Source organism: Lytechinus pictus, chromosome 8, assembly GCF_037042905.1.
Source record: "Lytechinus pictus isolate F3 Inbred chromosome 8, Lp3.0, whole genome shotgun sequence".
NCBI classification, from domain to species: domain Eukaryota; kingdom Metazoa; phylum Echinodermata; class Echinoidea; order Temnopleuroida; family Toxopneustidae; genus Lytechinus; species Lytechinus pictus.
Window position 1 is genome coordinate 5,137,997 of NC_087252.1, and position 144,179 is coordinate 5,282,175.

General features: G+C 36.4%; 1 protein-coding gene across 3 annotated transcripts; it reads right to left on the minus strand.

The window, feature by feature from the left end:
• Positions 1–12,722: 12,722 nt before the first annotated feature.
• On the minus strand, positions 12,723–109,699 carry LOC129267453 (uncharacterized). Of its 3 annotated transcripts, XM_064103439.1 has the most exons (10): positions 108,789–109,342; positions 74,914–75,562; positions 26,690–27,013; positions 25,891–26,126; positions 22,647–22,755; positions 21,716–21,841; positions 21,091–21,156; positions 19,620–19,769; positions 18,496–18,645; positions 12,723–13,365 (listed from the first exon to the last, which is right to left on the minus strand). In XM_064103439.1, exons 2-10 carry the CDS (start codon positions 74,978–74,980, stop codon positions 13,118–13,120), a joined length of 1,476 nt encoding a protein of 491 aa, XP_063959509.1. In that variant the 5' UTR covers positions 74,981–75,562; positions 108,789–109,342; the 3' UTR covers positions 12,723–13,117. The 3 variants fall into 3 exon arrangements, with proteins under 3 accessions (XP_063959509.1, XP_063959507.1, XP_063959510.1); XM_064103437.1 differs by lacking the exon at positions 74,914–75,562 and having other exon boundaries at positions 108,789–109,699; XM_064103440.1 differs by lacking the exons at positions 74,914–75,562; positions 108,789–109,342 and adding an exon at positions 34,256–34,327.
• Positions 109,700–144,179: the final 34,480 nt, after the last annotated feature.

The following is a 144,179-nucleotide window of genomic DNA, read 5'->3' on the forward strand; positions in this document are numbered from 1 at the left end:
ATTAAGGATAAGAGATAATTTTCATATTTATACAAGAAAATTTTTATCGAATTCTTTTTCAGTTTTTGCATCCAGATTAATCATTTTCTTATTGTTTGCACATCTTCTTTTGGTCTTGGTATTGTCAGAATTAAAACATTTATCGTTAAATCGATATTCTACGTTCTACGTTCTACGATGTTCTAAGTTCTCTGTCTGTATTTTAGTGAATTCATTTTCAATTTCTAAATCCAGATAGTTCATTGTCTTTTTGAGATGTTATTGTACGTATCTTTCATTAGTCGATAATCTTTCATTAATCGATAATCGATATCGTTCTACGTCCTCTTAATTTTGCGTCAGAACACATTTTTTTTGGGAGGACACTATGTCAACTTAGTTACAATTACATTTGCATCTTACCATTTTTATCAGTATGAACATCGTACTGCAGTGGCGTAACTACGGGGGGAAGGGGGGGGGGCACCCCCAATCGACTGGGGGAAGAAGAAATTATTGCTAATTATGATGTTATATTATATTATGATTATGTTATGTTATCTTACATTTAAAAAAAAATCATAACTTTATGAATCATAATTTGCGCAGGGCCAAGGCTATGTCTTCATTGTACCTGGTGCTCGCATTGTCTGTTTAACAAGATATATAATCCTGTTGTACTAAAACCTCCCGTTTTCAATTCAACAAACACAAAATATATTTCCTCGCACTTCAAATTATTATTGTTTTATGTAGTGACATATGCTTCTTTTTCATGACTACTTAAAGTGAATGCCCAATTTTCAGGTCTTAATATAAACCATTTCCTGTCCGTGCTTACGTTTGCATTCGTGGATTGGTGAGATATGTCTGTTCTTTATGAATTCCTAAAATCAGACCTTAAAATGTCCCTTTTTCGTATCTGAATATCAAAAAATTAAACTTGCGCTTCGCGCTCGCATCATTTGGTTAGTGAAATACGCATGGTCTTCGTGAATTCCTACAAGCAGGCCTTAAACTGCCTCTCTTCAGGTCTGAATTTCCTAAATTTTCAGCTCGCGCTTTGCGCTCGCAATATTTGACTAGTGAGATGCGTATGAGTGTTTACAATGACTACAAAAAGTGCTTCATGTGTTTAAATGTAATTCTAATGAAATCAGCATGCGCTTGGCACTCGCATTGGATGACTATGGTGAGATATGTATATTCTTAACGACTTCCAAATTAAAATATAGTCTCTAAAATGTCCCTGTTTGGGGCCAATATATAGTCCTTATATCCCTCTTTGGGGTCAATATAAACAGAAATTTCAGCTCGCGCTTCATGTGTTTAGATGTATATTATTCTAATAAAATCAGCAAGCGCTTATTGGCACTTGCATTAGATGAGTATGGTGTGATGTGTATACTCTTAATGGATTCCTAATCAAAATATAGTCCTTAAAATGTCCCTGTTTGGGGCCAATATATACAAAAATTTCAGCTCGCGCTTTTCGCTCGCATGTTTTGCGAGACAGGTATGTATTGTGATTACAAAAATTTGTTTATAATGTCTTTTTAGGTCTGAATTAAAAAAAAAAAAAAAAAAAAAACAGCTCGCGCTTCGCGCTCGCATTATGTGATCAGTGAGATATATATCCGTTTAATGGCACTGTCCTTAAAATGTCTCTATTATGTCAGTATATCTGGCAACTGAGAGAGCTTCGCGCGCTTTCTAATTGACTCAAAATTTGTGCTGGTGCCCCCAATGCTGTGATCCACGGTACGCCGTCGTACTGTATCCTTCACCCAAAAAGGCAAGGTACTAATTCTCAAGCACTGTAGCGCTCTCTACTGATAACCCGAAACAAACTCCCGTTGTTACTTCTTTATAAAAGACGTACTCTTTTTGCTATAGGTCATCTTCAATCATTAAAAATCATTTAATCAATGATATTGTTTTTAAAGGAGGAATTATTTGTCCCTTTCTCGGTGAGATCCTTTGCAGTTTCATTTTCAACATTTGGATTAAATAAGAGTGGAGGGATGATTCTTCTTTGGTTAATCAATGTTGTATGTTATTTTATTAGTTACGCAGTTACCAAGCTTGTTCTTGGAGGCAAGTTCATTAAAATTGCTTTTATTAAATTCGTTTTCAGTTACTGAGTCCAGTTGATAATTAAAATTCTTACTCAGGTTTGTATATTTTTATTTTTAGTCGTGGTATTGTCAGAATTAAAACATTGTTAAATCGATTTCATTGAATTGCATTTCAGTTTCTGAATCCACATAATTTAAATCCTTACTGAGATTTGCGTGTCTTTGTGCAGTTCTTGGTATTGTCAGAATTAAAACGATAACTTTCTACGTTATCTGTCTGCATTTCATTGAATTCATTTTCAGTGTTTGAATCAGCTCCGCAGTTATCTGCAAACTTTGAATTGTGACTATTATTCATGATTGTTCTTGAAGGTATAGAGAAGTGGTTTTCCGTTGCCTTCTTCACCGAAATATTATGACCATCAATGGGATCACCATACCGCCCATCATTAAAATCGAGATATATCGTTGTCTGAGGATTAAATCTTCCGCCAATACCCTCGCACTGCACCACTCTGCATTTTTTTTCTCGGGTCACTACACAAGTCATGTCCTGTAGAGGGTACCAGATATGACTTTGATTCAGAAGACTCCAGATCTATGGCAGTGCACGGCTCTGGTAGCAGAGGACAGACCAAAAGGTGTTGTATCGTCTGATCCTCCCCACACTCGCAGGCAGTGTCTCCATATATGTTGTAGCCCCATTTCTACATAAGGACTTTGCACCGTCCCGTTCCAGGCGATTGAGAAATAGCAGCGTTGGCCATTCCTCACTTGAACCTGGAGGGAGTGATTCACTAGGTCCATATGAAAACTTCTGCGTCACAGCCTGGAGGTAGTCGGACCATAATGTTGACCCTTTGATTGTGAGCAGAGCCATCGAGGGTTCAGGCGAGTGAAGGAAGCTACGTCTTGACTTGAGTCTATTTTTGGCGGGTTCAGAGGGTGGATGAAGAGGGTTATCTTCTTGCTTGTTTTTTTCCTCCTGTGCTGACACCTCACTTCTGATGTGTGGAGGAGCAATGCCACACAGTAGGTAAAGATCATCTACTTTTGTTGGTCGCAGGCAGCCAATAATTGCTCTCCAGGCAGCATTCAAGGCTGGATCAATCTTTGCAGCATGGGATGACCTACACCAGACAGAAGCTGCATACTCGGAAGCTGAGTAGTATAGAGCAAGAGCTGTCGTACGGATGGTTTTGGAATCTGTTCCCCATTTCGTATTGGCAAGCTTCTTCAGAATGTTGTTCCTTGCTCCAAATTTGGCTTTGTCTTGGCAACATGTTCTTTGTTATAAGGGAGCTGTCGAGGGTGACGCCGAGGAAGATAATCTTGCTGTTGCGTACCAACCATTTTCCAAACCATCTGACCCTCAGTTTCCCGTCTGCAGGAGAATGTCATTCTGCTCATTCCTGTTCCAAAGGTTTCATTCAATGAAACCTTTGAAACAGATGGGCTTGTGCGGAAGCAGAAGAATCAAAGAATAAAATCAAAGAAAGTTTGAGAAAAATTTGACAAATAATGAAGAAGTTATGAGCATTTAAAAATTGCGATCACTAATCGTATGGAGATCCCCCCCATTGGCAATGCGAGAAATATGTGTGATGTCACATGTTTGAATAACTTTCCTTTTCATCATTTTCATGGATTATAAAATACCCCCGAAATATCTGTTTTCGATCTTTCTTATGGTGATACAACTCTTTATCCATAAAATTGTATATTTGTTGAAAAATCTGTATTACATGCCCTATAGGAAGAATAAATGATCTACTGACATATAACAGAGGCAGTTAAAGTGAAATATATACAAATGTAATAACAAAGTTGTTCATACGTGACATCACACATCTTTGTCGCATAGCCAATGGGATGATATACATAACAAAGATGATCTAGACTTCAAATGCCCATAACTTTCTTATTATTTATTCAGCATCCTCCAAACTTTCGTTGATCTGTTTCTTTTATTTATCAGTTTTCATGCAAGCAATCTTGTTCCAAAGTTTTCATTTTCCTTTAAGGTTGAAAACAGTGAGTTGGGTTTTCTCTGGATTTTCCAGGAAATGATTTGCAGCACAGCTAGGAGTAGGCCTGCCAGTTCTTTTTCCTCTACTTCAATTGACTGCTTCTGCGAAGCAAGGAAAAGGTCATCAACGTAAAGGTAGCTCTTAGCACTTGGGTGGATTGGTTGGTCATTCAAGAGGAGTGGAGCGAGGACGCTTCCTTGTGGGATTTCGTTTTTCTGCCTCCGTCATCTGCTCCTGGAACCACCATTTTTGCAAGATTCACAAGAAAAACGTCGATAAGAGAGCATGTTCTGGATCTACTGTGTCAGCATAAGGTCCTTCGTCACCTCGAAGATTTTCCTCGTGACTATCCGATGATTTACCGTGTCATAAGCTGCAGAGAGGTCAACAAAGGCTGCTCCAGTTATCAGCCCTTTCTGAAAGCCATCCTTGATGCACTGTGTCAGATTCAGCTTTGCTTGTTCTGGAATAAGAAGCTCATCCACAAAGGGAGTAATACGATTGAGTAGGACCCTTTCAACAAAGAGCTTGTGTTTTTGACAGAGCAGATAGATGGGTTTGTAGCTCTCTGGGCTGGCTGAGTCTTTGGCTTTTTTTTTTTTTTTTTAGTAAAGTGACTACCCTTGATTTCCTCCATATTTATGGCATTGTCTTTTCAGTCAGACAGTAGTTTAGCATGTCAAACAGCCATTTGAGCGCAAAAAGTCCAAAATGTTATATCTGCTCACAGAGGATAGCATCTAATCCAGCAGCCATGTTTTTCATTGCTGTGATGGCGGTATCACTGCTGCCTAATGCAGGTGCGGGGCAACTGGCTTATTCAAAAGGCGGCCAGAACTCGCCTTTACCACAAGTCGTCTTTGGGGATATGCCATTTTGAATGACACTGCCAATGCCACCTGCTGGCGTTTGCCCCCCTGTCGTCCCACATTGTTAAAAAAAAACCAACTGATTTTACAGAAAAAAGGGAAAGAAAGAAGATTTTGCAAAAAGCAATAATAATAATAATAATAATGGGTATTTAGAGGCGCTAAAACAAAATGTAGGAATAACAATAATTTAACATTTGCAATAATTACTACAATATACAAGATAAAAAGGGAAATTAATTGAGGAAAAAGGTATGTCTTAAGGGAAGATTTGAAGCCGAGAACACTGGAAGCATTTCTTATTGAAAGAGGGATAGCATTCCAAGTCTTGGCAGCTGCTACAGCAAACCGTTTTTCGGCAGAGGAGAGTTTTGACAAGGGAATGCAAAGTCTGCATGTGTCAGTGATTGAACGAAGATTACGAGAGGGTGTGTCTAATTTTGATGGTATTATTAAGATATTCAGGTGCTAATTGATTTAGAATTTTGTATACATATAAACAGACTTTAAACTGAATACGTTGGAATAGAGGTAGCCAATGGAGTATGAGTTCGGGATCCAAAGCCAAAAATTAATCGAGCGGCACGATTCTGAATAAACTCAAGTTTTCTTCTATCTCTAGCTGACAAAACAGTATATAAACTATTACAGTAATCTAACCGAGTAAGAATAAGTGCTCGCACAGCATGGTGACATGTCTTAACATCAATGAATCTACGAATCCTCCACAAATTGCTGAGATGATAATTACAATTACGGACAACCTGATTTACTTGAGCAGACAGTGTGAACATGTTATCAATGCATACTCCAAGAACAGTAGTTTTAGTGGAGATGGGGATGCATTGACCATTAACATTAAGCTGAATATGTGATATTGATTGCAGATGGCGGGCAGAAGAACAGAGAGCTATGAACTCAGTTTTGCTATTATTCAGCTGGAGATAATTAGATGACATCCACCTACTTATTTCTGAAATACAAAGAGAGGTTTTCTCAAGTGTTTCATTTATATTATCAAAAGAGCGCGGATAAAAGGAACAATATACAGTTGTATATCATCTGCATAACAAATATACTGCAGAATCTACGAATCCTCCAATCAATAACAAAATCCAATAACAAAATCACTCTGTAAATTAATAAAACAGGATTTTTTTTCTGCAATTTAACAGAACATGTCTCTATTGAAAAGGGGAAACGGGTGTTTTATTAAAGGGAATTTGTAAGGTTCCGTACACGAAATACCAATTTCCTATAAGATTAAAGGAGAATGAAACTCTTGAAGCAAGTTAGCTTTTGTGAAAGCAGAAAAATCAAAGAATAAGATCAACAAAAGTTTGAGTAAAATAGGACTAGCAATAGAAGAGTTATGAGCATTTGAATGACGAGATCACTAATGCCATGGAGATCCTCCAATTGGCAATGCGACCAAGATCTATGATATCACAGATGAACAACTCTCCCTTTTTGGACACTGAAAATATACCCCAAAACATCTCTTTTTGCTCATTCTAATCATATGACAAACGATTCATCAATTATATAATGTTGTGAAACCTCTGTACTTGTCCTCTCATAAAGAGAACACCTCACCTTGTGATAGACTCTATAAAAGTGAGAATATAGGTGAAATAAGTACTAAAGTAATGAGGGAGTTGTACGTGTGTGACATCACAGATCTTGGTCGAATTGCCAATGGGAGGAACTACATGGCATTAGTGATCTCAATATTCAAATGCTCATAACTTTCTTATTATTCATTCAATCTTCCTCAAACTTTCAACAATATGTTTCTTTGATTTTTCTCTTTGATATGGATTCAGCTGGTTTCAAGGGTTTCATTCTCCTTTAAGCAATCTGGCAAGATTGTAGGTGTTCTCGAGACGAGGACATCCCGATAGACCGCGGGTCCGATAGTCCGCGGGTCCGATAGACCGCGGGTCCGATAGTCCGCAGTGTGTGTCATCGAGAGGTCCAAAGGTCAAATGATACGAAGCCATGGGGTTCTATCAGGTGCGGATCCATAGGGGGCCGAGGGGGAACTGCCCCACCCCCCACCCCCAGCTCAAAAAAAGAGGGGGAAGAGGGGAAAAGGGAGATAATAAAAAAAAGGAAGATGGGAAAAGAAGAGAATAGAAAAGAGAGTAAGAAGGAGAAAGGAAGAGAAGAAAAAAAGATAAGAAAAAGGGGAAAGGAAAGACAAAGAAAAAAATGGAGAAGAAAAGGAGAAAAAAGAGTAAAAAAAGAGGAGGGAAAATGAAAAGAAGAAAAGAAAGGAGAAAGGAAAAGGAGGAAAAAGAAGAAAAAAAAGAGGAAGGAAGAGAAGAATATTTAAATAGAGAGGAAGATGGGAATAAAGATAAGAAAAGAGAGAGAGAGAGGAAGAGGGGAAAAGTAGAGAAGAAAGAGAGAGAGAGGGAGGAAGGGGAGGGAGAGAAGAAAAAAAGATTAAAAGAGAAAAAAGAGGGAAAGGAAAGAAAAAGAAAAAGGGAGAAGTAAAGGGGGAAAGAGAAAAAAGTGGAAGAGGGAAAAGAAAGAAAAGAACAGAATAAGGAAAAGGGGGAAAAGAAGAAGAAAAAAAGAGGAAGAGAATAATATTTAAAGAGAGAGGAAGATGGGAAGAAAGATAAGAAGAGAGAGAGAGAGAAGAAGAGAGGAAAAGAGAAGAAAAAAGAGAGAGTAAGAGAAGAAAAGGGGGAAAGAAAATATGGAGGGAAAGAGAAGAAAAGGGGGAAAAGAAGAGGGGGAAAGAAAGAGAAAGGAAGGAAGGGGAATGAGGATAAGAGAAAGAAAAAAGAAAGAAAAGGAGATGGGAAACGGAAGAGGGAGATGTTGACCTGGACGTCGATTTGATGGCGCCAAAATGACGTTCGAACTATGGGGCGCTGAATTGATGTTCGATCTAGCGGGGCACCAAATTGATGTTCGAACTTGGGGAGCGCTAATTTGAATTTTGACCATAATGCGTCAAATACATGTTTCAGAGAGGGGGAGGGAGGACAAAGTTATATTTCACATGGAGGCGCCAAGTTTATGTTCAACCGAGGGCGCCAAATTGACCTTGAACTTTAATAGGGGGCTTCATGCAAATTCATTTTCGACCGGGGGTGCAACATTGCTCGTATTGCCTGTTTATAGTGAAATATATGTCCTGCCCAAAAAAATTAAATTAATGCGGCTGAATTAAAATATCCCGTTCTTACGATAACATAAAAAACAATGTTTTCGAGTTTTAAGTCTGTTTAGCGAGAAAGATACACTGTTCAGGGTCACAAAAAAGGGTTATTATCAAATTCAGCTCGCGCTACACGCTCGCAATATTTGATCAACGAGGTATTCATCCTCTGCTTCAATCCCACATGTAAGTGTTAGTGTTTTTCAAGTCAACATACATAGGCCGATCTAGGGGGCAAAGATTTTGCCCCCCCCATGGTGGCGCAAAAAAGGGGTAAGAAACAGAAAAAAGGAAGAGAAAAAGGACAAGCAATTAGAATAGGAATTATACCTTAGTCCTTCTTAAGTCAGTATATAAAAAATTGAGCTCGCGCTTCGCGCTGGCATCAATACATTGTTTAGTTATATACGCATCCCGACCTTACAGTTTTTTATGCGAACGAGAAGCACAAGCTGAAAATATTTGATATTCTAACCTGACAACTGAAAATGTATTTTTCATTTCATCATTATAAAAGTTTTCAGCTAGCGCTTCGCGGTCGCATTCATTTCTTAATAGATATGCATCTTGTTCATCATAACAACTACTAACATAGGCGGATTAAGGCGGCCCGAGGGCAACCTCCCCCTATTGACAGAGCAAATAAATTGTGAAAAACGGGGAAAGAAAAAAAGGGGGAAAGAAAGGAGAAAAAAGAAGACAAAACATAAAAGGAGGAAGACGAGTGAATAAAATAAGGTCAGGAGAAGACTTGGAAAACAATTTAAAAAAATATTTAATGTCACTATATTAAAGTTTCGCTCGCGCATCGCGCTCGCATTGCCTGTTCAATGAGATACATATCTTGCTCAATAGGCTGATATGTAGTTTAAAATATCAAGTTTTGATATCAATATACAAAAAAAAAATCAGCTCGGACATTGACCTTTCATTATTTTGTTTTATTTACCAATTTATGTTTTTAAGTGTTCTGGAAAATGTCCGTTTTATGGTTTGAATCAACATTTGCAACAATTTGTGCGCTCGCACTATTTGCCAAGTAGGCCTACCTATTGTCTTTTTTTATTTCATATAAGATTCTCTAAATATACCTTTTTCAAGTGTCTCGATTGTAAAAAAAATAATAAAGGCCTATGAGCTAGCGCTGCGCGCTCGCATTTTGATTGGTGAGTTATGTATACCTATATATTAATTCTATAACAAACTACTTAAATCCCCCCATTAAAAAATTCCGGATCGCAATTTGCGCTCGCATTATTTGCTAAAAATATATCAACCAATGAATCCTATTTATGATTACAAAAATACTTAAAATATCCAGTTTTCAGGCCTCATGCACTGTCAACAAATTTCACACACTCATTAGGCTTAACAGATTAATAAATATGAAATAAGATTTGTATGAATTCATAATAACTAAATTGTCCCTTTTTCAGAAATAAATATCAACAAGTTTTAGGAAAAAAATAGAAGATAGTCATCATTCTTATATGATGACAAAATGTCCTTAGGCCTAAAATGTCTCGATCCTAGGTCAAATAAATAATAAAATATCAGCTCCCGCTTCGCGCTCGCATTATCTATATAGTGCTATCAAATTTCCCAATATACACAATGCTGTAAACAGTGCTTAAATTGACCCTTTTCATATCGGAATTTCAAATATTATTTTCAGCTCGGGCTCTGCGCTCGCATTATTGATTTTTATGATGAAGAATGAAATGTATTCAGATTGCCAGGATTCTGTCTAACTCTAAAACACGTGCACGCATGTTTTTTGGGATACAAAGCTTGATCTTATTCAAAACGTGCTAAAATTATCCAGTTTTAAATCAGAATATCCACAATTTTCTGCTCGCGCTTTGCGCTCGCATTATTATTGTAGGGAGATACCAAAAATCACCCATCCTTTTTCATGATTGACAAACATGAATCGAATGTCCCATTGGGGGATTTGAAATCTCATCTTTTTAGGATGGAATATAAAAAATGTTCAGCTCGCGCTTTGCGCTCGCATTATTATTGTAGGGAGATACCAACAATTACCCATCCTTTTTCATGATTGACAAACATGAATCGAATATCCCATTGGGGGATTTGAAATCTCATCTTTTTAGGTTGGAATATAAAAAATGTTCAGCTCGCGCTTCGCGCTCGCATTATTTAATCGTTGAAATGTGTATCGTCTTAATGGCTAACTGCAAAACATCCTTAACTGGTCCCTTTTCGACCAGGCCAGAACGAATATTTAACATTTCTGCTCGCGCTTGGCGCTCGTGGTAATTATCTAGTTACATACGCGTCCTGTTCAGGTTCACAAACATTGCCCAAAATGTTCAATTTTCAGGACAAAATACATGAACCTTCATTTTTAGATTACATAGGGCTTAAGAGATTATTACACATTCATGTTGCTTATAAAGTAAAGCTAGGAAATGACTGTTGAAAAAATAGAGAGAATCAAGACTAAGAAAAAATAGAGAGAAAAGGAAAGGGATTAGGATGAAATATGATATTATTTTCCAAATATTATGTCAAAATCTATCACAACCTTGTATTTTTGTAATAAAAATGTCAGGATATTTTCTTGCTCGCTTCGCTCACTGGCAACTTCTTATTAATTTTATGCGATACACCATATCGAGCCCCCTCGAAATTGTTGGCTCATTAAGGCACTGGGACAACCCCTTCAAAGAAACAAAAAAAAATCAACTTTGAGCGGCCGATCGGGAAAAATATGGGTGAAAAAATGGCCCCTCACCCTATTGGCGGAAGCTGGGTCCGCCCCTGACTTAGGCTTTCAGGATATAATACATGAAAAATCTATTAAAAAAAAGATCGCGCTTCGCGTTCTCATTATTTATTTAGGCCTTGTGAGATGCCTCAATTTGTTTTTAAGAATGAAATCTCAGATTTTCTTTGACGTCTACCCCCCCCCCATTTCATTTATTTTTTTTAACTCGGTGCCCTCGCCACCCCCCCCCCCCCCCCGTGCACCCATGCTGAATAAATACGCCACTGATGAGGAGAATTAGTCGATTGCTTCGAGATTGCATTATTCCCAAGAGGTTATCATTAATATTATTGAAGGGTATTCTAACACAACAGTACAGAAACTACAGCTCCCGTTCACACAATATTCTAGTAGGGCCTACTCTGGTTAGAAGTTAAACCAAATTGAACCCCCCCCCCAAAAAAAAAAATCACTCGTGCTTCGCGCTCCCATTGATATTACATTATATATTTATGGATTTTTTTTTTTCAAGAACACATAAAAAAGTGGTCATTATTTTTTTTAATGTGATTATGAGATAATTCAAAATCCATTTAAGGCACTTAATTTAGCCTTCCCGGGAGGGAGTGGGCGCTTTTTTTCGAAAAGTACACATATGGGCGCCAAAAATCAGGTCAAATTTGGCCCCCCCCCCTTCCCCACGAAATCCTGGATCCGCGCCTGGGTTCTATAACAATAACCCAATTAGGGCAGTCACCCCCTGACAACTACTTCAAGGAAAATATTATCCCCATATTTTTACCGCCGGGGACTGATACCCCCCCCCGGAAATTTACCCTCCAGACAATTACCCCGGATAATTATCCCTAGTACGGAGCCTTGAAAATGCCATCTTGCCATGTCTTAATTAATCATTGGCGGCGGAAGGCAAAAAAGATTAGGGGGGTCCACCTGAAATTTTGGGATGGACACAGGTAAAAAATTTGACAAGCAAGTCAACCAAAATTTATAGGAAGGACCACCAAATTTTTTTGACGAAAAAAAAGGTTATCAACCAAAATTAGGGGGGGGGGGACAAAAAGATTTTAGGGGGGGGGGGTCCACCTCAATTTAGGGGGGGGGGACGTAGAAAACAAATTGACAAGCAAAAAAAAAGGTTCTCAACTAAAAATCTAGGGGGGACCGTCCCCCACCTCAAATTTAGGGGGGAAAGGTCCCCCCCCCCCGCTTCCGCCGCCTAAGTAATTAATACGCTTATTATTTCGATATAGCGATATATTCTATTTTGTCAAGTCGATATGTCCACATGGCGAGATATGAAGTGTACAAGTCCCGGCGAGAATCCCGATATATCGCTATGTTGACATGTAACTTATTTAAGTCGACTTGGCAAGATAAAATATCTCGCCATGTTGACATATAACTTTTTATAAGTGGCAGGATAACGTATCGCGCCATGTCGTCAAGTCGATGGCATTTTAGAGGCTCCGTATGGCGTCTATAGAGGGTAAATTTCCGGGGGGGGGGGGGGTAACAGTCCCTGACGATAAAAATATGGGGATAATATTTTCCTTGATGTACATGTCAGGGGGCGATTGTCCTTTGGGTCATCGTTATAGAACCCCATGGACTCGTATCATTGGCCTTTTGACCTCTTGATGGCATTGGATCTCACTATATCCTGATCATAATTTTACACACACCGCGGACTATCGGACCCGCGGTCTATCGGACCCGCGGTCTATCGGACCCGCGGACTATCGGACCCGCGGTCTATCGGACCCGCGGTCTATCGGGCTGTAACCCTCGAGACTCTGCTGCAGGAACTTCTTTTATTTTAAGGATAATTTTTTTAACAGTGCATGGTCCTCCTTAAGTCGCTTTAATACGACACACCAAAGCTATATTACAATTCCAATGTGCAATTTTTGTCAATCAGGCCAAGGTTATCACATGGAGCTAGGTCTTTTAATGAACACTATCATTTTTCCTAAGTCACTATGCCATTATTCTAGAATTATTTTATATACATTTACTACCAATTCTAACCCTTTTACCATAAAAACCAAAGCGACAATGGAACACCCTCTCAATGACTTAGGACAAAACTGAGTTTTCTTTGATTTGAAAAATAAAGTTCTCGGCAACAGGGCCGAATTCGTCAGAGAAAAGGAAATAGTTTTCACAGTTTTACCCCAAAAGAATCATCAGAATATAGATCAGTACCCAATTCCCCCTCCCCTTAGTCCTCAATTCACATTAATAGTAGACAAATTATTTATTCCAGCCGTCTTGAGATTGCATTGCCCACTGACATGACTGAGTTTGCGGCCATTGCATTGAATATATATCGGAGAAGAATGCACACCTATTTTTGCAGAGATTTTCGTTTTCAGGTTGTCCACCGTCATATTCGGGTTCACCAGTAAAGGAAACATGCCTCCGTCGAAACTGCGAATGAGAATCTTCCAGGTATGGCAGTCGATTGTTTCACCTCCTGGGAGGAATAAGAGAAGCCGGAAAAATAACGAATTTGAACATAAATATCACTTTGGGTAACGTTAAAATTAGTTCGTATAGTCCGATAAAATGATCCCTCAAGTACATGTTTGTTTGCATTTATAAAAATACATGCCGAAGGATTCTGGAAGAAATTGCATTGTTGAGAAATTAGCAATATAATGGCATTAGGGCATGGAACTAGAGTAAGGTTAGGCCGAAGAATATAAAGTCACATTTGTTTTCTTCAAATTTATTTCGCAACATTTCCGCACTTCTGGTCGGGCTGGCTCCGATCCTGGCGGGTAAAATCTTTATATCAATTACTGCCGTCACCCCCATACACTGTAAAAACGCTGTTTAAAATTTAAGCACGTTGTTTAAGCCCTCGCTCTAACAACTTTTGTTTATTTTTTTAAACAACTGCTTAAACTTTTTAAACAACTTGTTTAAACAGTTTAAACAATTTGTTGTTAGAGTGACAGGCTTAAACAGCATGTTATTTTTTACTGTGTATAGGCCACTTCTCCCGCTTTTCAGCTCATTACTAAAAAAAAAAACATCATTTGAGGGAAAGCAGTTTCCTAATTCTATAAGAGGAAGGTTTAAAATTCGAGTCGTATTAAAAAAAAGTAAAATATTTTTATCAAGTTCTATGAAACTTCATGTCATTTCCCTGCACTTTCATATCCCGTCTTGTTTTGCGTCCTCAGTTTGAATTTTTTAATGACACTTAAAGTTTCTTAATCAGAATGGGTCAAAGAAATTATATATCACCCTTTTTAGAATAAAATTGCAATAAATCACATAAGTTTCAACCTTTTGCGCACTATTGTCCTTGTAATGAAATTTAAATCAATTGAGTGGACATCGGCTTATTTTTTTATGTTCGTGTCGATTTGTTTAGACGTCATGGGCTCGGGAATATTGCTAAAATTATATTGTTCGTTCCCTCATATCCATGGGTCGGGTCGTTTTAGGAGTGGCGCTGCTTTGGAGTGTGGAGTTTTCGTTTAAACCAGAGCAATTTTCGTTTTTAATAGTCTTTTCTTTTTGCTCAATGCCGATGAATATAGTTCAATTTATTTTTCATTTCCAATTAAAAATCACAATATAAACATTCATAAAAAACGGGCAAATGTAAGCCATATTCACGTGCATGTATCAAAAAAGTTTTCCACATAAAATATATTTGTATACAATAGGTTTTAAATTTTAAAATTTTAAACAACAGATGAAGTAGGGAAATTACAAAAACCCCAAAATAGAGTTTGTGTAGATAACCTCCCTTAAAGGAATTTGACAAAATATAATTGATATATTATAAAGATCTAAGAAACTTATTTGCCCGCAATCAAACACAAAATAAACTAAACCAAAGAAGAAAAAAAATCAAGTTCAAACAATGAAGGGGAACAAACAAAAACCAAACCAAACAAACCCTACACAAAAAGGTAAAAAGTGGAAAATAAATCTACACAAATTGAAGATTGATGCTCCTTGATACTTCTTTAAATTAATTCCTAATAGATGTTATATTACTTGGCAGGTCATTCCAAGCTGTTGGTGCTTTGTGACTAAATGAAAATAGCAAATATGATTTTTCCGCAAACATTCGTAATTCCGAAGCTTCGTTATTCCGAAGGTTCGGATATTCCGAAGGTTCGTTATTCCGAAGGTTCGTAATTCCGAAGGTTAGTTAGTCCGAAAACGAAATGAGGTTCGTAATTCCGAAAGTTCGTTAGTCTGAAAACGAAGTGAGGTTCGTAATTCCGAGGGTTCGTTAATCCGAAGACGAAATGAGGTTCGTAATTCCGATGGTTCGTTAGTTCGCAAACTAAATGATTAACGAACCTTATTTCGGTTTCGGACTAACGAACCTTCGGAACAACGAACCTTATTTCGTTTTCGGATTAACGAACCTTCGAAACAACGAACCTTAGTTCTTTTTCGGATTAACGAACCTTCGGAACATCGAACCTTATTTCGTTTTCGGATTATCGAACCTTCGGAATAACGAAGCTTCGGAATAACGCGACAAATGTTCGGATAAACAAACCCTTTTACGTTTTCGGATTAACGAACATCGAGGTAGAGGCAATTTACGTGTTTTGGAATTACAAACCTTCGGAATTACGAAGTATAACCAGTTATCATAAATGATAGTTAATTTCATTCCATGTATCATAGTTATGTACTGGGGTATCTAATGAAAGCATGCGATTGAGTAAACAAGGCAAAAACCAATAGTGTAACATTAAAGGGGAATCCAGCCTTTGCCATAAAATGTTGTGTTGGGAAAGAGAAAAATGAATTAAACAGAATGGTGAAAATTTGAAAGAAATTGGACAAGCACCAAGAAAGTAATAGCTGCTTTAAAATTGAGATCACTAATAGTATGTAGATTTCAAATTGGCAACTGGGTAAGTAAATTATGACAAGAGGCAAGAGGCAAGAGACAACTTTCCTATAGGCCATGTACTTCGTTATCAGGGATTTGTGGTTTTCCCCTAAGTACCCATACCCCTGAGGCAGTAATCTGAATATAACCCAGGTAGTATATAGTTTTATGTCCTCATGAAAGAAAAATATAATTTGAAATAAAACTTTTGGGAAAAATGACATTTTAGCCATAATATGTATTGGAATACATGGAAGAGTAGTCCTTGCCTTACATCACTATGACATCCCATATGTGGCCAATTTGAAGTTTCCATGGGTATAGTGACTACCAATATTTACAACTTTTAAAAATTCATAACTTTCTTGTTGTTTGTCCAATATTGTTCAAACTATCACCTATCAACTTGTCTGATTTTTGTTTTCCTTATAAAAACAAGTTTTTGTTTGGGTTGGGTTCCCCTTTAAGTAAGTTTATATCAGACCCTAAATTTTTTAAAGATCAAGTCTAACCAAAAATAAATGTTGATTTGAATGAAAAGTGAAAAAGCGTACTGCTGTAAATTTCATCAAAATTCGATGTGAAATAGACATGTTAAAGTTTTGCTTGTTTTTTTCTTTAAAAAAAAGTTATACGCACAACTCATTCACATGCTTTGAATTATACACTGTTACAGATGTGGCAATAGGAACACTACTAAACTATCAAATTTCAAAACGATGGTAATTCCTCATGATTAGTGAGAAATAAAACGTCGTTTCTCTGCACAGTGAGGAGAAAATTCGAATATTTCATATATCCCATTTCCCCTCCTCACCAGCGATAGGTTATACATTGGGAATCATAACGTACAATCTGGACTAACATGATCATGGCTGCTGTTCGGTATAAGCTTGTCTGAAGACTCCTCCCCAAGCATAATTTTCAAGTGGACTACCTCGAAAATATGCTAATGACAAAAATAAATGAAGGTAATTTATTTCCCCGAAATGACCGCCCTGTATTATTAGCATTGTTAATTTATATATAGCTTACAAGGGGGGGGGGGGGGGGGGCTTGGGTCCAGCTTTATGTCGTCAAAGTTCCACAACCAATCCAAAAGGAAAACAAGGAGAAAAATAAAGGAAATAAGACATGTAAAAAAGAAATAGAGGGGAGGGGGGGGGGGGTTATATTGCGGGTTTTATTGTTATGCGTCGATCTATCAAAATTACATTCTAAAAAGGTCAAAATTTCTGCTCAATCTTTTTCGCTCATTTCGCCACAGAACACGTTAATGCAATGTATGAGGTATGGACTGAATACATTGCCTTTAATATGGTAACCCATTTGCATGTCTTATGTAAATTTACATATTACATCATTTGCATGTCACTGAGGTGTGCATATAACTATTTTGTGAAAAATAAGCGAAACTTTAAAATGCCATAACTTTCTTATTTTACATCCGACTTTGATGAAATTTTCAGCTTATGCTAGTTTGATTTTTCTCTATTTATTCAAATCAACAATTTCTGGGATGGACGTGACCTTTAATCGCGACGATTTCATGTACAAAAATACTACTGGATGTACCAAATTTCGGACAACCTACCCCGTGCATACCTACATTATTATCATAATTTACTTCAGTCACTAGGCTCGCTGCGTCAAATTGTAGACGATCGAGGGGCATTTTCGAGGGTGCCTGGATGCTTAACGTGCCCCCCTGAGCCATTAAATGTGGCCCCTGAAATATGTTTAAACCCGATTGTGAGTCAAGAAATATCAGCTGTGGCACCTCGGTCGGGTAAGGCCTCCAGGAACCCTCCGAAATGCCCCTCGATCGTCTACAATTTGACGCAGCGAGCTTAGTGACTGAAGTAAATTATGATAATAATTTAGGTATGCACGGGGTAGGTTGTCCGAAACTTGGCACATCCAGTAGTATTTTTGTACATGAAATCGTCGCGATTACAAATCAAGTCAATCCCAGAAAAATTTTGATTTGAAATAAATAGAGAAAAATCAAATTAGCATAACGCTGAAAATTTCATAAAAAACGGAGGTAAAATAAGAAATTTATGGCATTTTAAAGTTTCGCTTATTTTTCACAAAGTAGTTATATGCACATCTCAGTGACATGTAAATGAGACAGTCGATGATGTCCATCACTCACTATTTCTTTTGTTTCTTAATGTTTGAATTATACAATTGTTACAGTTTGGTAACAAGGACCAACTTGACTGCACAATATAGTATTAAATAATGCTAATTCCACATGTTCTGGGAGGATTAATCGTTGTTTCACTTGACAATGAGAAAATTTGAAGATTTCATAAAATAAAAGACAAAAGAAATAGTGAGTGGATGACGTCATCAGTTTCCTCATTTGCATACCGACCATTACTTCCTTATTTTACATCCGATTTTGATGAAATGTTTAGTGTTATGCTTGTTAATTTTTTCCTCTCTTTATTCAAATAAACTTTCCATTTCAGACTTTCAACAGCAAATTGAGGCAAAATATAGAATAACATATTGTATTGGAAAGAGAGCCAGCTGGGAAGCACTAAATAGTTTTTGAATTTAACTTCAATTCCATTGAAGAAAAAAAATGGTTCAATTGTCTTCCAGAAAATTATATTTATGCCTTCGTCTTTTATTGTTGATCTTTATGATAAATATCTTCAATTTGTGATTGAGGGGTCTTTGATATCATATTCTGATTTGAAGACAGTGTCTTACCTTGAGTGTACAGCATCTCAACCTGATCATTTATAATCTTCTGCCAGTTTGATTCGATCTCAAGTTTTTCCTTTTCAAATAAAGCTCGATCTTCCTTTCTTTCGTTTTCCAATGATTCAATTTTCTGACTGAGTGTTGTCATGGCAAGCTCTGTATCACGAAACGATAAAGGATGTAAGTGATATTTTAGCGTTTTCACAATTTTATTTTTTTGGAGGGAGGGGGGGGGGGGATAATTTCTTCATACATTGTGATATCAATGCGCATATTGTAAATCATGAGCAGTATAGGATGCACATGTTCAGAAGAACATCCTTTTAGACCTTTTAGACCAGCCATGGATTAAGAAATCTGGGGTGAAGGATGATAATATAACTCACTTTATACGAGTTAGCTTTATCGAAATTTTGTTTCATGAATTGAATTTTATTGAATTTATTGATAAAGTCACCACTTCCATTAATAAAGGTTCTCATACTGTCGTTATTTACCTGGACTTCTCCAGGGCCTCCGATACTATCAATCATGAAATTATCATACATAAACTTTGTCATTATGGAGTAAGATGAAAGGCCTTGGAGTGGTTCATGAGTTACCTCACGCACCAATTTGCATTAGTAAATAATAGCAATTCGTCTACCATGTCTACTTTCCCAATAAGTTGTGGTGTCTCACAGGGTTGGATAGCCTTCTCGGTCAACTTATTTTTATTACTTATATTACTGATTCAATGATATTCAAAATACATCAAATTTCCTCTGTTTTATGATTTTCGATGACTACTTAAATAATTTATTTTCTTTTCCCGTGATGGGGTTAACCAACTCGTTAGGATTGTAAATTTTGAAGTAACAAATGACACAGACTCGATCAAGGCCAACAAACTTTTACTTGATCACCAGAAGACAAATTACATGTTCTTTAGTCACAAAATCAATATCAAAACATGTTTGACGTTGTAAAGAGTCTATAAACATGGCTCGAATTTTCCATACGTATTCATTTGGTAACGTTATTCCCAAATCAACTGCTGAGAGGAGACGTGGGATAATTATCATAGAATAACTATTTACATTACGTGATTAATAGGTGTTTCATATTCTGATTTGAAGAAAGTGTCTCACCTTGAGTTTTCAGCTTCTCGACCTGACCATGTAAAATCTTTTGCCACTTTGATTCGATCTCACGTTTTTCCTCTTCAAACGAAGCTTGATCTTCCTTTCTTACGTTTTCTAATGCTTCAATTTTCTGACTGAGTTTTATCGCGGTTAGCTCTGTAACAAGAAACAAGAAGGATAAGAGCTATAATTTTTGGTTTTCCCTACTTTTTTGGGTGTAAAATCAAATAATTGTGTCGTTTACCCGAGGGGCCTTAACCATGCAGTTATCTTAACTCCGTAGTTAAGTTAACAACTTGTTTATACCCTTGTATATTAGGTAACCCAAATAATTATTGTTGCAAAACCAAGACTCATGTGGACAAGCAATGTTATAGAGGGTTTAAGACGAGCACATAATTCGTCATTTGAATGCTGAATTGTAATGCTTAAATTAATGATGCTAGAATTATCTTCCGTTCACACGACTGAGGTGGCTTTGCAGTTATACGTTTCACACCGACAAGAGGAGTGGCTTCTTTTGGGTACCAAATCAATCACTCGTGCATAGCCAAAATGGCCAACCGAACAGAAAATAACACATTTTTTTGAAATGGTTGAAAGGTCACCGTAAAATCCGCCCCAGAATGACGTTTATACCCTTTTTACACAGGATTTTCTTATCCCCGGACTATCGCTAACCCCGTACTATCCTTAACCCCGTACTATTTTTTTTCCTTTTCACACATGCCAAATTGTTATTTCTATCCCCGGATAAGGAATGCTTGCTTTTCACACACGAAACTCGCTAACCCCGGACTAGTGGTTTTTGTCGATCATTCGTAGTCCAAGTACTTCACTCGTACCTTTTTTACACACGCTAAAATTTCCTTAACCCCGTACTATAGGTGGGGCCAAATTGCCATATAGCCCCACCTATAGTACGGGGTTAAGCTTAGCCCACTTTCGTTTTACACTAGCGATCTTAACCCCGTACTATCGCTCTTAGCACCGCAATTGCTGGGATAACCCTGCTTTTTTGCAGGGCCAAATAATCCCGTACTAAAGGTGGGGTTAGCCCACTTTGCAAAAATGCTGTGTAAAAAGAAAGTGGGCTAAGCTTAACCCCGTACTATAGGTGGGGCTAAATAGCAATTTAGCCCCACCTATAGTACGGGGTTAAGGAAATTTTAGCGTGTGTAACGTTTAGAAGGTCAAAGCATTCACGCGGCTGTTTCGCTACGTCAATCCAGGCGCGTAGCCTGGGGGGGGGGGGGCGGTCGCCCCCCAAAAACGTCCCAAAAAAGAAAAAAAAAAGAAGGGAAAAAAGAGAGGAGAAAAGGAAAAGCGAAGGGATGAAATGGGGGAAAGGTAGCTTTATGGGTTTTTCTTTTTATTCTTTATTTTTTCTCAAAAGAGAAACTCCTACACTCTTGCTTTAATATATGAAAATATATCAAAATGACTGAAGGTTAATAACCATTATCAAAACTTTTACCTTTTTGATCCGTCAAGGGTTGTGATTCTATATCGCCAAGTGGTGCTGGCTTTTGAATTTTCACAGCTGTAAATTAGATAAGTAAAAAAAGTATCATACTTCCTCCATATTTTTCATCGAATGAAATTTTGTACGCTACAAATCGTATGCAATTAATGATTACTGACAGAGTTAGAGGCAAATAGTAACATAGTTCTATGGTTTAATATCGAAGTCTCGAGTAAAAGGGTAATCGAATCTAAAATCAAATTATTTTACAAAGTGTGAAATAAATTAGGTAACATGAACAAATCTTCTATGAGAATATCATAGCAACATGATTTTTTCTCGTTCCTTCTGACAAACTGCACAAGTAGGCTGAAATCAAAATACCTTAATAAATCAATGTTTTGGTTACAATCATTTTGTATCATATGACACATTTAATACATATATTTTTTAAATATTAATAATATTACTAACTGATTATAATAGGATTATGACTATTAAGTCTACCGATGATAGTCAATAATGTGTAGATCATTATAATGAAATACATCATCATTCATAGACGATTTCCTTCTCTAAAACTAGGTATTTATTAGATAAAGAACTGCAAAGAAAAAAACAAAACCCAGATATATACCTCCTAATGGACCAGGGACTCCACATTTTTTGTAATATATCAGGCATGACACCAATAGGATAAGTAGAATGACAATAATAACGATGCTGGTGATAAGACCTCCGCTGATCCCACGATCATGAGAAACTGAGGGAACATAGAGATAAATATAAAGGTAAAGTGATAAATGGAAGGAAACATCGATATCATATACATTTTTCTTGTTATTCAATAAGTCGGGTTTATAGGTAGCCTTTATTTCAGGAGATATGTATTGATTGAATTAATTAGATGAGCCAGCGTCTATGAATGTTTTCGACGAAAATATGGCGCGATATAAATGATCTGGATCATCATTATGCTACTTATCTTTCGTAACGACAAACAGTGGCGTATAAATGGGGGAGGGGGCGCTTGCCCCCATCTTTTCAGGAGAAAAAGAGAAAAAGGAAACATAGAGTAACAGAAGGGAAGGGAAAGAAAAAAGGAAATGGGGAAGGGAAAATATGATATTATTTTCTGAATATTATGTCAAAATCTATCACAATTTTTCACAAGATATTTGTACTAAAAATGTCAAAAGTTTTGCTCACTCGCAACTACTTTTACTGTATGAATAATAATACATTTTGGCTATTTTTTCCTATCTTTTTATTCTTTTATTTATTCATTTATTATTATTTTTTTTGGTTGGGGGGGGGGGGGAACACTGGTTTTTGAAGAAAAAAAACCCGATAAAACTTGATTGATTGAAATAGACATTATCCACGACAATTATAATAAGAAAAATACATCTCAAAGCTCATAGAAACAAACCTTATGAATAGTAATGCGATTAGAAATTGTACGCAAATTTTTGTATTCTAATTTTTATGCCCGAAGCGCGCCATGAATTTTCGTAGTTTGTCAATTTCCCCCCATCCAAAATATGGATCGACGCCCATGTGCCTACCTGTTGTAAAATCACCCTCAATTATAGTAATTTTCATTGACGAGGTTCCTTTCACGGCATCTCCATTAGCTTCACAGGTATACTGTTTATCAAAATCAGCCTTAGTAACCTGTCAATTAGAATGCAACAAATGTACCTGAAAAATATTACAATGAAAAAAAGTATTGCGGCTCACACAGAGTACTGAGACTTTAACTTAATACAGAAGTGTTTAAGTTTCATATACCTAACGAGATGACGATACTTTTTTAGTCTGCTGGGCAAACCCTTCACTCGAGTTAAGGGTCTGAATGTTGTATTGGAACTGCAAGTTTTGTGTGTGCTAGTCTTTGCGTGGAGGCACACTTGTTGATCAAAGTTCCAATCAGGGTCTGCGCCTGCAGACTAATACTTTCCATTGCCATGTTGAATTACAGTTAGCGAATTAATATTTGTTGCAAAGTCGACTTTTAGAAATATAGTTGTTGCAGTGTCAATTTTTAAAGTATGGAATGCTGGAATGAGTTTAATACGAAATTTGTCAACATGCAAACATTTGACTTTTTCAAGTCGACTTGGCAAGATAGGGTAATTAAGTCAAGTTGCAATAATGTATTAGAAGTAGACTGAGTAAGGTCTACACATGTACCACGAAAGAAAAAAAACCAACAACATATTTTAGGTTTTAATTGTAAATTTTACAGCTAAATATTACATTTCATTTCGCATGCATGAGAGAAAATTTCATTTCATTGCAACTGTTACATTTTCCGTCAGTTCAAACAATAAAAACTAAATAATGTATAAAAAATATAATCCAATCAAATCTATCCCATCATCATGATCATAAAAGTAATTTGAATGAAAAGAGAAAAAATCAAATAAAAATAACCATACGAATCGGATTAAAATAAGAAAGTTCATTGGATTGAAATTTCGCTTAATATTTGTATTAAACAGTAAAGCACAACATGCATAATACCCAAATGAGAGACAACATACTTTTCTATTTGCTTTTTCAATATCATTATACAGTGTATTTCATTTATTGTAAATACACGTTTGATATGAAATAAAACGTTCTTTTACGTTCCTAAGAAATTCATCTGATTGGTAGAAACCAATTCAAACAAAGTTTCATCTTTTTACAATCAATTTTAGTTTCTAAGGGGTTTGCAGGGGAAATCACCAATTTCACTTTGAACAAGGATGAACTATTGGTTTCCTTAGATGTAGTGAGTCTGTTCGCTAACACTCCTACTGATCAGTTTTTCATTGCATGTTGTAAGAGACCGTCTCTTTAATGACATCACACTGAAAGAAAAGATTAAAATAAATGTTGACAATATTGTCAGGCTCCTAATTTTGTCCTCACAACCTATTTCAAAATTGATGGAACCATATATCGTCAGAAGTTTGGAATAGCTATGGGCAGTCCAGTCTCTTCCACCGTGTACAGCTTTTTTATGGAGAACTGTGGAAGTAGCATTCTTTCTACTGCACCATCTTCTATCAAACATAGACTTTGCAGAACATATTTTGATGACGTTCTGGCCATAGTGATAGAAAGGTGTGCGGATCAACTTAAGGACCACTTGAATCATGCAGACCTCACGGGAAGCATCAGATTCACACACGAATTGGAGAAAGAGTTTTTCTTGGCACCAGAATAGTGAAAAGAGAAGATGAAAGTGTGAAGCGTTTGGAAGAAAGCACACACCGGCCAATATCTGCACTTCCACTTTACATTACCCTCTCCATCAGAAACCTGAAATCTATCACACTCTTTTTGACAGGGGACATAGCACTGTCTCAGAACCAGATGATGTTAAGACTGATGATGTCTTCATCAAAATCAAGCCTTAATATCCTTTTCCAGACTAGAATTTTCAGAAGACAGAAGAACTGATTGAGCCGTTAGCCGGGACTCAAAAGGCAAATCATAGTGAAAATACCAGGAGGAAACTATGGTTACTATTCATTTTATTAAGGGTACATCTGAAGCCATACAGAGGACCTTCAAAAGTATAATGTATCAACCACTATGCGCCCTCTTTCTAAAATTAGGACATTCTTAGTCGACCTAAATGACAAGAGATCAACGGGTGACTCAACAGGGGTGGTATACCAAATTCATTGCCAGGAGTGCAACAAGTAGTATGTTGGGGAAACTCTAAGGAAGTTTTGAATAAGGAAGGCTGGACTCAAACAAGAAGCAGAGAATCCAGCTTACCAAAGCCCACTTCACAAGATCGAGAAAGAAGAACGCTGAGTCGATCCTTTCTAAGTCAGCGATTAGTCACCATGTAGCCCCAAGGAACCACACAATAAACTGGGATAAGAGCCAGATCCCAGCTAGAGATGACAATGTATAAACAAGATTGATTAGAGAGGCGATTCACATCCAGAAGAACCATGCACATTACATGAACATAGACGCTGGATGATCAGATATAAACGTTATATTCTCACAGACTTCCGCGCTGCCTATACTATACTACCCCATCTACGGCGATTCAGTGCTAGTCTGAAGGGCTCATGCGCGTAAAACATTTCCCATAGACATGTGTGTTAAAAAAAATTCATAAAAAATAAAGTTGAAATTAGAGGGTTGAATGTTTACTATCAGTGAATAAGATCAGACATTCTATATCTGACCAGAAAAAGGTACCTTAATCATCTAAATTTCAAAATAAATAGGCGTTTATGAAGACATCTCCTGAAACAGTTAAGTAGCCCTAATTTTTCAGCCAGCAAAAAATAGTTCCAAAGTCTTGGGCAAAGGAAGTTCAGCAGTTGCCTTCCTGTAATCAGTGTAAGACGGCCAATCATATTCATACACTTTTGTCAGTCAGCAATATCAAATTGTAAAAAAAAATTGGGAATGGGTTGGGTCAAATGAATATCTTTTGCCTTCTCGCTGTAATAAGGCTCGTGGGTCGTGGCACCTGAAGAAGCCTGCAGAAATGAGTAGGCAAAAGCTCACATAGGTAAAAACCAAACTGGATTGTTAAAAGATTAAAATTTGTTTGAATTGGTTTTACAATATTTGATATGAAACATTTTAATATAATATTTAGTATTTGACATAACATAATGCAAAATTCTTAGTGAATGAATGAAACCATTAAATTTGTTTTTGTTCGTTGTTCGATAAAAAATTATGGATGTAATAAAGCAAGACTCATCAATAAAGGTATTTGTCAATGTGCCCACAACGTTATACACCAAAATCTAATATGGATAATTATTGATCGGGATATACCTGAATTTGGGAAGAAATATTGAACAGCCCATCTTTCTCCTGCATATGCTGAATTTCATGTTTCGGTACTCTTCCATCATTTCTAACCCATGTCAGACCTGGTGGAGGTCGAACGTGGTAGACCGCACAGCTCAGTATTATATCATCTGGCGAGTTCTCATCAATGACATAGATGCATCTCCCTGGTGCTGTGACGTTACAAGACTCAATGATTGGTTCACGGGGCTCTGCCAAAGCTAATAACACAAGTTGATAGTTTAGATGTTTAAAAACTTATAGTGCATATATGTGAATTGGAACATTATTTAATAGTGTTCATAAAGTGAGGTAAAATTGACTAACATGTTGAATGAACCTCTTTCTATTCCAATGATAACGATTTTGTTAAAAAAATATAAACATTCTGAGATTTAGAGCTCGGTAATGATTATGTCAAAGAAAATCGAAAGCTTCGGCTTGATTTTAAATCAACATCATGGTCCATGGGCCGTGGTGAATGTCTTAATTAATTTTAATGAAATGCATATTAAGAAGTATAATATTGTCCAAATGAATCAAGGTACCCTGATTATGTTGATTTGCAATATTGAGGGTTCTTCTTTCATCTCGTTCAGCAGTGTGATATTCCTGAATGGACCTTCACATTACAATATTATGATTGAAAGCACAAAGATCTGGTTGTTTAATTGATCTCTTACATATCTTTTCATTATGCAGGAGGTTAAGCTAATTATAACTTATTTAGATTTGATTAATGTAATAGCCCAGTTACTGATGTTACTCCACTTTGATCTCTTACCTACAACACTCAACTCCGTATAGCCTCTTTTGTCCGCTAACGCTATCGGTACAACAAGGGATGAGTAGGTCGTCTCGTCGTGAACAGTGATGTTTCTAATGATCAAGCTGTAATCCTTGGTGATGCTGAACCTCTCAAAGCCCGGTACAGGATCTGTAATACCCTGATAGTCTCGGGCTACGAGCGATGCTCCGACGTCTGGTGCTCCAGTGAAGTTGTGTTTGTACCAGTAGACTGCATGTGCAGGAACGGAGAAATAACAGGGTAGGGAAATATTTCCGCCTCGCACCGCTGTTAAAGACTCCTCTGTGTGAAGGCGGAATGCTGTGAGAGCAAAAGTACAATAATTTCTGTAATATATATATATACAGTGCTTATAAAAAAAGTTTACACTTAGAAAAAAATCCTGTAATATCCTAAAGATTTTTCCACATTTTAACATTGCTACAGATCAATTTAAGCAACTGACGATATAACTGTCAAAAAATATTTCCGCTTGAGTGAGCACCACTTACTTTTGAAAAGTTAGTGAAAAATGATTTGCGCATAACTTTGAAATAGTTATGCGAATGAAGAACACGTTGAATTTAGCTAGTAAAATTGATTTGAAGATATATTTTACCTTTTAACTTGTTTCCTTGCCCAAAACATCTCGAAGAGTGCATTGCGCCCCACCCCACTCCCCCACACACCGATGCCATCGTGACGATATTTGCTTTACACTGAGCTGTGATGTACATGAAATGGCTTAGGCTTGATTTTCATCTTGTTAATCATTGTCAAGCTTAGAAAAAGTGTGAAGAAACAAGTATTAAATAAAAATGAAATGTAAACACACTTTAAATGATAAAAACTTAGTGAAAAAATGCTGGAGACGTCTGATATAAACTTTTGTTCAGATTTAGTTATGTCTTCAGATCCAGCTGGCACAAAAAGGGTAAAGGTTGTGCTTACTAAGTTTAGAAATTTCAATTTGGGTGGCAAAATTGTTACAAAATGCTTGAATGTATCTGTTTTATTTCAATTGACTAAAAGTGCAAGTGTATGAGAAATGTTTCGCAGGGTAAATTTGATTTCGCCCCTTTCCCTTGACACAGCGTGAAAACGAGCATTTCTGCGCAAACAGAATTCTGCGAGCATTACAAAAATGGACAGTGCTCACTCAAGTGTATCATTCTGTCAAAACTTTTACTTTCATTGGATGGATGAGACTCAAACCTAAGATTATACGTGAAAAAAATACCCACATGTTGTATATTTTTAATTCCCAGGGCTTTTTCAAAGTGTAAATTTTTTTGATACGCACTGTATATATTTTTTCAACATATTTTGTTAATTTTTCATCCAAAATCGATTAAATAAACGCAAAGTAAATATTTACACAAAGTTTACCAATCTTCATTACGAGCATGACTAGTGTACAAAATTAGTTTTACAATGGTATACGTGGCTTAAATCAAGGTTCCCCAGAGCTACATACCCTTTGGAAACTTTGGTGTTTGGTGAGGCCGAAAAAATCTCTCTGACGGGAATCGAACATTGACCCCCAGCATAGAATGCTTGTGTCTTAACCACTAGACCACAGAGGTATGAGGCGCCGAATGTACCAATATTATATAGAACAATTATTTGTTATATAATCATTATTTATTAAATAATAACTATTATTTATATATAATTTACATTTTATTTGTAAATAACTACTATTATATAAAATATCATTTCTAATTATTTATATATAATTCCAAGTAATACTTCATTATTTGTAAATAATAATAGTTCGACATTCCATTATTTATAAATAATGATTATTTGTTTTTCATTATTTATAAATAATGATTATTTGTTTTTCATTATTTATAAATAATGATTATTTGTTTTTCATTATTTACAAATAATGATTATTTGTTTTTCATTATTTATAAATAATGATTATTTGTTTTTCATTATTTATAAATAATGATTATTTGTTTTTCATTATTTACAAATAATGATTATTTGTTTTTCATTATTTATAAATAATGATTATTTGTTTTTCATTATTTATAAATAATGATAATTGGTTTTTCATTATTTATAAATAATGATTATTTGTTTTTCATTATTTACAAATAATGATTATTTGTTTTTCATTATTTATAAATAATTTGTTGAGTTTTCCATTATTTATAAATAATGATTATTTGTTAAATAATGAAAACGTCTACTTCATTATTTATAAATAATTTTTTCGAGTGCACCATTATTCTCATTATTTATAAATAATCATTATTTAATGTTCGAGTTTTCCATTATTTATAAATAAAGATTATTTGTTAAATAATGAAATATCTACTTCATTATTTATAAATAATAATTTTGTTTCAATATCCCATTAATCATTATTTATAAACAATTGTTACAGTTTGCCATTATATACAAATAATCATTATTTATATACAAATAACCATTATTTATTAAATAATGCCATTATTTATTAAATAATGCCATTATTTATTAAATAATGGAAAACTCGCTATAACATGCAAATGTGGGACCGCCCATGATATGAATATTCATGATGCGATTTCCTTTTTCGTGATTTTTCTTCACAAATTTTTGTCCATTTCCTCTTCATAATGACATTTCTTGAAGCAATTTTCTAGGGATATGGTCTGATTGTAATATTCTTCATTTTCTATATAACTTCGTCTTCGTAGAAATATCAAAAAGTGTAATTTCATACGATTTTTCCTACAGTTCACAATCCCCATAGGCGCGCGTGTACGGTAGGGACAACCGGTGAATCGACGGAGTGCTCTTCATCGAAATACTACGTTGGTTGGTCCCCGGAAGTGGCGGGCGGAATTTAGCCCGAATCCTCGATGGAAGTCGATCAAGTGCATATGAGCTGAGAGAGTGAAATATCAGTGTACTTGTACAGGCCCTTCTACTTTTTATAAATATTTCTTGTTGCTTTTTTTGTTAAGTTAATTTTTCCTGGTGTAGAGATAAGTTTCAGTTCTAATAATGCACTTCAAATACATTTTGGAGTGTCTGTTTGAGGCGTTTGGGGCGATTTCACCCTGGCCCCAAAATGCTCGCAACGACAATACGGGGGCATGATGACCCCTAAATTTTAAAAAACTTATTTTTCTATTGAAAATTATCACAAAATTCACCAAAAGTGTGCACGAAAGCCTTCGTATTTCACTTTTAAAACTCCAAAAAGTGCCCAAATGACAAGCTTGGTCGCTTCGCTGTGTCGCTTTCAACTTGAGAACGTTTACGCGTCTGCTTCCCCCCCGGGGCCCCCCTCCTCCGAAAGAAATTATGTATACGGCCATGCTCTAAAGAGCCTGGTACATTGATTTATGTATACTTCATTTTCATTATTTTTATCTCATTATCATCATGGCCTTACGCAGAATTTTTTCCGGGGGGGGGGTGGGGGGAGCAGGACGCGCGTAAACTTTCTCATAAAAATCTTGAAAAAGCGAAGCGACCAAGCTTGTCATTTGAGCTTGGTCGCGTCGCTGTCTCGCTTTCAAGATTTTTTTGAGAAACTTTACGCGCGTCCTAGCTGCTCCCCCCCCCCCGGTAAAAATTCTGTGTAAGGCCATGATGATAATGTGATAAAAATAATGAAAATGAAAAGTACATATAAATCAATGTGCCATATGCTCTTTTGAGCATGGCCGTTCACAGAATTTCTTTCGGGGGGTGGGGGCAGACGCGCGTAAACGTTCTCAAGTTGAAAGCGAGACAGCGAAGCGACCAAGCTTGTCATTTGGGCTTGGTCCCGTGGCTGTCTCGCTTTCAAGATTTTTTTGAGAAAGTTTACGCGCGTCATGCTCCGGCCCCGGCCCCCCTGGAAAAAATTCTGCGTAAGGCCATGTTGATAATGAGATAAAAATAATGAAAATGAAAGTATACATAAATCAATGTGCCAGGCTCTTTAGAGCATGGCCGTATACAGAATTTCTTTCGGAGGAGGGGGGCCGGGGGATATATCGAAGCAGACGCGTAAACGTTCTCGTTGAATGCGACACAGCGAAGCGACCAAGCTTTTTGGAGTTTTAAAAGTGAAATACGAAGGCTTTCGTGCACACTTTTGGTGAATTTTGAGATAATTTTCAATAGAAAAATAAGTTTTTAAAAATTTAGGGGTCATCATGCCCCCGTATTGTCGTTGCGAGCATTTTGGGGCCAGGGTGAAATCGCCCCAAACGCCTCAAACAGACACTCCAAAATTTATTTGAAGTGCATTATTAGAACTGAAACTTATCTCTACACCAGGAAAAATTAACTTAACAAAAAAAGCAACAAGAAATATTTATAAAAAGTAGAAGGGCCTGTACAAGTACACTGATATTTCACTCTCTCAGCTCATATGCACTTGATCGACTTCCATCGAGGATTCGGGCTAAATTCCGCCCGCCACTTCCGGGGACCAACCAACGTAGTATTTCGATGAAGAGCACTCCGTCGATTCACCGGTTGTCCCTACCGTACACGCGCGCCTATGGGGATTGTGAACTGTAGGAAAAATCGTATAAAATTACACTTTTTGATATTTCTACGAAGACGAAGTTATATAGAAAATGAAGAATATAACAATCAGACCATATCCCTAGAAAATTGCTTCAAGAAATGTCATTATGAAGAGGAAATGGACAAAAATTTGTGAAGAAAAATCACGAAAAAGGAAATCGCATCATGAATATTCATATCATGGGCGGTCCCACATTTGCATGTTATAGCGAGTTTTCCATTATTTAATAAATAATGGCATTATTTAATAAATAATGGCATTATTTAATAAATAATGGCATTATTTAATAAATAATGGCATTATTTAATAAATAATGGTTATTTGTATATAAATAATGATTATTTGTATATAATGGCAAACTGTAACAATTGTTTATAAATAATGATTAATGGGATATTGAAACAAAATTATTATTTATAAATAATGAAGTAGATATTTCATTATTTAACAAATAATCTTTATTTATAAATAATGGAAAACTCGAACATTAAATAATGATTATTTATAAATAATGAGAATAATGGTGCACTCGAAAAAATTATTTATAAATAATGAAGTAGACGTTTTCATTATTTAACAAATAATCATTATTTATAAATAATGGAAAACTCAACAAATTATTTATAAATAATGAAAAACAAATAATCATTATTTGTAAATAATGAAAAACAAATAATCATTATTTATAAATAATGAAAAACCAATTATCATTATTTATAAATAATGAAAAACAAATAATCATTATTTATAAATAATGAAAAACAAATAATCATTATTTGTAAATAATGAAAAACAAATAATCATTATTTATAAATAATGAAAAACAAATAATCATTATTTATAAATAATGAAAAACAAATAATCATTATTTGTAAATAATGAAAAACAAATAATCATTATTTATAAATAATGAAAAACAAATAATCATTATTTATAAATAATGAAAAACAAATAATCATTATTTATAAATAATGGAATGTCGAACTATTATTATTTACAAATAATGAAGTATTACTTGGAATTATATATAAATAATTAGAAATGATATTTTATATAATAGTAGTTATTTACAAATAAAATGTAAATTATATATAAATAATAGTTATTATTTAATAAATAATGATTATATAACAAATAATTGTTCTATATAATATTGGTACATTCGGCGCCTCATACAGAGGCGGGTCAGAGGCTAGGGCAAAATCGATCCGACTGACCGTCAGATAAACAGATTTTCGACCTCACCGATTTAATTTCCTTTGTCGGGTGTAGATGGGTTTTGAACAATGACAAGCCATCATGCCTCAGCTGGATCAAAGCAAATGCTTAGACACAGTACATTGCATGCAACATATTTCTCACATATACATGTAATACAAATATTCTGACTCCATTCCGACTCCTTTCCTGAATTTTTTTAATTCCCACGAATGAATTAATTCCCATTATGGCAACCATTATAGGTAATGATGCGTTTGTAACTGTATGAGCCCTTATATATGCAAATGTGCCAATATTTACAAAAATAAAAAGGAAAGTCCTTGAATATAGAAAACCTAAAAAAAATATCGCCCAAACGCTAATCTGACATTCTTTGCTTAAGATATTAAAAACTCTTGCAGCCTCACGGTTACAAACTTATCTTAAAGAAAATATTTTATATTTAAAATTTTAGTCAGGTCATCGTCAGTTTTATGGTGTCGAAACCGCTCTTCTTAGGATAACGAATGGTGATATTGGTTTCATTGGACAAATTCGAGGAAGTTATCCTCACATTAGGTTATCCTTACCTTGTTAGATTTTTTTCAGCTGCCTTCGACACTAAAGACATGACATTCTTTCAAAACGCTTAGAACATACATTTTGAATTAGCGACAAGGTTTTGAAGTGATTCCAATCATATCTTTTGGACCGAAGTCACGGTGTTGTAGGAAATTAGCGAATTGAGGTACCTTTTCAAATTTCCAACAACAAAATATGTCGCCCTCTACGTTCAAACTAAGTAATACATTTCAAGATACTATACATGACCTGAGTAGTGGTCAGGAGGAACAACTCATTATGCTACAATGTATCTATAGTACACCCCTATAAACACATGTTTAATATATATGTATATTTATTATATACATGTATGTATGTTCATTATATATGTATGCCAATGTATATATTTCTTTGTCGCAGGCACGGTTCTGGACTTGACTTGTATTTTATTTTTAAACGATTTTTTTTTCTTAATTTGGTGGATTCATAATATACGGTGCGTCATCTATCGGTTGGAGCCACGGAAATATTACATGATGTGCATAATGTATAAGAGTTTAAAGGAGAATGAAACCCTTGAAACCAGCTGAATCCATATCAAAGAAAAAAAATCAAAGAAACATATTGTTGAAAGTTTGAGGAAGATTGAATGAATAATAAGAAAGTTATGAGCATTTGAATATTGAGATCACTAATGCCATGTAGATCCTCCCATTGGCAATGCGACCAAGATCTGTGGTGTCACACACGTACAACTCCCTCATTACTTTAGTACTTATTTCACTTATATTCTCACTTTTATAGAGTCTATCACAAGGTGAGGTGTTCTCTTTATGAGAGGACAAGTACAGAGGTTTCACAACATTATATCATTGATGAATCGTTTGTCATATGATTAGAATGAGCAAAAAGAGATGTTTTGGGGTATATTTTCAGTGTCCAAAAGGGGAGAGTTGTTCATCTGCGACATCATAGATCTTGGTCGCATTGCCAATAGGAGGATCTCCATAGCATTAGTGATCTCGACATTCAAATGCTCATAACTCTTCTATTGCTAGTCCTACTTTACTCAAACTTTTGTTGATCTTATTCTTTGATTTTTCTGCTTTCACAAAAGCTAACTTGCTCCAAGAGTTTCATTCTCCTTTAAGTAATTTATTCGAATTATTCTTTACAATTGTTACTTTGTGAACTGTATTGTATGAATTTAATTTGAGAGAAAAAAAAAATAAATAAATAAAAGAAAGGGGAAAGCTGATCATACGTACGGAACCAGTGTCGCCCGCGATCGTACATTGTCACGTGACTGCCGCCATCTTGCTAGTCCCTTCAGCGTTCATCTGCAATACGACCGAGTGCGATTTCAGTGTCATTGCTCCATTAACTAACTACACGAAACGAAAATATGTCTGTGTTTTGTCTGTGTTTTCTGCACGAATATACAACTGAAATGATGTGAAAAGATTTTGTTATATATGTTTGTACTCAACCTTTCTGTAAATAAGACAGATTTTCTTAGAATATAGGCTTTCGGAGAAACTAAGAAAAGAAGTGTATTCCCACACAATGCAAAAAGTGATGGGATGTGACTGTTCCTGTTTCATTTTTTTTCCATATCTTGCGAAATATAATATGCCTACATTTTAATATTCGATAGTTAAAACATGAATAATACAGTATATAGTACAATATACTACATGTAATTCAATAGACATACAACAAAGGAAATATCATTTAAGTTTCAAATTTGAGACGCACAAAAAGCAAAATAAAGATGAAAATATAGATATATATGGCGGATCCAAAATATAGTTCATTACTTTTTTCTTTACTTGGCAGCCCAATTAAGGGATGGGGGTAGATCAGCCACCGGATAGTGGATATATAAAGTATAGTTTTACAGTTTTCTCACTCGGCTGTTCATATTTATATTAAATAAAAAATATGCTGTTGATGAAACGCTTCCCAGGTAATAATGAGCTTTAGAATGTCATAGAATATTCGATGGAAATAACAGGATTTGACGCAGTTCTCCATAATGAGTGAAAATAATTCGAGTTGAAAATGCTTTTCAATGTTTGTGCAGAAAATATCTAATAATCACATGTTTGTTACCACCGTAAGATATATGCCATGGATAGAGACATGACTGGAGTGCGAAAGCTAAAATAATGATAATAATTATGATAATAATAATAATGATAATAAAATAGAATAAATCCATAGATGTGAAAATATAATCCAGCTATACCGGTAGATCAATACATGGAATATAAAGTAAAGTGGCAAATACGTTACCCATACGGCGATAAGCCTTATTATTATTATGAATGATAATTTAATTTATATTATAGATATAATTAAGTATAAGCCTGACCCATACGCATTGATAAACCTCATATTATTTCATGACCATCATAGGAATCAACCTGGGAGTAGGGGCTTGTAGAAGGCGATGCCCACCCCCCAAAATTGGGCAAATATCGATTCCCCCCAAATGATTTGTTTTTACAATTACCATTTTTCATGATATGCCAAAATGCTATGCAAGTATATGTTTAAAAAAGTATCATAAACATACAAAATTGTCAATTCTTTGGGCGTGCTTCGCGTGAAAAAGTTTGTGCCGGCGCCTATTAAATTTTTTTTTTTACCACCCCCCTATCCGAAGCATGCATGGATCGATGCCCTTTATGTCCACAATATTATGTAATGCACACTTTATCCCAACTTCCAGTAAAATGTAAATAAACAATTTATTCAAAATTTCAATATCAATAGTTCAGGAGTGTACACTGGTCATAAATCAGATTTAACTAAGTGAATTGCCCCCCAAAAATAGAATGGATAAAAATCAAAATAAATAAATAAATGCAGAAACAGAAAACATATAGGCCAACTGATAACCCCGCCTGTCAGCACACACACAAAAAAATATATCTCAATGTATTTTAAATACGCGAACGAGGAAGATGTCTTAGTTTCAAGGGCAAACTTATAGAGAACTTTGAGCGGGGTCAAAATGGTACTGCGCTTTCTTACGAACCCCCAACTGAATTCAGGCCTTCGTCATTTGATATTCATAAATTCTATACTCATCAGGTAGAAAGACTACACGGAACATAACCCCATGATCGCCACCATTCATAACACAGTAGCTTTCTTTACGCCAAGTTTGCTCTAACGTCAGCTTTGATAAACGGTTTTTAGATATAGATTGTTCCCCATTTTAAGTTGGTGATAATTAAGAGGGTTCCGAGACGTCTCGTCAATGATAGGGTATATTTATTCGTTAACATGGTTAATGTACTTTTCTATACCCTCTTTACATGGGAGAGAAAACAAAATGTACAGGGGGTATAACGTGTTCACAAAAGATTAACACAATATTTGTGTGGTATGGAAGGATTGGTTGACATATAAATTTGCATTAACCCGTTCCATCCTGATATGATATACGGAGGTCAGACGACTACCAAGACTACGAGTTAACTGGACGAGCTTGCAGACCTCGTTTGTTTTCTCGCAGAAGCGCTATGTTCTATTTTTCATTACTTTGACTTCGGCGATAGTGCTAAAGTATAGCTTTAGGCCCATATTCTGAAGTCGGGTTTAACTTAAACTCAGGAGTAAAGTTGTGGTTTAAGTATGGATAGCCAATTGGTACATAAATCACAACAGTAGAGATATCATATTTCAGCTCATTTGACTCTCAAATCATTCATAGTTGTCTAGGAAGTATAAATAGATGATTGTCTCCACCATTGAAGAATCAGGAAAGAGCAGAGGTGCCATGAGCCTAATTACATCAGGAGGGCTAAAGATATTCGTTCGACCCAACCCATTCGAATTTTTTCAATTTGATATTGCTGATTGACAAAAGTGTATGAATATGATTCAAAATCTAACACTGATTCTAGAAATGGTAACTACTGAACTTCCTTTGCCCAAATTGGGAAGATATATCAATGATTTGGAACTATTTTTTGACTGGCGGAAGAATTGGGGCTATTTTACTGTTTCAGGTGATGAATTTGATCCCATCATAGTTATCTTCATAAACGGCGATTAATTTTTAAAATGAGCTGGCTACGATACCCTTCTCTGGTCAGATGTGGAATGTCAGATATATATCCTATCCAAAGGTAGTAAACATTCGACCCTCTAATTTCACATTTATTTTTTATGAATTTTAATGAATGAGTGCCATTTTAACACACAAGTCTATGGGGAATGTTTTACGCGCGTTACATCCAGAGTAAATATAAGAAACATGCAACTTAACAAAAATTTTGACACTATTGGCTTCCCATAATTGTAGCACAGAGTCAGACCATTGTTTAAGTTAAACCTGACTTCAGAATACGGGCCTTACACTGTAAAAAATGATGTGCTAATTTAGCACTTAAAGTGCTTGTATAGTGACTGCACTACGAGTGCTGATTATTTAGTTCAAATTTAAACTAGAAAATCAGCACTCGTAGTACAGTCACTATACAAGCACTTTAAGTGCTAAATTAGCACACCATTTTTTACAGTGTAGAGTCTAAATATTTGTATTTATTCAAGTTAGATCCAGAATCTACATCTATGTCGTTTCAGCTGTCAGCATGAGCCTAGTAATATCTTAGACATGCCCATGAAAGCAAATATTATGATTAATCGTACGTGGACCTGTTTTTCGAGGAATTTTGAATGATATCAGCACTTATAGGGCTTGTTACAACCGATAATGTCGCACCAACGCATAATGTCGCAGATTGCGACATTATGCCAAGAGCGTCCGACGCATAATGTCGCAGTCAACGCATAATGTCGTAGTTTTTCTAACGCATAACGTCACATGTCGCAACGCATAATGTCGCAGCAAATTGTCAACGCATAATGTCACATGTCGCAACGCATAATGTCACAGCGGTATTTTCTTCAGGACTCGAGCTACACATAAGATATAAAATATGCTTTCACTAATTATTTTGAGACACGAGAAAGAGAATTAAGTGATTTGGAAATGAGGATTACTCTTTGTATGGATATTTTATCGGTTTATTGCCATTTCGTCTACTGCCTTTCCCCCATTATCGCATATGGTCTGATATCATTTCGTCTACCATTAGTTTATAGTCAACTATCAACATAGTCCAATAACCAGTTCGTCTAATCACCATCTCGTCTAATAGCCATTTGGTCTAATAGCCGTTTTGTTTATTATCATTTAGTCTAATTGTATTTTTTTCAATTGGTCCAATATCCACTTTGTCCAATATCATTACTTCTATTACCTTTTGGTCTAATAGCCAATTGGTCTAATAACCACTTGGTCTACTCTAATTTCGTCCATGTTCCATTTGTCTAACTTCAGTTGGTTCACTATTACTTTGTCTAAACCCATTTCGGCTAACAATCATTTGGTAGATTTTCCATGGGTACAATCACCAATAGGTCCAATCACCATCTCGTCTAATCATCATTCCGTCCATTAGGCATATTCATTTCATCTTATAACCATTAATGGTATACTGGCACTATACCTCTACGGTGACTCTATGTATCATTGCCGACTTGTTGCAGTACTACGCCTGATTTGTGGTTCAGATCAGCTCGCGAGCGCAAAAAAACCCTTTACCATCCGCCGACAGGGCATAGGCAGGGAAAGGGCCGGCTCCCCCCCCCCCCGCATAAAAAAGGAAGGGGAACGAAAGAAATGGGAAAAGAAGGAAAAAGAGAGGAGGGAAAATGAGGAAAAATTAGAGGAGACAGAAGAGTGAATAAAATAGGGTGAGGTGAAGACTTTGAAAAAAAAAAAAAAATTTGTCATGTCTCAAAAGAGGCGCGATAGCTCAGTCGGTAAAGCGGGGGTTTCTGATTCCGGTGACCCGGATTCGATTCCTAATTGGTGCATTAGTGCCCTTTGGTGTAAAGGCATAATAGTCATTATGCCTACCAGGTCCATTGGAGAGGACCTTAAGCCGTCGGTCCTCTGGTTGCTTGCTTATAAGCATTCATGCTTTCTTAGCAACCAGGTAAAAAATCACCATGTACTATATAGGCTAAAATTTTCGCTTCGCGCTCGCATCCACATCTACTTCAGAATTTTCATGCATAGTGCTTGAAAAAGTGCATAAATTTACCCCTTTTCGGACTGGAATATGAAGTATTTTTAGCTCGCGCTTCGCTCTCGCTTTATATTTGAATGCTTTTCCAGTTCTGATTTGCTTTGCAAAGTGTACATCGATAATTATTACTATTATTGTTTTTACTATTACGAAGTTATATTATGCATGTGTGTAAAATTAGGTAATGAAAATAAATTTTGGGGCTGGCCTCACATACAAGCATTGCTTATTTTTGGCAGCCCCTCCGTTTCACTCTAATTTACAAAAAAATCATTTCAGGCAGCTTAATGTCATTAATTGTGTTTATCAAATCTAGAGGCCTTATTATGTTTTATAAGATGTTATGTTACGTTATACATGTATGTTATGTTATACCGAGGTTCTACCTGACTGCTAAGAAAGCACGAATACCTGTGAGCAAGCAACCAGGGGACCAACGGCTTAAGGTCCTCTCTGATGGACCTGGTAATGAGGACAAATGCCTTGCCTTTTGCCTGGCGACTATTTTAGCTACGGCTTTGGTTTTTTTCTTTGAAAGAAATAACATTTTCGTTTGAATTATTTGTTTTTCTTTCTTTCTCCTCCATTCTTTTCTTTTGTTCTGTTTTATTTTCTTTTCCCCTTTTTTATTCTTCTTATTTTGTTCCTCTACCTTCTTTTCATTTTTTTTTGTCTGTTTTCTTTTTCTTTCTTCCCTTTTTTATTCTTCTCTTTTGCCTTTTGCTCTTTTCCTTTTTTTCTTCTTCGTCATTTTTCTTCTTTTCTTTTTTTTGTCTCTAATTTTTTTCTTGTCTTTATCCTCTCTTTTTCTTCTTTGTATCTTCATTGTTTTCGATATATTATGCACATGGTATCGTACTACAAGTTTTTTTTTTATTATTATTATTGGAAACTGTATAGATATATGTAAATAAACAAGTGAAGAAATAAATGAACACTCATAGGAATATATTCGTTGATCAAAATTATTGAGTGATCAGCAAACCATCTATTTAAGATATTGATGCCTATTTTTTTTTTTAACCCAGCCTCTGACAGGCCTTTGCTGGCTTAGCCTAGAGGACTCCGTGATGTAAAATGATTTAAAAATATAATCATGGAGTCCAATGCTGGCTCCCACATATTTTAATTTTTTTTCTCTCTCTTGTTATGTTTTCCATTTTGTTTATTTTGTATACTGTGCATGTATCCTTAGTTTCAATTTGAAATGTATGTTGTATTTTTTAATGAGAATTTAAAATAAATAAATGAAATGAAAATATATGCAAATCTCATTATCATCCAACAACCATTTTCATACAATATTGATGTATTAATTTGTATTATGTTTGAACGGAGATCGTAAGATAGAGTATAGAATCATGAAATGTGATTATAATTTATATGTTTGTTTATATAGATTAATATGTTATCTTTTATCTTCTTGGCATTTTTTAAGCTTCAATCATTGAGTATATAAATCTCTGCGGGATAAGTATAGGCCTATAATTACTAAGAATTGAGTTGCTCATTATAGGACGCATAATCATGCTTGTCTGATTGTTTTCCTGGCGTCCAATAGGTTTTTTTCTAAAGACATTCCATTCTTTATATTGTTTTTGCTTAAGAATTAATGAATAATCATAGCGACACTAAATCAGCTTATCTTTACTTCTACTACTATACAATTGAAGAATTGACGCAGAAATCAAATTTTGTGATAGATTTTGTCATAACATCCCAATACAAGTTAGGCCTTTATCATGCACCTTTTCCTTTTTTTCTATAACAAGTACGTAGCAAGGAGGCGGTGTGAGGATCTTTCCCACCCTAACGCCCCCCCCCAAAAAAAAGGAGAAACGGTGATTGCGAAGGGGGAAACAATGGCGAAAAAGATAGCTTTGCGGGATTTTCTTTCTCATTCTCTCTAAACATTTGCTTCCGCGCATGTTTGCGAGAAAATCATTGTTTTTCTCATTTGTTTACCTTTCTGTACTACTCCGTTTTCTTATCCCGGCTATATTGCTAGTGTGTTTCGTGGCGGCATCAAGTTTTAAAGAATAATATTTGGGAACGGAATTAGTATTAACATTATAGGTCAAAGCCAGGGGCGGAAATCTCTCCCAAAAGGTAGGGGGGACACAGGGGCGGATCCAGCCTTCGCCAATAGGGGGGGGGGGCGGAAATTTGTTTCAGCCATATTTTCCCCGATCGGCAGCTCGAAGATGATTTTTGTTTGTTTCTTTGAAGGGATAGTCCTCATTAGTCACTTCTTAGCTTTATTCTTATTAATTAATATATAATATCATAATCCTTATTTATATGATGCGAGCGCGAAGCGCGAGTCAATTTTTTTGGGACATTTTCACCCAAAGAATGGAAATTCTAAGCGCTTTTTGTAACTCAAGCAGAATAGGTATATAAGTAAACAATTGATGCGAGCGCGAAGCGCGAACGGAAAATTTCGAGATTTAGTCCTATAATATTTACTGAACGAGACACTCTATTCACGTTTTGTAAATCATGAAAAGGATGAGTATTAATAATGCGAGCGCAAAGCGCGAGCAGAAAATTTTTATATACGTTTTGAACTGGTACCTGTTGAAAAGGTAGCTGTTAAGGACTGCTTGCACTTAAGTAGTTATAGGTTAGACCTCATACCAACTTGACCTTTGATCTTTGACCCATGACCTTTGACCCATGCCCTTTGACCTGGTCAGCTATGACCTTTAGCCCGGTCAGCCTTTGACCTTTGGCCCGGTCAGCCATGACCTTTAGCCTGTTCAGCCTTTGACCACATGACCTTTAGCCTGTCAGCCTTTGACCTTTAGCCCAGTAAGCCATGACCTTTAGCCCGGTCATCCATGCCCTTTACCCCGGTCAGCCTTTGACCACACGACCCGATGGGTTGACCCAGACTTCCGGCCAGCCACAACGTCACCATGAATCGGTATTACGACACAGTTACGCAACCACGGCCGTGATGTCATATCCCAGGGAATTACCCTTTACCCGGTATTGCACCACCGTGGCGCAATCGTCACGTATAGGATACGATGCACAAAACAGACGTATGATTTCTGCACAGTTTCCTATCGAAAAAAGGATCTTTCTCCGCCTTCCAGCGGATATGTCAACCGCCTCGCATGACGTCACCGGCTACGTAAGCACCGTGATGTCATCCCAGGGAATTCCCCTTATCCCATCGTATCGGTATTGCACCACCGTGGCGCAATCGTCACGTATAGGATACGATGCACGAAACAGACGTATGATTTCTACACAGTTTCCTATTGAAAAAATTATCTTTCTTTGCCTACCAGCAGATATGTCGAACCCGATATGTCAAGTGCCTCGCGGTTCACGAATCGATCACCCCACTCACGACCAACGCCCGTCATTGAACTTGGGATATCCTATTCAAGGTGAAAGCCGGCTCTCTCTGTCTCTTATTACAACAATTATTGGTAATCCAACATGTGATTATAATCCTGATAACAGTGGCATCTCAAGCTCTACTCATTCCAGACTTTCCCCCATCAAAACTCTCTGACTTTTCCATACTGTTTTGTACATACCTCCATACTTTTCATTTTAACTCACATGACCTGCACGGCTCTCTGACCCGCAAAAGTATACTATATTGAAACCCGTAGACGACTCCTTTCAATCAACTTCATTCATCCGCAGTACAGATGGTGATAACATGAAACACTATACAGTCAAGGATGATTCTTTATTATTACTATCATTTATTCTATTCCATTTCAATGTAGATAGGTTCAATTAGTGTATAAACAGCAGATTTTGATACAAAGGTAAAAATAATGTAAGATATGTTCTCAAATTACGTTGTCACAACAAAATAATTAACTGTTCATTGTTAATATTAAAGTGAAGTTCTCGTTTTTTTCTTTTCCTTCGCTTAACTTATTGGATTGTAACACATGTCTATGGATGGCATTCAGAAAATATGAACACAATGAAGTTCAAACTGTCATTTATGCCCGCATTTATGTTGACGGCGTTTTCTTGGATTATTCGACAAGCTGATGTTTGTGCCTTTAGTTGTAGGTTCCATCTTCACCCTCCGTTTCTTCTCCACCATCATCATTATCGTCATCGTCACCTTGATACTGGAATAAACCATCGAATTGTGAACCATGCCTGGCTAACACTCTCTGTACGGCTTTCCGGAATTCCATGCCATTCTCTAATCTTTCCGTGAGATCGGACACGATTTCATGATTGATGTCAGCGTCTTCGAGGTACACGTTCTGCTGCAAGAACTGAGAGTACAGATCGAAAAAGATGCGTTTGACTGCCCACATTAGTTTCACGTGAGCCTTTGCTTTAGCGTCTTCTTCTTCCATTCCTTCTGAGATGTATTTCTGATATTTTTCGTCTCTCAAGTCCTTGGTGGCCGTCATGGCTTGCTCTAACCATCCTCGATAAGCGAGGTTGTCTTCAGTTTCTTCCATGTTTGCTGTCATTGACGATTCGTGTCCATCGCTTTCTGATACGCTCGTTTCGGAATCACCGTTGGATTCTTCAACTCTTTGCATTTGAGAGGATGGGTCGGATTCTTCATCTTCACTCGTTTCTTCTCCAGTATCATGCTCAATTTGTTCATGCCTCTGCATGTTATATTTCCTACTAAAAGTTTTATCGCATCGTGAACAAGCGTAACGGTTGGACATATCCAATATATTCATGCTGACTCGATGATTATTTGTTGGGAAATGAAGAAAATTAACGTTCAAACTTGTAATTATACGTAATCATGAAACGCGCGCGAAGGTACTTTGATTCTTACGGATTTTTACGCATTCTTACGGATTCTTACTCATTCTTACGGATTCTTACGGATGTTTACTCATTCTTACTCATTCTTACTCATTCTTACGGATTTTTTACGGATTCTTACGGATGTTTACGGATTCTTACGGATGTTTACGGATTCTTACGGATGTTTACGGATTCTTACGGATTCTTACTCATTCTTACGGATTCTTACTCATTCTTACGGATTCTTACGGATTTTTTACGGATTCTTACGGATGTTTACGGATTCTTACGGATTCTTACTCATTCTTACGGATTCTTACTCATTCTTACGGATTCTTACGGATTTTTTACGGATTCTTACGGATGTTTACGGATTCTTACGGATTCTTAGGGATGTTTACGGATCCTTACGGATCCACGTTGGAATGACCCATGCTGCATGGGTCATTCTAGCGTGGATGAACATATTTTCCTTGAGATTATATGAAAGCATTGATTAATCCGTAAAAATCCGTAAGAATCCGTAAGAATCCTAAACATCCGTAAGAATCCGTAAACATCCGTAAACATCCGTAAGAATCCGTAAACATCCGTAAGAATCCGTAAAAAATCCGTAAGAATCCGTAAGAATGAGTAAGAATCCGTAAGAATGAGTAAGAATCCGTAAGAATCCGTAAACATCCGTAAGAATCCGTAAACATCCGTAAGAATCCGTAAACATCCGTAAGAATCCGTAAAAAATCAAAGTACCTTCGCGCGCGTTTCATGATTACGTATAATTACAAGTTTGAACGTTAATTTTCTTCATTTCCCAACAAATAATCATCGAGTCAGCATGAATATATTGGATATGTCCAACCGTTACGCTTGTTCACGATGCGATAAAACTTTTAGTAGGAAATATAACATGCAGAGGCATGAACAAATTGAGCATGATACTGGAGAAGAAACGAGTGAAGATGAAGAATCCGACCCATCCTCTCAAATGCAAAGAGTTGAAGAATCCAACGGTGATTCCGAAACGAGCGTATCAGAAAGCGATGGACACGAATCGTCAATGACAGCAAACATGGAAGAAACTGAAGACAACCTCGCTTATCGAGGATGGTTAGAGCAAGCCATGACGGCCACCAAGGACTTGAGAGACGAAAAATATCAGAAATACATCTCAGAAGGAATGGAAGAAGAAGACGCTAAAGCAAAGGCTCACGTGAAACTAATGTGGGCAGTCAAACGCATCTTTTTCGATCTGTACTCTCAGTTCTTGCAGCAGAACGTGTACCTCGAAGACGCTGACATCAATCATGAAATCGTGTCCGATCTCACGGAAAGATTAGAGAATGGCATGGAATTCCGGAAAGCCGTACAGAGAGTGTTAGCCAGGCATGGTTCACAATTCGATGGTTTATTCCAGTATCAAGGTGACGATGACGATAATGATGATGGTGGAGAAGAAACGGAGGGTGAAGATGGAACCTACAACTAAAGGCACAAACATCAGCTTGTCGAATAATCCAAGAAAACGCCGTCAACATAAATGCGGGCATAAATGACAGTTTGAACTTCATTGTGTTCATATTTTCTGAATGCCATCCATAGACATGTGTTACAATCCAATAAGTTAAGCGAAGGAAAAGAAAAAAACGAGAACTTCACTTTAATATTAACAATGAACAGTTAATTATTTTGTTGTGACAACGTAATTTGAGAACATATCTTACATTATTTTTACCTTTGTATCAAAATCTGCTGTTTATACACTAATTGAACCTATCTACATTGAAATGGAATAGAATAAATGATAGTAATAATAAAGAATCATCCTTGACTGTATAGTGTTTCATGTTATCACCATCTGTACTGCGGATGTCTACGGGTTTCAATATAGTATACTTTTGCGGGTCAGAGAGCCGTGCAGGTCATGTGAGTTAAAATGAAAAGTATGGAGGTATGTACAAAACAGTATGGAAAAGTCAGAGAGTTTTGATGGGGGAAAGTCTGGAATGAGTAGAGCTTGAGATGCCACTGTTATCAGGATTATAATCACATGTTGGATTACCAATAATTGTTGTAATAAGAGACAGAGAGAGCCGGCTTTCACCTTGAATAGGATATCCCAAGTTCAATGACGGGCGTTGGTCGTGAGTGGGGTGATCGATTCGTGAACCGCGAGGCACTTGACATATCGGGTTCGACATATCTGCTGGTAGGCAAAGAAAGATAATTTTTTTCAATAGGAAACTGTGTAGAAATCATACGTCTGTTTCGTGCATCGTATCCTATACGTGACGATTGCGCCACGGTGGTGCAATACCGATACGATGGGATAAGGGGAATTCCCTGGGATGACATCACGGTGCTTACGTAGCCGGTGACGTCATGCGAGGCGGTTGACATATCCGCTGGAAGGCGGAGAAAGATCCTTTTTTCGATAGGAAACTGTGCAGAAATCATACGTCTGTTTTGTGCATCGTATCCTATACGTGACGATTGCGCCACGGTGGTGCAATACCGGGTAAAGGGTAATTCCCTGGGATATGACATCACGGCCGTGGTTGCGTAACTGTGTCGTAATACCGATTCATGGTGACGTTGTGGCTGGCCGGAAGTCTGGGTCAACCCATCGGGTCGTGTGGTCAAAGGCTGACCGGGGTAAAGGGCATGGATGACCGGGCTAAAGGTCATGGCTTACTGGGCTAAAGGTCAAAGGCTGACAGGCTAAAGGTCATGTGGTCAAAGGCTGAACAGGCTAAAGGTCATGGCTGACCGGGCCAAAGGTCAAAGGCTGACCGGGCTAAAGGTCATGGCTGACCAGGTCAAAGGGCATGGGTCAAAGGTCATGGGTCAAAGATCAAAGGTCAAGTTGGTATGAGGTCTAACCTATAACTACTCACTTAGCCATGAAGGCGTTACATATTTTCAACAATTAAAAGATGCGAGCACGAAGCGCGAGCTGAAAAATTTTGAACTTTCTAAAGAAAGAAAGGAAACTTTTAATCAGTTTTTGTAATCGTGAACAGGATAGCTCTATAATTTAATAATTGATGCGAGCGCGAAGAGCGAGCAGAAAAAAAAATCAAGATTTAGACCTAAAAATGGGCCACTCTGTTCATGTTTTGTAAATCATAAAAAGGATGAGTAATATGGGGTCTTCCTACATTAATAAAGTGAGCACAAAGCGCGAGCAGAAAAATAGTGATATTGTGATCTGAAACTGGATAATGATTTAAATAGAGAACAAGTTGAGTATCTGAATAAACATGCGCGCGCGTGTTTCATATTTAGACCTAGAATCTAGGCATTCTAAATACATCTTCAATCATGAAAATCATGAAACTTTGATATTCCGATCTGAAAAAAGAGTCAAGTTCAGCTTTAAATTTCAAGCACTTTGTAGAAAAATTGTAAGGTGGATATGGATCGCACTTAAAAACCGGAGCTGATATTTTCATTATTATTACTCTGAGTTTTGACATAGGACCGGGACATCCTTACAACATGTCATCATATGAAAATGATGACTATCTTCCTATTCCTCTTGCTAAGCGAGATGAAACAAAAGGGACAATTTGATTATTAAATTAATATCATATTTATTAATGCCCGTAATATGAGGGCGCGAAATCTGATGATATTATGGCATAGAAAGTGGACATTTCACTTCTGTAATTATGAATAGGATGCATCAGTTAATGTATTTTTAACCATTAATGCGAGCGCAAATTGCGAGGTAAAATTTTTGATAAACTGTGTCATGAATAGGGGATTATAAGTAGTTTGTTGTATAATCAATATTGAAACATATATAACTCGCCAATCAAAATGCGAGCGTGCAGCACGCTAGCTGATAAGTCTTAACAATCAGACCTGAAAAGGGATATTTTGAAAACTTTATGAAATACACGAAAATAATAGGTACCTGATAAATCAAAATTTGCGAGCGCGCAGCGCAAGCAGCAAATGTTAATATTCAGACCATAAAACTGACATTTTTACAGAGCACTTTTTAAAAATCAATTTGTAAATCACACAAAATAATGAAAGTTCGATTTCCGAGGTGAAATATGTTTTGTATATTGACTTCCAAACTTGACATTCGAGCTCCATATTGAACAAGATATTAAATCACCTAACAGGCAATGCGAGCGCGAAGCGCGAGCGAAAATTTTCTATAGTGGCACGAAAGATTCTTTTTATTTTTCAAGTCTTCCTCTCATCTTATTTTATGCACTCGTCGTCCTTCTCTTCTTTTCTCCTCTCTTTTCCCTCCTTTATTCCTTCTTTCTTTCCCTTTCTTCTTTTTTTGCTCCGCCAAGAGAGGGGGGGGGGGGGGGGCCTCGGCCCCCTGGTCCGCCTACGGGGACAAGAGGCGGGAAATTTGACAAGCAAAAAAAAAGGTTATCATCCCAAAAGTAAGGTCATCTCGTCCCAACTCGTCCCAAAAAATACATGTTTTATTTCGATTTAGAATGATGTATTTCTTACCATCATAAAAGACAAAAAAAAGTAGGGGGGACATTTGATATTGTGTCCCCCCTACTATTTTGAGTAGGGGGGACACGTCCCCCCTGTCCCCCCCGGGATTTCCGCCCATGGTCAAAGTATATGAAGTCATTTTGTCTTCAAATTGATCACACAACATTTCCGATCCTTATAGGTCAGGGTGGTAAACTCTATAATAATAATGCCGTCAATTACCCACAAAGGCTACTTCTTCCGTTTTTCAGCTCTTTACTAGTCAGTCATAATTTATTTGGGGACCGCGGACGGCCTGTTCCTCATTTAAAAGGGGCAGTTATACAAATTGTGCCGTACCTTATATATAAAAAAAGAAAGTACAATTTTACTATAGAATTATATGGAAGTTCATGTCATCAATCTCCTGTCGCCTATTTTTGCGCCATTAATTTGATATTTAGCATGTCACTTAAGTTCCTAATCATCCAAATACACTGTTGAAATAAATCTAAAAACGCTGTTTACGATGTGAATCACACAGTAATTGTTTAAACAGTTTAAAATCTAAAAAAAAACAGTCCAAATTCAAATATTTAATTATCAATAATTAAATTCAAATATTAAATTATCAATAATTAAAACATGATTGTTTAAGATTTTGAACACTTGTTTAAAATGTTTAAACAACTACTGTGCAATTCTCACAGTAAACAGCGTTGTTTAAATTACTTTTGACAGTGTAGAACTAGAAGTGCTTCATATAAATGAGTTCAATCAGGGGCGGATCCATGATTTTCCAAAAGGGGGGCACATTTTTCCAATGAAAAATTTGACAAGCAAAAAAAAAAGTTTTTCAACCAAAAATTAAGGATATTTCGTCCCCGAAAAAAAAATCGAGAATAAAAAAGAAAAGAAAAAGTCTTCACTGTCAAATGGAAGGGGGCACAGTTCAACACAATTTAACACAATTTTTACATCACAAATTTTCATTTTGTTCTCAAAGGGGGGGGGGGGAGCACGAGCCGGCTTTGCCCCCCCCCCCGCCCCCTGGATCCGGCAGTGAGTTCAATGTTTTGAATTTGACAAGCAAAAAAAAGGTCTTTAACACAAAATTAGAGGTCGTTTCGTAAAAATTTTGTTTAGAGGGGGGGGGGGGGCAGGTGAGGGGTTGATTATGCTACTGCCATGCGGTGAATTAAACAACAAATGGTGATTGGAGATTATCAAAGCGGCATAATTTTTTTTTAATTACAATTATTTATTCTAAACATTATTTTGATATTTCTTTTTAAAGCAGGCAAAATTGTTTTTAAGCATTTCCTTTTGTTTTAAAATCATATTCATTCCTTCCTCATTGTTATAACATGTGAAAAGGATAAATAACATGAAATCATTTACATTATTGAATCATAATTCATAATTAAGAAAATCGTAAATTGGTTATTCTAAATTTAAAATTAGAATCCATTTGTAAATATTTCTTTGATATTTCATAATCACAAAGGGAATAATCATAATACGGACTAAACATTTCTGATCTAGAAATCTCTGAATATAATGCACAAGCACACTATTGATAAATATTTTGTTCATTTTTAGTATCATTAAATCAAAATAATTTTAGGAAGTTATATAAAAAAAACACACACCAAGCGAACAGTCACGCTTTACCCCCCCCCCCTTTCCCATAAACAAAGCATACAAAGAATGAAAAGAAGGAGAAAGAAAGAATATAACAAATGACAAAATAAAAAAAAAACTTATCATAAAAAACACAAAATGTAACAAAATAAAAATATATATGAAATAAATATTTTTTTCATAAATATGGATCTATTTTGTTTTCATTTTAATAATCATTTTTTCATGAATATAGATCTATTTTTTTCCAAATTAAAATGAAAAAATGGTATTGAATTATATGCCTAAATCACGATTTAATTGAATCGAGACGACTTGCCGAAAGTTTTCACTCTTCTGACATGCATATTCATTAAACTGTGCTGTAAAGGCATGCAGTGACGACATCTTATAAATATTCATATGCGCATGCGCAGAATCTTCTTTCACGTTACCTCAAACATGGCGATCTCGCGATTGGGACAAAAGTCCGAAAATTGATGCTCTTTTGAAGAATTTAGTGGAATTATATACATCATATATATTTCCAAGATATCCTGGCTTAGGAACAGTTTGTTTAGGTAAGATTGATCATAATCGTTAGATTTTTAATTGATTATGATCATCGGTTTTCTAATGCCAAACATCGCGAAGTTTTGTACTCTGATGATAATGAGTGGTTGCATTCAGGACCTCGACACTGACTAAAAACGTCGTGTCGAGGTCCCCGGGGCAAACTTAACCGCACATTTAGTGTTCTTGCTGTCCGCAGAGTCCATTAAATCCTTTAATTGATCATCATCAAGGGGTTCAAATCTTGGAAGATTAGCTTCTGCCATCATGCACAAAAAAATGCGTTTTTAGAACAAAAAGAGATGAAACGTAGGAACAGACCTGGGCCTAGTACTACTACTAGTCTGCAAATTAGCGATCCGCTTAATCGATAATTTACGGCGAAATGATCGTCTGCGCAGCGCGTATGCGCGTCGAACGCGCGAGTTGTCTGAATTTATCGACCACAAATCGCGGTGAAATTATGGTATCCGCAATCATCGCACAGAGCATTTTTTTGCACGTAAACAAATGCGAATTTCACCAAATTTTAACCATGCCCGTTGTTAAGGGGCGGATCAGGGGGGCAACGGGCAGAAATCTTTTGAACTATGCCCGTTGCCCTTGGAAACCACCTTAGTTTGTTGTTTTGCAGGCATGGTCAAATACATGACCCCACTTTTGACCAATCAGAGGAATGGATTATTCGACATTCTTAAAGAGAGGTATATAACATGAAATGATTAAAACATGTATTCAAAATGCCTAAATTCTAGGTCGAAATCTAAAAACAATCCGCGCACTCAAGTTTATTGAGATACGCAGCTTGTTCTATATTTTTATAACGTGCTTGAATTATCCAGTTTCAGATCAGAATATAATAAAACTTCTGCTCGCATTATTAACATTAATATAGGAAGATACCTAGTTACCCATCCATTTTACAATTTACAAAACATTACAAGAGTGTCCTGTTCTTAGATCCAAAATCTATTTTTCGGCTCGCGCTGCCGTCAATTGTTTAGTTATGTAACTCGAGTCCTGAAGAAAATACCGGTGATTGGACCTATTGGTGATTGGACCCATGGCAACGATACCAAATGATTGTTAGCCGAAATGGGTTTAGACAAAGTGATAGCGAACCAACTGAAATTAGACCAAATGGAACATGGACGAAATGAGAGTAGACCAAGTGGTTATTAGACCAATTGGCTATAAGACCAAAAGGTAATAGAAGTAATGATATTGGACAAAGTGGATATTGGACCAATTGAAAAAAATACAATTAGAATAAATGATAATAAACAAAACGGCTATTAGACTAACTGGCTATTAGACGAGATGGTAATTAGACGAAATGGTTATTGGACTATGTTGATAGTTGACTAACTAATGGTAGGCGAAATGATATCAGACCATGCGATAGTGGGGGAAAAGGCAGTAGACGAAATGGCAATAAACCGATAAATATCCATACAAAGAGTAATCCTCATTTCCAATCACTTAATTCTCTTTCTCGTGTCTCAAAATACTTAATGAAAGCATATTTTATATCTTATCTGTAGCTCGAGTCCTGAAGAAAATACCGCTGTGACATTATGCGTTGCGACATGTGACATTATGCGTTGACAATTTGCTGCGACATTATGCGTTGCGACATGTGACGTTATGCGTTAGAAAAACTACGACATTATGCGATGGTGCGACATTATGCGTCGGACGCTCTTGGCATAATGTCGCAATCTGCGACATTATGCGATGGTGCGACAATATGCGTTGGTGCGACATTATCGGTTGTAACAGGGCTCACATGAGTATTACATACACCCATTCACTCACGTGTTATATCATAGCTCATCAAAAATCATTAAAAATCAATACCTCTTTAATTCACTGACATTAGTCACAATTAACAGTACATTAAGACTTGATATGTTAATCAGGTACTTGCCCAGCTCAATCAAAAGTTAAATGACCTGAAATAATACTAACCATAATTTCGGCCAGTTCATCGCCAGAAAAACCAGACATGCATTGTGGGTAATAATTATTAAAATGAAATACAAAAATGCAGTCTAGCCTCCCAAAACACCTCAATTATGAAAGAGTATAAACATAGCATTATCTATATCGTTTTTTTTATATACAAACATTTGATCTATTATTAATAAATTATACATGCAGCACCCCCAAGGAAAATCTAGCACCCTCGCTTTCCAGTGCCATGGGGGGGTGGGGGGGGGGGGGGGGTAGTGTTCGTGGACGTGTTTTTCGAGTAATTTTGACTGATATCAGCGCTTATACCGCTAGCTTAAACCACATTGGCTACAGGGTACTCGCCCAAGTGGATTTTTTTTTCATCGGGGTTGCAATGTTTTACAATAATTGTTAGAGGAAGAAAAGAGTGACCTCACGTGGAGAGGGATCATGTACGGCCTAATAAGTTTGTCAACCAGGGGAGTGTTTCATGAAGGACTTGTCAGACGTTTTATCCGACAGTTACCATAGTAACAGTGGCTCTCGGCCATTCAGAATCAAGGAAAGATGTCAGATCTGACAACTTGTCGGACAAAAATGTTGATGAAACGCTCCCCAGGGCAGCAATCGACTCTCTCCCAACCCCAGAAAAATTGGAACTGTGGTGCAATAAACTTAATGAAACATGTATACCTGTGTAAGTGTAGAGGTTCACTTTTCCATATCCTAAATTTCTGCTCGATGGCTCAAGATCAGGGTCTGTTTACCTATACACACAACAGCATATTGCGTTAGATTGCAAATGAACTGAAAAAGTAGCAGAAACAAACATGATTCCTGTGACAATATTTGCAGATCTTCCCGGTTTTAGAGTGGGTGGGGGAACAATACCCCCTAACATCATGCCGACAACGTAAAAACCGGACTTGGTACTATTCTTCAGAGATATACCGAAAAGAAAGTAGTGATGGCTGAACTCACAGTACCGTTTGAGTCAAATATCCACAAAAACAACTAGAGTGAGGAAACTAGAACGATGTGCAAAATTGAACGAGGATATTAAGGCAACCAATTATGAAACACAGTTGAATTGTTCTGAAGTTGGTAGTCGAGGTGCTATCACTGTATAAAGTAGCTAAACTACACTAGTAATTTAGCATTTGTGGGGTCATAATTATGTATGGCAGAGCCGCAATGGACAGATATGACTCTAGATTGAGTAATCACAAAATGGGATGGCTTCTTCTCTCTCTCTCTCTTTTCACTCACCTTTCCACTATTCCCCACCCTCCCCCTCTCTTTCTCTCCCTCTTCTATTTCTCTCTCTTCATATTTCCCCTTCTCCTACCTACATAATACTCTATGCTTACCTGTCAGATATTATATTTTTTATGTACAAGTAGGTTGGTGATTATTGTAAAGAAGTAAATTTTATCCCAATAATGCAATATTATCTTATTTACAAAACTTTGTATTCCACTCCCTTACTTCTTTTTACTTCGACTCTCTCCCCCCCTCTCAACTCATCTATGAAATTTTGCAAAGTAATGTTTATTGAATATTTGATATTTTTTGGAGCTGTATCATTTGTTCTCATTTTGTTTTAAATTGCGTTTTTATTTTTTTTGCATCACCCCCTCTCTCTCTCTTACACAAGGCGTCAGTTTATTTGTACATTGAATTATTAGTATTCATGCGTTTACAATCCATAGAATTTTAACATTTTTTTGTTCTCGTGTTGTGTTTTGTTTTCATCTGTTTTGCATTTGAAAAAAATGGCAAACGATAAATAATTTTATGAAAACAATCAAATTTTCAATTTTGAGATCTGAAAATAAAACTATCGCACATATTTTATATTGGGAAAATGGGAATCGAACCAAGTGGTTATTAGACCAAGTGGGTATTGGACAAACTGTCATTCGTACCAAGTGGGCATTGAACCAAACGACATTAGACCAAATGGCTTTTGACCCAACTGACCATTTGACGAAATAGCTATTAAACAAAACTATATTAGACCAAATAGCAGTAGACCACATGATCGAGTAGATTTTGGATCAAACTGGTCATTGAAGTAAATTGTGGATGAGCCGTGGTGTACTGGTTCTGACTCTCGCCTTGTAAACAGATGGTCGCGTGTTCGAATCCCACCGCAGTCTGGCGTCCGTTGGCAAGGCGTTAATCCACACTTTGCCACTCTCGACCAAGGTGCTAAATGGGTACCGGGTCAGATGTAAAAATTCATGGCAGCTTGTCCAGTACTGTGTGCGCCTCACCAGCGACTGACTGGAATACTCCCCATGGAGTGGAGGATGTGCACACATTGTGTGCGGGAATGACTTATTGAATCCAATGACGGGGTAATGATATATATCTGTAAAGCGCTTAGACGCGTCGTTCCGATGTATGAAGCGCTATATCAAAGCGGATTATTATTATTATTATTATCATTATTAAAATCAAAATTAGTAGTAAACCAAATGGATTTAGCCGTGGTGGTTTTATGAAATAGACAAAATGAGTTGACCTTATTTAGTTGCGGAGTAGTTACGGTACATTTGGCAACTGCACATATTGGTAATTTACCAACATGCTCATACATTTTCTTTTCTTAGCAGAAGTATCCGATTAGCATAACAATGCTTGCGTGAGGAGTGTCTGAATTCCTAAACGATTCGGAATTCACTGACCGAGTTCGACACAGCACAGTACGGACGTCTTATTTTCAACGCTTCTTCCACGTGTTAAACTCTATAGGCCTTATCGTAATAGATCTACGTTTGGATTCGATGTTAAATATAAAATAATGGCGAATCAAGAAATTAACCTCGGGTTATGCCACAAATTAAAGGCAGTTTCAGAAAATTTTACTCAATAATCTGGAGTCTCTTCGCCTTCTTGTAAGCAATGCTACAAAGGAAGCATTGGCTCGTTTAAAGATTGGGCTGGCTGTTTGATTATGTTGATTCTCGATACATTGCCCGGGTCAGCGGAGCTTCTACAACTAAAAAAGGGCGTCGGAGATGTCTTTCGAAAGGTAATAAGGTTCAATATGAATATAATTCTAGACGCCAGGAGGAGTTGGATAAGAAATTTGCCTTATTAGAGTAAGGTAAGCAGCGGGCGCAGCCCTTGCTTTGCTGAAGTAAGGTATTGCAGATATAATTAAAAGGAAGAAACATATCAGAAAAGCAGATGAATCTGAAGCAGGTTAGTGTGATAAAGATGAATGAAAATTCCAAACTAGGCTATTGCTTTTGAAATTTATGAACGGTTGTACATAATAGATATGGCCTTATGTTGTTAATGGAAGCTGTTCGTTTTCAGCGGAATTACTTTATGACTTAATTATGGGAGATTAATCAAATAAATATATAGAGATCATTTTTATATTTTAGGTTGGTCCGCATTGGATGAATACTGATGAGGGAGAAAAGAATGAGGCAAGCTCAGGCTTGTGTAAATAGAAAGCGTAAGTTATTTCGTTCAACAAACAAAGGTTATATTGGGCAAGAATGTTGGAAATTTTCAAGGTTCTTCTACTACTTCCGACAACTTAATTATTTCGTATACCCTTTGGGTCAAGAAATCGATATTCGCTTGGCAGTGTCGCCAACTTATATGTACAAAATAGTTGGCGCGGGTATGCAAGTTGCCTCAGACCACCGACGAACGTTTTGCCTGTGGTAGACATGGGCACTGGAGAAGTTGCCCAGGTATCAGGAAGCAAGATCCCAGCAAGATTCATCCTTCAGAGATAACAATGCTCAACAGAGTTAAATGATCCATTGATCATGGTCAAACTGAGCAAGGTAAATGTCAGTTTTGTTCTGTATTTGACGAAGTGTGGTATTTGAGAACTGAAGAGTAGAATGATCAGAAGGGCGTAGCAAAGGAATCTATTCTTGATTCTACCTAGTCCATAATTATATGTTAAGAAAAGATGTGTTATTTTGGTTGAATTCCACCTCTTACTAATGAACCTAGACATAGATATGACACAGATCAAACAATCTGGAATATATTGACTACTCCTGGTCCGTCAGCGGGCCCTTCTAAATTAAGAAATACAGAAACAGAGCATTGTTGAATTTGTTTCGGTTGGGAAACATCGAGTAACGTTAGTGTTGATTCGACAAGATGTGCAGAGTAGGAGGAAGAATTTTATTTGAGAAATTATGAGTATGATCAATGAAATTCAGAACCTTTGGTTAAAGGTAGATTGAATGCTTCCTTACAATTTGGAAATCAACTGATGCATCTCAATTTGTTGTAGATGTCAATGAACATGGTTACAAATTACCTTACAATAAGATGATAAGTCAGCATTGACATCGATCCCGATTTCGTTTCTGAAGCCATTAACGAATTATTATTAAAAAGGGTTTGGTTGTTGAATCCACCACTGCACCCCATGATGTTACCCCCTTTCAGATTCAATTCAGAGTTCAGATATAAAAAGAGACTGATTCTTGGTTAACGTTATGTCAACTAACACTTGTGGAAGAACACTATTATACTTGAAGACTGGAATGTAGTCATGTCTTATTTAAAACAGGGAGATTTTATGCTTTCCTTTGAACTTAAGCAAGGTTATCATCATTATTACATTTTTCAAGTGCATGACAAATTGTAGGCTTTAGTTGGGATTTTGGTAGTGGTACAAGGTTTTTCTCCTTTTAGGTGTTGTCATTGGATTGGCAACAGCTACCTTTGTTTTCATTACACGATTTAAGCCTATCGTTAATCATTGGCGTATAGAAATGGTATTTTCATTTTTTTTTTGTATATAGATGATTGGGTCGTGCTGCTTCCTTTGATTCGTATGATACTATGGTCAACAGGTCAAGACGGTGAAAAATGACTTACTTGAAGCAGGTTTGATACCAAATGTTGAGAAATATCTCAATGGACTCCTGTCCAGTGTTTGGATTGGTTAGGAATACCACGGGAAAGCAGAGTAGCTTATATAAAGATTACTGAAAGAAGGATGAAGGATCTTGAGTTATGTTCAGATTCATTTCAAGCAGAATTGCCTGAGGTTTCAGAACGAAAGATCGTAGTTATAGTTGGAAAGATACATTGTATCCAGTGTTTGGCACAGTTACTCAAATTAAAACCAGATTTATGCATCACGAAATCATCCGGAGGGTACATTGGGATAGGACATAATGTGATCAATAGTGATGAATTAATATTCGTGTTCTTCTTCTGGAGAAGAATTTGCATATTCTTAACGTAAACATTATTTCTGCTTATTCAGTTCCACAGACTTTCATCTATTCTGATGCAAGTCCATCAGGCTGCGGGGCCTGGGTTTCTGAGTGCGCAGGCATGAAATGGGATGAGATTGGTTTGAGTTTGAAATGGTTAAAAACTCCACTTGGAGAGAACTCAAGTCAGTAAGTATGACACTGCAAACAGTTGTATCTCACATGAGACATAAAACTGTCAAGGTCCTCTGTGATAATAAAGGAGTAGGATCGATTGTAAATAAAGGAAGTATGATTGCAGAATTGCATGAGATGAGTTTACACATCTTTGAGTTGTGTAAAAGAAACAACATTAGTCTTCACGTTCATTGGGCTCCCAGAGAGGAGAACCGTTTTGCAGATGCATTAAGTCGCATGATAGATTTTGATGATTGGGGTGTGTCAGATGAATTTTTCGGATTTTTGGACAAAATCTGGGGCCCTCACACTGTGGACAGACTTGCGGACGATTTTAATTTCAAAATTAAGAAGTTCAATTCTAAATATTGGTGTCCCCTAATAGATCATGTTGATCCCTTCTCATGTGATTGGTCGGGCGAGAATAATTGGTTGGTTCCACCTATCGAATGTATAGAATGTATAGGGCAAGTACTTAAGCATCTGAAGGTTTTGTTCTGCTAGGGGGACTTTGGTTGTTCCATTCTGGCCGTCTGCACCCTTCTGGCCGATTCTTTTCTCTGAACAAAGTGATTTTCGTTCCTTATTCTCTGAATACTTCAAAATTGATAATCCTCAAGGAATTTTCGTTCAAGGCAGAAATAATAATAATAAAAAAAAAAAAAAAAAAAACGGTTTGTGAGAGATGGCTGACATGAATGCTGGTATGTAATAAATCCATTTGATGGAGGTTAATTCAAAATTATACTGTTGGAATGCAACATGTAATTTTTACACGGCCGCATGGCAGATAGCTGCATAGCTAGGATCCACTTATGCTGCAGAGCAAAGAAGTGGTGATGAAAATTGGAGAATGTTATGATTATGTAAAAGGATAACCATCGTAAAGGTTGATAAGGAATTGATATGAGATTTCATTCTCAAATTAGTTATAATTTACTGGCGGCGGAGCTCAGAATGAAGAAATTGGTGATGATTGAAAACATTCAAAGTCTCAAAATTACAGAATTCTTGTGAATGAAATGTTACAGAAAGTTTTTTGCAAGTGTTTTAAGGCAAAAATAAATATTTTCGCAAAGGAAATGAATCCCAAAGCTATTGTTTTGCTAAGCCTTCAAGACGATTGAAACGAATTATGATATGGAATTGTGATCTAATGAATTTCATACTGAAATTTTAGTGAAAATATAAAACCACCTGGTTTGAGGATAGCTGCATAGTTAATGTTTAATTTTGCTGTCATGGCTGTAAAACGTATTAGAAGTGATTAAATTTTGAGAATTTGATAAGAATGACTGAACTTGAGAATTTATCACAATTTGAATATATTGTGTTGAGATAAATATATACCAGCTTATAAGTTTTGTTTAATTTTTCTTAAATCCAGAAATTCTCTTCATGAAGGATATGATATAACTTTGAACAAGGTCTTGACAGCTTCGAGAGCTGATAACACTATGAGTAAATACAACAGAGCGTTGAATACCTGGAGAGATTAGTGTAAGCAAAATAAAGTAAATTCTGACACAGCAGAACCAGAAGATATTAGTCGCTATCTTATTCATTTGTATCAAAGAGAAGCTCCTTATTCGAGGATAGAATCGGCTTTTTACGCCATTAAGTGGCATTTTGACTGCAAGCCAAGGATGTATGTTAATCCCTGTGATCGCAAGTTCATACATATTGTTTTACAATGTTTAAAGAAATTACTAAACAAACCGATCGTTAAGAAAGAAGTTATAACCCCAGACATTTTGAAAGCAGTTGTTGAGAAGTATGGATCTTCAACGAGTCTATTAGATATTCGATTATGTGCTATGATTTTGATTTCCTACGCAGGCATTCTACGATTTGATGAAATGATACATATTCGTAAATGTGATTTAGACTTGTATTTGTCTCATGTGAATACTTTCATCATGAAAAGTAAAACCGATATTTACAGGCAAGGAGCATGGGTTCTTATAGGTGCTACAAATTCCCCACCTGCCCCGTATTAGCTTTGAGGAAATATTTGATTGCAGCGGGGCTTAACGATGCCTCTGATGAAGTATTTCTTTTTAGGCCTCTAAATTACTGTAAATCCAGTAATAGTTACAAGTTAAGACGTGGACAGTTGTCTTATACTAGATGTTTAGAATTATTGAAAGAGGCGTTGGCGAAAGTAGGGTTGAATCCAAAGAGTTTTGGCATGCATAGCCTCCGAAGTGGCGGAGCCACAGCAGCAGCGAACTTTGGTGTTCCAGACAGGTTGTTTAAGAAACATGGTAGGTGGAGGTCGGAGACTGCTAAGGATGGATATATTAAAGACAATATGAAGGATTGTCTTTCAATTTCTATGAATTTGGGGCTTTAGAATTATTTTTATACCGGGTAAATTAGCCTCAGCCTAGTATGAGTATACGTATAACTTTGTTAAAGATGGATTGTAGGCGTTCGATGAGATTGTTGAATGAGACATGTATTATTATCATTATACATTTAAAGTTGGTTAAATTGAAATGATTGCGTCGTGTAACTCATTTTCTTGTTTACCCGTTCTTTGATTGACTGAGAGGGGGAGCTATACGTTTAGCTTGTCTTGCCGTCGAAGCTTGGTGCTCCCCTCGAAACAGGTATGTTTTTTGTAAAGTATATAAATGTTTTCTATTTCAGGTGTTGATGTTGTTGCACTGGTTGTGCTTAAGGATAGTGAGGCGTGACTGAAAATAATTTATTCACGATTGAGAGTCGAATTAGGGAATAAATACATTTTCTTTTCTTAGCAGAAGTATCCGATTAGCATAACAATGCTTGCGTGAGGAGTGTCTGAATTCCTAAACGATTCGGAATTCACTGACCGAGTTCGACACAGCACAGTACGGACGTCTTATTCGGGATGGATATGTGGACGATTGACTGGATGCAAGAAGATAGAGCAAAGAGAATTCTGATGGATGAATAGGCCTTACAGCATGTACAGTACATTGATGAGTTCTTCGAGATCTGAACTCAGAGGGAGGCCTCAGTACATTCGTCAGTAAGTACCGTTCGTGCTGTCTTGCCGTCGAAGCTTGGTGCTCCCCTCGAAACAGGTATGTTTTTTGTAAAGTATATAAATGTTTTCTATTTCAGGTGTTGATGTTGTTGCACTGGTTGTGCTTAAGGATAGTGAGGCGTGACTGAAAATAATTTATTCACGATTGAGAGTCGAATTAGGGAATAACGTAACTGTGTTACAACAAATGTTGGTAAATTGCAAGTTTTGGTAAGTACCAAAATATGCCGTCAATGTCCTACACATTTTTCGTAAAATGTGCAATTACCTAAATGTGTCGTAATGATATTAGTATAAAATGGATTCTAGATTATTCACAAGAATAAGGACCAAATGTAAATAGACGGCAGTCATCCGTATCATGGTGGAATATTGATTGATATTCCATGGGCATGATGGGTGCACATGCACATGACATTGTTGCTATGATAATAGCCCACCTAATATTATGACGCATGTTTTGTAGGTAAAACAAATGACAAAGAAATTAAAGTTATAGTCTAACTGAAATGTTTTTTTTTCGATCAACTGTGCTTTCGTTAAAAAACATTATTCGGTGCCATTTTCATAAATTCATTATCTAAAGAAAAAGTGTGATGACAGAAGAATTCAATATATTTTTATCAAAACGCGTTTTTCTTATCAAGACAAAATAAAATTATCAGACTCACACATTATTTTATTAAAACATTGAATTTGTCTGTTGCACATGTGTTTTTTTGCTTCAAACTTCATAACCATTCTTTTCAACATTACGCAATAATACTTTTCCCTATGCAGAGGTGCGGATTTGAATACGGGGGAGGGGCAGGGGCGCATGCTTCCCTATTGTCTAAAAGTCGCGTTGTGTCTTCAATATTCAATTAGCCTCCTTCATTTACTCGTTCACAGGAAAGTATTAAAAGGGAAACTTTCTCTTTGTTTCAAGCTTACAAGAGGAATAATTTGGTTTGCAATTTCAAACTTCGCATTATGCATCCCTTAATTTATAGCTGGCGTGTTTTGTCTCCCATTCTCTCTTCCTCTGTTTATTTCATTCCGATTTCCTAACTTATTTTGAAATATTTTGCTATAATCTTTCTATATCTCTCTCTATCTTACCCCTCTTCTATCCTTCTCTCCCTTAATCCTGGTGTTCATACTATGTAGCAAGTAGTTTTTTACACCGTAAATGTCACATTTTGCGTTTAATGTTTTTTTTTAATGAGCAACTAATATTTTATTCTTAACCAGTGTATAGCTTCAAAATAATTCATGTTACTACAATTGCTCCTGATGATGCGCATATGATTCCCCAGAATATTTATACTTATACATGTTTATATTTTTTCTTTTTTTCCTTGAATGAAAATTAAAGCAATTATTATTACGCAATTATCAATGGGAAACCTATCTACAAGCTTTGTTTTTTTATTGGTTTATTGGATATCTTTCTTCCCACAAACAAGCTTTATTTTGTACGATTTTATGTTTTTATTCTGATATGATAATAATACTCACTCTGTATTTGCGGGGAATTCCATTCGTAACAACAATATGTTTCCATCATAACGCATTGCCAGTTGCTGCTGGGTCAAATGTTACATGGTTTTCCCCAAACCGATCAGCACGATCAGTACTCTATATTTAGGCTCTCGATGTCTGATATGTCCTTGTGATGCAGCTGTAGACATTGTATACAGTCTGATTATTTTTGGTATATCATATTTGAGTACCCCCTATTATTTTGTTGTCTCAGTGGCCTAACTGGGTGACATTCGTAATTCCGAAGGTTCGAATATTCCAAAGGTTTGTTATAACGAAGGTTCGTTAGTCCGAAAACCAAATTAGGTTCGTTAATCTGAAGGTTCGTTCGACCGAAAATGAAATAATTTTTTTCCCGAAAATAAAATTAATTGATGCTTGCAATAAAAAACGTTGTTGTAATTAAGAAATAACAGGACATTATGCAGTAATAGTTTCAACGGAGGATGTTACATGTGTAAATTGTGGTCACCGCATGTATTGCATCAAGAATTGGCGCTTGGATCAAGCAATATTAATTTTTATTTTCTCTGAGCAATGGCTATCTGATCGAGCGAATGGATTAAGAATGTTGGGGACTTTGTGTTGGTCACATGTGAATAACCTCCACAAAAGGGATTTTGTTTTTAGAGGGGCTGTCATTTTTATCAACTTTTGCTGGAAAGGATTAAAAAAAAATCCTTTTTTCAAAATGAATGTGCCCTTTTTCATATTAAATACTCTTTTTGAAGTACAACATAATACATTTCAGGTTAGAAAATCATTTTTTTTGCTTGCGCTCGCCTCAGCTAAAGGTACTCACCCTTTTTCTGGTTATACATTTTTCAGGTTGGAATATTATAAATTTTCATCTCGCGAATTGTGCTTTCGTTAATTCTTTTGTTAGATGCACATCTTTTTCATGATTACGAGAATTTTAATTTTCATTTCGTTATGAAAATGTCAAAAAGTTTGAGCTTGCGATTAGCACTCGCAACATCTCGCGTGGGATGCCCTTTTAATAGTATGGCCTAATTAGCCCCATAATTGACCAAAAGAGCGAGTTTATAAAACTTCAGATTTGATTTTTTCCGCACCGCGTAAAAATTCTAAATATATAACAATTGATGTGGAAGAGGTTCATCGTGGTGAAGGATTGAGTAGAAGAAATTAACCAGTTGTCTCACGATGTAGCAAACGTAGTGTGAAAGCGACGTTTCGTCTGCAAGCTGCTAGACTTCGTCAGGCAATGAGCAAAGACGCTGCTGCGCACGGGTTATATAGCGTCGGGAGCTATTGTCTGGCTCCACTCGGGCGTGAGCCGCGCTGTGATTGGCCGAAGCCGCTGGCCAATCAGGGTCTGCGCTGGTGCTTGGTGCCCGCTGGAGCGTGCACCGTGCGCTGTGATTGGCCGATGCGGCCGGCCAATCAGCATCTGCGCTGGTGTCAGGCACCTGCTGGTGCGGGCGCCGTGCGCTCTGAACGGTGGATGCAGTATGCCGTCGGATGGCCGGTAACCATGCATCAGGGATCTCAATGCCGCTGTCCCTATTGATATTGCTCGGGTGCAAACGGATCTGAATCGCTTCCTTAACGCGCCGCGTATACCAATGCTTATCATGAGCAACGCAGCTGACCTCATCCCAGTTAGGTGGATGATCGGAGTCCCAAGCATGTTCTGCAACAGCAGAGCTATCAGTGCGCCTAAGCCGAACATCACGGCGATGTTCCTTCATGCGTTCCCCCACAGGTCTACCAGTCTCACCGATGTAGACTTTGTCGCAAGTCGAGCAAGGGATCTTATAAACAACCCCATCGCGTCTGTCGGGGATCGGGCGGTCTTTCGGACGGACCAGCTGGCTGCGGATGCTGTCGGACTTGAATATAACTCGGATGCCATGCTTCTCCAAGCGCCGGCGGAGAAGATGCGCGATACCATCAACAAATGGGATTACTATAGCGGATTTAAATTGCGCAGGCTGTTCGGACGGAGCGCTCTTCTTCTTAGCAACGCGGTTAACGAAGGAGCGCGGGTAACCGTTAGAAATAAGAGCCGAGGTTATGTGTTGCTTCTCTGTAGCTGTGCAATGGGGCTTAGTAACGATGCGTGAAGCTCTGTCATAAAGACACTTCACTACACCGCGCTTAACGGACTTCGGGTGATGCGAATCATAAGCAATGTACTGATCGGTGTGCGTGGGCTTCCTGTATACGGTGGTGTACAATCGGCCGCTGGTGTCACGGTGCACCATAGTGTCTAGAAAGGCAATGCGCTCGTTGCACTCCATCTCCATGGTGAAACGGATGGATGGCTGCTGCGAATTCATGTGGCTCAAAAGGTCATCGGCGGCGGATCTATGCGTGATAATAATAATACGTGATAATAAACGTGTCATCTACGTATCTATATAACAATTATCATAAATTACTTTAAAATGCTCTGCTCAACTCAATTACTACAAAACACACAACGACATCACACAGTTGATAATAAAAAATATCACCAATAGGCCCATTCTTACATACAAGTGCCCCTTTTTGGCTTTGTCCCCCAAAGGGAAAATACGTTCGGCCGCGCCCATCTCTTCCCATCTTCATAACAATTGAACAGCAACGGTGATCCCCCCACCTCTACCTCGCTAACCCTTCCGATATTCTCGGCTTCGCCACAGATAATTTCATTTTTCGGAATAACGAACCTTCGGAATAAATAACCCTTTTTTCGGTTTCGGGTTAACAAGCCTTCGGAAAAACGAAACTTATTTCGTTTTTTGACTAACGAACATTCGGAATAACGAACCTTATTTCGTTTTTTGACTAACGGACATTGGGAATAACGAACCTTATTTCGTTTTCGGACTAACAAACCTCCGGAATAGCGAACTTTATTTCGTTTTTGGACTAACGAACGTTCGAAATAACGAACATTATTTCGTTTTCGGACTAACGAACCTTCGGAATGACACACCCAATTACTTTTTCGGATTAACGAGTTTTCGGAATAACGCCACAATTGTTCGGATTAACGAACCCTTTTTCTTTTTTGGATTAACGAACATCGAGGTATAGGCAATTTACGTGTTTCGGAATAAAGGAGTGTAACCGTTTTTCTTAACTATCTACCTGCCATGAATCAGTTGTTTAAATATATTTCATCAATAAACTGCTTGGCTTTCAGTGTGAAAAGGCAGTCTAGCTGTACATACGAGAATGTCACCCCAAACACCTTGATAAAGAAAAATGACTCCTACCCCCTGTGCTACCACGGGTAATTGCTGCTAGTATGCGAAAATTTCTTCTTCCCCACGATGTTTCTATTTTTTCTCTCTCTTTTCCCCTTTTCCACCCACTTTTTTTTTTTTTTTTTTTTTTTTTTTTTTTTTGGGGGGGGGGGGGGGGGCAACCGATTGAGGGGCATGTGCCCCAATAGTCACGCCAGAAGGGTTATATACAGTGTCATTTAAGGGCCCGTATCATTTTACAAATGTGGGCCCAGCCAACATGTCCAAAGTATTTTGTATAAATTCGACTAGATACGCCCCATCCACCAAATCTAAACATGAATCAAATTTAATGAAAAATACAATAAAGTCTAATTTCGAAACCCCAAGTTGAAAATGATTTCATGGAAAAGTTTCTAAAATTAACTGATTGTCACCATGATTCATCTACGTCTGCTTTATCAACTCGAACCCAACTCTCTCAATTCATGAAATCTAAGCAAAATCATTCCGGCACTGAAGGCAGGGGCGGAAATCTCTCCCAAAAGGTAGGGGGGACACAGGGGCTGATCCAGACTTCGCCAATAGGAGGGAGGCGGAAATTTGTTTCAGCCATATTTTCCCCGATCGGCAGCTCGAAGATGATTTGTGTTTGTTTCTTTGAAGGGGTAGTCCTCATTAGTCACTTCTTAGCTTTATTCTTATGAATTCATATACAATATCATAATCCTTATTTATATGATGCGAAGCGCGAGCTAATTTTTTTGGAAATTTTATGTATTTTTTCCTAAAATTTGAACATTCTGGGCAATGTTTGTTATCCTGAAAAATTACTACGAACGTAAAGCGCGAGCAGAAATGAACTGATGGAAAAGATACCTGTTAAAGACTGCGTGCAGTTAGCATTTAACAATCAAATAATGCGAGCGCGAAGCGCGAGCTGATTTTTTAAAAACATTTTCACCTAAAGAATGGAGATTCTAAGCGCTTTTTATAACTCGAGCAAAATAGGTATATAAGTAGACAATTGATGCGAGCGCGAAGCGCGAGCGGAAAATTTCGAGATTTACTGAACGAGACACTCTATTCATGTTTTGTAAATCATGAAAAGAATGAGTATTAATACTGCGAGCGCAAAGCGCGAGCAGAAAATTTTTATATACGTTTTGAACTGGTACCTGTTGAAAAGGTACCTGTTAAAGGTCAAGTCAACCCCAGAAAAAAGTTTATTTAAATAAATAGAGAAAAATCAAACATGAATAACACTGAAAACTTCATCAAATTCGGATGTAAAATAAGAAAGTTATGACATTTTAAAGTTTCGCTTATTTTTCACAAAACAGTTCTATGCTCAACTCAATGATATGCAAATGAGAGAGTCAATGATGTCACTCACTCACTATTTCTTTTGTTTTTTATTGTTTGCATTAAACAATATTTCAATTTTACGAATTTTACAATTAAGACTCCCTTGCTTGAACCACAAAATGTTAAAATAATGGAATTCCACGTGTTCGGGGAGGAATGACATGACAAGCACATGACAATGACAATAAAATCAAAATATTTCATATAACAAAATACAAAAGAAATAGTGAGTGGGTGATGCCATCGGTCCCCTCATTTGCATACCGAACAGGATGTGCATATAACTGTTTATAGAATTTAAGCGAAACTTAAAAAGATTATAACTTTCTTATTTTTCATCCGATTTTGATGAAATTTTCAGTGTTATGCTTGTTTGATTTTTCACTTTCTATTCAAATCAGCTTTCTGTTGGGGTGGACTTGTCCTTTAAGGACTGCTTGCACTTAGCCATGAAGGCGTTACATATTTCAATAATAAAAATATGCGAGCGCGAAGCGCGAGCTTAAAAAATTTGAAAATTTCTAAAGAAAGAATGGAAAATTTTAATCAATTTTTGTAATCGTGAACAGGATAGCTATATAATTCAACAATTGATGCGAGCGCGAAGCGCGAGCAGAAAAAAATCGAGATTTAGACCTAAAAATGGGCCACTCTGTTCATGTTTTGTAAACAGCCATAGGCTGATCGAGGGCTTTTTACCGTGTTTAAATAAAATAAATTAATCAAAATCAATGTTTTGTAAATCATGAAAAGGATGAGTAATAGGGGGTCTTCCTACATTAATAATGCGAGCACAAAAGCGCGAGCAGAACATTTTTGATATTGTGATCTGAAACTGGATAATGATTTAAATAGAGAACAAGTTGAGTATTTGAATAAACATGCGCGCGCGTGTTTCATATTTAGACCTAGAATCTAAGAATTCTAAATACATCTTTAATCATGAAAATCATGAAACTTTTATATTCCGATCTGAAAAAAGAGTCAATTACAGCTTTATATTTCAAGCACTTTGTAGGAAAATTGTAAGGTGGATATGGATCGCACTTAAAAAAAAAGAGCTAAAATTTTCATTATTATTACCTGAGTTTTGACATAGGACCGGGACATCCTTACGACATGTCATGAAAATGATGACTATCTTCCTATTCCTCTTGCTAAGTGCGAGATGAAACAAAATGGACAATTTAATTATTAAATTAATATCATATTTATTCATGCCTAATGAGGGCGCGAAATCTGATGATATTATGGCATAAAAACTGGACATTTCACTTTTGTAATTATGAATAGGATGCATCAGTTAATATATTTTTAACCAATAATGCGAGCGCAAATCGCGAGCTAAATTTTTTGATAAACTGTCATGAAAAGGGGATTTTAAGTAGTTTGTTGCATAATCAATATTGAAACATACATAACTCGCCAATCAAAATGCCAGCGTGCAGCGCTAGCTGATACGTCTTGACAATCAGACCTGAAAAGGGATATTTTGAAAACTTTATGGAATACACGAAAATAATAGGTACCTGATAAATCAAAATTTGCGAGTGCGCAGCGCAAGCAGCAAATGTTGATAAAATTATTCAGACCATAAAACTGACATTTTTACAGAGCACTTTTTAAAAATCAATTTGTAAATCACACATAATAATGAAAGTTCGATTTCCGAGGTGAAATATGTTATGTATATTGATTTCCAAACTTGATATTTGAGCTCCATATTGAACAAGATATGTAAATCACCTAACAGGCAATGCGAGCGCGAAGCGCGAGCGAGAATTTTATATAGTGGCACGAAAGATTCTTTTTATTTTCCAAGTCTTCCCCTCATCTTATTTTATGCACTCGTCGTCCTTCTCTTCTTTTCCTCCTCTCTTTTCCCTTATTTTTCCTTCCTTCTTTCTTTCCCTTTTTTCTTTTTTGCTCCGCCAATGGGGGGGGGGGGGGGGGGTTGGGGGGGGGGGGGGCTCGGCCCCCCTGGATCCGCCTATGGGGACAAGGGGCGGGAAAATTTGACAAGCAAAAAAAAGGTTATCATCCCAAAAGTACGGTTATCTCGTCCCAAAATACATGTTTTATTTCGATTTAGAATGATGTATTTCTTACCATCATAAAAGACAAAAAATAGTAGGGGGGACATTTGATATTGTGTCCCCCCTACTCAAAATAGTAGGGGGGACACGTCCCCCCTGTCCCCCCTAGGATTTCCGCCCATGACTGAAGACCACAAACACTTGGAGGTACATGTGGGACAGTGTATTTTCAATGCTTGGGAATGGTCCCGTCATCTGGCTGGAATTAAATGCATGTTTTGTCTATTGCCCAGAAATTACACATTAAAAAAAAATTCCTTACGAACTCACCTTTCTTTTTTTAACTGTTACCACAACTGATAACTATGTTTAAAATTGGAGACAAAAGTGTCGTTGCACCTACTTTTCAAACTTTTCCAATCTAATAAATGGTAATAATTTTATATACGCATAAACATAATAATCGTTGGGCAAATGGTCAAGGTGGCCAACATTTCCGAAAATGGTTTATGTAAGTGACCATGTCAACATTATTATTAATACTTTTTCATCAGTCTTTGGGGTCATAGTATACAATGAAGACACTGATTCTGAGTAAAGTCATACAGTTTTCAGTAAAATGAAATTGGTTTATAATTCATGAAGAAAAAGTTGACTGAAATCAAAGTTGCATGGATTGCGTTAATGAACATGATATATTCGTGATCAGCGCAAAAAAATCAGCAAAGAAAAAAAAAGCATTTTTCTGCTTTAAAATTTCTCAATCACAAACGCTGATCCAACTATTTTCTCAAATATGAAATTCCTTTTTTTTGTTGGCATAATACTGAAAGCGAAAATAATCAAAGTGGTCAAAGTGACCGAAACATTAACAAATCTTACTTTTGCAGAATTTAGCAGTATAAATACTCAGTTTTGCCTCAAATTGTCATTATTGGTGTCACGAACTAACCCCTTATATTTCAATGGACATTATGGACATGGTGGAGGCGGTTTTCACTTGGTTTTCACTTGGGGCTACAATTCAATCCAAATTATGAATAGGATTAATATTAATGGTATATTGGCAATTTGTGCAAATTTAGTTGAATATTTTGTTTAAGACTTTCTTTTGAAGAAAAATACAAATATTTCGGAATGGCTAAATGTGCTAATGCATGATGCCATGTACGAACATTGTGCAGAGGGAAAAGATTACCTAAATGAAGTAGTCAAATTTCTTTCAGATGCTCAATGTAATTCACTCTGATTGATAAACGATTTCGTATCGATTACTGGAGTTATGACAGGCTACACCCTTATACCGTTTCTAAGTACAAATAAAAGTACAAAAGTAAAAGTATATTGTGACCCAGCTAGTACAATTGAAGTCAATAAGACTGGACTTTGGCATCAATGCTAAAACACAGATTTTTTGTTTGAAATTTGTCCAGCAAAATACAATTTTATCATCATTTATACAGAAATCTTATTGTGCTATACCAAGTGGCAAAAATTACGCAAACGGTTTAAATGCTTTTAGAATGATTATGCCATATGCCAGAATGACTTCCGCAACAGTTATCCAATTCATGATTTAAATTCATTCACAATCGGCTTCTGAGTAAAATCTTAAATATTCAGGGATAGATGTAAATAATGTCATGTGTCGTTACAGATTAAAAAGTGAACAAAATATTGATGACAATCTTGGGACTACCATGACTAGAGTCAATATACGAAACATTTGAAACATCGACAGCTGCTGGTAGTATTCGGGCATTGAAAAACACTTGCTGAGCAACCAAGCATGTGCGGAACAATACTGTTCATCTTGGTTTAACCCTATCTAGGCCGGGGTATTTTGGGAGTTCATATTGCCGGGAGGGGGGGGGGGCTCCCAGGTCCCCCCTTGATATCTCAGCCGTCGGAAAATTGGCACGCGCGATGTCTGGGACATAATCTACAAATTTGTATAATAATAATAATAATAATAATAATGATACTACTACTATTACTACTACTACTACTACTACTACTACTACTACTACTACTATTACTACTACTACTAATAATAATTATGGTGGCTACTTATATAGCGCACAGCAAAGGCGGGGAGGGGGCAAACATATCGTTTTGCCCCCCCAACAATTCCGCATGTGCAAAAATAAAATGTTGTAATGTTACACATAAATCAACAAGCGAGATTGAGATACAAAACTCGTTCTTTTTTTTAAATCGCGTGCTCAAAATGTCCGCCTTTCTAATGTGAATGTCAAAATTTTCAGCTCGCGCTTCGCGCTCGCATGATTTCTCGAGCAAAAACCTGTACTTTTCATGATTGAATAGGTGAATAGAATGTCCCGTTTTCAGCTCAACCTAAAAATAACTCCCACTTCGATTCGCAGTAATCTTTTGTTGGATATATATCTTGTTCTTTTATTAAAAAGTCCATTAAACTGTCATTTTTTAAAGATCAAAATATCAAAATTTTCAGCTCGCGCTTCGCGCTCGCATCTATTGTTCTTTTAGATACCTGTCTTAATCATTGGTACCATAAATGCTTAAAATATCAAGCTTTCAGGTCAGAATATAAAGAAATTTAAGCTCGTTCTCAGCACTCGCATCATCTGTGTAGTGAGATATGTATTCTCCTCATGAGTTACTACAATCAGTCCTAGACAAGTACCCTTTTCCTGTTTTCCGGACAGTATATGAAAAAACAAAACAAAACCGAGATTAAGCGATGATTTATCATAACTTAATCAAAAATACAATTGACAAATGATCTACCAATGTAAAGCTTAGAATCTCATCTTTCATCTGATATTACTTAGATTATTCCTCATTCACCCATGAGCGAGCAAAAACAATTTGAAGAAAGGATACTAAAAACTCATTGGGCGGGGGGTATCTGAAAATCAAAACAGAAAATCACATGCTTAAAAAGTTCAATATCTGCTCTTTTATTTGATACCTTAATCAAAACAATGGTCAAGAAGTAAAAAAAGTTTTGTTCCCTCGAAACATGGCTTGTATTTCCATAATTTCATCGCATGGTTAACAAAAGACTTAATGCATGGCTGATTGTCAACAAAACGGAGTGTCGAGTGAGTTTGAACGCTCGCCTGTAAAATCTCTTCATTTTATGAAATTATTGAAATTCAAGCCTTATTTCAAATAACCAGAACTTTGTTATTTCATGACCATTTTCTGTAATTGAGGTTTCTGTTTCTGTTTCTGTTTTCTGTTTGTGGTAACTCCCGTAGGAACTCGGCAGGACAGCAGAGGTATCAAATTAAAGGTATCAAAATAAAGAGCAGATAGTGAACTTTTAAAAAATGATTCAAAAGTGTTGGATGAGGACTGAACTGAAAAGCTGCAAAACGAGCAGAAATAGTCATGAATGGTCATTACAGAACATGTGTCAATACAGATAAAAATCCATTCAATTCAAGCCCCTGCTTCTGTAGTGATGGTTCTGTGAGATAACCTGGTTTGAGTCGTGGATTGAAATACCCATGCGTGTTTGTATGTTTGTTTGTTATGTGCTTACTTGTGCAAAGGTGTGTTTGATTCCATGTTAATGTTGATATTAAGGTGCATGAGAATAATTAAAAGCAACCGCTGAGAAACTGACTCATCACCACTGAAAAAAGAACAGTGCCATTCAATATTGTGTCATTTTGCAACTTTTGAATTTTGAAGTTGCCCCACATTTCAAGGCACTGCACCTCCATGTGAACGATTATCACATCATGGAGGATATCATTTAAAAGAAAATTAAATGATCTGTTCATTAATAATAATTATACATTGATATTTACTAAAACCAATGTTGAATTATCGATCAAAATCAAAAGAAACCGCTGAGAAACTGACTCATCACCACGGAAAAAAGAACGATGACATTCAATATTGTGTCATTTTGCAACTTTTGAATTTTGACCTTGCCCCACATTTCAAGGCACTGCACCTTCATGTGAACCATAATCATATCATGGAGGATATCATTTTAAAGAGAATTAAATGCACTATTTATTTATATTAATTACTCATTGATATTTAAAACCGAGGAGGGATTTTCGATCAAAGTCAGATTTCCAAACTTTTTTTTAGGAGTTTATATATATATATATATATATATATATATATATATATATATATATATATATATATATATATATATATATTATATATATATATATGTGTGAAGTTATACATGTACTACAGCTTTGGCAACTCTTTTATTTAAATATTGTGTGAAAGAAATTGATGAAGAAAATCTGTCTATCTGACGGTCAATCGGATCGGGGTCGCCCTAGCCACTAACCCGTCTCTGTGGTCTAGTGGTTAAGGCACCGGCGTTCAAAGCTGGGGGCCCGGGTTCGATTCCCGGCAGAGACATTTTTTCGGCATCACCAATTTTTCCAAACAGGGTAGATAGCTCTGGGGAACCTTGATTTAAGCTACGCCTACCATTGTTCTCTTCATCAATTTCTTTCACACAATATTTAAATAAAAGAGTTGCCAAAGCTGTAGTACATGTATAACTTCACACATTTGTATACTTTCTCCCATACGTGTACTGTATCAAAGCAATAGCTTTGATCCAGCTGAGGCATGGCGGCTTGTCATTGTTCAAAACCCACCTTCACCCGACAAAGGAAATTACAATTGGTATGGTGTCGAAAATCTGTCTATCTGACGGTCAATCGGATCGGGGTCGCCCTAGCCACTAACCCGTCTCTGTGGTCTAGTGGTTAAGGCACCGGCGTTCAAAGCTGGGGGCCCGGGTTCGATTCCCGGCAGAGACATTTTTTCGGCATCACCAATTTTTCCAAAAAGGGTAGATAGCTCTGGGGAACCTTGATTTAAGCTACGCCTACCATTGTTCTCTTCATCAATTTCTTTCACACATTATATATATATATATATATATATATATATATATATATAGGCCTATGTGTGTGTGTGGATTTGTTTTGTGTGATCGAGTGCCTTTGGAACGTTGATTCATGATTTTGCCCCCCCCCCCAATCTGAAAAATGGATCGACGCCCCTGGCGCACAGGTCCACCTTTCGGTGCTTATGGCGCTTCAAGGAAACTAAACCATGTACCCGGGTGACGCAAAATTGGTCTCAAGAGTTGCGCAAGACTTGAAAATAAAAAGTCAGCGAGCGGCGCTGTCAAAACATTTCGCGCAGCAAAAATATTGCGCGAATCGTTGAGGGGGGGGGGGGGGGCCTCCAAGGCCCCCCGGCTTAGATAGGGTTAAGGTGCTTAGCCGAGCATAGAGTTTCAGTCACACTCTATTGGTGGGTCAAATTTTATGTTTGGAGCAAAAAGTGCGCAATTTGCCACACACCATTTCAAAGTTGGGCAAAGGTTTTAACCAATACGGGGCAACATACTGCCCAACTACCCGTATCAATTGTTGGATGAAGTTTCTAATCAATTATTGTGTGGACAGTGCACTCTTTGTCCTTATCTGCCTTATTATACATTTTACACGTGCATTTTAATAATGGTTTGTCTCATCAATCAAGGATATATCACTTCTTGAATGTAATACTTATAGAAAAAGAAAACATAATTAAAAAGAATAGTTTCTACACTGTAGATTGAAGACTATCAAGGGTCATTCCATCTGGATTTTAAACGACGCAATGGCCCTTTGAAAGTTGGTAACGTCCATTTTTGTTAAAGCAAAGAGAAAAGAGTGGACCGTAGAGCGAGAACCGACGGGCCGTTTGCATTATATATTTTTTGATTTTGTGCTTGGCCCATGTGAAATTTCATGTGTAAACAAAAAATCTGAGAACATGGGTGCAATATTGCATATTCATAGGTAAATTGGCATAGATTGAACCCTTGAACATTAGAACATTTACTCACATTGTGATACGCAAGACATGACCATGAAAACGATGAAGATGACATATATTCTGTTTGGTGTGAACATGATGACTGCACAGTAATATATTTTTGCTGATATGAAATGAGTGGTACAACAATGGTAGGTGGTGACTACTGAAATAACATTGATGATATTCCGTTTTGATACATTTGCTGTCAACCGTCTGTAGTCGTTTCTTATCACAAGGCTGCAGTCTTTACAAACTTGGAAAGCGATGGTATCGTTTTTGATTAGGATACACCCAGAATGCACAAACTCCGACCCCAGACTCCGACACAAAGCAAAGCAATACAAGTCAATCCAAATAATTCAAACTAATGGCAATCCGAGCCGAGCTTAAAGTGTTAGAACCTCGAAGACAGGTTGCAAGATGAATTTTAGATCCAAGTTGATTTTGTCTTGATTTCCAGTTGGGTATAAACTTTCAAGCAATTTCTATATCCATGCTCCGAGTGAGCTCTCCTACCAGCCTACAGAAACAGTCGGCTGTGAACAGTTTCTATGATACTGCACGAAAGCGCAGACCAACGGAGAGGCGTCAACAGGATATTGAATACCGTAATGTGTATGTACTCAATATTGTTCTCACGCATAGAAACTTCCTGCTTATCACAACGACGTTTGTATCTGTATAGTGTGGATAAAAAAGAAAATCCCAAAAGAACTTTGAGCCACGGTTTGTTTTTAGTCGATTTGACAGTCCCATAGGCTCAATACACCAACCTAGAAATGTTTTTTCCGATGAAGTTTTTTTTCTTGATTCGTGTTCCTATGGGGTCCTAGAACAAATTCAGCTTGGTTGCCCAAAGTTGCCGTTTGGGCAATTTTGCTAATTTGCATAAATCCAAAATGGCCGCCAGATGCCATCTTGAAAACCTAACTTTTGAACCCCTTTCCACAAAATGATGAGTAATGACTCGTTTTAGGGGTTTAGAGATGTGTAGAACCGATTTCTGGAATCATTTTTGCAATGTAAGGTCATCTTCAGGTCAAATCCAAGATGGCCGCCAGATGCCATCTTGAAAAATTAAAGTTGAACCCTTGCCCCAGAATGACGAGTAATACCTCTTTTTAGGGGTTTTGGGGTGTGTATAATCCATTTCTGCTTTCTATTTTGCTATATAATGTCATCTTCAGGTCAAATCCAAGATGGCCGCCATATAACGCCATCTTGAAATATCAACTTTTGAACCCTTTGCCCCAGAATCATGAATAATAACTCTACACGTGAGTCATTTGATATGTTGATTCAATTTATGCTGTAATTTTGCATAAAAGATTTTAAAATTTTATTTTATTTGATCTTCAGATCAAATCCATTATGGTCGCCAACCGCCATCTTGAAAAATTACTTCCCGTGGTTTATACGTGTAAGAGCTAATGTAAAGGGATTTCAGTATAATAATACTCATTTCTTTTATGAATTCTCACGTTTTCGTCCCAGAATCATGAATAATCCCTCTTTTCGTGAGTTATTTGGTATGTTGATTCCATTTATGTAAATAATTTTACAATATATGATCATCTCCAGGTCAAAATAATCGAACATGGCCGCTAAACGCCATATTAAGAAAAAATATACTTCCCGAGACTATCGAACCTTGAAGATTCTCCCTAATAAGGTTACTATTATGTATGGGAGCTCATGTAAGGGGATTTCAGTGAGAATGATTCATTTCTTTTAATCACTCCATTTTTAGTTCGAGGTCAAGTCACGTCTAATATGGTCAGATGGTTGATAGATTTCGTCATTAACCGCTTACTTTAGAATGAAACCATTCAAGGTTTGGGCTATGATTTCGGGAGTTCTAATCCCTTTTTTTAAATTTCTGTCCAACCATACCTTTCTTGTGAAAGGACTTTAAAGTATTATTTGAATTAAAAAGTGATTTCTCCGTGTTTTTTCAAAAAATTAGTTAACTTATTAACTTTCTTTATAATTATCATTGGACTATTCCTCCTGACAAGAGCCATTGACTTGGTCAGCAGGAGTGCACTATTTAGCCTGCTGCAGAAGATAGGCTCCCCCAAGACTGTTCCATGGTCAGGATGGATCTCATTCGTGAAATGTTGTACGGAAACGATGTCGCCCCTGCTTCTCAAGAGGTGAGAGTACAAGACCTACTCATGCATAACAGCTGCCTGTCCTGTGCATGTAAGGAGCTTGGATCACCCATCAGCCTGTGAGACAGAAATCCTGATCGACTCAAGACACTGACTGCCCTCCAGATATTTATATCAACAGCACGCACTCGTCTGTTTCTGGTGGACTCCTCACCTACCTTTGATCGACTACATACAAGTAGCTCCCTTTCACTGGATAAGTATATAAGCACCGGGATAGTAAAATCTGTCAGTCATGGCCAAGCTCCTGTACGGAAGTAAGTCCTTGAAAACATACGCCGACCAAGAAAAGCGGCTAAACACCTTCCATGTCAGCTGCCTCGGACGTATCATGCACATTAAATGGCAGGACAAAGTGAAAAATACAGACGCCCTTCAGCGTAAGTGCTGGCATCCCCACCTTATTCTCGCTCCTAAGTCAAAGGCACCTCAAGTAGTTGGGGCATGTTCGCCGCATGAAACCTTGGCGAATCCCTTCTTGGATTCGCCAAGGTAAGGTGATCTGTGTGATTGGTCTCACCCCCATCGGTAGATCACACCTCCGTTATAGAGACACCTGCAAATGTGACATAAAATTTGCCGGCATATACAAGAACACTTGTGAAGATGTAGATGATAGTCGCCATTCTATAGAGAGCTACTAAGTTCAGGGGTCAAGACGTCAGAAAATAATCGGAATGCTAAATTGGCAGACCAAAGACCTAGGAGGAAGGCTAGGGCAGCATCTCTATCTAAACCTGTCTCAGCGCCATCCTCCTTCATCTGTACAAATTTGCTATAGGTACTGCCACTCTAGAGTGGAGCTCTACAGTCACTCTCGAAATTGTAAGACCTAGCGCTACCCCATCGTCTTTTAAGGGGAACTGATGCCTACCAATCATTGGACACATTGATTTAGAAAAAAATATTGAGAAAACACTTTCAAATTCAAATAAGACTCTAAAGCCTCTTCAGTACAAAAGTATGGATGGACATTAAAAAAATAAAAATGCACGCGCAATGGATCATAGCCCAAACCTAAAGAGGATTCATTCTAAGGTGAGCAGTTAATGTCGAAAACTGACACCTCAGATGTGACTTCCCCTTATACTAAAAATTGAGAATTAATACAAGAAATGGGTATTCTTACTGGAATCCCTTTACATTAGCTCTTACACGCATAAGCCTCGGAAAGTAATTTTTTCAAGATCGCGGTTGGCGGCCATCTTGGATTTGATCTGAAGATTATCCTTTTAGGCAAAATTACAGCATAAATTGAATCAACAAACCAAATGACTCATGAATAGAGTTATTATTTAGGATTCTGGGGCAAAGGGTTAAAAAATTGATTTTTCAAGATGGCGTCATATGGCGGCCATCTTGGATTTGACCTGAAGATGACATTACATAGCAAAATAGACAGCATAAATGGGTTCTACACACCCCAAAACCCCTAAAAAGAGGTATTACTCATCATTCTAGGGCAAGGAGTTCAACTTCAATTTTTCAAGATGGCATCTGGCGGCCATCTTGGATTTTACCTGAAGATGACCTTATATTGCAAAAATGATTCCAGAAATCGGTTCTACACATCTCTAAACCCCTAAAACGAGTCATTACTCATCATTTTGTGGAAAGGGGTTCAAAAGTTAGGTTTACAAGATGGCATCTGGCGGCCATTTTGGATTTATGCAAATTAGCAAAATTGCCCAATTTGGGCAACCAAGCTGAATTTGTTCTAGGACCCCATAGGAACACGAATCAAGAAAAAAACTTCATCGGAAAGAACATTTCTAGGTTCGGAGAATGTCAAATCGACTAATGCCCCGTACGCGTTAAGTGAATTAACGGTATACGCGCATAATCATGTTTTCGTATCTCTGACCGATGTACGTAGCACTGCGCATACACGTTGCTAAGCTGAACACAATGCGCGTACGTACGCTGCTTACCTTTTGGATTTTCTTCTGGATTTTATGGAATTCGTTCACAAATTGGACTTCATGGATTTATGACTTTATGGATCTATGTTGAAAGTACTTGATTCTCCTGGGATTACTGGAGAAAATCTACTCGACGATCAAAAGACAACATTGTATGGTAGGGGGTCCTTAAGCTGCGCGGGTCCTAAAGCTACGCACCACTCATCGCGCATGCAGTTTTTATGGCAAATGCGCACTTTGTGTGTAAAATTTTGACTGCCGAGTGACGAACGATTCCTTTTCAATTTTTTCTACAGAGGCTGCAGTAAATCTCTAAATGCAGAGAAAACCAACAACTGTTTGGAATTTTGGAGTTATATTCGCTTTAATTTCATTTTATTCCATAATGATATGAATATATTTTAGAAAATGAGGCACAGGAAATACTATTTTTTTGCATGATAAATCGAGTGCGTTGCTTTAGGACCCCTTCTACATCGGGCGGCGAAATCAAGAGGTGTTCGGAAAACACGGCGGGATTTTCGTATTAGTGAGTTTTGCAATATTTTCTTCTTCGTTAATGATCTGAAGAATGTTTACCACAAATTAGTGAAAGATAATTTGTTGAAATATAAATTTGGGATAGTTTGTATTGTTTGAAAACAAAGTGCGTAGCTTTAGGTCCCCCCATTATAACTTTTTACGCAAAATAAGACGTAACGCGCGTTAGTCATAGACTAGACCTATATCATTGTATATATCTAGCCTATCTAGATCTAGTCTAAACTGTAAGCTATCGGTGTTGTGTAAAACAAATATTCAATGTTGTATTCGTGCGACGTTCCGAAAATTACATTCGTTGCAAGTATTAACAGTCTATTCAACTCCGCTTCGCGTGTTGAATAGAATAATTGAATAATCCTATCAATGTACTTTTTCTTATTAGGACAAAATAAACTCGGGACAAGGGTGACACGATATTTGCTCCTGCGACGATTGCTCCGGCTTTGCTTTGCCTAAGATATAGGGTTAGGGTTATGTTATGTGTAGGATTAGGTCTAGGGAAAGATTTTTTTTTTTTTTTTTTAATTTATTTATTTACCACTTGTGGGATGGAACACCCTATCAGCAAATGCTGTTTTTCGTAGGGGTCCATAGCCTCGAAAGAGTCCTGTAGACAGATAGAGAATTAATCCAGGGTTGAAGTTAGTCATTTAGTGAGTGAAATTTACGGCAGTGTAAATGTAGCCGGAGCAATTGTCAGCAAGCCGAGGCAAGCATACCCTATTTTTTTCTCTATACATTCATTATTTTTTTAAATTAGATATCTACAACAATTCCCTTTACACTACATAAGGGTGGATCAGAATATGTGGCGGGTAGATCGAGGCAATAGTTCATAAAGCTTATTCAATTTGTAAGATAGATAGTTGAATGGTTGGCAATCCCTACATAAAGCTTCATTTTTTCAATCACACTGTAGTAATGGCGGTAAATATTTATCAGCACAATCATGACAAAGGCTTACGTTGGCGTTGTCACATGACTGGTTTTCCCCATTCTCTCTGTGATCTATATGTAGTGCAGCACAATAGCATAGAGGTTTCAGGTTTGACTCGATTTCGACATGCATGAACAAGGAAGCGATAAATTCAACTCCAACACGTTTTCACTTATTAATCTCTATGTTTGGAATATATATAATATTTGATACTATATTCAATCTCATGTTCAATCAAATATGCAGACATGGAAATAATAGAGCCTTGTTGTAGACTTACCTATGAAGGCTGTGTTAGTTGACCTTTACAATTCAGATAATTTCCGTGCGATATATGATTATAAGCATAGAATTGTGAGATCTGAAATGGAATGTTAAGTGACTAATGCAAACAATACTGAGAAATGTTTTTGGGTCCAAGATCTAGGGATATTTATTTCCTACAGTATTTTTAATCTTTGGTGAAGAGCATTTCCTTTTCTTGTTAGCATTGATGATTTTCATTCATTACCTTGTCCATAGATCACAATTACTTGCAGTTTAGGGATCATTTTTGTGAAAATTAGTTTTCCCTATTCATAATGTACATAATAGGGTATATGGCGGCCATTATGAATATGAAGAAAATAAATATTTTTTAATTTTTTTTCAGAGAGTATTTCACTCCTGCAACACAATTTTATACATTTTATAGCCACTGGCAGTTTTATAATTTTCATGGGTAGTTTGCATATTTTGGCGGCCATATTGGATTCTGCAAATTTGTGAAAAATGCTCAAGGTTACACGAGTGGCATCATTCAGATTCGTAATCAGCACCCTCGAATTGATACGAAACCAGAGAAAAATTTGTATATATCAATATGAAAAAACAAGGTTGGGTCAATTTTCCTATCCTGGGCCTATCCTGGACTAAACGCTGGAATTTAGTCGGATATAAAATCAGAAAATAAAACAAGATCAAAGTCTTCTTTGTTTTCACCAAAAAGTTGTATGCTCAATATTATAGAAGACCCCAAATTAAGGTAGGGATGAAATTGTTCAATTATTATTCATTTTGTGCTTGATTTTATGAATCATGAAATTCTAATTTGGCGCGAGCCCTCAGTCAAACATCAAATTGGTGCCCCAAAGGTCGAATATCAGTTTGAAGCCCCGTTCGAATAATTAGCGCCTCAAAGGTCGAACATGAATTTGGCACCCTCCCAGGTCGAAAATTAATTTTGCGCCCCAGAGATCGAACATCGATTTTGCGCCCCCTGGTCAACCATCACATTGGCGCCCCGAAGGTCGAACATCAATTTGGCGGCCGGGCCCCCAAAGCCCCCCCCCGAATATGAATGAAGGGGCGTCTATCCAACTTTAAGATTGGGGGGCAAAATTATGAATTCCAAAGGCACTCGATCACACAAAATAACAACACCTCCTTTTTCTCTCTATCTCTCTCACACACACACACTCACACACACGCACACATACACACACACCCACACACACACACATTATTATTAAGCATTCTGAGCAATGTTTGTGATCCTGAACAAGATGCGTATGTAACTGAATAATTACAGCGAGCACGGAGCGCGCGCACAATATTTTATGTACGTTCTGGGCCTGAAAATGGACGTGTTAGACTGTTTTGCAGTTACCCATGAAGAGGAAACACATTTCAACATTCAATTATTGTGAGCGCGAAGCGCGAGTTGAAAAATTGTGTCATTCCGACCCCCAAAACTAGACTTTCATTTATTGGCACTTTTTTGTAATCATGAACAGAATAGGTATGTAAATAACCATTTGATGCGAGCGCAAAGCGCGAGCAGGAAAAGGGAGATTGATGCCTAAAAATGGGACACTCTATTCATGTTTTGGAAATCATAAAAAAGGATTGGTAATTGGGTATCTTCCTGCATTAACAATGCAAGCGCCAATGTGAATAATCTAAGCACGTTTCAAATAACGAACAAGCTGCGTATTAGATTTAGACCTCGATTCTAGGCATTCTATATACATTTCTCTAATTATGAAAATCAATAATGCGAGCGCGAAGCTCGAGCTGAAAACGGATATTCTGATCTGAAGAAGGATCAATTTACGCAATATTTCAAGCACTGTGTAGTGATCTTGTGAGGTGGATATGGATCGCACTTACTAAATAAATGTCAAATATTAATAATCAGGGGCGGATCCAGCTTCTGCCAATGGAAGGGGGGGGGGCTGATTTTTTTGCACCCATTTTCCCCGATCGGCTGCTCAAAGTTGATTTTTGTTTGTTTCTTTGAAGGGGTTGTCCCAGAGGCCTAATGAGCCAACAATGTTGAGCGGGCTCGATGTGGCATATCGTTTAAATTGATAAGAAGTGCGAGCAAGCGAGCAAAAATTTTGACATTTTTATTACAAGAATCCAAGTTTGTGATAGATTTTGACATAATATTAAAAAAATATATATATTATATTTCACCCTTATCCCTTTCCCTTTCTCTTTTTTTTTCTTTATCGTGATTTTTTTTTTTTGGGGGGGGGAGGGGCAAAACGCCCATGTCCTAGCAGTCGTTTCTCAGCTTTATTCTGTGAAATAATCTAATAAGCCCTATTTAGGTAGTGTGAGCGCAAAGCGCGAGTTATTTTTTTTCAATAATTTAATTTATTTCAACAGTATTCAATAACAATTTACCGTAAACAAAGATGCGGAGTCGAATGGGAGGGGAGTTCATGCTTTCCCATTGTCTCAAAGTGGCATGCATTCAATTCACCTCCTCCATTTACTCATTTTAGAGGAAAGTAAAGTTATTAAACCCTTTTTTTTTCAAGCTTATAAGGTGAGAAATTTAATGCATTTACATGCATTCCTTTCATGTACCACGAGCGTGTTTTTATCTCCCCCTCTATTTATTTCATTCCTTTTTCTCTGCCTTAATTTTGGTGTTCATATTGTGCAGCAAGTCATGTGTTACATTTATAAGCAACTAAAATGTTATTCGTAACCAGCTTAAATGGTTTTACAAGAATTTGTGTTACTCCGATAATTTTGTATTATATAAAAATATTTTGTAAAAATAATTTGTTTTAAATGATGCAAATATTCAGTTTACTTTAGTTTAATTTATTCATTTTCTCAGCATAAAAAATGATATTTATACATTATGTACAGGAATTACAAATATTATCAGAGAAAAATGGAAAATACAAAACAGTTTATAACAACTTGTGAGTAGTAGTTCCCAGTACATTAAATTAAATAAAAAAAAAATTAAATGGATAATGCACACACAGCATTAACAAACATACATACAGGGAAGGTGGGGCGGAAAAAATATTTTTTTGCATATTCATATATATATATATATATATATGTATATCTATATATATTAAACTTAGATTTAAACGAGGAGATTATTCCAAATGCGTGTAATTATATGTTATTATATTCTAAATGGATATAAATACTTTATAATAATTCTTTCTCATAAACGTGCTTTATTTTGTAAGATTTTATACGTTTTGTCTGATTCACTATATAACGTATAATTATGTCGTACTTTTTCATGCTGACACTATTATAGCGGGGAATTCCATTCAACGTTTGCGTCATAGCGCGTTGTCAGCTTGCAGGGTGAAAGGTTACGTGGTTTTCCCCAGACCGTTCAGGTATCTATATTTATGCTGTCGACGTCTGATGTCCTTGTGTTGCAGCTGTACATGCACCACTGAATACAGTCTTATTATAATATCTTTTTTGGCATATCATATTTATTTGCCCTACATTGTTGTGTTGTATTGTAACGTGCACATTTGTTGAGATATTTTAAATGCTTTAATATTGCCCCATAGGGTACATCATAATTATGTACACATTTGGCCGGTATTCTCACGTCATGTTTACCTTGGCTTGAGCTATGGTATAACTCTGTGCTAAAATTATGGAATTAAGTAAACGTGCCAAAACTATAAGCATGAGGCCTATGTGTTTCCTATCTTTACATGGCTCTTTTAAAAGCAGAATGAACCCGTCCACGGGAAACTAGCGAGCAAACTAATTTGCGTATTGCCGACCCACGGCGTATTTGCATATACCCCCGGCTTATTTGCATATACGGATTACCGGCCGCGCCGCGCCGCACACCGACGCAACGGATCAATGCCCACCTATTGTTCTCGCATTCGTGTGTAAATAGAATACGTTATCAGTTAATTTTCGTCACTTGATAAAGAGTTGCAGCGGCACTCGAAAGCTCGTGAACTTGTAAGCTAGTGAACACTTTTTGCGAGAGTGATCACGAATTTCCTAGAAAGCCAGTGAACACTTTTTGCGAGAGTGATCACGAATTTCCTTGTTGACCATAGTAGATTACGAGACAATGAATACCCTCTAGCAATCAATCAGAATGAACTATTTTCAGCAAGTATTCTCAATCAGTATAGGCTGGCTAATTAAACATGTTCTGTTTGATATTACTTACACAGTTGGATATCCATAGTTAAAACACAAATTTAGACCAGATTTTAAAGTAATGCGGACTTTGTGTTTGAGGTATAGTCCAGGATAGAAGAGGCATAACCTTGTTTTTTTATATATACAATATTTTTTTATGGTTTCTTGTCAATTCGAGGGTGCTGATTACGAATCTGAATGATGCCACTTGTGTAACCTTGAGCATTTTCCGCAAATTGGCAAAATCCAATATGGCCGCCAAAATATGCAAATTACCTATGAAAATCATAAAATTGTCTGCACATTGGCTATGAAATGCATGAAATTGTGTGGCAGGAGTGAAATAGTCTCTGAAAAAATATTTTTTGACAAAAATTTTAATTTCCTGATATTCAAAATGGCCGCCATAGACCATTGTATACTCTTTTATGTACAATATGAATAGGGAAAACTAATTTTCACAAAAATGAGCAGTAAACTGCAAAATATCGCGATGTATGAACGAAGTAATATATGCAAATCATCATTACTAACGAGATATATTATGTATTATGTCATATATGGGAACATTGCTGTATTGCTGTAAAATAGCCGCCAGTTTTCGTTTTCGGATTAACGAACCTTCGGAATTACGAACCGCATTTCGTTTTCGGACTAACGAACCTTCGGAATTACGAACCGCATTTCGTTTTCGGACTAACGAACCTTCGGAATTACGAACCTCATTTCGTTTTCGGACTAACGAACCTTCGGAAATACGAACCTCATTTCGTTTTCGGACTAATGAACCTTCGGAAATACGAACCTTCGGAAATACGAACCTTCGGAATAACCGAACCTTCGGAATAACCGAACCTCCGGAATAACGAAGCTTCGGAATTACGAATGTATGCGCATATGTATATTATATTATTACACTTGGATTTAAATGAGGAGATTTTTCCAAATGCGTGTAATTATATGGAATTATATATCCTAAATGAATATAAATCATTAATAATAATTCCCTACAATAAACGTGCTTTATTTTGTACGGTTTTGTAAGGTTTTTTTTCTGATTCACTATAACGCACAATTATGTTATACTTTCTCATGCTGACCCTGTTCTAGCGAGGAATTCCATTCAATGTTTGCGTCATAGCTCGTTGTCAGCTGGCAGGGTGCAAGGTTACGTGGTTTTCCCCAGACCATTCAGGTATCTATATTTAGGCTGTCGGCGTCTGATGTCCTTGTGTTGCAGCTGTACATGCACCACTGAATACAGTCTTATTATGATATCTTTTTGGCATATCATATTTGTGTGACCTACATTATTGTGTTGTATTGTAACGTGCATATTTTGTGGGAAATTTCATATGCTTTAATATTGCCCCATAGCGTACATCTTAATTATGGTGTTGACCAGCATGCTAGACACATAATAATAGCCGGGCAGAATATTGTGAATGTTAAATGTTAATTCTGATGACATTGAGATTATGTGTAAAATTATGAGAATCAAATTATTGCTGAAAAACATCAGAAAAAAATATAAAACTCCAAGTCAATAGAAAAATTACACAACAAATTAATTAGCACAAGGGTGGCGAAGCGAAGTTGAAAGTGCGGGGGGGGGGGGGGTCATAGGAAAAAAGGGCACCTTTTCTTTCGAAAAGGGCACTTAAGACAAAGAAAAATGAGCCAAAAAAAATTGAGGGGGCTAGATATGCCGTGTCACGAAAATTCAAAACAAGGTGCAAGCGAGCGACGAGAGCGAGCAAAAATGTTGACATTTTTATGACGAAACTCTTTTCTTGAGAGGCACTTTTCTTGGGTAAAAAGGGGCATTGATACAAGAAACAGCACTTAGAAGAAGGCAAGGGGCACTTACACAATAAAACGGGTCCTTGTCAGGTAAAGGGGGCACTTTTTTGGGTTAAAATGGGCACTGATTCGAAAAAAGGCACTAACAAGGGGGGGGGCGGCAATTGTCCACACATAAAACCGGCCCTTCTCATGTGAGAGGGGCACAGAACACGCTCATGAGGGGGCATTTTTTGTAAAACAAAATGGCACTTATACGAGAAAGGGCATAAGGTAACACATAGAACAGGTCCTCCTCAGGTGAAAGGGGGACAGTACACGTTGGTGAGGAGCATTTTTTCTTGCTCAGCTTCAAAAAAGGGGTAGGGGCACTGTGCCCCCAGCCTCCCAAGATCGCCCATGAATTAGCATACTGAAAAAAAGAGAATCTGAAGAATTAATTATTTAGCCCTAAAGATTGTTATGTCAGATACGCTCAGTAAATACGCTCCAAATCAGTAAATACATTTTTTTTGCACTTAAATAATCCATGGCAAAAAGAAGCTGCTGAAAACTGCTTATCTAATAAAAGAGAGCCAATGGAGTAAATTATAAAGTCAAAAAGGGGCCTAAGCTTTCGATCCTAGCAGAATCTTCGTCGGAGGCAAAATGACAAACATATAAAGTGGAACAACCATAATATAGACCACAAACAAGCTACAGCAACACTAGAAACAAGGAGACAAAAGGGGCATTAGTGAGTAGAGAAGACCAATCAGGTTAGTGAAGGGGATGAAAGAAAAGGAGTAGGCAGACACAAAGGGAAGTTAGTGTAAGTAAGGCCAAGAGGGATTAAGATAATGAGGCAGGCAACATCAAACAGGATCTGGAACAAAACAGTGATAGAGGGATGAATAACTAGAGAATTAGTGAGAGGTGGGTCAAACAGGTTACAAAGAAAGGCTTAATAAACTGGTGCATAAGAGTGGGGGGAAAAAAGAAGAAAAAGAATGGGGAACAACTGATAATGTGCAAAAGACATATAAGTATATATGATAAAGCATTAAACAAACTAAGAGAAGAAGGTAAGTGTAAATATGTATCTATAAGTGATATGTATATAAATATATCAAAAAAAGAAATGTATATGAAAAAATATATATAAATATATACACATATGGTGTAACTGATATGGTAATCCGCTAGGTGTGACGGGAAAAAACATAAGACTATATAGTAGGAAAGAAAAAAAATCTGTATATGTGAAAAAGAGGAAGCAAATTGCCTAAAAAGGTAAAAGCAAATATAGAAGAGAGGGGGTGTATTATGAAGAAACCATAGTATACATGTAAATAAGCAAATGTGGTGAATCTAAAAGAGGTGAGTGGAGAAAAAACAAATATATATATATATATATATAATAATTATTATATCGCCTGAATAAGGAAGGAAAAATTGGAGCTGAGCTTGTATGAGATATGGGAGGAAAGTAGAGTAAGAAACTATAATGTAACTATTCAAAAGAGCTGAGGGGAAAAATTATATGTATATATAAATTGAAAGTGGATAGGAAAGAAAAATCAGTCGTTCCCCTCTTGGATGTTCAGGCCATGAGGTTGGGTGGTGCGAAGTCGTCTCATCCAGAGCTTCTCCCTGCTAGTACGGACTGAGTCAGGACGGGTACCTAAAGATTCGATGCCCTGTAGCATCATGTCAGTGATGGAGTGGTTGGGGAGGTTAAAATGGCGGCCAACTGGAGTGTCCAGCTTTGCTGTGTTGACGGTGGATCTGTGCCCGTAGAATCGTTTCTTGAGTGTGGTCTTGGTTTCCCCTATGTACAGTGCGTCCCAAAAAAAACTATACACTTTTGAAATTGCTGCCAAATGAAAAATATAGCACTTTGGGGAAAAACACCTATATGTATGGAAGTCAATTAAGTCAACTCTCAAATGACACCAAAAAGTTAGAAAACTATTCATGCTTGAGCGAGCACTGCCCACTGAAACAAAGGGTATGAAAATTAGGGTGGGCTGGAATTAGCCTTCCAATTTATGTCAGTTTTTGAGAGGCAAATCCTTTGCAACTTGCAAAGTTAAGGGCGTTGTGATAAATTAATGATCAACCGTGACCAGTTTTGGTTGTTTAAGCAAATTTCATAAATTATTAAATTGAACTGTAATGCATGAGTGAACACAAATTACACTTTTTGGGCAGCATTTCAACTTTATCATTTGGATCACAGCAATGTGTTCATGGGTGAGATAGGACTTAAGTGGGAGAAGTAGGTTGATGGAATAAGGGTCAACAGAACATTCAGCTCCCGCCCCCTTCCTCTTTACGGCACTCCCCTCCTGTTGAGAAATTGATGGCTATTGTCATGTACGCGTGAAGTCCAGAGCAGAATGTTGATTTAATGATAAATTCTGAATTGGGGCATCAACTTTTTCATATCAATCATTTAATCAAAAATTTATCAGTAAACCAACTCATTCAATGTGTAATGTGATCAATCAAACATTCAGGTTTTTTTTTTCAATAAATTATTTCATTAATCATCATAATCAGTAAATTTCTTGGTAATCATTCAATGAAAAAAAAATTACCATCAGCCACTGGTCACTTGGCAGTTAAACTTTGAATAGGCTACAATCCAGGAAGTGAGACAGAGAGAGAGGGGGACTGGGAAATGGAGGTGGACGGTACATATGACTTTAAATTTGTAAAAGGACAAAAAGAAGAGGAATGCCCTTTTAACCAGGTCTTAGCATATCTCGCCCTTTTGCTTGTAACAGGTACCATCACATTACTCTGACTCTCACGAACACACTTTTGAGGTCAACAAGATGAATATGCTACACTAAAATTACAATTCCTGTTCACTCATGCATTAAATTTTAATTTAGTAACTCATAAAATTTGCCTAAGAAACCAAAGTTATCTCATTCATTAATTTAGCTTAATACCCTTAGCTTTGCAAGTTCCAAAGGACTAACCACTAAAAAAAAAACGGTAAGGCTAATTCCTGCCCAGCCTAGTCGAGCTTAGTCTCTCAGGAGAGAAGTGGAGGGGGGGGGGGGGTAGAGATGGAGGGAGGGGTTGCTAAATGTTCTGTTGACCTTTATCCCATCAACGTACTTCACCTACCTAAGTCATATTATCCCCTCATCTGACTCTTCTGACTCTCATGAACACATTGCTGAGATCCACATGATAAAGTCAAAATGCTGCACTAAAAATTGCAATTCATGATCACTCATGCATTAAATTTCAATTTGATAACGCATTACATTTTCACAAACAACAAACTGATCACAACTGATCATTAATTCACCAAATAACCCTCAACTTTGCAAGTACCAAACAAAAAGCCTGAAAGAAATTGGGAGGCTAATTCCAGCCCACCCTAATTTTCATACCCTTTGTTTCAGTGGGCAGTGCTCGCTCAAGCATAAATAGTTTTCCAAGTTTTTGGTGTCATTTAAAAGTTTACTTTATTGGCTTTCCATATATATAGGTCTCTTCCCCCAAAGTGATATATTTTTTATTTGGCAGCAATTTCAAAAGTGTATAGTTTTTTTTGGGACGCACTGTATTGTACCCTACAAACTCTGCAAGTGATGAGATATACAACATTAGTGGTAGTGCATGTGATGTTGCCCTTGATTTGGTGAGACAGGCTGGTAGAGTTGCTGGTGAAAGTATCGCCCTCGTGAAGGTGTATTTCACATATGATGCACCTGTTGCTGGTGCATTTGAAGGTGCCATGCTGTATGGGAGAAGAATGGTTAGTGAGGGAGGGCACTTCAGCACGAACAATGAGGTCCCTGAGATTCGGTGGGCGTCGGTATGCTAGAAGGGGAGTATCGGGAACGGCCTAAATAATCCATCGTTGAAATCTCAGGGAATCAAAATCTGCCTTTGTTAAGGGAAACAGTCGATCTCAGTGAAGATACTTTTAGGTGATCTAAAAAATTAACCATTATACAATTAATATAAGCTATAATAAAACACTAGAAATAAAATTTTAATGCGAAACTCTCTAATATTTTAAAGGAATAAATACACTACTCATCAGTTCGCTCTGCAACGGTTATTTCAGTCGTATTGAGAATCCACCAAAGTCAATTTCGGAGAAAAAATTGAACTATTTAGGGAAAAATTAAACTGTCATTGACGATATTGGAGACCAAGAAGTAAACAAAATTACCAACAAAATCTTTGGAATTTGGACTAGCATGACTCAAGTCAATGACTCGTATATTTGGAACAAGTTGATAACTTTGCATTAGATGAGAGTTGTCTCATCTTAAGAAATCCAACTGAAGTCGGTGGAAGGTTTGGTGGAAGACTTCTTATGATTGTGCCAAAATATTACGCTTGCAGCAATAAGTGCACAATCTTTTTCGTTAGCTGCCTTTTATATACATTTTAAATGCGATTTTTAATAATGATCCTTTGTTTGCATAAAATAATTAGAAAGTCAAAAAGGGGGCCTAAGCTTTCGATCCTAGCAGAATCTTCGTCGGAGGCAAAATGACAAACATATAAAGTGGAACAACCATAATATAGACCACAAACAAGCTACAGCAACACTAGAAACAAGGAGACAAAAGGGGCATTAGTGAGTAGAGAAGACCAATCAGGTTAGTGAAGGGGATGAAAGAAAAGGAGTAGGCAGACACAAAGGGAAGTTAGTGTAAGTAAGGCCAGTAAAAGACCTCAAGCCAAGAGGGATTAAAATAATGAGGCAGGCAACATCAAACAGGATCTGGAACAAAACAGTGATAATGGGATGAAAAACAAGATAATTAGTGAGAGGTGGGTCAAACAGGTTACAAAGAAAGGCTTAATAAACTGGTGCATACGAGTGGGGGGAAAAAGAAAAAGAATGGGGAACAACTGATAATGTGCAAAAGACATATAAGTATATATGATAAAGCATTAAACAAACTAAGAGAAGAAGGTAAGTGTAAATATGTATCTATAAGTGATATGTATATAAATATATCCAAAAAATAATGTTAGAACATAAATAAACATAAATAAATAAATAAATAAATAAATAAATAAATAAATAAACATAAATAAACTTGCGGAAACATCGAATAATTTGCATGCTTTGCAATATACATGTATATAAAATCCGTTTTACAGAATAGATTGCAGTCTTCAGCAAATATCATCTTTATAAAGCATAGTTCCTATACACTACATAAAACAATGTCAAAGTAGATTCTAGATTATCTATATAATAACATCTCACTACTACAAATGACCATGAAAACAATGAAGATTAACCATTCTTTGTTGTTGAGAACATGGTGGTTGCAGCGGTGTTTATCATAACTGACATGAAACGAACTGTTCTTCACTATTGTATACGATGATTTGTGATTGATTAAACATTTTGATGACAAGAAGCAAATAACCATTTGCTGTCAACCGTCTTCCTCGTTTCTTATAACAGGAAAACTGCAGTCTTGTTCCTTGTTAATCGGGCTTCTGCTCTAGATACACTTAGGCAAAAATCCCGGGGGGGGGGGGCGCACTTACATTGACGAGTGAATACCATGCGCGACCCCCAAAACACGTAAAAAGGATGTATTTTTCAAGATAGGGCACGTTACGTACGTAACGTGATAAGGGTGTCAAAAACACAAAGATATTGAAAAAAGGGTATCTATTTCGCTAGGAAAATTACGTGTTTAGGGGCAAATTTGCGGGGATGATAAAACAAAATTAAAATGTTTTATAAAGGATGTCCTTTTTGCCCCAACGCTACGTGTTTAGAGTCCGATTTGCGTGAGGTGTAGAAGGTGGGGTCGTACTTAACCAAATGATGTGTATATAAAAGTTAAAACCAACGACCGAAGGACCCATGACATAACAATAAAACATTCCTGTACCTGTTTAGGGGTTCATTTCAAGGAATATTTTTAAAGAGTATCGCTTTGTTTCCAATACTTGTTAAGAGTAGGGTTTCATACGCCAATACTAGTACTTGTTAAGGGGTGCATTTTCAGAATATGGAAATTACGTGTTTAGGGTGCTTTTCGAGACCCCATGGTCGCGCATGGTATCCACTCGTCAATGGAAAAAAATGTATCATGATATGTCAGTCCATTAGCAAGCTAGAATATGAAAGCACGCATTATTATCCAGAGCATCACGAGGCAATTTCAAACCTATAATTTTTTTTTCCGGAGATTAAAACACGTTCAGCCTTATTCATGTTATTAACGGACAAGTTGCGGCATAGACAATGCTACATCCAATTGTCTTGGTTTTGGTTCCCGATAGAGCGAGCTCTCCTACAGCCACACAGACAGTCGGCTGAAATCGATTTCTTCCCCGCGCAAGAGCAAGGACCAACGTAGAGGTACATATAAAGACCTCAGTGGGTTTAGTCATTAGTATAATGGGTTTAATAAGTACTCTCATTCCATGTTTATGCGCACTTCGTACCCAACGTTGTTGACATTATCATAAATAGCAACTCCCTGATATTATGACGCATACATGCATAGTGGTATAGTGTGGGTAAAATCTACAAACATGACAAAGAACGACTAATTTATTTTTTTTTATAAACATTTATTGATTAAAGAAAATCATTCACGCATTATTGTCAAAGAAAAATAAAATATGGGACGAGTGGTGAATAATAATTTTTTTTCAGGAATTTGCAAAAGATAATCATAATTATTAACTGGGTGGTGATTAGGGGCCGCTGGACATGTAAATCACGCATAGGTCAGTTAAAGGTCATTAAAGGTCAAAATAAAATTGTAAAGCCCCCATCACACTTATTCCGAATCAAGCAGAATTGGCCTGAATGAAAGGACTATTGTTTGACCACCAGTTGGTCATTTAAATCTTCTTCGAACACCGTTCGAAAATAGCCCTCGAATGTTTTGAACATGACCAAAACCTTCGGGACGGCTAAAAGAAATGACAAAAATATTTCAAATGCACTCAGAATGCAGTCAGAATATTTAGAATGCGCCTAGGATGTCCATGAATGTAGCACGAACTATCAATCTGACTCCATTGCGGTTCATTTTGACTAGTGTATGATAATTCACCTGGTCAATTTATTGAATTTCAACTCCAGCTTGGTGAATTCATAAGTTCCTCCCAAATATTTCTAGATTTTTTTATTTTTTTTTATTTCCAGCTTCTGCTTGATTTCTGCTGATTCCGAATAAGGGTGATGTGGGCTTAAGTAATACATAAATGTGGAACATATCATGTTTTAAATACAAACAAGTTGGATATCATGTGAAAATATTCCTTTTAAATAGTTAGCAGAATAAACATATAATGTTTGATATCGAATTCATTTAAATTCAAAATAAAATCCACATATATGAATCACTAGGCATTTAATAAAAATCCAAGTCAATTGAAGGTAATTTTAAGGTTATAAAAGGTCAAACTGGGTCACAAATGTAATTAATGCAACATATGATGTAGAATATATCATGTTTGGTTGAGGGTGTACATATTAAGGATGTGTCAGGTTCTACATCCTCACCCTTTGGCAATTTCTTTTTTCTGACGTCATGAAAAACGTCCACAAAGACCCATAAGTAATTATGACAGAATTTGACACTTTATAGAATAAACCTTTCGTGTTTGGTAACTAATTTACGCTTGTGGCAAGTAAAGTGCAAAAATAAAAGTTACAAGAGATTGAATACATGACAAGATAACCTAAAGTACAGTAGGTCAAATGATGTCAGGCAATGTAACAAGACTTTAATAAAAACATGTAACATAATTTTGGCATCATTTCAACCCTTTTCCTACATGAAATTAAAACTAAATTTGTTTTTCTGTAAAAACATATTTACTATAATCAAGAATAGCGCGATACGCAGTAAATAATGTATTACACACAATTTCCGGTTTAAGACCAATCATGTTGGAGCTACCTAAAATAAAATGACTTCTACAACACAAAAGACAAGTATCCAATTAGACAAACTTGACATTTAACATCATCCTAACTCCACTGCATTTTGTTCTCTCATTCAACTTCCAGACTGATTTCCCCCTCTTCAGTCTCAACTGCATGTTCAGTTTTCCTTGTATTTAGAATAACACAATGTTATTTACATACGATACACGATAAATGGCAAATGCTTATACCCTAGAGCAATGTGGCCCCGATTTAAATCCACACGGAACAAGTTCTGATAATTATTCCTTGGGAGTAAGAGACGTGCTATTAACATGTACAGGAGTGTCCTCCTAACTTATACTTCCCATCCATACATGGGAGGCAAGTTGCAGGGGAGTCATTCTGATCAGTTGCTCTCCAGATCAAGCTCCTTAGGAAGACCACCTTTGATAATTATGCTCTTTTGTTGACTTGTCAGTTGGGGGTAGGCTCATGGTCTTTTAAGCATTTGTATCCTTGCTAAATAATCATGATAATGTGAAGTAGTAATGAGTAATTTTAGAGAGACCATTACATTTGTTGTATTAGTTAAGAAAGACGACGGGAATAAATGTTACACCTTTATTTGATCCAGTCCACTTCTTCAGCATCGGACTCTATTAGATTAAGATCTAATTCGAGCAGCAAGTTTAGAGTGGAAAACTTTCCCTTGCCACCTTGACACAACATTGTATCACAGCCTGAAAGGGAATTATCTGTGCAAAGTTAGCATTTTCACCAAACTCCAATTTCAGACATTTAATGTCCATACTTCCATCAGTTTGCAAAAGACTTGTAAACCCAAAATGAGAACACTGGTAGAACAGAAATGTTAGTGTCGTCAGGGAAAAATTATACATGCAACTACTGTCATTACATCATCAGAAGCTAGCTGATAGTACATGGAACAGGGCATCGGGCCTACCCGTACTTGTTCTTGACACATTGGTTGTTCCTAAGGAATTTAAATAACTTCCTTGTCAATACAAGTCAGCGTCACCTTGTTCTATAACTTTATGGATGATTGCAGTTGCTGGTCGGCCGTCGAATCATATATTTCATAGTTCATATACTCCAAGTGTAAATCGAAGTAACACAGTTCTGGCAGAGGCATGTGAGATTGTTGGTGAAGAGGGATCCTATGAGTATCCGGTCGAAGAGGTATGGTACAGCGGGTAGTTGTAAGAGGAATATAACAGGACATGGTGTAAAATGTTAATCTGGTATAGATTATTTGGAATCCCATGAAATGATTTGATACAAAATGATAAATCAAACGTAAGTCCTGTGAAACTCGAGCGATCATCAACCTTTCATGCGTGTAAATGACCTAAAGATTACCTATGCATGAGCTTCACTACAAGCTTTTCCATAAATAATGAAATTCTCCTTGCTCAGGTTGACAATTTCTTTTTTACTTGTCAAAGAATATTCAATGCTAAACGATAACATGATGAACCAAGGTGGTTTAGTTGTGAACCACGAGTCTCGCCTGATTTTGCGATAATTGAAATAATTATGCATATAATCGTTTGGCACCTAGATAACATTTGATCACATCATCTTCATGAATACACATGTAGTATTTACCTAGGCTCATATTTAACAAGTATGAACATAATCGATGCAGAAAAGAAGATGGACAGTCAACCTGCCCGAAACGTCGAGTCTCTCTACTGCTTCTACTCAGCATCTCTACTCGCCGACTCAAGCCAGCATCTCTTCATCCATCCTATTACTCAAGCTGTTTTCAACTCATCGATCTCTTCTGGTTTACAGTCCTTTTCACGACTAAATTCAAGAAAGATTACTCTCCTCTCAAATCTCCACTTTCTCGCCTATCCATTTCTTTTCTCCTTCTATATCCACTGTTTCTTTTACACTCCACATGGTGTACCGTAAACCACACCTGCGATTGTACATGCCACCATGCAAACCTTCAAACAACATCAAAGTTATGACAATTTAAATTTTCACTAATTTTTTTTTAGAAAACAGTTATATACATAACTAGGTGACATGCAAATGAGACAGTCGATGATGTCCATCACTCACTTTTTTAATTGTTTGAATTACGCATTTTTTAAAATTTGTACAGATTTGACAATAAGGACCAACTTGACTGAACCATAAAAAGTAAAAACAGTGGTAATACCACATGTTTAGGGAGGAATAAAACTTTTTTTCAAAGGACAACGGGAAGAAAATTGGAGTATTTCATATTTCATATAATACAATACAAAAGAAATAGTGAGTGGGTGACTTCATCAGGCCCCTCATTTGCATACAGACCAGAATGTGTATATAACTATTTTGTGAAATTAAGCGAAACTTTGAAATATCAGACTTTCTTATTTTAGATCCGATTGTGATGGAATTTTCATTGTTATGCTTGTTGGATTTTTCTCTGTTTATTCAAATCAACATTTTGTTTGGGTGGACTTGTCCTTTGAGGAGCACGTACAATATACCAGTTGTGGTGATCGAGCCTTCTATGTTTATGCTCCAATCCAGTGGGATAAATTACCAACTTACATCAATATTGCCAACTCCCTTGATCAATTCAAGACCTTGCTAAGGACCCATCTTTTTAATGTTTAGATATCAGTTGTGGGTTGGTCTATATACACTGTAAAAACCTCTCTGAATTAGTAGTTAACATTTAATGTATAAGTAGAAGTAGTTTTGGATTAGGTAGTACAAAATATTTTATTCTTTTGTTTAATCAAATAAAGAGCAACATTAAACAGTCACTCAGGAAATTTCAGATTTCTTTTAAGGCTTTCGGAAAATGTTAATATTATTCTCACTCTTTTATTTGTTAAAAATGTCAGTACGTATCATGTACAGGTAAGTGACAATGCAAAAAGTCAAGTATTTTGATAAAAGATGTCTAAGATAAAAATGATGCCTTTAAAAGTGGGAGATGGGGGAGCAGACTTTCGAATCACGAAAGTCCACTTCCCCATTTGTTTTTCCCAAATATTTAGTGATTGTTAGTGATTGTTTAGTAATTTAAGTTTAAGTTTATTTTCCTTTGACATGACGGGCATTTGAGAATACATTTTCTATATTCTTGGATCCTCTGTAGGTCGTTGAGCGAAAAAGAATCTCTATTGTCATCATGATCAACGAGAGTTCACCAGTATCATCATTATCATCAACAAGTACCATCATTATTGTTAAGATTATCATTATTATGATGATGGTGATCATTTCGATGATGCTAATAATGTAGTGATGCTATTAACAAATTTGATGGTGGAAATGATAATCATGTTTGTGGTTATGATGACAACCGTTCATAATAAACATGATTGTTAAGCTAATAATGATAATAATTGTAGGATGATGATGATCATTTTAGTCAGTATCATTATCACTGTCAACTTCTTATTGATTATCATCATCATCATCATCATCATCAGCATCATTATCATTTATCATCTAGTGATGAATACTTAGAAAATCAAAGATAAGCAGGTAAAAAAAAACCACAAACGTATTTTTAAATGATAATGCATGAAATTTACTGAGGAACTTTATTGTCATATAAGATCACCTGTGCAAGAGCAAACTTTCAAACAATATACAAACAGGTTTTTTTGATATTTACATGTAACAATGCATAGGTAAAAATATTATCAAATGAAAACAATGTTCAGACATGGAAGTGAAAACGTGGATTCATAATTTACAGATCCCGACAAGTTAACCGTGAACAGAATAGGAGAAATGAAAGACTGATTAATATACAAATAGGCAAACATGCACATTATGAGTTTGACGGTATTTACAATATGCGACAAGCACGAGATGCCTGCATCTTCACTAATTTTACGAATAAAAACGTATGCATTATTTAATTTATAACACAGGTCAGTAGGATGTATTTGGAGTGGAAATATTGTTGATTGATTTGATTTATTGTTTCTTCCGCATTCATAACATTCATATACAATTTTCATTACATAACAAACATAATATATTGGTGATTGATTTTGGTATGAATCATAAAGAAAAAGAACTAAATAAAACAGTCATTCTAAACAAATATCTGCCCCCCAAAAATATCATTTACAGTTTGCAGGAGAAGGATTGTCGTTATAAACAGATTGCTTGAAAAAAATGACAACTTGGATTCTTGTCTAGGAACGCACGAAAAAGTCCCATCTGCTTTGTGTTATGATATCACATGCGCGCCTAGGTAGGCTTTTTTTTTGCCAAGAAAGGCCTTTATTTCAGCGGAGCGTTTCATGAATGGCATTGTCGGACAGGTATCAAACTGCTTCTTAGCCAATCAAATTAAAGCATATGGGTGTCGATTCCCGGGGGAGGGGGGGGGGGGGCGTGGACTTATCCTCCAATATTTCAGGTGGGGGGATGGCCTGTATTATCATTCCCCAAATAATTAAAGCTCGAATATCATGACATTTTTTTATGTAAAGAAGCATAAATTATGACAATTATTATCATTAAAGAAGATTGATAACGGTAATAATAATAATAATTATAATAATTATATTATTACTACTTCTCCTTATAATAATACAAATAATGATATAATCATAATAATTACAAAATAATAACAACAATTATAATAATTATAATATTGATGATTATTGTATCGATGTTGACTTTATATTTTGTTTTGGATTAAAACCATTATTCTAGGAAACCGTTAAAAACAGGTGGATAGAGAAAAAAAATCGAGGATGATATACACAAATATATATGTTCATGTTTTCATACATGACATTGTTATATTTCTTTAATACGCCTCTCTCCTCAACCAAGCGCTATTGGATGTGTCCCGTTTATTTACCCCCTTCTGAATTTCTCTTCATTTTTGTTAGTTTTATTTTAATATTCAGGTTCATGGTGTAAAGTATAGAACATAATAAAAAAGAAATGAGAATCGAAACTCAAAAGTGTAAGAAAGGAAAATAACCATAACAACCGATACGAGTCGACAGGATGGCTTATTTTCAGGTCATTTTTTTTCTATATTTTAGCTCGCATTAATTATCTATAGCTCCTACAAAGTTCTTATTCCTATTGTAGACATAAATCTAACATCATAAGTTTCGGTCTTAAGCACTACCCCACTGGTGCACAGATTTGGGGCTTAGAAGTAACAGACACCCGTAACAGACAAACGTCAAATTTTTCTGGAACATTTCAAGGTAATTGTTCCTTTTTTCTTAGATTTATGTAAAATCATGTATTTCCAAAATTTTCAATTTTGGGGAAAAAATGACAAAAATGCAGTTTTCTACTAAAAATCTCAGCCAAATTATCTATTTATCCCTTATAAATATTACCAAATTATAAGATTTTTTTTCATATGACACTAATTTTGTCGCAATTAAATGTTCATATCAAAATTTATGTACGGAAATTCAAATTTTCTGTAAATTTGGCGGCCATTTTGGATTTATGCAAATTAGACGTCTTTCCACTACTGGGATTCTTCTGGACTTTTCGTATGTCATTTTGGGGACTTCAGGAAAATGCATTGTGGTAAAAAAAATTATATTGCAATTTGTTTGCGGTTGATCCCCAAAATCACTTCTTTTTCTAGACTAATGCCACTTGATTTTAGGTTATTCAAAAGAGCAAAGACCAACGTCGAGGTAGATGTCAAAAAAAGACAATAGGTTTAGAAATCCGTATCATCGGGATGATGAGTATTCATATTCCTTAGATGCGTATGTAGGGGAAGGCGGGGTAAGTTATAACACTTTTTACATTTTGCATGTTAGAATTGATATAACTAATAATATTGTAGTATAAAGTACCTTGCCTTTAAATTTGATTCTTTGGAAATATTTTTCACCTATATATAACTTTCTACCCCCACACTGAAAGTCATTGTGACCTTTGAAAAAAGACGATGTCAAATGGCTCAACTTGCCCAATCTGTGGGGCAAGTTGTGCCACCTTCTGGGGTAAGTTGAGCCACAAAAACTATGTAAAAAATGTATGCGGGAAGAACCGGCATGTCCATTATTTATTAAAGTCTTTTCACTTGCTAATTCTCTATAAATACTAACATCCTCTTAAAATAAAAGAACTGTCATTTGAATTTGCTCTGTTCTGCCTGCATATCAATGGCTTTTTATGTTTTTTTTTATTATTATACATTGCCATAAGAATTACCATGGCTCAACTTGCCCCGTGTTGGCTGCCACAAATTACCCCAGTCCGAACTTAATGCGATACTTTCACATCCACACATTTTTTATGCATCCATCATGTAAAAGACTATGACAAGAATGAGAATCCATACCTGGACTAACAATATTGTTCTTATTTCTTTATTATATTCAAAGACGTGTGTGGGTAAAAAACACTGATCTATTTCACACCCTTTTTTACTTGTCTTGCTGAATTTTTTTATTTTTCCCTCTAAAAATGTACTTTTTGTTTCAAAGTTGAAAACAATGTGGTGGGGTTACGGGTTATGTAATGGGTCATCAATGCATGACACCACCACAATGTCTGACTCATTCATTATTGGCCTGGGGGTGGTGGCTCAACTTACCCCTATGCTCAACTTACCCCGCCTTCCCCTACTCATTATTGTTGATATTATCATAAACAACTCGTTGATCTTGTGAGGCATTCATGGGTAAATAAATCCGAAAGAACTTAGAGTGACGGTTTAAGTGAATGTAAAGTAATTTCTATTGACTGTATTTTCGTTCATTAATGCATCGTTAAGATTATACGGTTCCACTTTCCATATTCATTATCTGAAGAAAAAAAATAAATGAAAATAATAGGAAATACACGTGTTTTATTAGAACATTTAAGTCGCTAGTCTGTTATATTTTCTTTCTAAATTTCATTAACGTTTTTATAACATTTTAGCATTAATACTTTTCCCTATACACAAGCGGATTCGAAATCGGGGGGGGGGGGGGGGACATCCTTCCTTATTTTCTCAGAGTGGCGTTATGCCTTCAATATTCAATTAACCTCCCCCTTAAAGGTTTACTCCAGGCTTAACATAAAATTATTTGACTTGGGCAAAGATAAAGAAAAAATAAGATAAACCCTAAAAATATGAGCAAAATCAAACAATGAATAACGAAGTTAAAACAATTTAAAGATTTGGATTCTTTGCCAGTCTTCAATTTCATATACTGATGATGTCATATCATCACTTGTTCTTTTGTATGTCATTACATGAATTTATGTTTATTCATATTTTGTCCTCCAAGATCTAAAAAGGAATTAATTGACAGCTGATTTAATGCATTAGATATTCATTGCTGCAACTTGTTTAAATATAAGGGAAATATATCATGCACGATATAAGGAAATGTGAAATAATTATGATTTCATGTAATAACGTAAGAAAAATATATGTGCGGATGTGACATCAACAGCCCTCCTAATGAACATTAAGACGTGCATGAACTGTTTTCACAAAATATTGCTTAACTTGAAAATTCAATAACTTAAATATTTGTTATCAGATTTTTATGATGTCTTCAGCATTTTTCTCTGTAAATTTTATTTTATTTATTTGAATGTGATTATTTTCAGAAACTCGTTTAATAGGACAATTAAGTTTAATAGTAAAGTTTTTTGTTTGTTTCAAACTCACAAGAGGAATCGAGTCCAGGATTACGTGCATGTATTACTTTTGTTGTTGATTTATATTTTCTTTTGTTTTTACTATTGTATGTTTTTATTTTATGACAGGGCCGTTGTGGAAAGCAGTTTTGAAACCGACAATGCCACCCTGTATAAATAAAACTACAAATTAAAAAAAAGGAATACAAAATTAAACGTGTACACTGGACCCCTCGGAAGAACACCCTGAGGCCGTAGAGTGCGATCTAGCCCAAGAGTGGAGAATAAATATAGCGGAGGTGCCGTGGCCGAGTGGTCTAAGGCGCCTGGCTATACATGAAAAAGTCCGGGGTTCGATCCCCGGCCGCGGCAGCTATGCCCGTGAGCAAGGCTTTTAATCTACAATGCTCTTTTATCCTACTTTCAAATAAATGGAAATGCTTTATGCATTATTGGTAACTAGGTGTGAACTTGAAAAGTTATTTGCAATATTTGCAGCCTTTATCTATAACGGACTTGTCTCTGTATTCGTGTTAGATTTTTGTCACAATAATCACTTTTAAGAACATTTTATGAGCAATTAACCTGGCATTCGTAACCAGTGCATGGCTTCACAGTAAATAGGCCCTACTCCAATCATATTCTATAATAAAGGTAAATAATTTGTTTTAAATGATGCAGATAAACATCACTTGAATATTCAGGTTGAGACATATTTTTTTTCGGGGGGTACCTAGATTTAAAAAGACCTAGACTTTCAATTCTCAATAATCAGAGGAACCTTCCTTACAAGCTTTGCTTTAACAAAAATAATATATTTTTCTTTCATAAGTTGGTTTTTTTAAGATGTCATGACTTATGTCTGGTCGGGGATCCCATGGAAAAACAGTATTGTAATGTTGACAAAACTGTATGGGCCATCCATCAATTCTGTATATCATTTTGTTTTTTATACGAAAAACATAAATGCTATACTATCGTATCCTTACTTTTTTACATTCATACTGTCCTAGCGGGAAATTCCATTTGTAGCGGCATGAATATAATTTGGTATATTTGCTATAATCTTGTACTGTATATATGTATGTATATTTTATACAGAGTCAGTGGAAAGAGACCGTAAAAGAGTGTCGACGATTTGTCTTCTTGAACTAAAATTCGATCTAATTTGTAACTTTAATTTTTGAACGATTCTTTTTATTTGTGTATCGCCATATAAAATACTCTCATCTACATATCTGTGACACCTAGTTAAGGCACAATATCATTAGGCTATCATTCTATTACTCTATTAGGTTATTATAAGCATATCTGAATACTGTTTGGTCTTATAGTTTAGGAATCACTTATTTATTATTATTAATTATGATTCATCATGGTTTACAATTTTTACCAGTTCTTCTTTATCTGTTATATATTTTCTATTTACTTAGATAAAATGAATATAGTCAATTATCATTGCAAAGCCTCAAAACGCAGTATCAATAATTTTTACGTGTTGATTAAAAATAGAGTTGTGATGAGAACTCAAGAAAATACACCATTCATAACAGCAACACGTGTGCGTCATAGCGCGTTGTCAGCTCGGGTCAAAGGTTACGTGGTTTTCCCAAACCGATCAGTAATCTATATTTAGGCTCTCAATACAATGGTTGATGTCCTTGCCAAGTTTCTGGTGCAGCTGTACATGCATCAATGAATAGAGTCTGATTATGCTATATTTTGTTCATATCATTTTTGCGTGCCCGACATTATTGTATTTTAGCATACACATTATTTAGAAATTTCAAATGCTTAAATATTGTACATTTATATGTACACGTTTGGTTAATCTTTTGAAGGCAGGTTTAGAAAATCAAAATATTTGATTGATTGATTGATTTTATTCGTCAAGAATATAACAGGAGATTACAATAAAATTTTATAACATTTTACAATGGAAGCTACCCGAGAGCATTATAACCAGTAAAAATCACACATTTTGTACAGTTGGTTTCTAGTAATGTAGATAATGTAGGGTATGTTGAAATATAATCTTGTTTAATATATTAGGAGGATTGTTGTTTGCTTCAGATGTTTGCATATTATTTGACTGATGGATATGTATGTATGTATTTCATTATTATTGTTTTAAAACCATATTCCAGTACTTGTCGTAGTTTATACTTTTTGTTACAATATGTTAATGTTTTATACTAACTATAGGACCCCATTGGAAATAAGCCTTTCGGCTTTCATGGGCCATCCTTTCAAGGTATTCTTCAATTTTATTGTAATCTCCTGTTATATTCTTGACGAATAAAATCAATCAATCAATCAAATATTTTGATTTTCTAAACCTGCCTTCAAAAGATTAACCAAACGTGTACATATAAATGTACAATATTTAAGCATTTGAAATTTCTAAATAATGTGTATGCTAAAATACAATAATGTCGGGCACGCAAAAATGATATGAACAAAATATAGCATAATCAGACTCTATTCATTGATGCATGTACAGCTGCACCAGAAACTTGGCAAGGACATCAACCATTGTATTGAGAGCCTAAATATAGATTACTGATCGGTTTGGGAAAACCACGTAACCTTTGACCCGAGCTGACAACGCGCTATGACGCACACGTGTTGCTGTTATGAATGGTGTATTTTCTTGAGTTCTCATCACAACTCTATTTTTAATCAACACGTAAAAATTATTGATACTGCGTTTTGAGGCTTTGCAATGATAATTGACTATATTCATTTTATCTAAGTAAATAGAAAATATATAACAGATAAAGAAGAACTGGTAAAAATTGTAAACCATGATGAATCATAATTAATAATAATAAATAAGTGATTCCTAAACTATAAGACCAAACAGTATTCAGATATGCTTATAATAACCTAATAGAGTAATAGAATGATAGCCTAATGATATTGTGCCTTAACTAGGTGTCACAGATATGTAGATGAGAGTATTTTATATGGCGATACACAAATAAAAAGAATCGTTCAAAAATTAAAGTTACAAATTAGATCGAATTTTAGTTCAAGAAGACAAATCGTCGACACTCTTTTACGGTCTCTTTCCACTGACTCTGTATAAAATATACATACATATATACAGTACAAGATTATAGCAAATATACCAAATTATATTCATGCCGCTACAAATGGAATTTCCCGCTAGGACAGTATGAATGTAAAAAAGTAAGGATACGATAGTATAGCATTTATGTTTTTCGTATAAAAAACAAAATGATATACAGAATTGATGGATGGCCCATACAGTTTTGTCAACATTACAATACTGTTTTTCCATGGGATCCCCGACCAGACATAAGTCATGACATCTTAAAAAAACCAACTTATGAAAGAAAAATATATTATTTTTGTTAAAGCAAAGCTTGTAAGGAAGGTTCCTCTGATTATTGAGAATTGAAAGTCTAGGTCTTTTTAAATCTAGGTACCCCCCGAAAAAAATATGTCTCAACCTGAATATTCAAGTGATGTTTATCTGCATCATTTAAAACAAATTATTTACCTTTATTATAGAATATGATTGGAGTAGGGCCTATTTACTGTGAAGCCATGCACTGGTTACGAATGCCAGGTTAATTGCTCATAAAATGTTCTTAAAAGTGATTATTGTGACAAAAATCTAACACGAATACAGAGACAAGTCCGTTATAGATAAAGGCTGCAAATATTGCAAATAACTTTTCAAGTTCACACCTAGTTACCAATAATGCATAAAGCATTTCCATTTATTTGAAAGTAGGATAAAAGAGCATTGTAGATTAAAAGCCTTGCTCACGGGCATAGCTGCCGCGGCCGGGGATCGAACCCCGGACTTTTTCATGTATAGCCAGGCGCCTTAGACCACTCGGCCACGGCACCTCCGCTATATTTATTCTCCACTCTTGGGCTAGATCGCACTCTACGGCCTCAGGGTGTTCTTCCGAGGGGTCCAGTGTACACGTTTAATTTTGTATTCCTTTTTTTTAATTTGTAGTTTTATTTATACAGGGTGGCATTGTCGGTTTCAAAACTGCTTTCCACAACGGCCCTGTCATAAAATAAAAACATACAATAGTAAAAACAAAAGAAAATATAAATCAACAACAAAAGTAATACATGCACGTAATCCTGGACTCGATTCCTCTTGTGAGTTTGAAACAAACAAAAAACTTTACTATTAAACTTAATTGTCCTATTAAACGAGTTTCTGAAAATAATCACATTCAAATAAATAAAATAAAATTTACAGAGAAAAATGCTGAAGACATCATAAAAATCTGATAACAAATATTTAAGTTATTGAATTTTCAAGTTAAGCAATATTTTGTGAAAACAGTTCATGCACGTCTTAATGTTCATTAGGAGGGCTGTTGATGTCACATCCGCACATATATTTTTCTTACGTTATTACATGAAATCATAATTATTTCACATTTCCTTATATCGTGCATGATATATTTCCCTTATATTTAAACAAGTTGCAGCAATGAATATCTAATGCATTAAATCAGCTGTCAATTAATTCCTTTTTAGATCTTGGAGGACAAAATATGAATAAACATAAATTCATGTAATGACATACAAAAGAACAAGTGATGATATGACATCATCAGTATATGAAATTGAAGACTGGCAAAGAATCCAAATCTTTAAATTGTTTTAACTTCGTTATTCATTGTTTGATTTTGCTCATATTTTTAGGGTTTATCTTATTTTTTCTTTATCTTTGCCCAAGTCAAATAATTTTATGTTAAGCCTGGAGTAAACCTTTAAGGGGGGAGGTTAATTGAATATTGAAGGCATAACGCCACTCTGAGAAAATAAGGAAGGTTCAAAAGTTGCAAAATGACACAATATTGAAAGTCACTGTTCTTTTCTTCCATGGTGATGAGTGAGTTTCTCAGCGGCACCTTTCAGTTGTTTTCATGCACCTTAACATCAACATTAAAATTGAATCAAACACACCTCTGCACAAGCAAACACATAACAAACAAACCATCACTACATAAACCACAACAGAACATGAAATATGAAGAAGCAGAATTGATTTTCATCTCTATTGACACTGACAAAAGAATCGTGTTCTGTATTGACCCTTCATGACTATTTCTGCTCGTTTGGCAGCTTTTCAAGTCAGACCTCATCCAACAATTTTGAATGTTGCTCTTTTTTGATGGCATGATCATAACAAGCATGGTATCATTTTAAAGAGAATCAAATTATCTTTTGAAAGATATCAAATATCTATTGTGTAAAATTTAGAGTTGGGAGAAATTAATGGCCAAACTCAGATTTCCAAACTTTTTTTGCTCGTTTTGCAGCTTTTCAATTCAGAATTCATCCAACACTTTTGAATCTTGCTCTTTTCGTGATGGCATGATCATAACAAGCATGGTATCATTGTAAAGAGAATTGAATGATCTTTTAAATGATGTCAAATATGCATTGTGTTAAATTTGGAGTTGGGAGAAATTAATGGCCAAACTCAGATTTGCAAACTTTTTTTAGGGGTTTATATGTGGGGAAATATAGATCACTAGACATTTATCATTCAGCTGGCATGTCAATGAGCACTTGCAACGCACTCGGAATGAACTCATACGAAACTCGCTGTAACTCGGGGTGCTCGATCTAAAGTCGCGCTTATCTCGTGGGCACCTCCACTTGACTCGTAAAACGATCGCAATGCTCGTATCTCGCTCTTGAAAACTCGGAACGCACTCGCGTATACTCAGATGTGGCGAGTTATTACGAGTTATCACGAGTTTATCTCGAGCTTCTTACGAGTTATTGCGAGTACTGCGAGTATATAACGAGTTTAGGTGAGTTCAGCACGAGTTACAGCGAGTAAGCAAAATTTTTGAACATGTTCAAAATTTTTGAAACTGCTCACGACTTCAAGGAGAGTTGTCCCGAGCTTGAACGAGCTCCGCCGAGCCATGCCGAGTTGTTGCGAGCTATCCCGAGTTTCATGGTGAGCTTTATGCGAGTTATCGCGAGTGCCTCATTTTGGCAACTCGCTTTAACTCGCCATAACTCGCGATGTTAACTCGCCAAACAGGGCGTGTCATAGCGCGAGAACCGTAGGGCGCAGCGAGCTAAAAATTATTTCGACTTTTACGGTGCCAATCATCGCATACATGTATGCAAAACAAATGAGCAAATTTGGAGTCGGTACGATTTAAATTCCCTTGTGGAGGGTGATTCGACACGGAATGACCCTATTACAAATATACATACATTTGCATAATTAACCAATCTCAAATAGAAATGATAAGTATTCTGAAAGGTACATATTATTATTATTTTATATTTCTGTAAAAGCGAATATTACAAGAAGAATATTGTAGAAATAACATTCTGCATTGTCAATTTGGCAGCCATTTTGTTTATGCAAATTAGGTGGAAAACATAAGAAGTCGGCTGGTAACCGGTCTTGTCAGATATAGCACAATAAAATTGACTGGTTCTCAACGTTTACCCCCAAAATGGCTCTCGAAAATCTATTTTCCCTATATGGGTCTTGTCTAAGGGTAAATTATATACTGCACAATAAAAAGATATAGGCTTACTCACATTCTGAAATGCTACTCATGACCATGAAAACGATGAAGATGAAGTATGCTTTGTTTGGTGAGAACATGGTGGCTGCAGAATAATTTAGCATGGTTGATATGAAATGAACTGCACAACTGTGGAATGCGGTTGAATGATTAAAAATATCGATGATATTCAATTATCCATTTGCTGTCAACCGTCTTCGACTGTTTCTTATAAACGGAAAACTGCAGTCTCTTTCCTCATTAAGCGGTTTCTCGCTCTCGATACATTAAGACAAATAGCAAGCTTGAAATAACAAATTTTGATACACAGCATCACGAGGCAATTAAAATCCTTTCGCGATTCGTACGGAGATTAATACATGTTCAAATTAATAATTGCGGCATATACATAGCTTTTGTTAGATCCAGATTTGTTTGGTTTTGGCTCCAGGTAGACTAGAAACCTTCAACTGGGGTTCATGATCCAATTGCGTTCTCCTGCAGAAGCACGACTGAAATCAGGTTCTATGATATTGCACAAACACCAACGTAGAGAGGTAGTCGTAGAGGGTTTAGTCATCTGCAATGGCAGAATATTGAGTACTCATTCCATTTACATAAGGATGTGCGCATGTATGTTCTCAGTGCTGTTGTTATTATCATGAATAGCAATTCCCTATTGTTAAGGCTGATGCAAGTACAGTGCGTATTAAGATTTCCAAAGAACGTTAAATCACAGTTACTATTATTGCATAATCATTGCATAATATCCTGTTATCTTGTTAGGACAACATCGTTCTTGTTACCAAAATGAATTAATATCATTTTCGGAAATACGAACCTACTTTAATTTTCGGATTATTATTATTTGTTTGGCGTCACCTGTGCCTGGGAGGCGAAAAGCGAACTGAATCACCATGACCCGCGGGTCTCTCCTCCCGATATAACTTACTGGGGGAATGCAGGTGGACCACTACACCGGGGTTTCCCCCTTCTCTTATACGAATAGTGGAGTGGGTTATTAACGTGCAAAGGTGGTGACTCTCCTCTACACGGGGCCTCCATTTAACGTCCTATCAGAGGGACGAAGTGTTTTCCATTGTGACATAGCCTGCATGTATGAAACATGGGAGAGACATTTACACACAACGCACTGGCTTCAGTCATCCGCCAGGGGTGGACTCGAACCCACGATCTTTGATTCGACGGGCAGACGCGTTACCGACTGAGCCATCACCGCTCTCTACGAACCTTATTTCGTTTTTGGATTTACGAACCTTTGGATTAACGAACCTCTTTTCGTTTTCGGATTTACGAACCTTCGGATTAACGAACCTCATTTCGTTTTCGGACTAACGAACCTTCGGAATTACGAACCTCATTTCGTTTTCGGACTAACGAACCTTCGGAAATACGAACTTCATTTCGTTTTCGGACTAACGAACCTTCGGAATTACGAACCTTATTTCGTTTTCGGACTAATGAACCTTCGGAAATACGAACCTTCGGAATAACCGAACCTTCGGATTAACGAACCTTCGGAAATACGAACCTCATTTCGTTTTCGGACTAACGAACCTTCGGAATTACGAACCTTATTTCGTTTTCGGACTAATGAACCTTCGGAAAAACGAACCTTCGGAATAACCGAACCTTCGGAATAACGAAGCTTCGGAATTACGAATGTATGCGCATATGTATATTATATAATTACACTTAGATTTAAATGAGGAGATTTTTCCAAATGCGTGTAATTATATGGAATTACATCCTAAATGAATATAAATCATTAATAATAATTCCCTACAATAAACGTGCTTTAGTTTGTACGATTTTGTAAGTTTTTTTTTCTGATTCACTATAACGCACAATTATGTTATACTTTCTCATGCTGACCCTGTTCTAGCGAGGAATTCCATTCAATGTTTGCGTCATAGCTCGTTGTCAGCTGGCAGGGTAAAAGGTTACGTGGTTTTCCCCAGACCGTTCAGGTATCTATATTTAGGCTTAAGATGTCTGATGTCCTTGTGTTGCAGCTGTACATGCACCACTGAATACAGTCTTATTATGATATCTTTTTTGGCATATCATATTTGTGTGACCTACATTATTGTGTTGTATTGTAACGTGCATATTTTGTGGGAAATTTCATATGCTTTAATATTGCCCCATAGCGTACATCATAATTATGTACACATTTGGCCGGTATTCTCACGTCATGTTTATCTTGGCTTGAGCTATGGTATAACTCTGTGCTAAAATTATGGAATTACGTGTCAAAACTATAAGCATTAGGCCTATGTGTTTCCTATCTTTACATGGCTCTTTCCTCACCATGTTTTTTTTAAAGCAGAATTAACTATTTTCAGCAAGTATTCTCAATCAGTATAAGCTGGCTAATTAAACATATTCTGTTTGATATTACTTACACAATTGGATATCCATAGTTAAAGCACAAATTTAGACCAAATTTTAAAATAATGCGGACCTTTGTTTTTGAGATATGTTGGTGTTGACCAGCATGTTAGACATGTAATCGTAGCCGGGCAGAATATTGTGATATAAATGTTAATTCTGATGATGATTTTTATTTCAACATTGAGAATATGTGTTTGTAAAATTATGAAAATTAAATTGTTACTGAAAAACATCCGAAAAAATATAAAAACTCCAATTCAATAGAAAAATCACACAACAAATTGATTAGCAAAAGGGCAACTTTTCTTTCCTGAGGAAGAGCACCTTCGATAATCATGTTGTTTGCTGACTTGTGAGTTGGGGTAGGCTCATGATCTTTGAAGCATCTGTCATCTAGATAAATCATTTGAAGAAGTGCTCGGTAAGTTTAGAGAGACAATTGCATTTGTAATATTTGTTAAGAAAGATGAAAAGTATAAATATTACACCTTTAATTAATCTAGCCCACTTCTTCTGCATCGGACTCCATAGATTAAGATCTTATTCGAGTTTCCCTTGCCAAATTGACACAACATGGTATCACAACCTGGGAAATATTTGTGCATAGCTAGCATCTTTCTCCAAACTTCAATGCCATACCTTTAATGTCAAGTACTTAATGTCAGTTACTTTTCCATCAGTATGCAAAAGTCTCGTAAGCCCAATATGAGGACACTGGTAGAATAGAAATATCAGTGTTATCAGATAAAAATCATATATGTTTCTACTGCCATTACATCTTTAGAAGATAGCTGATAGTATATGGAACAGGACATTGGGCCTACCCGTACTTGTTCATGACACAGTGGTTGTTCCCAAGGAATTAAAATAACTTCCTTGTTGATACAAAACAGCGTCACCCAGTTCTATACCTTTTAAGGATTAATGCAGTTGCTGGTCGGCCGTCGAATCATATATTGCATAGTTCATATACTCCAAGTGTGAATCGAAGTAACACAGCTATGGTAGAGGCATGTAGTCCCGGGGGGGCCACTTACATTGACGAGTGGATACCATGCGCGACCAAAAAAACACGTAAAAAGGATGTCTTTTTCACCATAGGGCACGTTACGTACGTAACGTGATAAGGGTGTCAAAAACACAAAAATAATGAAAAAAGGGTATCTATTTCGCTAGGACAATTACGTGTTTAGGGTCGAATTTGCGGGGATGATAAAACAAAATTAATTTTTTTTATAAAGGATGTCCTTTTTGCCCCAACACTTCGTGTTTAGAGTCCAATTTGCGCGAGGTGTAGAAGGTGGGGTCGTACTAAACCAAATAAGGTAAAGCCGACGACCGAAGGACCCGTAACAATAAAACATTCCTGTACTTGTTTAGGGGTTCATTTCAGGGAATATTTGCCAAGAGTATCGTTTTGTTTCCAATACTTGTTAAGGGTAGGGTTTCACACGCCAATATTTGTTAAGGGGTGCATTTTCAGAATATGGAAATTACGTGTTTAGGGTGCTTTTCGAGACCCCATGGTCGCGCATGGTATCCACTCGTGAATGGATGTGGCCCCCCCCCGGCATGTAGTTGAGATTGTTGGTGAAGTGGAATCCTATGAGCATCTGGTCTAAGAGGTATGGTACATAGGGTAGTTGTGAAAGGAATATAAGAGGACATGGTGTAAAATGTTAATTTGGCATAGGCGGCGGAAGCGGGTGGGACGAGGGGACGTGTCCCCCCATAAATTTGAGGTGGGGGACGATCCCCCCCAACAAATTTTGTTGATAACCGTTTTTTTTTTTTTGGCTTGTCAAAAAATTTTGGTGGTTCCTCCCTGGAATTTTGGTACGTGGATGACCTTATTTTTTTTATTATTATTATTTTTTGCTTGTCAACAAATTTTGGTGGTCCCCCCTAAAATATTTGGCTTCCGCCGCCAATGTAATTTGGTATAGATTATTTGGAATCCCATGAAATTATTTGATACCAAATGATAAATTAAACGTAAGTCCTGTGAAACTCGAGCGATCATCAACCTTTCATGCGTGTAAAAAACCTAAAAATTACCTATACATGAGCTTCATTACAAGCTTTTCCATAAATAATGAAAATCTCCTTGATTAGGTTGACAATTTTTTGTAACATGTACTTATCAAAGAATATTCAATGCTAAAAGATGACATGATGAAACAAGGTGGTTTAGATGTGAACCACGAGTCTCGCCTGATTTCGCGATAATTGAAATATGCATTATAATCGTTGACACCTAGATAACCTTTGACCTCATCATCTTCGTGAATACACATGTGGTATTATCCAAGGATCATATTTAACAAGTATGAACAAAATCGATGCAGAAATAAAGAAATGAGAGCAAGTTGAACAAAAACTTCAAAAAGGATGGACATGATCATATATCATTTGACCTTTTGACCCCTAGATGACCTTCAACCTCATCACCCTTATAAACACATTATGTGGTATTACTCAAGGATCATATTTACCAAGTATGAACATAGTTGATGCAGAAATTACGAAATGAGAACAAGTTAAATGAAAACTAGGAAGAAGTCTGATGATCAATATTTTCTAATTTGATGCCATTTGGCGCAAGCCTTTTTTTTTACCCCTGACAAAAACGTTCTTGTTCGCTCAAGCATGAACAAAACTATTTTTTAAAATGGCATTTGAAAGATAAAACATCAGAGCATCTATTAACATCAATATATAGACATCATGATTTGAAACAAAATTTTGACAGAATTTTCGAAACTGCCCCGTTTTTTTTAATACGCACTGTATATAGCTATTGGAATGTAGCCTATGTTTTGTATACTTTTGATATTTCCTCCGATAATTATGAAACAAAATGAAGTAAAGGAGTATTAGATACAGCTCAAATAGTTATTTCTACTAGACCCAGGCGCGAGTGCAGGGGCTCGCGGTCTTCCACCTTAATAAAAAGCTACAGAGATAATATAGGTTTTCCCGTTCAATTTCATCAGAGTAGCATTTAAATTAATGAAAGGACGTTTAAATTCGAAAGATTTTTGTCCACCCTATGCACATGGTTCATTTTTATTTATTCAGCATTCAATTCCGTTCTATATCATTCCTTTGAATTTTGTAGAAATTCAATTTAGAGAGAAATTCGTTCAAATTAAAGGCCCAAAGTTGTCATTTAATTTAGCTACGACGGACTGATCGTTTAATTTCAAGTTCAATTTCATTTATCGGCACACATATTTGCACTTTAAACGTCCAAATTCAGATAACATGTTATGTGTTCATTTTTTTTATTACGTTATACAATATTTGTTCAAACTTTATCTTATTTTTAATTTTTTTCTGATTTTTTAAAAGTTAGATTCATTTTATTCCATTATGTTTGATAAAGACGTAATTGATAGGATGTGGTTGTAAACAGTTATTCTTTTAGTGAGTGGGTGGATGACCTATGCCTATGGCACGTATTTTTCTTCATCATCTTTTTCTTCTTCGTGTTCGTGTTCTTTTTTTTATTTTATAATTTTTATTTTTTACATAATTGTAATTCATATTGTGTTGGGGAAGGAATAAGAGACATGGTATTGACCACAGGCTATAGTTAAAAAAAAAAGAAAACTACCAACGAAAAACACTGTCCATATCCTATAAGTGATTGCGTATCTATGATTTTGAATTCCTAAACTTACGCAAGGAGGGTACCGGTGGGAATTTGAAAACATTTCTTCAGCTATTTTAATTCCTTGAATGCTCGATGCGCCCGATCAGGGTAGCCGTACTAAAGCCGGGGTAATAGTATGCAGCGCTTAGAAACATTTGTATTAAGCGCTATATAAATGTTGCATATTATTATTAATTTGATCGTTCTTTATACATGTTTAAATGAGATAAACATGAAATCGTATGCCATTCAAATTAAACTGAATTAAGTATTTGGCCATTTAAATGTTGATCTTATAGGTCATTCAAATTAGTTGCAAATTGAATTATTACATCATTAAATCGATTGAAATTTTGACTAAAAAATTAGACGGGAAAACCTATTTTATATTAATGTCTTAGTCACTAATACCTCTCGTCTTGGTTAACTGCCTGTCAAGGCTGTCGTATTATTGGAGTACTATATATAGTTTTTCCAGGTCAAATGTTCGCCGTGTCAGAGCAAGTTTCAGATCAGGTAATTCAAATGTCAATAGGGAATTCAAATGTCCCATTAGCCAGACTTGTATCCCAATAGATGAATAAAATGTCCTTAGAGAAGTCAAATGTCCACACAATAGAATTCATTTTCAATAGGTAGATCAAATGTCCATCTTGCAAATCAAATGTCCTAGTAGATAAATAAGATGTCCATAGGGAATTCAAATATCCGTTCAATAGCAAATGTTACATAATCATGCATAAATTAAGACATCAAGTCGTACTTAGGTAAATCAAATGTCGTTTAGGTAATTCAAATGTCCATTTGCTAATGATGCTGAAAAGAGATTGAATTTTCTTATAATGTATGACAAATGTACACATTAAGTATCGAAATTCTGTTCAGTAGTAAAGATTATTCAAACAATAGTGTAAAAACCAATGACAATTTGGTTTATTGAAAGAAAATATAGGTTTTTCAGGTCAAATGTCCGCAAATTGGAACCAATCGTCCATATAGGTATTTCAAATGTCCGTGTACATAAACAAATGTCCGCATAAGAAAATGGATGTCCGATTAGGGATTTCAAATGTCCATGGAGGTTCAAAGTGTCCATATAGCTAAATCAAATATCCGATTAGGGAGTTCAAATGTCCACGTATGTTCAAAGTGTCCATATAGCTATATCAAATATCCGATTAGGGAAACCAAAAGTCACATAGGGAACTAAATGTCCAATTAGAGAGTGTAATATCCCACTTGGGAAAACAAATGTCGTATAGGGATCTGAATTGTCCACGGTTTGAAATAATGATTACTCGAACATGATAACTTCATTTTTTCATCTTTCGCTTTTTCATTTTCTAATAATAATAATAATAATAATAATAATAATAATGGGTATTTAGAGGCGCTAAAAACAAAAAGTACCATAGCGCGTACAGTGTAGGAATAACAATTTAACATTTGCAATAATTACTACAATATTCAAGATAAAAAGGGAAATTAATTATTGATGAAAAAGGTATGTCTTAAGGGAAGATTTGAAGCCAAGAACACAGGAAGCATTTCTTATTGAAAGAGGGATAGTATTCCAAGTCTTGGCAGCTGCTACAGCAAATTGTTTTTCGGCAGAGGAGAGTTTTGACAAGGGAATGCAAAGTCTGCATGTGTCAGTGATTGAACGAAGATTACGAGAGGGTGTGTATAATTTGATGGTATTATTAAGATATTTAGGTGCTAGATGATTTAGAGTTTTGTATACATATAAACAGACTTTAAACTGAATACGTTGGAATAGAGGTAGCCAGTGGAGTTCCTTAAGTAGGGGTGTAGTGTGAGTTCGGGATCCAAAGCCAAAAATTAATCGAGCGGCACGATTCTGAATAACCTCAAGTTTTCTTCTATCTCTAGCTGACAAAACAGTATATAAACTATTACAGTAATCTAACCGAGAAAGAATAAGTGCTCGCACAGCATGGTGAGATGTCTTAAGATCAATGAATCTACGGATCCTCCACAAATTGCTGAGATTATATAATTACAATTACGGACAACCTGATTTACTTGAGCAGACAGTGTGAACATGTTATCAATGCATACTCCAAGAACAGTAGTTTTAGTGGAGATGGGGATGCATTGACCATTAACATTAAGCTGAATATGTGATATTGATTGCAGATGGCGGGCAGAAGAACAGAGAGCTATGAATTCAGTTTTGCTATTATTCAGCTGGAGATAGTTAGATGACATCCACCTACTTATTTCTGAAATACAAAGAGAGGGTTTCTCAAGTGTTTTATTTATGTTATCAAAAGAGCGCGGGTCAAAGGAACAATATAGTTGTACATCATCTGCATAACAAATATACTGTAGACCATGTTTATTGATAATGTCAGAGATGGGAGTGATATACAAACTAAACAGAATCGGCCCGAGAACTGACCCTTGGGGTACCCCAAACTCAGTGACCCACGGGTCAGACAACTCTCCGGCTATGATTACCCTAGATGACCAACCAGTCAGGTAAGACTTAAACCATTTAAGAGCTAGACCAGATATGTGAAATCGAGATTTTAAGCGATTCAGTAGTATGGTATGATCCACAGTGTCAAAAGCTGCACTTAGGTGCAATGAGACTAAGAAAATACACTTATGCTGATCAAAATATGACAGAACCTCATTCTGCAATTTCAAAAGGGCTGTCTCAGTGCTGAAATAGGATCTATATGCTGACTGCACTGGATCGTATATCATTTATCATTACCATTATCATTTTCTGTCACTCAGCTTTCCCTTTCCCTTTCCCTTCCTGCTCGATCTATCCATTTGTCATGCAAGGTATCCCCCCCCCCCATTTCACAAATTTGCTGACCTCCTTGATTTTTATCCTTATTTTTATTTATTTATTTATTCATTTTTTGGTCTATTCTTTTTTTTTTTTTTTTTTTTTTTTGGGGGGGGGGGGGGGGAGGGGCGGGGTCTTGGCCCTGTATGTTGTATTTTCATTTTCATTCTACCCCGCCCCTGTTTTGGAGCCGTTTATGTCTTGGTGGAGATGGAGCGCCTTTTGTATCAGGCTCTTTTCTCTTCCTTCCATTCATTCCACCTTTTCAACTTTTCCTTCTCTACTCATTTGTTATAGGCAAACAAACAAATGTCATATAGTGATTTCAATAGTCTCTATGTGTGTAAAATGTTATGTTTCTTACATATTTTGTTGTTTATTTACCAAATTATTATATTCCTTCCATTACATATCGAACGGCACATAACATGATCTACGGACAAACTACGGATATTATTTACAATATTTTTTTTTACTCAAACCCAGAGTATATTCTTAACATGGCATTTAATTTCATAATTCATATGAAAAACTAATTATTTGTAAAAATGTTTGTTCCTTACTGTTATGAAACCTATTTAAGTCATTTTAAAAATAAGTATTGTTTAATTCTTTTTAAGTAGATAAATTTCCTCAGTCTCTCACCCATCCCAAACATGTAATTTATCTACTTGCAGGCACAAATGAAAATTATTTCTATTTATATGTATGTTTATCATGAATACATCTATGTCACAAGCAATTCTTTTTTTATTTTTGCACTCAAGCAAAATTCTAAAATTTGTTTATTTAATATAGAAAATGTTAACAGGAGAAATTGATTAATGGTGTAATCCTGAAAATTGTGTTTAAATAAAGAAAATCTAAATTTGAAAGGTATTAATAATTTACTCATTTTGGCCTTGTGATGGCAGTATTATTGATTGAGTTGTATAAAAGACCTATGTATTTAATTACTTAAATAGGAAGGGCTATAAAGTATTCAGCTCTTGCAGGTTCTTTTGTTGTAGGTTGGAGGTTCTAGTAACAGGTGGAATAAACACTTAGCATTCCAAGACCCGCCCGAGGTCTATTGATTGTACAGTGCACCTAATTGCTGTGCACAGAGAGAAGGATCACTTTCATTTTGTTGCTCTTTGAGAGAGGTTGTGTTCTGAGGAGCAAGGAAGAAATGACCCTCAGTTTTCAATTAGTTTTGGAGTTTCCTACCCACAATGGTGGTGAGTCTATTTGTATTTTATCAGTATATTTCAGCTTTAAAAAGAGAAATATTAAATTTTGCAATCTAAGAGGTAATTTTGCTCTGAATTTCTAATCCAGATTTTGTTATAATAATTATACCAATCAGAAGCCTGTTTCGGCAACTTTAATAGGCATAATTTTACGCCGAGTTTTAACAATTTCCGGCTTCAAATAATTATCACAATTATATTGCATTGATGGAATAGTTGTATTTCAGTATTTTTTTCAAGAGTGAATTTATGTCAATTTTTCTAGGATTTATAATTTACATGTATGCTGATGAATTATTACTATCCAGATATTCTGTCGTTGCTTAATAATTAATAAGAAAGACATGTATTTATCAAAATGATTTATAAAAGTAATCATTGAGATGTTAAAAATTAGGATTTGCCATTATAGATAATGGGAATTTATTCAATTTTCAAGGGTCCTTTGGTCAGGGAGCTGTTACCCATGGACAGCCATTTTATTCTGGGGCTACATCCATAGAAGCCTTCACTTTTCGTCGGCCCTGAACCAAGATGACATATTCTGAATATTCAACCCCGAGTTCAGCTTAGTTTCTTCTCGACGTCATGCGACAGGTCGAAAGCGCCTAGACTTCGGTGACGCCATTCTTCGACGGACTTCGTGGATCTCCGATAACCTTTGACATACGTCATTCTACGTCATCAGTTTTCAAGAACATCGGATAACCGCCATTTCGGTCAACGTGTCATGTTTTCATCGACATCATATGGACTGCATCCATGTTTAATCAGGGAAGTCCTTTAATTTAATAAACCCTTTATATTGTCCGGACAAATTATTATTTCTCCAACCCAATACTGATATTTTTTTCTTCCAAATCTGATATTCTAATCAAACTTAAATTTATTTTGTTATCTTTTGAAAGTCAATATCATTTATATGTGAACTTATGTTATATTCATTGTTGAAACTTCCATGGAAATGAATCGCATTTGGAGCGAAATGATATAGTTGTAATAAACAACTTTAAACCTGAATGATTATTGTGCAGTGCAATTACTTATGTGTACTTTGACTGCATCATAGCTCTCTTCACTTTAAAAAGGGATGATTGGGGTATGTGAGGTTGTTTATGTGATTTGGGGTGATTGGTGACCAAATCTTCAGGTAAAAAAACCCCAGGTTTGATCCTGACATTTGGTGGCTTGTCCGGGAGGACAAAGTCGAGACCGAGTTATCGCAGTGAAGAGTAGAAAGTGACTAGTCATTTTACACAGAAGTACATGTATGTGCTAAGTAATATTGTCAAATTGTTCAAGTATTGAGTTGAACTTTTATTGTTGCTTCTGACAGTTACCTTTGCATCATTTTATCCTGTTAACACTTTCTCAACATGGATCTTTCGAAGTTCATTGAGTTAGGAAAGGATTTTGGATTGCAGGGTGAGAAGTTGCTCACTTTTGCTCGTGAGGAACGGGATAAGGAACTTCATAGGTTAGAAGTCATTGCAGCTAGGGATGAGCGCCAAAAAGCTAGAGAAGAACAGCAAAAAGGTAGGGAAGAACAGCAAAGACTTGCTGAGGAGATAACTAAACAGAAACAGTTGGATCTCAATCTTGCTGAGTGTAGAAAGGAAAGTTATGAAGCACAAAGTTTTCAGAGCGCGTTACCTCGTATGCAAGCGTTTGACGCGAACTCTGATGATTTGGATGCATATATCGCGCGTTTTGAGAGACATGCGGCACTTAGTAAATGGCCAAAGGGAGTTTGGGCCCCGGCGTTAGGAAATCTTCTGACTGGTACTGCCTTAGAGTGTTATACCCGTTTGCCTTGCAATGAAGCAGAAGATTATGACGCGCTTAAACATGCTTTGTTGCAGCATTTTACTTTAACCGCAGAAGGCTTTCGAAAACGCTTTCGTGAAGCAAAGCAAAAGGATGGCGAGTCATTTTCTCAGTTCGCAGCTCGCATAACACATTATGCTAAGCGATGGGCTGAGCTTTCAGAATGTAATCGTTCTTTTGACGCGCTTTTGGACTTATGCATACAATAATAATTGCTAGCTTGCTGCTCTCGTGACTTAGTGATATTTGTCCGTGATCACATCCCACATGATGTGCAAGAGTTGGTCAAACATGCTGAGCGATACTTTGAAGTGCGCGGCATTAAAGATCAGAAATGCAGGCCTAAAGATAGGAACTCAGATGTTAAATGCCATACATGTGGTAAGTTAGGACATATTTCACCGAGGTGTCGAACAAGAAAGGATACTTCTAATAATTCCATTAAGAGTCACCCCAAACCATCTCCTCCAGGGAAGGGTAGACAAATTGGTGGAAGTTGTAAAGCAGGTGTTTGTACCGAGTCTGTAGATGAGGAATTGAATGCTTATAAAGCAGAAGCAATTCAGACTGTGAAACTCATGTGTGGGCACGAGGTATTTGTCTTGAATAGTTCATATGATGAGTTAGGTTCAGATATGCCAACCTGCGATGGTGACGTTAATGGTAAGACTATAAGTGTCCTAAGAGATACAGGATGTAATGCTGTAGTAGTACGCACTGGTCTTGTACCAAAATCGCAGATGACTGGTAAGTATCAGATGTGTTTGCTCATGGATCGTAGTATTCGGAGAATTCCTACTGCATTCATAGATGTAAGTACACCATACTTGTCAGGAAAAGTGAAGGCATTTTGTATGGATAACCCTCTTTATGATTTGATAATAGGAAATGTTAAAGGGGCAAAGAGGCCAAAGTTCGGAGATAGTGTCGACGCAGAGACGCAGACAGGAGCAGATGAAGGCATCCTGGAGGATGGAGGCCACATCAAGGAGTTGGAAGAGGTAATAGGGGCTAGTGTAGAAACTAGAGAGATGAAGAGGAAGAAGGAGCAGCCTTGGAGAAAGCTGAAGACACCAGGTGGTATCGAGATCTCGGCAACCTGAGACGAGATGCTGAGGGAACAGCAACGGGATACAACTTTGGATAAGGTAAAGAAACTAGCAGATAGTGGAACAAGTAAGTCTGTAGGTAGTGGGGGAGAAGTTTCTTACTTCTATGAGAACTCACTCTTATATCGATGTTACAGGTCACCACATGTGGAAAATGGTAAGGAGTTCAAGCAATTAGTAGTACCTAAGCCACTTCGTAAATCTGTTTTACATCTTGCACATGATATGCCTTTAGCTGGACATTTACAAACAAAGAAGACTTTGGATAGGGTAATGTCTCAATTGTATTGGCCAGGTATTCAGTCTGATGTGAAGAGGTATTGTGCATCATGTGATTCATGTCAGTGCACGACACCGAAGGGAAGAATAGGTAAGGTTCCATTAGTAACCCCTAAACTGATTGACACATGCTTTCGTCGCGTAGCGGTTGACTTAATTGGTCCGATTCAACCAATTACTGATAAGGGAAATCGCTACATCTTAACACTTGTTGATCTGGCTACTCGCTATGCTGAAGCGATTACACTCCCTTCGATAGAAGCAGAGCGCGTAGCAGAAGGATTGATGGACGTATTTTCGAGACTTGGCTTTCGAAATGAGATGCTTTCAGATAATGGCACTCAGTTCACTGCAGGCGTCATGAAAGAAGCAGCGCGCTTGGTAGGAATTAGACAATTTTCTACCACGCCTTATCATCCTATGGCGAACGGCGCATGCGAGCGTTTCAACGGGACGCTCAAACAAATGCTCCGGTGCATGTGCCAAGAGAGACCCAAAGACTGGGACCGATATCTACCCGCTTTGCTATTTTCATATCGGGAAGTACCGCATGAGAGTACTGGTCACTCACCTTTTGAGTTAATGTATGGTAGAGTAGTGAGAGGGCCTATGACAATACTTAGGGAACTATGGACAGAGGACATTCCTGAAGAAGAGGTAAAGACCACTTACCAATATGTCTTAGATCTTAAGGATAGATTGGAATCTACTTGTGAGGTAGCTAGGAATGTACTTGAGAAATCATCTCTTAAAAGTGCTACTCTTGTTACCCACTAGCCCAAACAAATTTCAAATGCAATGGCAGGGACCATTTGAAGTACTTGGACGTGTAGCTCAACACAACTACAAACTTCAGGTACGTGGTAACGAGAAAACTTATCATGCCAATTTGCTAAAGAGATATGTAGAGAGATACAGTGGGGAATCAACACTTACGGAGGCTAACTCAGTCAGTGTGGTATCAGAACAAGTAAGTGATGATGAATCAGTATCTATCGAGTGTCCATCAGTAACTCAAACTGAAGGTATTGATGATGTACACATTAGTGATGAAACCGATGATGTGGAACGAGAACAGTTGGTAGGTTTGGTTAGTGATTTCGCTGATGTACTGACCGATGTGCCGGGCCATACTAACATTGGCCAACACAATGTTCAGGTAAAAACTAATGACCCAATTCGTTCTAGACCATATCCTGTTCCAGACCATATCCTGTTCCACAGAGTATGAAGGAGACTATAAGAGAAGTCAACAAGATGCTGGAGATGAAAGTATTAGAGCCTTCTACATCACCTTACGCATCACCAGTGGTTCTTGTTCCAAAGAAAGATGGCAAGGTAAGATTTTGTGTAGATTATCGCAAACTAAACACTGTGACAGTTATCGATAATGAACCAATACCCAACATTGAACAGATTATGTATGATATTGGAGAAGCCAGGTACTTTTCCAAAATAGATTTGTCTAAGGAATACTGGCAAATTCCAGTAAAAGAGACGGATCGTGAGAAGACTGCTTTTGTCACACCAGAAGGTCGGTATCAATTTCGAGTGTAACCTTTTGGCATGGTAAATGCTCCTGCAGTATTTACACGAATGATGAGGAAATTGCTAACAGGTTTACCGCATGTCATTCACTACATCGATGATATATTGGTATAAAGTCAAACTTGGGAAGAGCGTGTGGGCGATCTTCGACGAGTCTTTCAACGATTACGAGAAGCTCATCTGACCGCCCGCCCGAGTAAGTGTCGACTTGGTTGTCGATCTGTAGAATTTCTAGGTCACATTGTAGAGAGAGGCGTAGTGAAACCGACACCAGAGAAGCTTGCTAAGGTCATGTCGATGTCGAGACCGACAACGAAGAAAGAGGTGAGATTTATCTTAGGTTTGGTAGGATATTATAGGAAATTCATTCCTAACATGTCTGTACTAGCCGCCCCTCTGACTGATCTGACGAAGAAAAGAAATCCAGAGAAGGTAAGATGGGAGGAAAAACACGAGCATGCTTTCCGCACGCTGCAGGAAAGATTGTGTAAGTATCCGATCTTACAACTACCCGATTGTAACAAAGAGTATGTAGTCAGAACTGATGCATCAGACACTGGTATAGGAGCTGTCCTAATGCAAGAGCAAGATGGAGACTTGTTTCCAATAAACTATGCAAGTCGTAAGCTGCTAGATCGCGAACAGAGATATTCCGTGGTTGAGCGCGAATGCTTAGCTTTGGCATGGGCAGTTAGGAAGTTTTCCTACTACTTGTACAGAAAGAAATTCAAATACCAAACTGATCATTACCCGCTGGTTTATCTATCGAAAGCGCAACTAAAGAATCCAAGAGTTCTGCGTTGGGCGCTCGCTTTGGAAGCATATGACTACAGCGTTCAAGTAATAAAGGGAACAGAGAACTTAGGTGCAGATTATTTAAGTAGATGTCCTTAAATTTTTTTAATTATGGCTTTCGTCTCAAGGAAGGGGAAGTTTGTCACAAGCAATTCTTTTTTATTTTTGCACTCAAGCAAAATTCTAAAATTTGTTTATTTAACATAGAAAATGTTAACAGGAGAAATTGATTAATGGTGTAATTCTGAAAATTGTGTTTAAATAAAGAAAATCTAAATTTGAAAGGTATTGATAATTTACTCATTTTGGCCTTGTGATGGCAGTATTATTGATTGAGTTGCATAAAAGACCTATGTATTTAATTACTTAAATAGGAAGGGCTATACAGTATTCAGCTCTTGCAGGTTCTTTTGTTGTAGGTTGGAGGTTCTAGTAACAGGTGGAATAAACACTTAGCATTCCAAGACCCGCCCGAGGTCTATTGATTGTACAGTGCACCTAATTGCTGTGCACAGAGAGTAGGATCACTTTCATTTTGTTACTCTTTGAGAGAGGTTGTGTTCTGAGGAGCAAGGAAGAAATGACCCTCAGTTTTTAATTAGTTTTGGAGTTTCCTACCCACAATGGTGGTGAGTCTATTTGTATTTTATCAGTATATTTCAGCTTTAAAAAGAGAAATATTAGATTCTGCAATCTAAGAGGTAATTTTGCTCTGAATTTCTAATCCACATTTTGTTATAATAATTATACCAATCAGAAGCCTGTTTCGGTAACTTTAATAGGCATAATTGTACGCCGAGTTTTAACAATTTCCGGCTTCAAATAATTATCACAATTATATTGCATAGATGGAATAGTTGTATTTCAGTATTTTTGTAGGAGTGAATTCATGTCAATTTTTCTAGGATTTATAATTTACATGTATGCTGATGAATTATTACTATCCAGATATTCTGTCGTTGCTTATTAATGAATAAGAAAGACGTGTATTTATCAAAATGATTTATAAAAGTAATTGAGATGTTAAAAACTATGATTTGCCATTTTAGATAATGGGAATTTATTCAATTTTCAAGGGTCCTTTGGTCAGGGAGCTGTTACCCATGGACAGCCATTTCATTCTGGGGCTACATCCATAGAAGCCTTCAGTTTTCGTCGGCCCTGAACCAAGATGACATATTCTGAATATTCAACCCCGAGTTCAGCTTAGTTTCTTCTCGACGTCATGCGACAGGTCGAAAGCGCCTAGACTTCAGTGACGCCATTCTTCGACGGACTTCGTGGATCTCCGATAAACTTCGACATACGTCATTCTACGTCATCGGTTTTCAAGGTCATAGGATAACCGCCATTTTGGTCAACGTGTCATGTTTTCATCGACATCATATGGACTGCATCCATGTTTAATCAGGGAAGTCCTTTAATTTAATAAACCCTTTATATTGTCCGGACAAATTATTATTTCTCCAACCCAATACTGATATTTTTTTCTTCCAAATCTGATATTCTAATCAAACTTAAATTTATTTTGTTATCTTTTGAAAGTCAATATCATTTATATGTGAACTTATGTTATATTCATTGTTGAAATTTCAATGGAAATGAATCGCATTTGGAGCGAAATGATATAGTTGTAATAAACAACTTTAAACCTGAATGATTATTGTGCAGTGCAATTACTTATGTGTACTTTGACTTACATCATAGCTCTCTTCACTTTGAAAAGGGTTGCTTGGGGTATGTGAGGTTGTTTATGTGATTTGGGGTGATTGGTGACCAAATCTTCAGGTAAACAAAAACCAAGGTTTGATCCTGACAATCTATAACCTTATTTTGTGTGCCATATGCTAAACCATCTCTTCATGAAAATGCATGTTAATTCATAACGATTACATTTTATAAACTCATTTGCATTACCTGAGGCATAACGTGCAATGCTGTCAGAAATTCACTTAATCATATTTTGGTAATTCAGAAAAACGTCTTAGACGACATAATTTTCAATGCTGGGATTGATTTTAATTACTTTAAGTCAATTTAATTAGACGGGGTGGGTATAGGGTGTATCTAGCTCGATAAGAAGTAATCATTTTGATAGGCTCACTCAGACAGGATGGTATTTCGAATTCTTGTACTTAAAAAATAATCATTATGCAACTAACCTTGATTTATTAAAAGTACCTCTTATTCCTTAATTAATTCAAACAATAGTTCTGTAATCGTAATTAACAATTATTCATTTTTTCATATCTTTTTCATCACTGGTTAATGACTTTGTTTTGGACCCTATATGGAATACTAGCAGAGTGATGCCTACATTGTCAATGTTCGATGAGAACAAATATTTAGACATAACAATCAATTTCAAATATGTTATTTATGTTACACTCTCAGTATGAAGCATTTCTGTTAAGCTTTCGATAGATTTTCAAGTACTTTTCCCCTTTTCATTTCAATAAACCAAATTGTAATTGGTTTTACCCTATTTGAATAATCTTTACTACTGAAGAGAATTTCGATACTTAATGTGTACATTCGTCATACATTATAAGAAAATTTCAATCTCTTTTCAGCATCATTAGCAAATGGACATTTGAATTACCTAAACGACATTTGATTTACCTATGTACGACTTGATGCCTTAATTCATGCATGATTATGTAACAATTGCTATTGAACGGATATTTGAATTCCCTATGGACATCTTATTTATCTATAAGATCATTTGATTTGCAAGCTGGACATTTGATTTACCTATTGAAAATAAATTCTCTTGTGCGGACAATTGACTTCTCTAAGGACATTTTATTCATCTATTGGGATACAAATCTGGCTAATGGGACATTTGAATTCCCTATTGATATTTGAATTACCTAATCGGACACTTTCTCTGACACGGCGGACATTTGACCTGGAAAACCTATATATACTTGAACATTTATTGAAAGCTTAACATAATTAAACATGCTTCATACCGAGAGTGTAGCATAAATAACATTTATTTAAAGGAAAATGCGTTGAAATTGATTGTTATGTCTAAATATCTGTTCTCATCGAACATTGACAATGTAGGCATCACTCCGCTAGTCTTCCATATAGGGTTCAAAACAAGGTTATTAACCAATGACGAAAAAGATGTAAAAAAATGAGCAATCGTTAATAAAGATGACAGAACTATTGTTTTGATTAATTAAGGAATAAGAGGTACTTTTAATAAATCAAGGTTAGTTGCATAATGATGATTTTTTTTTTAACAACAATAATTTGAAATGGCTACCCTGCCTGAGTGAGCCTATCAAAATGATTACTTTTTATCGAGCTAGATACACTCTATACCCACCCCGTCCAATTAAATTGACTTAAAGTAATTAAAATCAAATCGAACTTTGAAAATTATATCGTCTATAAAGACGTTTATCTGAATTACCAAAATATAATTAAGAGGATTTCTGACAGCATTCAAGGTTGTTGCACGTTATGCCTCAGGTAATGCAAATGAGTGTATGAAATGTAACCGTCTTGAATTAACATGCATTTTCATGAAGAGATGGTTTAGCATATGGCACAAAAATAAGGTTGTAGATGTATTCATGATAAAAATACAAACATATAAATATAAATGATTTTCATTTGTGCCAGTAAGAAGATAATTTACATGTTTGGGATGGGTGAGAGACTGAGGAAAGTTATCTATATATAAACTGATACTTCATATGAAGAATTAAACAATTATTCTTTTAATGAGTTGAATAGGTTTCATAACTGTAAGGAACAAACATGTTTACAAATAATTAGTTTTTCATATGAATTATGAAATTAAATGCCATGTTAAGATTTATATATTCTGGGCTGGAGTAAAAAATATTGTAAATAATATCCGTAGTTTGTCTGTAGTTCATGTTGTGTGGTGTTCGATATGTAGTGGAAGGAATATAATAATTTGGTAAATAAACAACAGAATATGCAAGAAACTTAAAGACTATTGAAATCACTATATGACATTTGTTTGTTTTCCTATAACAATTGAGTTGAGAAGGAAAAGTTGAAACGGTGGAATAAATGGAAGGAAGAGAAAAGAGCCTGATACAAAAAGGCGCTCCATCTCCACCAAGACATAAAACGGCTCCAAAACAGGGGCGGGGTAGAATGAAAAGGGAAGAAATATATAAAAGTGTACAAAATAAATAAATAAGACGATGAAAACATACACGGCCAAGACCCCCCCCCCCCAAAAAAAAAAAAAGAAATAAAAAATGAATAAATAAATAAATAAATAAATAAAAATAAGGATAAAAATCAAGGAGGTCATCAAATTTGTGAAACGAGACGGGGGGGGGGGGGCGAAATCCCTTGCCTAAGAAATTGATACATCGAGCAGGAAGAAATAGGGAAAGCTGAGTGACAGAAAATGAAAAAGCGAAAGATGAAAAAATGAAGTTATCACGTTCGAGTCATCATTATTTCAAACCGTGGACAATTGAGATCCCTATACGACATTTGTTTTCCCAAGTGGGACATTACACTCTCTAATTGGACATTTAGTTCCCTATGTGACTTTTTGTTTCCCTAATCGGATATTTGATATAGCTATATGGACACTTTGAACCTACGTGGACATTTGAAATCCCTAATCGGATATCCATATTCTTATGCGGACATTTGTTCATGTACACGGACATTTGAAATACCTATATGGACGATTGGTTTCAATCTGCGGACATTTGAACTGGAAAACCTATATATACTTTCCATTCTCTTCGGATTAGTCCTTCGTATTTCCTTTCACAGAGAGAGGACCCAAGCTCTTGCTTGGGTCCTCTGGATATGTATAATTACTTGTAAAACAAAATTTTAATTGTGCTCATGACTTTTGTCTATATGGCAACACATTGGTTTGGTAAGCCTTGAACATAAATTTTGGCTTTAATAGACTTCAACTTATGTTTAGTAATAATTCGTCGTTTATATATTAATTATTTGGTATAGCATGGTTCATTCATCTTCTGTGCTATTTTATAATATTTTGATCATTATAAAGTCTCGCTCACCAAAGTTTATTCAATTTCTTTTTTAATAAGTAATCTCTTGGTGATTTTGGTCACCTATTTGTTTCATGCTTTGTTAGATAAATACAACAATGAATGAAATTCCATTGCTGTGAGTCCTGAATGGCACAGATAGTTCAACGCTCCTAATTTGTTTTTACATTCAATTCGACATCTCTTCTAGCTACCCAGGCCGAACAGGTGCGGGACCGGAGACTACGTCACACGTGATTATGTTGTGTAACGCACACGCCACTGCCCTCTCCGGTATGAGTATCAATGTCGGAGGATTTCCCGCGCAAATTTTCCCGCGCAAATTCTCCGCGCGAATTAGCCGAATTAATCTCCTTGCAGGCGTCAGTCTCCTGTCACGCTTGCACGGCCTGATTTAAAACAGTCACTGCATAATTCAGATTTAGTGTATTATTGTGTCAATAATGGTACCACCTTGCACCGATTACTTACGATACCAATATTCTCTCTTTATTAACCTAAAATTTCGATCTTTTCCTTTCTTTTCATGCAAATACACTGTCCTGATATTCCTATGAAGAATTTGCTTCGATTCACGCCTCAAACTGGCGCCATTTGATTAGATAAGTCATTTGTCTACATGATAAAGGAGGGACTCTCTTCCTCCCAAATAACTCAAGTAACGCTAAATAGATCAGTGCGTTCATACCATGACCATTATGAACCAATGTCTTCATGCAGTTAGTATCATTGTTGTATTCACATTATTTGTATTAACTTTTCTCTCCTTCCCACATATTTTGCCCTCAGGCTCATACCAATCTGGAATTCGTTCAGGATTCTTTTTTTATACAATATATTAGGGACGGGTCCAAGAGATTAACACCATTACATTTCACACATTCACTGGTTATTTTATGATTTTTCCTTTTGAAGCTATTTTTCTAAACGCTCCTATCATGAGGAATTGATTTCGAGCCCAATGTGCAGAAGACTTTAATCCTCCTTAATAATAATAGAGGGTAGCCTCCATACGATCCCTCGCATCACTGCAACCTTATTATTACGCATAGTACTTCATACATCCACTTTGGGTCATGACCCATCATGGTCGTTTGGTTCTCGCTTTCCAAATAATTTAGATATTGAGAACTAATCGACCCTGTTGGGTCGTGACCTATAGTGTATTGTTCTATCAAATCTACTAATTCCTTCTCAATGAAGTCTTCAACGATTATACAAATCGCTCATCCAGTTGGAAGTATTACGGCCTCCGCTCACACCCGACTATGTATTCACAGTACCCATCAAAACAGCATCTTATCAGTGTGGGTAAGCTTTTTCACACATGATTCCATACTCTGTATAAGTAATGCTAGAACCAAAATATACACAAATATTTAATTTCAAGGAGATACTTTTTGATTATTTAAATGCAAAGCTTTTTTTCCACTTCTGACCTTAACTTTGTTTCAAAGTCAGAGTTCTTATTTTTCCATTTTCTTAAGATATGATTAAACACTTTGCTATTGAATGCGTATGACTTATATTAATTTATTTCTGCTCCATACTTATAACAGGGTGTTATTTCAAAAAAAGTATACATTTTCGTTTTGTGAAATCGGGTTCTCGCTTGAACCTCCCTTACATGATACGTCATTTTCATTTACCATTACTTTGCTCTCTACTGCCCTCTACAGGTGCCTTCGTGGGCTCAAGCAACGGACAATGCACATGCTCAAAACTACGGCTTGTTCATCCTTCAATACACAATAAGCTGACTTCCTTTGCCTCTTCTCTCATCATGCTCATGGGCGGAAATCCCAGGGGGGACAGGGGGGACATGTCCCCCCTACTCAAAATAGTAGGGGGGACACAATATCAAATGTCCCCCCTACTATTTTTTGTCTTTTATGATGGTAAGAAATACATCATTCTAAATCGAAATATAACATGTATTTTGGGACGAGATGACCGTACTTTTGGGATGATAACCTTTTTTTGCTTGTCAAATTTTCCCGCCCCTTGTCCCCATAGGCGGATCCAGGGGGCCGAGGGCCCCCCCTCCCTAATGGCGGAGCAAAAAAAGAAAAAAACAGGGAAAGAAAGAAGGAAAAAGGAAAAGAGAGGAGAAAAGAAGAGAAGGACGACGAGTGCATAAAATAAGTTGAGGGGAAGACTTTGAAAAAAAAAAGAATCTTTCGTGCCACTATATAAAATTTTCGCTCCCTCTTCGCGCTCGCATTACCTGTTAGGTGATTTACATATCTTGTTCAATATGGAGCTCAAATATCAAGTTTGGATGTCAATATACAAAACATATTTCACCTCGGAAATCGATCATTATTTTGTGTGATTTACAAATTGATTTTTTTTAAGTGCTCTGTAAAAATGTCAGTTTTATGGTCTGAATAATTTTATCAACATTTGCTGCTTGCGCTGCGTGCTCGCAAATTTTGATTTATCAGGTATCTGTTATTTTCGTGTATTCCATAAAGTTTTCAAAATATCCCTTTTCAGGTCTGATTGTCAAGATGTATCAGCTAGCGCTGCACGCTGGCATTTTGATTGGCGAGTTATGTATGTTTCAATATTGATTATACAACAAACTACTTAAAATCCCCTTTTCATGATCAAAAATTTTAGCTCGCGATTTGCGCTCGCATTAATGGTTAAAAGTATATCAACTGATGCATCCTATTCATAATTACAAAAGTTTTTATGCCATAATATCATCAGATTTTGCGTCCTCATTAGGCATGAATAAATATGATATTAATTTAATAATTAAATTGTCCCTTTTGTTTCATCTCGCGCTTAGCAAGAGGAATAGGAAGATAGTCATCATTTTCATGATATGTTGTAAGGATGTCCCGGTCCTATGTCAAAACTCAAAGTAATAATAATAAAAATTTTAGCTCTTTTTTTTAAGCGCGATCCATATCCACCAGACAATTTTCCTACAAAGTGCTTGAAATATAAAGCTGTAATTGACTCTTTTTTTCAGATCGGAATATCAAAGTTTCATGATTTTCATGATTAAAGATGTATTTAGAATGCCTAGATTCTAGGTCTAAATGTGAAACACGCGCGCGCAGTTTATTCAAATACTCAACTTGTTCTCTATTTAAATCATTATCCAGTTTCAGATCACAATATCAAAAAATTTTCTGCTCGCGCTTTGTGCTCGCGTTATTAATGTAGGAAGACCCTCTATTAATCATCCTTTTCATGTTTTACAAAACATTGATTTTGATTGATTTATTTTATTTAAACACGGTAAAAAGCCCTCGATCAGCCTATGGCTGTTTACAAAACATGCAGAGTGGCCCATTATAGGTCTAAATCTCGATTTTTTTTTTGTTCTGCTCGCGCTTCGCGCTCCATCAATTGTTGAATTATATAGCTATCCTGTTCACGATTACAAAAATTGATTAAAATTTTCCATTCTTTCTTTAGAAATTTTCATAATTTTTCAGCTCGCGCTTCGCGCTCGCATTTTTTGATTGTTGAAATATGTAACGCCTTCATGGCTAAGTGCAAGTAGTCCTTAACACTGAGGTACCTTTTCAACAGGTACCAGTTCAAAACGTAGGCCTATATAAAAGTTTTCTGCTCGCATTATTAATACTCATCCTTTCATGATTTACAAAACATGAATAGAGTGTCTCGTTCAGTAAATATTATAGGACTAAATCTCAAAATTTTCCGCTCGCGCTTCGCGCTCGCATTAATTGTCTACTTATATACCTATTCTGCTTGAGTTACAAAAAGTGCTTATAATTTTCATTGTTTAGGTGAAAATGTCAAAAAAAAAATCAGCTCGCGCTCGCATTATTTGATTGTTAAATGCTAACTGCACGCAGTCTTTAACAGGTATCTTTTCCATCAGTTCATTTCTGCTCGCGCTTTGCGTTCGTAGTAATTATTAAGTTGCATACACATTTTTTTTCAGGATAACAAACATTGCCCAGAATGTTCAAATTTTAGGAAAAGTACATAACATTTCCAAAATATTAGCTCGCGCTTCGCGCTCGCATCATATAAATAAGGATTATGATATTATATATGAATTTATAAGAATAAAGCTAAGAAGTGACTAATGAGGACTACCCCTTCAAAGAAACAAACACAAATCATCTTCGAGCTGCTGATCGGGGAAAATATGGCTGAAACAAATTTCCGCCCCCCCCCTATTGGCGAAGGCTGGATCCGCCCCTGTGTCCCCCTACCTTTTGGGAGAGATTTCCGCCCCTGATCATGCTCATAGGTTCCTTGAACCTCCTTTGTGTATCGTGCTTTGTATGTTGTAAGTTCCCTTTCTGTTCGTTTTTGCTTCAGTACCTCTTCTCATTCATGCACGTGACTGTTGTTTATCTGTTTCTGACCGGGACTTGTATTTCAGATTTCACTGTTCCTGCTATAGACATTTTAATGTCATCTAAAAAAAAAATGCGTTTTCTGATTTTCTTTAATATGGCAAATTCGGTAGATACACCATTCAATACAATTAACGATGATGACTTTCTTGACTTGTTTAGACCACCGTTAGTAGAAAGTGAATCAAACATAAATCCCTATGTTACTTCCTTTGAAAATCATGTTACAGACAAATTTAATTCATCATCACAAGAGTTGAATTATGATTTTGACACTGATAACCAATTTCCAGGTCCATGTTCTGAATACGTCACCCATAACCAGTTTAATAATGTTGTTAAGGAATTTGATAACTCCTCTTTTTCTCTTATACACCTTAATATTAGGAGCATTAACAAACACTTTGATGAATTACGGTTACTTTTAGATAATCCCACCATGCAAACATTTTCAGTAGTAGGTTTAACCGAAACATGGCTTTCTCATGATTCAAGCCTTCCATTCGCTCTCGATGGTTATGATCTTTTAGTTAACAACAGACAAAATAGGGTGGGTGGGGGCGTTGCATTATATGTTTCACAATCTTATGATTATGTAGTTCGAGACGAGCTTAACAGCATGTCTGATACAATTGAATCTCTTTTTATTGAAATTACTATCCCTAACAGCAAAAACATTATCATAGGTGTTATATACAGGCCTCCGAGTTCGAATATCAAATCATTTCTAGATCATATCTCAGACTTGGTTAAAAATCAAATTTTTGATAGTAAAAATTGCTTTATAATGGGCGATTTTAATATTGATTTATTAAAACAAAATAATGTTACACAAGATTGTTTGGAAATATTTTTATCCGCTTCTAACTTACCTTTAATATCTAAACCCACACGCGTAGTCAATGAATCCGCTTCGCTTATTGATAATATTTTCTGTAACGTTCTTCCCCCACCCGATTCCTTCATATTACTCTCTGATATCACTAATCACTTCCCTGTCTCGACTAATTTCTCTTTAAAAGACAGATTCAATAACATATATAGCCGTCCATTAAAACGTAGAATAACACACGAAAATATAGCTCGTCTGGGTGCTAGTTTAGACGATGTTGATTGGTCTTGTGTCTTTGATAATAATGACGTTAACTTGTCCTTTGAAAACTTTATGAACATTTTTAATTTACACTTTGACACCCATATTCCAAAACTTAGAGATAAGACATTTAACTACAAAAAAAAATCACCGAAGCTCCCATGGATTTCTAAATCGCTCTTGCGTTCGATAAATAGAAAGAATAATTTATATTATAAATACAAAATGAAACGCTCTGAGCAATCCAAACTTAAATATACTTGTTACAAAAATACATTGACAAAAATTATACGTTTAGAAAAGAAAAGATACTTTACTAATCAGTTACAACTTTACAAGCGTGATATGCAAAATACATGGAAAGTTTTAAAACAAGCAATGGATATAACAAATAACAAATCTAATATTACAAAAATTAGATCTGGCGATGTTATTTTTGAAGATTCTCACCAAATTTGTAGTATCCTGAATAATCACTTTTCTTCAATTGGGGAAAATCTTGCAAGTAATATTCCTCCCGCAACAAAACACTTTTCTGAATTTTTAGGCCCACCAAATTCTAGTTCAATGTTTCTCGCTCCAACTTATAATCAGGAGATAATTAATATTGTTTCTGATTTTAGTTCTAAAAAAAGTACAGGACATGATGACATCAATAATTTTCTTCTTAAGTGGGTAATATCGTCCATTGCGGATCCCCTAACTCATATATTCAATCTGTCACTTCTTAACGGCATTGTCCCCGAGAGCATGAAAATTGCAAAAGTCATTCCTTTGTTTAAAAGGGTGATAAATTAGATGTTAATAATTACCGCCCAATTTCTTTGTTATCTACTTTGTCGAAAATACTTGAAAAGATTATTTATAAAAGAACTGTAAATTTTTTCAAATCAAATAATATTTTTTCAAATTCGCAATTTGGATTTAGGGAAAAGCATAGCACCACACATGCATTATTGAGTTTCATTGAAAAAGCGGCACATTCAATCGATAAATCTTCTCATTTAATTGGTTTGTTCCTGGACTTCTCCAAGGCCTTCGACACCATTAATCATGATATTTTACTTAACAAATTACATCATTATGGAGTGCGTGGGAAGGCCTTGGAGTGGTTCAGGAGCTACCTCATGAATAGGAAGCAATATGTCTTTTTAAACGGTTGCAATTCTCAAATGAAAAAAATTAATTGTGGAGTTCCCCAGGGTAGTATTTTAGGCCCGATTTTGTTTATAGTTTATATTAATGATTTTTGTAGATCATCAGATGTTCTTTCTTTCATTCTCTTTGCGGACGACTCCAACTTATTTTTTTCACATAAAAATCCTCTTCACCTTGCTAATATAATCAACTCTGAACTAGAAAATGTCACCGAATGGATAAGAGCAAATAAATTGTCACTAAATCTTCAAAAAACAAAATATATGTTGTTTAGCAACTCTATAAATACACTTCCTGTTGATATTATTTTTGATGGAACTCCCTTGGAAAATGTATCCCATATTAAGTTTCTTGGAATAATAGTCGATAATAAGCTCTCATGGAAATTTCACATAGATAACATATGTAAAACTATTTCACGCAACATTGGTATAATTAACAAGCTTAAATTTTGTTTACCATTATCGTCTCTGCTGACATTATATTCATCCCTTATATTGCCTTATTTAAATTATGGAATTTTAGCGTGGGGTAATACACAACAAACACTCTTAGACAAATTACTCCTATTACGAAAGAAATCTCTACGTATTATATGTCACACGGCATATTTGTCTCATACTGACCCATTATTTTTTGGAAATAAAATATTGAAAATTAAAGACTTATATTTGTTTAATCTCGGTCAGTTTATGTATAACTATAACAACAACAACCTCCCAAATGTATTTAATTCAATTTTTCCAAAAAATCAATCCATTCACAACTATCCAACAAGGCGATTGGGTGAATTTCATTTACCACTTTTAAGAACTTTGCGGGCTCAGAACACATTTATATATGATGGACCGAAGTTATGGAACTCACTTCATAATGATATAACAAATGCAACATCTTTGAACTCTTTTAAGACTAAATTCAAATTATCTCTATTAAAACCTTATAATATACTCCCAAATTAAGTTTAATTCATCATCTCTGTCACGTCATCATTATTACTTTAAAGACTACAATTAAAACATAAAATAATTATTATCCTTTTTTTTATAAAAAAAAAATCTGACACAAGTCCTTCTCCGATGTGCTCATTATTGAACCTCATACATTATTGTGTCTATCCTCTCCTCTATTTTCTCCTCTCCTGTCCGCTTATCCGCCTTCCTACCGGTTATTTGTTTACGGCATCAATCACATTTTCCGTGCATTATATTCTTTCCAGGTTATTTTATATACTTTTTCTCCTTTTATACACATCATTGAATCCAGTTTGCTTGAGTCCACGACGGCATGTGTTCTATCTACATAAAACAACACCCATCCATCTTCTCAGGGCATTCTCCCCCTTTTTTTTTTTTTTTTCCTCTTTTTTTCTGTGGGGGGGGGGGTTGGGTGGGGAAGGGTGGATATTTTTAGGACGGGTTGTCTTGTCCTTTATTTAACTGTATATTTTTGATAACTTTGTATTTATTTTGTGAGTATTTCCCTCTCAGTTATTGATTTTTTTTTTCTCATTTGATTATCTGTATTTATACTTTGCTATTTTGTTATTTGTTGTGTTATCTATTTTTTGAGGGGCCCACATTGTACAAGCATTGCTTTTTAGTGGGTCCCTCCATTTCCATTTTAATTTAATTTCTATTGAAAAATAGTATACTTATTTAAAACCTACAATGTGTTGCCCAAATTGTTTAAGTGTATCATTATTTTCTTTTTTTGTAACGTATACAAATATTTATGTTTATATATGGTATACAATTCATGTATGTACAATTGATGGAAGTGAAATAAATAAATTTGAAATTTGAAAATTTGTTCTCGGATTAATTGCCAATAGGGGCTGATGAAAGTTTTGCAAAGTCGGATACACTGGCGTAGGTAGCCAATGGAAGCAGAGGAGGCGAGAGGAGTGGTGGACCTTTAGTTCATCAGCGATCGCCCCCAAAACAATAAAAAGGACCATCCACTGAAGCTACCCTTTGTGGAGTTGAATTAAAATAAGATTTGAAGAGCTATGATTTTACTAGTGATATATTTTTTGTTATTGCTGCCTCTCAAACAGAGATCCTTTCAATGCAACACCCTATCATATACAACTTTGTAGTTCAGTTACACCAGTGAAATTCTTAATTCATAATGGTTCTTCGTTGCAATATCTTCTTGTATGCTATTTAGTAGGTTTAACTTATGCTTTACTGGTGAAAATAGAAAAGAGATATGCTAAGATTACTGGTGCACTTTTAATATGACCCCAGCTGGTACAAGATCAGGAGGCAGTAGGACAGTATTACAAAAGAGAATGTTATGAGATTGTCCAATGGTATGATTTGTATGGTCAAGATCATTAATGATTTGAAAATGATATCTAAATGCTTTTTTGTTGTTTTCCTTGCAACTTCTTTAGCACCATTAAAAAAATACAAGGGGTTAGGGATTTTTAAAGATATTTTATATTAAACATAAAAATGTTATATGAGATATATGACATTTTTTAAAACGTTTAGAAAAAAACAAACATATAATGTAATTTTTCGACAATTTTTTGGAAATGTTATAAAAAATGTTTTTCATGGGACATTGAAGAAAAGTGGTGACAGAACCAAGCCCTGGGTTACACCTTGACACTGTCGGCCAAATTGAAAATTGCGAGTCTTGTATATATGGTTTAGAGGATCGTTGGAAGAATCTGCCTTAAGCGACTGTAAGGAATTCCCAGGTGATGCTTTACTCCGAACTTGTCGCATTCCACTACGAAGAAACTCTCTACAAAGTACCAGTTCCTTTGAAAATGCAATTCAAATCACAATGGAGAGCTGAGAGGCTTTTGTCGAAGTTGGTGGACCGGGACAGCATCGGAATCTCTTGACTCCGGACAACGAAAAATTTGCAACGGTTTGTCCGGTGCAAATCTTCAGATAATCTGCTGTCCCAGTCTACCAACTCTCGACAAAGCCTGTCAGCTCTCCGTTGTGATTTCGATTGCATTTTCAAAGGATTCGTAACATTAGAGTGTGTCCGTAGTAAATGCGAAACTCCCTATTATCCGGCCTTTGTTACGTCATGATCACCGCTATCGTCATCAACGTCAATATAGGGAGTTTTCGCTAAATGACGTGCGGAGGATTCAAGAACATAGTAAATGTATTGACAATGCTCGTCAAATGACAAGCAACAGCTGTGAGGTCTTTGTCGGAAATTGATGAACTGGATCAGCAGTTTCGTCCGGCTGACGAAACATGGGAAATACATGTATGTCGTTTATCCAGAATCTACGACTAAACTGCTGTTTTGATTCACTAATTGTCGCCAAAGACTTCTTTGTTTTCATTTGTTATGACGGGCATTTAACAATACATTTACTTTATTAACGTACGACGTTGAAAAATAGTCCCTATTTTCATCATGATCAGCGAGAGTAGCACTAATATTATCGGCATCGTATCCAAGTACCATCATGATTATTGTGATTATTATTCATAATGAGGATGATCATTTCGATGATGCTAATAAAGTAGTGATAATAATAACAACGCTGATGGTGGCAATGATAATGATGTTTGTGATTATGATGATAACCGTTCAAAATAACATAATGATGGTAATGTAGGATGATGGTCATCATCATTTAAATCAGTATCATTATCACTGTCGCCTTCTTATTGATTATCACCAACATTGTCGTCGTCAGGTAGCTAATAATGGATACTTATAGATAAAATAGGCAGATATTAGTTAATCAAACATACTTTGAAATGACACCGCATTGAATTTACTGAAGAGATTTATTACCACAAATGAAAAACCCTCATGCAAGAGAAGAATTTCAATAAGATATACAAGCAAGTTCGTAAGTAAAAATATTTCCATATGAAAACAATGTTAAGATATCGAATATAAAACGTGGATTCACATTCTACAGTTCCAAGATGACCATGAATCCCGGCCATGAATAGAATAGGGGTATATGAAAGATCATTGATACTTAAACATACAAAAGGACCATTATGAGTGTGATGACAATGTTTTTTTTTATTTTCTCATGTCACCCTTAAAAGGGCATTGAATAAAACCAGATAACAACAAAGAAATAAATTCTCAGTATCAAATACAACATATTTACATTATTTACAATATTTACATTCGAGTATACCAGCCAATACAGGCGACATTTTAAGAAAAGAGAATACGTGTTTAGTCTAAAAACAAATGTATAAAAAAAGATAAATTGTGAGTAAACATAAAAAGATGAAGTAAATAAAAAGGATTTAAAGACAACAACATAACCATTATAAAATATTTACAAGATCATTGATAATTCATTTTATGACTTAAACAGTAAATCTTTAATATTGAGATGCGAATTTTTCTAAATTGGTGATCTGTTTCATGTTTCCCGAATTAAATAATTGATTCATCTTTAGTGTATTTGGACGTATTCTAATATACGGCTTGATATATGTGTGCCTCAAGTTATTCAATTTCGGACATTCAAACAAATAATGAAATTCATCTCCAATTTTATCAAGAGTGCAAAGATTGCATGTTCGATTTTGCCATTCTATTCCCGAATATCTACCCGTAACAATTGGTAATCGGTGATTTGCGCATCTCAATTTTGTGAGTGCTATCCTACATGTATAGGGAGAGGGAAGTTTGATTAAGTAAGCTTCAAGGCCAACCTGATTTTTGAAAATTCTGTAATTAATACATTGTGAGCTATTGTTCACAACAAGCATTACTAAACGATTAATCATTTGTCCAAATATTTGACATTGCAAGTTCATTTAAATTAGACTGAATGAATTTAACCCAAGAAGAGGAATATATGCCAAGGTCATGAAGCATTTTCAAAATTTTACAAGAAATAGTTGAATATTTAGGGGGAGTGGGGCTTCAGTCCCCACTTTTTCCAAAAACCATGTACAAAAACGTAAAAATTAGCATATGATTATGAATTATTGCATGGTCAGCCCCCCCACGTTGTAAGCCGTTCCGCGGCCCCTGTACCTTACATCTTTTGATGAATGTACTATATATGTTTTCTGACATTCGCTCTCTTTAAATTTTCCAGAAATTGTGCTACTGTAAAGTCGGCTGCTTCAAAATGTTTTCGTCATTACGTCATTGATTTAGGTAATTTACAGTAGGCTCCATTGGAGGCCTTGATAGGGGTTGTGTACTCCTAGCTACACTACATTTATCAGTCAGGCTAGGGTATCATCAGTTTTTTAAACAACACTCGCACGTCTCCTATGCCACCGTGCCATACATATTCTAGAATTATTTTATATGCTAGTACATGTAAAACAAATCTTATCCTTATACCACTACAACCTCAAAGCCCTGTCACGTCGTTCTGTGCAAGCCTTGCGGGTGAGTTGCGGATAACTGTTTTCCAGCACGCAACCAAATTTCTGCGGGTGAAAAAGCATTTTCACAAGGTCTGCGCGCGGGACGCGTGCAATTTACTGTCGTGTATTGCGTGTGCCCTTCGGGCGAAGCGGGATGATGGCGCGTGTAAGTTGCGGGCGACATTCGTGCCCCGCGTGTTATCTACTGCCAACCTGCGTCAAATCTGCGATTCACTTTAGTGAGAGTTGCGTGTGGATTGCCTTGTGATGTCGACTTGTTGATTGGCAGAGGTGCTGAACCAACGATCTTGGCCGCAACTCGCAGCTAACCAGTAGAAAGAAATTTGTCCTCAACATGCACGCAAATTGCTCGTGCCTCGCCCGCAGAACTCACCAGCTACACCAATGTTGGCAGTATCATGGCTGTTTCTTGTCAGTATATTTGGCACGCAGAATGCCCGCACTGTCGCAGATTAACACGCATTTCCAGCGCATAGCCAGAGTTCCGCGGCAATCTGCGTGTGACTTGCGGGTCAGAACTGATGTTTTGCGCAAATCTGGAATAAGTTTTGAGCAAATTCAGAATTTGTCTGCGGGCAGACATGGTATTCAGAAAATAACATCATATCTTACATCTTTCCTAATTTACTTTCATTTCCTTTCCTTTTCTTTCATCTTTTCTTTTTTATTCTCGGTTGTAGAACTTTTTGGGGCCAGTGAATCAGGGTACTAATGGATAATTCGTTTTTCATTCCTGATTTTCGTAGAGCAAAAACGGAAGTCAACCTCATAGATTGGTCTTTGAAAACACAAAAACGAAATCACAACGAGAAAAACCCCGTTGTGATTTCATTTTTGGAGATCAAAAACAGAAGAATGACATCAGAAATACTTTTGGTCCTCTCTGATACCTCATTCTATACCTGTGTTTGTTATATATTAAAAACAAAATCAGAACACGCTTTCTACCCCCTGATTATGTTTGGAAAAACGCAGACAGCGAAAACGAAATCGGGTAGTTCGCTTTCCACTTCCTGCTCTCTGATTTCGTCTTTCGCACAGCCAACAGCCAACACACGTGCACGCAGTGCAGTGCATGCATGATACGACCACGTGCGACAAAAATTCACTTTAACATGGCTTTTTCCAGCGTTTTCGGACCTTCGCAGACAGTGGCGTAGCTAGGATTTTTTTCCCGGGGGGGGGGGGGGGGGACTGGGGGGTCCTTGCTTTTTCAGGGGGGGGGGCACCGGCCATTTCTTGCGGTGTGTGTGTAATAAAGTAATTTTTCAAGGGGCCCCCAGGGATATCCCGACGGCCTAGCCAGGGTAATCACGTATCCTAACTTGTAGAACTTGACTCGGGCAATCAGATAAACACTGACTTGACCCGGCGCATGCACATTTAGAGGGCTAAATTTAACAAAATTAAAGGGAATAAAGGGCTATTTATCGCATTTTTAAAATTAAAATAAAGTAATTTTTCAAGGGGCCACCAGGGATATCCCGACGGCCTAGCCAGGGTAACCACGTCTCCTAACTTGTAGAACTCGACTCGGGCAACCAGGTAAACACTAGCTTGACCCGGTACATGCACATTTAGGGGGCTCAAATTAACAAAAGTAAAGGGAATAAAGGGCTATTTATCGCATTTTTTAAATTAAAATAAAGTATTTTTTCAAGGGGCCCCCAGGGATATCCCGACGGCCTAGCCAGGGTAACCACGTATCCTAACTTGAAGAACTTGACTCGGGCGATCATATAAAAAATGACTTGACCCGGCGCATGCACATTTAGGGGGCTAAAATTAACAAAATTAAAGGGAATAAAGGGCTATTTATCGCATTTTTAAAATTAAAATAAAGTAAATTTTCAAGGGGCCCCCAGGGATATCCCGACGGCCTAGCCAGGGCAACCACGTACCCTAACTTGTAGAACTCGACTCGGGCAACCAGATAAACACTGATTTGATCCGGCGCATGCACATTTAGGGGGCTCAAATTAACAAAATTAAAGGGAATAAAGGGCTATTTATCGCATTTTTAAAATTAAAATAAAGTATTTTTTCAAGGGGCCCCGAGGGATATCCCGACGGCCTAGCCAGGGTAACCACGTATCCTAACTTGTAGAACTCGACTCGGGCAACCAGATAAACACTCGCATGGCCCGGCGCATGCACATTTATGGGGCTTAAATTAACAAAATTAAAGGGAATAAAGGGCTATTTATTGCATTTTAAAAATTAAAATAAAGTATTTTTCAAGGGGCCCCCAGGGATATCCCGACGGCCTAGCCAGGGTAACCACGTATCCTAACTTGTAGAACTCGACTCTGGCAACCAGGTAAACACTAGCTTGACCCGGTGCATGCACATTTAGGGGGCTCAAATTAACAAAAGTAAAGGGAATAAAGGGATATTTATCGCATTTTTAAAATTAAAAGTATTTTTTCAAGGGGCCCCCAGGGATATCCCGACGGCCTAGCCAGGGTAACCACGTACCCTAACTTGGAGAACTCGACTCGGGCAACCAGATAAACACTAGCTTGACCCGGCGCATGCACATTTAGGGGGCAACTGGTTAAAGCATCTCATGAGCAGATCTTATTCATATATTATACTCAGTCCTAAATCCTCCGCCAATAAAATAGTTCCGAAAGCTGAGTGACACCTGTATTTTTCTTTTATTTGCACAAAATATGTTCAATGGTTGCCCATTCTCTGTTTCTAGAATCAGTC

Bases quoted from the DNA above. Each gene is read 5' to 3' on its own strand.
- LOC129267453 (XM_064103437.1), bottom strand. From the start codon at position 108,879: ATGCTAAATTATTCTGCAGCCACCATGTTCTCACCAAACAAAGCATAC. The intron at 27,014-108,788 runs GTGAGTAAGCCT...TTGCTCTCACAG, and splicing joins CATGAGTAGCATTTCAGAAT to CATTCCGCCTTCACACAGAG. The intron at 19,770-21,090 runs GTAAAAGTTTTG...TTCTTGTTACAG, and splicing joins ACCCTTGACGGATCAAAAAG to AGCTAACCGCGATAAAACTC.